Source organism: Aegilops tauschii, chromosome 3, assembly GCF_002575655.3.
Source record: "Aegilops tauschii subsp. strangulata cultivar AL8/78 chromosome 3, Aet v6.0, whole genome shotgun sequence".
In the NCBI taxonomy this organism is placed as follows: Eukaryota; Viridiplantae; Streptophyta; class Magnoliopsida; order Poales; family Poaceae; genus Aegilops; species Aegilops tauschii.
The window spans coordinates 446,109,845-446,254,023 of NC_053037.3; the positions used below are offsets into that span (position 1 = coordinate 446,109,845).

Sequence of the window (144,179 nt, forward strand, 5' to 3'; positions counted from 1 at the left end):
GTGAAGTTGAAGTTGGGATATCACAATATCTCTTATTTAATTAATGCATCTATATATATATTTGGTAAAGGGTGGAAGGCTCGGCCTTATGCCTGGTGTTTTGTTCCACTCTTGCCGCCCTAGTTTCTGTCATACCGGGATTATGTTCCTTGAGTTTGCGTTCCTTACGCGGTTGGGTGATTTATGGGACCCCCTTGACAGTTCGCCTTGAATAAAACTCCTCCAGCAAGGCCCAACCTTGGTTTTACCATTTGCGACCTAAGCCCTTTTCCCCCGGGTTTTCTAGAGCCCGAGGGTCATCTTTATTTTAACCCCCGGACCAGTGCTCCTTCGAGTGCTGGCCCAAACCGAGCGATGTCCGGCGCCCCTTGGGCAACCAGGGTCTATGCCAACCCGACGTCTGGCTCATCCGTTGTGCCCTAAGAACTAGATATGTGCAGCTCCTATCGGGATTTGTCCGCACATTCGGGGCCTTTGCTGGTCTTGTTTTACCATTATCGAAATGTCTTGTAGACCGGGATTCCAAGACTGATCGGGTCTTTCCGGGAGAAGGTTTATCCTTCGTTGACCGTGAGAGCTTATGATGGGCTAAGTTGGGACACCCCTGCAGGGTAGTATCTTTCGAAAGCTATGCCCGCGGTTATGAGGCAGATGGGAATTTCTAATGTCCAGTTGTAGAGAACTTGTCACTTGACCCAATTAAAAGACATCAATCGTGTGTGTAGCCGTGATGGTCTCTTCTCGGCGGAGTCCGGGAAGCGAACACGGTTTGAGTTATGTATGACGTAAATAGGAGTTCAGGATCACTTCTTGGTCTTTGCTAGATGTCGACTGTTCCGTTGCTTCTCTTCTCGCTCTTTTTTGCGTATGTTAGCCACCATATATGATTATTGCCGCTGCAGCTCCACCTCTTTACACCATCCTTTCCTATAAGCTTAAATAGTCTTGATCTCGCGGGTGTGAGATTGCTGAGTCCTCGTGACTCACAGATTCTACCAAAACAGTTGCAGGTGCCGACGATGCCAGTGCAGATGATGGGATCGATCTCAAGTGGGAGTTCGACGAGGAACGTGGTCGTTACTATGTGTCTTTTCCTGATGATGAGTAGTGGAGCCCAGTTGGGACGATCGCGGATCTAGCATTTGGGGTTGTCTTATTTTCATCTGGATTTTGACCGTAGTCGGTCTATATGTGTGTATTTTGAATGATGTATGAATTATAATTATGTATTGTGTGAAGTGGCGATTGTAAGCCAAGTCTTTATCCCATTCTTGTTCATTACATGGGATTGTGTGAAGATGACCCTTCTTGCGACAAAACCACTATGCGGTTATGCCTCTAAGTCGTGCCTCGACACGTGGGAGATATAGCCGCATCGTGGGTGTTACAGGCGCGCCATGGTTGCTCGGCCTCCCCGGCCACGCTTCCACTCGGTGGTGGTGCTGCCAGAGTTCGTTGTGTGGTCGGAGAACCCGACTGGCACCTGGGTTCAGCTTCCGTGCTCCTTTGCTGGCGAACTGGCGACCTCGGGTCCTGGTGGCCTCTAGCTGCAAGCGGATGGCTGCTGCTGCAAGGCCTCGTGGGTCGTGGTGGAGATCTCCGTCGCGGGCAATGTAGCCCTGGCTCGCGGCTGGCAGACATTTGCCCACGCGCGCGGTCTGAGCAGGCGGTGCACCCTCCACTTCAAGTATGACGGCGCCGCGACCCTCTTCGTGAGGGTGTTTGGGGAAGACGGTCGCCGCGTTGGGTGCTGCCCTGAAGATAGCAACGACGACGAAGTGCTCGGCCTTGGCGACGGTCGCGACGAGGATGAGGGCGAGCTCGCCCTTGGTGATAGCCGCGGCTCGTCCTGCGGCGGCAGCTCCTCCTCCAACGAGAGCTCCAGCAGCGGTGCCTACGACCAGCCGCCTCGTCGCCGGACTCGCTTCGAGGACGGTGGAGGGTCGTCCCGTCGCCGCGCCCCAGTGAAGCGCGAGGAGGGCTCCGGCTGAGTCTGGGGAAGCGCTGGGAGCCGATCCTCATGAGTAGCCGCGGGCGTAGGGGCCACTTTTGCCTGTTTTCCCTTTCTTCTTGTATCACAAGAAACGAGTATGGGGCCCAGCGAGGGCGTATGATGAACAGTAATGCTTATGCTGCTTTATGCTATGTTTGCCGTTTCTGGGTTGTGTTGTGGCATATGTGCTTCATGTATGCATAGGGGGATAACTTAGCTTGATACACCCGAGGTAGTTTCTACCTCATGAGGGCGCGCACCCCCTAGCATTTGGTGAGGCTTCCCTGCTGCCGACTCGGGAGGAAGCTGCAAAAATTCATTAGGAAATCCTTACCCCTCCTAGCCCAAGGCCTCAGGCATGGGCTGGTCATGGCCTAACGCACCACGTCGCGGTACCCGTGGGGCACAGACTTAAAAGGGGTGCACAGATCACGAGCTCAAACGAGGGCGCCTCACAAAGACTAGGGGAGCGCGCACGCACGCACCTGTCTCGCCCCCTCGCGAGGCGCGCGAGGGAGAGCGTCGGGCGACTGCTGCCCTCCCTGGGGCGAAAATGAAGGGCCGGGGGAGAAATCGGGAGAAAAGGGAATCGAACCAAGACAACAAGAACGCCAGAACTCCAAATTCCATTAAAAGAGGTGCAACCCAACTACAGAAAGCAAATGTCCGGCACCTAGTCTAGTCTTCTCACCAGCTCGGAGCTAAGTGCGGCCACTAGGACGTGGGAGGGAGCCCCCGAGGCCCGAGGGCGGCACTCCGGAGACTCCAGGGCATGTAAAGCCCCACTCATTATTACGTGAGAGTGTCACGGGCGGAGACCTTCACAGGCACTGGGCCTTGCTTAATGGGTAGAACTTCCGGAGGTGCTAGATGTTCCAGGCGTTCTGGATGGGGATCCCGTCCTGCGTCTCCAGGCGCACGGCGCCAGGCCAGGAGACGTGGGCAATCCGAAACGGGCCCTCCCACATGGGTGAGAGCTTATGCAGCCCTTCCCTAGAGAACACCCGCCTCAGGACGAGATCGCCCACCTCGAGCATCCTGGAGAGGACGCTACGGCGGTGATACCCGTCGCAGTGCCTGCTGGTATCTTGCCGCCCGGAGCGAGGCTTGGCGGCGGCGTTCCTCCCCCAATATGAGGTCCATCCCCCGCATGGTGTCCTGACGTGATTCGTCGAACACCAGGACCCGTGCGGAGCGATGCCTGGCCTCGTGAGGGAGAACCGCCTCGGTTCCATAGACGAGGAAGAACGGAGTCTCACCTATTGGCTTGGTGGCGGTGGTGCGGATGGACCACATCACGGACTGGAGCTTGTCGTGCCAGCTCCTACCGCATGCCTCGAGCTTCTTCTTGAAAGTCCTAGTCTTGAGGCCTCTCCAGACCTCCGTGTTGGCGCGCTCTACTTGGCCATTGCTCCTGGGGTGTGCCACTGAGGCGTAGCATATCTGCGTTCCAAGGTTAGCACAATATGTCTTGAAGAGATTGCTAGTGAACTATGAGACATTGTCGGTGATGATGCGGTTAGGGATCCCAAACCGGCTCACGAGGCCCTTGATGAACTTAACTGCGGACCCGGCTGGGATGGTGCGGACGGCCTCCACCTCTGCCCATTTGGTGAACTTGTCAATGGCGACGTAGAGGTAGCGGTAGCCCCTAGGTGCTCGTGGGAACGGACCCAGGATATCCGGCCCCCAGACCGCGAATGGCCACGAGAGCGGGATGGTCTAGAGGCCCTGGGCAGGCTGATGGATTTGCTTGGCATGGAACTGGCAGGCCTCGCAGGATCTTACCAACTCGGCTGCGTCGTTGAGTGTTGTGGGCCAATAGAACCCGCTGCGGAACGCCTTGCCAACCAGGGTGCGCGACGACGAGTGATGCCCGCAATCTCCGCCATGAATGTCAACTAGCAGCTGGCCTCCTGCCTCCTGGAGATGCACCGTAAGGAAACATCATTTGGCCGCTTTCTATGCAGCTCACAATCTTGGATGCAGTATGTCGTAGCTTGCCGGGCCACGCGCTCCGCGTCTTCCTCCTTTTCTGGTAGTGTTCCTTGCATCAAGTATGCCCTGAACTCCTCAGTCTAGCACCCCTCCTGAGGCTCGAGCGCTAGGAGCAGGCGAGCTCCCGAGGTAGGGCCATAGGCGGGGGCTCCTGAGGTTGGTGGCGAGGGGAGCTCCTCCCGAGGCGGTGCAGGCTCGGCGGTTAAGGGAGCCGCTGAGGGCTTGAAGAGCCACTCCTCGAAGATGCCTGGTTCCTGGGGCTGACGCCTTGATGCCCTCTTGGCTATCTCATCAGCTTCCTTGTTTGTGCCGCGGGGCACATGCTGCAGCTCCAGGCCCAAGAATTGCTTCTCCATCTTGCGCACCTCCGCGAGGTATGCCTCCATGTGCTCGTCCCTCGGCTCGTACACCTTGTTGGAGAAGTTGACGAGGAGCGAACAGTCGCCCTTGATGGTGAGGCGCCTCACACCCAGACCTGCCGCAGCCTTGAGATCGGCAATCAAGCCCCCATACTCCACGATGTTGTTCGAGACCTTCTCGCCCCGCTGAAAGCAGAGCTGTACGGCGTAGTAGAGCTTGTCCTGGGTAGGCGAGATGAGTACTGCTCCAGCCCCCGCGCCTTGGCGCGCGAAGGCGCCATCAAAGTACATGACCCATCCATCTGGCGCCTCGCTCCCTGGAGAAAGTGACCGGTCCATGCCTGCCTCGGGTTTGGGGACATCAATCCATTCCACAACGAAGTCGGCGAGCGCGGCACCCTTGATGACCCTAGTGGTGCTGAACTCCAACTGGAAAGCTTGTAACTCAATGTTCCACTCTGCAACTCTTCCCGCAGCATTAGGGCTCTGGAGCACTCTCTCCAGCGGGTAAACCAAGACAACCTTGATGGGGTGACCTTGGAAGTAGTGGCACAGCTTGCGTGAGGCGATGAGGAGTGCGAGCAGGATATTCTGCGGCATGGGGTAGCGTGCCCGTGCGTCACGCGGCACCGTGCTAACTAAGTATACTGGGTGCTCGACGAGGGTAGGAGTGCTGGTGGAGTCCATGGCCCCCTGAGGCTGAGGCGCTTCTTGATGTTCTCCGGCTTCGGGGGCTTGGTGGCTTGACGGGGTAGCTGCAGCCTTGAGAGCGTCATCTTGTGGGGCCCAGTCATCCACGGGCACTGCCGCAGCTCCAGGGTCGCAATCTTGGTGCTGCGTCGTCTTGTCCAGCTTTGCGGTTCCGCTTGGCAGACCCTTGACCTGGCGCTCCTCCCTGAGGGCCACTAACGCCGCGCTGGCTGAGTGAGGTGTGGCAGCCAGGTAAAGCACGAGGGGCTCAAGAGGACGCGGCACCACCATCACGGGCAGGCTGGTGAGGTATCTCTTGAGGTCTTGAAACACTGTGTCAGCTTCCGGAGTCCACTCGAACGGGCCCTTCTTCTTCACCAGCTTGAAGAAAGGGAGGGCGCGTTCCCCCAGCTTGGAGATGAAGCGCCCCAGTGAGGTCACACAGCCTGCAAGCTTCTGCATTTCCTTGAGGGTCTGCGGCGGATTCATGTCTTCTATCACCTTGACCTTCTTGGGGTTGGCCTCAATCCCCCTGTGCGAGACAAGGAAACCCAACAGCTTACCGGAGGGTACGCCAAACACGCACTTTTCCGGGTTGAGCCGCAGGTCCACCTTGCGCAGGTTGGTGAAGGTCTCCTCCATGTCCTAGATGAGGACCTGGCCTCCCGAGATTTCACCACAATGTCGTTGACGTATGCCTTGGCGTTCCTCCCGGGCTGCTGGCCCAGGGCGATGTGCATCAGCCGCTGGAAGGCCGCCCCTGTGTTGCGCAGTCCGAATGGCAGTACACCCCGCAAGGGGTCAAGAAGGTTGTCTTCTCAGCGTCCTCCACCGCCATCTTGATCTGGTGGTAACTCTAGAAGGCATCTACGAAGCACAGCAGGTCGCACTCGGCGGTGGAGTCGACGATCTGGTCAATGCGCGGGAGCGGGAACGGGTCTTGAGGGCAGGCCTTGTTGAGGTTGGTGAAGTGGACGCACATGCGCTCTTTCCCGCCTTTCTTGGGCACGACGACCGGGTTCGCCAGGCACTCTAGATATCGCACCTCGTGAATGACGCCTGCTTCTTGCAGCTTGCGGGTCTCCTGGCCGATGAAAGCTTGCTTCTCTGTGGACTGCCATCGTGCCTTCTGCTTCACCGGGCGCACATTGGGGCTTACCCTCAGGTGATGCTCGATCACCCCCCGGGGACTCCTACCAGCTGCTTGGGTTCCCAGGTGAATACTTCCTTGTTTGCCCGCAAGAATCCCACCAATTTCCTTTCTTGATCCGGAGCGAGGTCGGCACCTATGGTGAAAGTGGCCCCTGAAGTTCCATCCTCGTCGACCGGTAGTTGCTTCGTCTTGGCCCGATCTTGAGTGAATAGCTGCTTCTTCTTGGCCGGCGTAGCTCCCTTAGCCCCGGGAGCAGCCTTATCGGCCGAGCAGGCTACTGCTGCGGCCCTGAAAGCGAGCTTGAGTGCCGTCAGGGCTTCCTTGGTGTCACCCGCCATGGTGAGGACGCCCTTGCTCCCCGGCATCTTCATGAGGTCATAGGCAGGATGGGTAGCTGCCATGAACTGGGCCAAGGCCGTGTACCCGAGGATGGCGTTGTACGGGAGGCCGATGCGGGCGATGTCAAAGTCGATAAGCTCAGTGCGGTAGTTGTCGCGGGTGCCGAAAGTCACAGGGAGGCGGATCTGCCCTGGGGGCTAGTGGAGCTGCTGCCGACTCAGGAGAAGGGCTTCATGGGGCGGAGCCGTTCGCGTGGAACATGGAGCAAGCTAAAAGCTTCCACCGAGAGCACGTTGAGGCCAGCCCCACCGCCGATGAGGGTCTTGGTAACCGCGACGTTGCAGATGGTGGGCGCGCAAAGCATCGGGAGAGCGCCTGAGCCCACGGTGGTTGCTGGATGGTCCTCCGAGTTGAAGGTGAGGTTGGCCTTGGGTGCTGCCCATCCCGGAGGAGCTTCCTATTGCACACGGGCGGCACCCAGTCGGCTGAAGAACTGCTTGACGTGGCGATCTAAAGGCGGCACCTGCGAGCCGCCGAGGAGGGCCGCGATGGCGGGGGGCGCTGGTCCCCCGAAGCGCGCGACGAAGAGGTTGCGCAGCTCCCTGCAGGAGGCCACAGAGGATCCCGACAGATGGAGAAGCCAGGCGCGTGGCACGCCGGCGAGGGCCATGGGGAACCAGTTGGCCATGACCTTGTCGTCGCCCCCGACTTCCAGAACGGCCTTCTCATACGCCAGCAGGAAGGCTGCTGGATCCGCCGCGCCATTATAGCGAGGCGGCATCTTCGGCTTGAACTTGTGCGGCCACCGCACCCGCCGAAAGGCGGGGGCGAGGGCCCTGAGCCCCACGGCACCGCTGCACGCACCGGCCGATCCAGTTAGAGAAGCGGCGCCGTCCATGGGAACAGGTTGGAGAGGCGGAACAGGCGGAGAGACGAAGCTTCGGCACACCCCTACCTGGCGCGCGAAATGTCAAAATACGAGTTCCAGTAAAACCCTTGAGGTTCGAACTCTGGGGTGCGCACAAAGATCTCTCTCTCCCTCACTCACACGCTCAACGATCCCACGGCCTAGCACGACGAACCCAAGGGACAAGAGACACAAGAGTTTATACTGGTTTGGGCCACCGTTGTGGTGTAATACCCTACTCCAGTGTGTGGTGTGGTGGATTGCCTTATAGGCTGGGGATGAACAAGTACAAGGGATGAACAACCTCCTGAGGAGAGGTGTTCTTGAGCTCAGTGAGCTTGTGTGTGTGAGGGTGATCTGAATGATCCGTCCCCTGCTAGGGCGGTGGCTAGTCCTATTTATAGAGGCCCTGGTCCTTTTCCCAAATGTTTAGGCGGGAAGGGATCCCACAACGTCCAATTTGAAGGGGGACAGCTAGTACAAGCTATCCTGACAAAAGGTGGTCTTCGCCTGCCAAAGGCTCTGGTGGTGACGCTGTCGTGGGCTCCGCGATGACCTCCGTCCTGCCGTCCTGCTGGTCTTGGTCCTGTTGGACCAATATGGAAACCTTTGCCTGATGCCTCGGGTCTCCTCGCCTGCACCTACCCCTTTAGCACCAAAGAAGCAACCCGGTACTCTACGCCCGCTGGCGCACGCCTGGCCTTGTCGTCATGGCTCACGTCACGGAAACCTCACGAGGTGCTCCTCGCCTTGATCTCTCCGCTCCTCGCGAGCCAGCCTAGTGAGTCTGCCCCTGAGGAAGTCTTGCATCGTCCGCCTCGCGAGGCTTGGCCCCTCGCAAGGGTCTTGAGTGTTTGCTGATGAAGATGGGCCGTACCAGGCCGCTGGCAGAGCCACGCCATGGGCCGCAGGCAGGCAAGTCTGGGGACCCTCGTTCCCAGGACGCCGACGGCGTACACAAGCTACGACACGTACAAGCTATGTTGTTATAGGTCTTCCCACACGTTTCTGATTACAGACCTGTTTGCCGCGTATCACACACATCTTGTTATATTGAACCGTTTCTGTTCTCTTGGCTCAAAGCAAACAGTTCATCCGAGTGAACCGCATGTCGTATATCGCACACACCATGATCTGGTTGACCGTTTCTTTTGTGTTGCCTAATCACAAACAGTTCATCCAAGTGAACCGTATGCTATATATCGCACACACCTTCATCTAGCTGCCCATTTCTTTTGTTCCTCCTCATCGCAAACAGTTAATTGAACTGAACCGTGTGCCCTGCATCGCACACGCAAGTAAAATCTGAACCGTGTTTGATGCATCCGCCATCGCAAACATTTTGCTCCTTTTTTGACGGTTTTTTACACCACCGTTTGCGATTATTGCATTGCACACAGTTTCGTCGAAGGCTCTCTGATTGTAGTGTCGCGTTAGCAGCAACCTGCAGTAGTGCGTGGTGACAATGGGGTATTATATTGGTTCACTTGATGTATGTTTTGGCACTCAACGAGCGGATTCCCGAGGTGACATTGGGGTAATCTATGCATAGGGGTTGATGCATGTTTTCGTCCTACGTTCTCTGATAGAAACTTTGGAGTGATTCTTTGTTTCATGTTGAGGGATTGTTATATGATCCAATTATGTTTCATTGTTGAGAGATTTTGCACTAGCGAAATTATGAACCCTAGGCCTTATTTTCAAGCATTGCAATACTGTTTTTGCTCACTTTTGTTACTAGTTACCTTGCTGTTTTTGTATTTTCAGATTACAAAAACCTATATCTACTATCCATATTACACTTGTATCACCATATCTTCGCCGAACTAGTGCACCTATACAATTTGCTATTGTATTGGGTGTGTTGGGGACACAAGAGACTCTTTGTTATTTGGTTGCAGGGTTGTTTGACAGTGACCATCTTCATCCTATGCCTCCCACAGATTCATAAACCTTAGGTCATCCACCTGGGGGGAAATTGCTACTGCCCTACAAAACTATGCGCTTGGAGGCCCAACACGAGTCTAGAAGAATAAAGGTTGCGTAGTTGACACCATTGGTTTACTTAGTGGAAGATTATATGTGCATATTGTTAACCAGATATTGATCTCATCTGATCATGAATACAATTATGCTTTGTGAGTAGTTTCTTTGTTCTCGAGGACATGGGAGAAGTCTTGTGATAAGTAATCATGTGAAGTTGGTTTTCCTTCAATGTTTTGATGATATGTTATGTTGTTCTTCCTTTAGTGGTGTCGTGTGAACGTCGACTACATGATACTTCACAATGTTTGATCCTAGGGGAAGGCATTGTGGGATTAGTTTGTATATGATGGCTTGCGGGAGAGAGGAAACCTAAACCCCGGTTTATGAGCTATTCCGTAAAGGGTTGTTTTGGATGCTTTTATTTAATGTTATGGTTCGATTTATCTTAATTCTTCTCTTGTATTTGCCGATGCTTGCATGGAGGGGATAATCATAAGTAGGTTGTTTGTTCAAGTAAGAACAATGCCTTAGCTCCTGTCCACCCACATAACAGTTTATCAAAGCAATGAATGCGAGTCAATGAATCATGGTGAAAGTAACTAGATGAAATTCCCGTGCGTCCTCGAGAACACTTTAATCACTATAAGAAGTACTTCCGGCTTGTCCTTAGCAATATTAAGGATTGGGACAGCTTGCCACCTTGCTACTTTGGTTACTTGTTACTTGCTACAAATTATTTTACTAAAAACTATCTTTCACAACTGTCTTACAAAACATGCAGAGAATACCTGGCTGAAAACCGCTTATTGATTCTTTCCGCCCCTCGTTGGGTTCGACACTCTTTGTTATTGAAAGGACTAAGATTGATTCCCTATACTTGTGGTTCATAAAGACTCTTTTCTGGTGTCGTTGCTGGCAAGTGATGCACTCTTGGTAAGTGGAATTTGGTAAGGAAACATTTATATGTGTTGAATTTTATCCTCACTTGTTGCTATGGAGGACAATCCTTTGAGAGGCTTGTTTGGGGTAACTTCGCCTCGAACACAAGTGGAAAGAGTTGAGCCTCAACCTACTGAAAATATGAAATCTCTCTTGGTATTTTGGAAAAACTGCTTGCTAATCCCTGAGATGGAAGAATACATCATGATATGCATTTAATCTTAGATAAACTTTGTGGATTATTTAGGCTTGCAAGTATATCTAGGGATGACGCTAAGAAGAAATTATTCCCTTTATTTTTGGATGGAAAAGCATTGGCATGGTATAGTCTATTGGATGATTCTGATTCATGGGACTGGAACCAATTGCACTTTGTCCATCATGATCGGAATTTTATCTATAATTTTTGGCCACGCGAAGGAGAAGTACCGCTCAATCTTGGGGGAGGCTTAAGGACCTGATGCCCAAATGCCCCAATCATGATCTCTCGAGAGATATGGTTGTTCAAAACTTTTATGTTCGGCTTTCTCTTCATGATAAAGAAATGCTTGATTCTTTGCCTGCTAATTCTTTCTCAAAAAGAAGTATTATGCAACTGTGAAGATTGGGAGATCAACAGAGGTAAAGAGTCAGGTATAAATTTTGAGTATGAATGTCTTAAATCTTTTGTAGAAACATATGTTTTTCATAAGCTTAGTGCAAAATATGGACTTGATTCTGAGATAGTAGCTACATTCGGTGAATCCTCTGCTGCTCATGATCTTCCTAGAGAAGTGATTTAAATTTCATCTGTTAAAGATATTTGTCAATAACCTATTATTGCTAATACTAAATGCTATTTTATACTACCAATACTGTTGTGCCTGGCTGCGAGCTGCTTATATTGAGAAACTCCCTTTTCCTATTAGAATTAAGCAACATACTAAGGCTACAACCATGGTTCGTAAGAGTTATGTTAAAACCAACATCTTAAGCAACTCGGGTTGTGAATTGCGCTAGAGAGGAGCAGAAAACATAAACTGAAAAATTACATATGTATATAACAAAGGCACACATATATTATGCATACCTTTTGGAAACTCGAGTTTGGGCTCCCAGGGGTATTCTTCCTTCATCCCGACCCATCAGACTCTCAGTTGCTCTCTTACAAGTAAATACTACATGTTTCGACACAACATTCTAGGTTTAACCTATTCGGGTTACATATCAACAATATAAGGCAAGCCTAAAATGGGAAGCATATTTTAGTACACTCGGAAAGAGTAATATAAGAGGAAGTATGGCAAATCAACTTAAATTCCAAGGTGAACAATGAACTATATCCACAGCTTCCTAATTGCTCAAGTGCTCGCATAGTCCATCTGACACAAATATAACAAACTAATATTCTGTACACAGTCTATGTTCTTCAATGGATGGTTCGGGGCAAAGAATGGTTTTAGAAGGGCCTTGGAATACTGAACCAGGCTAGAAGGGGCTCATGGTTAAATTTCGAACTTTTTTGGTAGGCGTGGCCAATCATTTTGGAAAGCTGAATACAAAGAAAAAACCTAGAGCATGAGTAATTAACTAATTATTATGTGAGATATGTCAGAAGAAATCGATCTTGGGACTTTGTACAAATGGCATGCTCTTGGCATAATTAATCCATCAAATGGGGCACAAATAGAAACCTTTATCAAATAAACTCGGAGGCTAACAAAATGAAATACCTGAATAATACCCTTCATGCGCCAAATGTTGTGCTTCAGGGCAACGATCCGGGGGGTCATTTGGGTGTACCTGTCTTAGCTCATCCCTTATAGCCTGAAAGCTCGTGCTATGCTCGGAATGTAGCTAAACCACCTTAGTGTCTTTGAGGCCCCTTTCGACCCTCCTGGGGAGAACACACGAATCACTGGTGTTTGCTATGTAGAGGACCCCTTCATCAATAATGCCAACCAAACAACACGAACTGACCGACGACTGATACGTCTCCAACGTATCTAGAATTTTTTATTGTTCCATGCTGTTATATTATCAATCTTGGATGTTTTATAATCATTTTTTGGTACTAACCTATTGACATAGTGCCAAGTGCCAGTTGCTATTTTCTGCATGTTTTTACATCGCATGAAATCAATACAAGACGGAGTCCAAATGCAACGAAACTTTACGGAGATTTTTTATGGACCAGAAGGAACATAATGGGCCATGGCTGTGCCTGGGGGGAGTCCTGAGGAGGGGAAAACCCACCAGGGTGCGCCAGGAGGCCCAGGCGCGCCCTGGTGGGTTGTGCCCACCTCGGGTGCCCCCCGGACCACCTCTTTGCTCTATAAATACCCCAATATTCCAAAAACCCTAAGGGAGATGACGAAATATTCATCCAGCTGCCGCAGAGTCCAGAACCACCAGATCCAATCTAGACACCATCTCGGATGGGGTTGACCACCTCCATTGGTGCCTCTCCGATGATGCGTGAGTAGTTCTTTGTAGACCTACGGGTCCGTAGTTAGTAGGTAGATGGCTTCCTCTCTCTCTTTTGATTCTCAATACAATGGTCTCTTGGAGATCCATATGATGTAACTTTTTTAGCGGTGTGTTTGTTGGGGTCTGATGAACTTTGAGTTTATGATCAGTTATATCTTTTTATATCCATGAAAGTTATTTGAGTTTCTTTGATCTCTTATATGCATGATTGCTTATAGCCTCGTATTTCTTCTCCGATATTTGGGTTTTGTTTGGCCAACTTGATCTATTTATCTTGCAATGGGAAGAGGTGCTTTGTAGTGGGTTCGATCTTACGGTGCTGTATCCCTGTGATAGAAGGGGAAACGACACGTATGTATCATTGCTACTAAGGATAAAATGATGGGGTCTATCTCTACATAGATACATCTTGTCTACATCATGTCATCGTTCTTATTGCATTACTCCATTTTTTCCATGAACTTAATACACTAGATGCATGCTGGATAGCGGTCGATGTGTGGAGTAATAGTAGTAGATGCAGGCAGGAGTCGGCCTACAAATCTTGGACGTGATGCCTATATAATGATCATTGCCTGGATATCGCCATGATTATTTGAAGTTCTATCAGTTGCCCAACAGCAATTTGTTTACCCACCGTTTGCTATTTTTCGCGAGAGAAGCCACTAGTGAAATCTACGGCCCCAGGTCTTCTTTCTCATATATTTGCCTTGTGATCTATTTTACTTGCTCTTTTTATTTCAGATCTATTAAACCAAAAATATAAAAATATGTTGCTGCACTTTATTTTATTTGCGATCTATTTATTCAATCTATTACAACTTTCTCCCATCATCACGCAATTTCTCGCGCCGTTACCCAAAAGGGATTGACAACCCCTTTAACACGTCGGGTTGCGAGGTGTTGTTATTTGTGTGCAGGTGATGTTTATGTTGTGTTGCTTGGTTTTCCTACTGGTTCGATAACCTTGGTTTCATCAGTGAGGGAAATATCTACTGTCGTTGTGCTGCATCATCCCTTCCTCTTTGGGGAAATACCGACGTAGTCCTAGCAGACATGAGCTTTCTGGCGCCATAGCCAGGGAGACATCAAAAGGAATTTCTGGAGCCGTTGCCGGGGAGGATCTTCAACATATACCAGGTTCCTAATCACAAATCTCATCTCCTCCCAATTTACATTAATTTCCATTTCCTCTCATTTTCCTCTCCCCCACTTCACAAAAATTTGTCGTTTTATTTGCCTCTCTTTTTTGTTCGCCGTTCTCTTGCTTCTAGTCTTGATGGCTAGCGTTCCTACTCCTCCATTGTCACCAGATTTTGAAGTTCTTTACTTCAAGCAAAGATAAGGAGAAAATTTGAAAGGTTCCTGGTGATACGTCTCCAATGTATCTACTTTTCCAAACACTTTTGCCCTTGTTTTGGACTCTAACTTGCATGAGTTGAATGGAACTAACCCGGACTGACGCTGTTTTCAGCAGAATTGCCATGGTGTTATTTTTGTGCAGAAGTAAAAGTTCTCGGAATGATCTGAAACTTCACGGAGAATATTTTTGGAATTTATAAAAAATACTGGCGAAAGAATCAAGACCAGGGGGCCCACACCCTGTCCACGAGGGTGGGGGCCGCGCCTGCCCCCTGGGCGCGCCCCCTGTCTCGTGGGCCCCCTCAGGCTCCACCGACCTCAACTCCAACTCCATATATTCACGTTCGGGGAGAAAAAAATAAGAGAGAAGGATTCATCGCGTTTTACGATACGGAGCCGCCGCCAAGCCCTAATCTCTCTCGGGAGGGCTGATCTGGAGTCCGTTCGGGGCTCCGGAGAGGGGAATCCGTCGCCGTCGTCATCATCAACCATCCTCCATCACCAATTTCATGATGCTCACCGTCGTGCATGAGTAATTCCATCGTAGGCTTGCTGGACTGTGATGGGTTGGATGAGATTTATCATGTAATCGAGTTAGTTTTGTTAGGGTTTGATCCCTAGTATCCATTATGTTCTAAGATTGATGTTGCTATGACTTTGCTATGCTTAATGCTTGTCACTAGGGCCCGAGTGCCATGATTTCATATCTGAACCTATTATGTTTTCATGAATATATGTGAGTTCTTGATTCTATCTTGCAAGTCAATAGTCACCTACTATGTGTTATGATCCGGCAACCCCGAAGTGACAATAATCGGGACCACTCCCGGTGATGACCGTAGTTTGAGGAGTTCATGTATTCACTAAGTGTTAATGCTTTGGTCCGGTACTCTATTAAAAGGAGGCCTTAATATCCCTTAGTTTCCAATAGGACCCCGCTGCCACAGGAGGGTAGGACAAAAGATGTCATGCAAGTTCTTTTCCATAAGCACGTATGACTATATTCGAAATACATGCCTACATTTCATTGATAAACTGGAGCTAGTTCTATGTCACCCTATGTTATAACTACTGTATGAGGAATCGCATCCGACATAATTATCCATCACTGATCAAATGCCTACGAGCTTTTCACATATTGATCTTTGCTTAGTTACTTTTCTGTTCCACTGTTACAATTACTACAAAGCTGCTACTGTTACTTTTGCCACCGTTATTGTTACTTCCATACTACTTTGCTACTAAATACTTTGCTGCAGATATTAAGTTATCCAGGTGTGGTTGAATTGACAACTCAACTGCTAATACTTGAGAATATTATTTGGCTCCCCTTGTGTCGAATCAATAAATTTGGGTTGAATACTCTACCCTCGAAAACTGTTGCGATCCCCTATACTTGTGGGTTATCACCTGGTATAGGCTTATGGAATCGTATCGTATTTCCAATCTAAAGGGGGCGCTAAGGTTTTGCTTCATAATTTTTACATAGGATTGGCTTTGCATCATAGACAACTTGTAGATTTTGCTGCTAAAGGGAATTTTATTGAGCTTGATGCCAATGTTGTCTATGAAATTTTAGAGGGAATTTTGGGAATTCCTCCTCAAAAGAAGGGGCTTTATTTTACCCCTGAGGGAGTTCAAATGTTGGACAAACTTGGTGATCTGCATAAACATATGGTTGAAATACAGAAATATAATGAACCCCTCAAACACCTCAATGGTAGTATCAATCGCATGAATACCCTGATTACTCTTTGCAACAAGCGACTGGATATTTTGGATCTAAAGATGGTTTCTTTTCCGGAGCATTTAGGGAAGCGTAAAGAGCCTCCCGGGTTTGAGAAAACCCTTACAAAAGTTGCCAAAACTTTCGAAAACAAAACTTAGATCCTTGTTTTATGCCTAGCTAAGGGCGTAAAACTATAACGCTTGTTGGGAGGCAACCCAATGAATAAAATTTTATTTTTTCTTTTTACTTTCTGTTCTTGTGTGTTTACACAATTATGCTACTGGTATGATTGTGTTTTTTGTGTTTTAATTAGTGTTTGCGCCAAGTAAAGCCTTTAGGATCTTCTTGGGTGATAGTTGTTTGATCTTGCTGAAAAACAGAAACTTATGCACTCATGAAAATAATTTTCATAAATCACAGAAAAGTGCTTTTGCCCTAATTCTTTTTGCAGAAGATTAATATACAAATTACCCTGGTCCTCCTAATTTTTCAGAATTTTTGGAGTTACAGAAGTATTCGAAATAGTCAGATTACTACAGACTGTTCTGTTTTGACACATTCTTATTTCTTTGTGTTGTGTGCTTATTTTGATGGCTCTATGGTTTTCTTTGATGAGTTTTTGCCATAGAAAAGTTGGAATACAGTAGATATAATACAAAAACTAAATATGAATTGGTTTGATACAGTATTTATAGTAGTGGTTTGGTTTCTTATACTAACGGATCTCACGAAGGTTTTGTTGAGTTTTGTGTGATTGAAGTTTTCAAGTTTTGGGTTATCTTACGATGGATGAAGGAAGGACAGAAGAGCCTAAGCTTGTGGATGCCCCGGCATCCCAAGCTATTATCCAATAATGAGCAACCAACTAAGCTTGGGGATGCCCCTGAGTGGCATCCCCGCTTTCTTCCAACGACTATCGGTATTTCACTCGAAGCTATATTTTTATTCGTCACATGATATATGTTTTGCTTGGAGCGTCTTGTATGATATGAGTCTTTGCTTGTTTTATTTTGTGTTCTAAGTCATCAATCCTTGCTGGACACACCTAAGAGAGTCAAAATTATGTCATGACTTGTTAAAATTGCTCTCTATGCTTCACTTAAATTTTTATGAGCTATGGACTTGCTCTAAGTGCTTCACTTATATCTTTTTGAGCATGGTGTGCTTTAGTATTTTTAAAGAAATTCTCTCTTGCTTCACTTAGATTTATTTGAGAGTTAGTAAAATTTTCAAGAAATTCTCTCTTGCTTCACTTAAATTATTTTGAGAGAAAGAATTGTTTTTAATGCTCATGATCTTCACTTATATTTGTTTGAGCTTATGAAAAGCAACACATGAAAATTAGTCCCAAAGTGATAGATATCCAAGAAGGATATAATAAAAGCTTTCATGAAGATCATTGGACAAAATAAACTTGATTCTTAGTAATAGTTTTGAGATATGATGATGTGATATGTGAGTTATGTTGATGAGTAATTATGCTTTAGTAAGAATATTGGTGTTAAGGTTTGTGATTCCCTATGCAAGTACGAATTTCAATAGTCATGCAATGAAATTATATCACACTTGTGGTGCATTATTCGGTGTTAATTATGCTTAATGCTTGCTTATGAGATTATTCGTTTCTTGGTTGGTCGCTTCTCAATCTTTTGCTAGCCTTCATTTTGCACCAAGTATGATCTCTACTTGTGCATCCAAAATCCTTTAAACCAGTTTTGCCACATGAGTCCACTATATCTACCTATATGCGGTATTCTTTTGCCGTTATAAGCAAATTTGCATGTGCCATCTCTAATTTTCAAAATAAACTTCCCTTTTGTGTGTTTGTTTCGCTCGCGGAGTGGTGAGGGGTGGCTAATATTTTCCATGCTAGATCTGTTATTCTCACGATGAGTATTTATTCACTTGTCATTGCACAAGAGTAAGGCAAAGGTTTTAGGGATGCCCAGTCCTGAAATGCAAAACTGAATTTACTTTGTGTTGTCAAATAATAAATTCCTTGGAAAGTGTTGGTATGGAGGGCAACCGTGGATACGGCTAGCCATGGATAGTGAAAGTATGGTGGAAAAAGGGATAAACTTTATTTTCTGTTTGGGAACCGCCTATGATATATCTAGCATGGAAAGTGTTGAGAACTCTAAGTCGTTTTTGTTGGTGGGATGGATACACCTCCCAAAATGTTTTAATCTCTAATTCGCTTTGAGCTCTGGCACCTCTACAAATCCCTACTTCCCTCTACGAAGGGCCTTTCTTTTACTTTATGCAATTTTTATTTTTGAATTTGAGTCTCCATCTTCTCTTATAAAACCACCAACTAGGAGGCAATATGATCGTACTTAAGTATTGGGTGTAGCTAATATGCGAGTGTGTTTCGTGCATGGATCAATGGTTGAGCATGATGGGCTAGGGATAACTTATTTTAGCATTGATATTTTGAAAGACATGGTTGCTTGTTGATATGCTTGAGTATTTAAATTATCATGTCAAAACTAGACTACTGCTTTGAATCACATAAAAGTCCAATTGTCCATGCTATAAAGCAAAGAATATGATATGACATGTTAGGCAGCATTCCACATCAAAAATTCTGTTTTTATCACTTACCTACTCGAGGACGCGTAGGAGTTAAGCTTGGGGATGCTGATACGTCTCCAACATATCTATAATTTTTTATTGTTCCATGCTGTTATATTATCTATCTTGGATGTTTTATAATCATTTTATAGTCATTTTATATCATTTTTTGGTTAACCTATTGACATAGTGCCAAGTGTCAGTTGCTGTTTTCTGCATGTTTTTTACATCGCGGGAAATCAATACCAGACAGAGTCCAAATGCAACGAAACTTTACAGAGATTTTTTATGGACCGGAAGGAATGTAATGGGCCCTGGCTATGCCTGGGGGAGTCCCGAGGAGGGGATAACCCACCAGGGCGCGCCAGGAGGCCCAGGCGCGCCCTGGTGGGTTGTGCCCACCTCGGGTGCCCCCCGGACCGCCTCTTTGCTCTATAAATACCCCAATATTCCAGAAACCCTAGGGGAGTCGACGAAATATTCGTCCAGCCGCCGCAGAGTCCAGAACCACCAGATCCAATCTAGGCATCATCTCGGATGGGGTTCACCACCTCCATTGGTGCCTCTCCGAGGATGCGTGAGTAGTTCTTTGTAGACCTACGGGTCCGTAGTTAGTAGGTAGATGGTTTCCTCTCTCTCTTTTGATTCTCAATACAATGGTCTCTTGGAGATCCATATGATGTAACTCTTTTTGCGGTGTGTTTGTTGGGATCTGATGAACTTTGAGTTTATGATCAGTTATATCTTTTTATATCCATGAAAGTTATTTGAGTTTCTTTGATCTCTTATATGCATGATTGCTTATAGCCTCGTATTTCTTCTCCGATATATGGGTTTTGTTGAGGATATAGACCTTAGAGTCACCCGCCAGGAGGGGCCGGGTTACTCATATGGTCATTGCCAGAAGCCCGGCGCCAAGCTTGAAGACGGTGGGCCAAAGATGGGCTTAAGACCCGGATATGGCTTAAGGCCCGTAGTTACAATCATTATCATGGTATAACTTGTAGTGCAAGGCAAGAATAGCTGAGAGTCCGAGCCGGACACTCTTATGAGCCGGCCGGGACTCTGAGAGCTGCTGGGCGTCAGCCTCCCTATATAAAGGGACGACTCGGCAGCGGTTTAGGGAGGAGAAAGATCTCATCGAGAGCCAGGCATAGCAGTTAAGCTCCCTGGTCATCGAAACCCTAATCAATACCACCTCAAACTGGACGTAGGCTTTTACCCTCACCGTAAGGGGCTGAACCAGTATAAACCCTCGTGTTCCTTATCCCACTTAACCCCTTCAAGCTTCCTAGTTGCGATGGCTCCACGACTAAGTCCTAGTTCGAGGACATCTGCCGTGACAATTCCACGACAGTTGGCGCCCACCGTGGGGCCAGCGCACGGTGGATTTGAGTTCTTGAAGGGCAGCTTCGAAGGGCTCAAGGGATACGTTGTGGGCCGGATGACCAAGAGTCGTCGCGGCAAGCTCGACATCGACGATGCAAACCGGGGCCCCGACGCCGGCTCAATTGAGTACGAGTACCGGGTCCCCTTCGGCGGAATTCATGTTTTCATTGGCAAGATTGGTGAGCCGGGACCTGAGCCGGATCTCTACGCCGATTTCATCGAGACGGCTCAGCGTGCACGACCCGCCCGGGCCCGGCCTGCCTTAAGGCATGCTTTTGTGGGATGTATTCATGGAGGGCCCTCTGATCGATCCGGATCTGGTGATGAGGCGGCCGCCGACTCTGACGGCGAGTCGTCCACCGATGAGTCAAATTCGTTGTATCAACTTCAAGATGGCAGGCTCATGGGTTGTTCCGATGGTGACAGTATTCCGGACCCGTTTGAGCCGCCAAGTCAGGTTGGAGTCTTTATGGCCGGTGCACGGCCTGTTCAGAACCCTGCTGCTGGAGCGGGAAACCCGGTGCCCTCGCCGGCTCAGGTGCTAATGGATCTCACGGACAAGATGACGGCCCTGTTAACCGCCACGGTTGACCCGACAGATCAAGCTCAGCATGATGCGGAGGTGGCACAGTTAAAATTGGATCTAGTGAAAGCTAAGGAGGATCTGGCAGCAGAAGAGATCAGGATGGCTGCAGAAAGGGCGGCTCTCGACGCCCAAACCCAGTTGATTCAAGCGCAGTCTTTCCGGCTCACGATGGATCAAAACGCGTCCAATGAGGTCCTAAGAAGAAGGCATCAAAAGGTCCAATCTCGACTCCCTCCGGTTTACGATCCACGCAACCTCTTCAACACGCCAGGTGCAGGGTCTAGTAACCCGCCAGGGGTCATAGTGCCCGGGTCTGGGACCCCTATTCAGCCACAAGTCATGGGACCTCCCCGGGTGCCCCCTGCCCCGCCTCAGTACGTGCCAATACCCCCGGGTCATTATAATAACCCGCTGGAGAACATGGTCGCCGCGGCAGCACGGCTGGCGGCTCTCCCAGTTGACGGCGACTCTCCGACGGCTATTGAAACCCGCCGGGTCAGGGAACTCCTTCAGACAGCGCTGGCGCGGCAAGAGGCGTACTCCTACAGCCGGGACAGGATCCACTCGACCCCTCGTCCAGGCCGGAGCCCGAGTTACAGCAGGCACATGGTCTCAGCGACCGGCTCAAGTAACATCCGACGCCATGACCCGCCCCCTGGCTGTGGCCCGGCTCATAATGGAGCCTTTCACGCAGCAGACCAGGACAGAGCGCGGCAAGAGGCGGAGCAGGTGCCTCAGTTGACGGCTTACCAGACTCCCCCGGCTTACCTGACGGCTTCCGTCGACGTGGGTATCCCTACCAGGACTGGGGGTGTCCCTTGTTTAGTGCCAGCTATCCGCAATGAACGTCTACCCAAGGATTTCAAAGGCCCTAGGAAGGTGCCTAATTACATGGCAGACTTACAACCCGCAGCCTGGATCGAGAGTTACGAGATGGCCATGGAACTGATGGAGGTCAGTGAGGCGGCAATGGCCAAGTACTTCACCATGATGTTAGATGGGACTGCCCGCACTTGGTTGAAAGGGCTACCACCGAATTCCATCGAGTCTTGGGCTGAGCTGAAAGCCCGTTTCATCCAAAACTTCAAGGATACATGTAGGCAGTCTATGTCAATTGTGGATTTGACTAACTGTAAGCAGCAGGAGGGTGAATCCACGACACATTGGGTTCGCCGGGTCAAAGAGATCATACATTCATCAGATAAGATGGATGCCGGCTCTGCAGTCTTAATGTTGGAGCAGAATTGTCGTTTTGTGCCCCTGAAGATGAAACTCGGGCGGCTTAAGCGCGACTGCAATGATATGGGTACACTGATGGCGGCTCTTGTCAAGTACGCCGATTCTGATGGTACCAAGGACCCCGCTTCAGATGATGAAAGGACAGGGAAGGGAAAGAAGAACGGCAATGGCAAGGGTCCTCAGCATAACCCGGGGAACCAAGGAGGAGGCAAGCGCAAGGCCGATGGCAGCCTAGAGTTTGTAGCCAACGCCAGCTCACAAGGTAATAACCAGCGACGCAAGGGGAGGCCCCCTCCCCGAGGCGGCGGGTCCGGCCCGACGCTGGAGCAGCTGTTGAATGAGCCTTGTCCAAGGCATGGCTCTAGAGAGAAGCCAGCGACTCATCTATGGAAGGATTGTGCAATCATGAAGGCCTTTAAGAATTACAATGGCCCGGGCGGCGGCTCAGGCGCCGGCGGTTTTCATGGCCCGGGCGGCGGCTCAAGTTCTAATCCTCAGAACGGTCAAGGGGGCTTTAATCAGTAGTCTGGCCAGGGTCATCAACAGCAGCAGGGGGGTTATCAGACCAATCCAAAGCAGCTTAGCGGTGGACAGTACCATGTATTTACCACCAGTCTGTGTAAGCGAGATCAGAAGCTTCATAAGAGGGCTGTGAATGCTGTTGAGCCGGCGGTTCCACGCTACTTGCGGTGGTCTGAGCAGCCTATAGTATGGAGTAGAGAGGATCACCCTCCCCGGGTGGACAATCCGGGTCACTTGGCCTTAGTGGTGGCTCCTCAGGTGGGAGGATATAAGTTCACTAAGGTACTCATGGACGGAGGCAGCAGCATCAACATCCTCTATTATGAGACTTTTCGCCGTATGGGGTTGGTTGATAAGAACCTCAGCCAGTCAAACACTATCTTCCATGGTGTGGTGCCTGGTAAGTCGGCTTATCCAGTCGGCAAGATCGAGTTGGAAGTGGCCTTCGGAGATGAGAATAACTACAAGGTGGAAAAATTGACCTTTGAAGTGGTCAAGATAAGAAGTCCGTACCATGCTATATTTGGGCGGCCGGCTTACGCCAAGTTCATGGCACGGCCGTGTTATGTATACTTACAGCTCAAGATGCCGGGTCATAATGGGACCATTACGGTTCACGGCAGCCGGAAGGTGGCTCTGGAGTGTGAGGAAGGCGATGCAGTTTATGCAGAATCTGTTTGCGCAACAGAGGAGTTGAAATTTTACAAAGACAATGTTGACCCAACTAATATGACCTCTCTGAAAAAGCCGACTACGGAGCATGAGCCGGCAATGAAATTTAAGTCGGCCGATGAGACTAAACTTGTTGATTTCGTTCCAGGAGATTCATCTCAGCAATTTAGCATCAGTGCCAATCTGGATCCAAAATAGGAAGGCGCGCTCATCGAGTTCATCCGTGAGAATAGAGACATCTTCGCATGGAAACCTTCTGACATGCCAGGTGTACCTAGAGAACTCACTGAGCACACTCTTAATGTTGATCCGAAATTTAAGCCGGTCAGGCAGTTCCTTCGGCGGTTCAATGAGGAGAGGAGAAAAGCTATTGGTGAAGAGGTGGCCTGGCTCTTGGCGGCCGGGTTCATTGTTGAAGTCTTTCACCCAGAGTGGTTAGCTAACCCGGTGCTCGTGCTCAAGAAGAACGGCACTTGGCGGATGTGTGTGGACTACACGGACTTAAACAAGGCGTGTCCGGCTGATCCTTTTGCCTTTCCCCGTATTGATCAAATCATTGATGCTACGGCCGGTTGTGCGCGTTTAAGTTTCCTGGATGCTTATTCCGGATATCATCAGATTAAAATGGCAGTTAAGGACCAGGAGAAGACGGCGTTCATCACTCCCTTTGGAGCCTTCTGCTATGTGTCTATGCCCTTCGGACTCAAGTGTGCACAGGCGACTTATCAGCGTTGCGTGCAGAACTGTCTTCATAAACAGATTGGGCGCAATGTTCATGCTTATGTGGACGATATTGTGGTTAAATCTATAAAAGAGGAAACCCTGATAGATGATTTGAGAGAAACCTTTGATAATCTCCGGGTTTACAAGATGATGCTTAACCCGGCCAAGTGTGTTTTTGGTGTTCCTGCAGGCAAACTCTTGGGTTTCTTGGTTTCTGACAGAGGCATTGAAGCTAACCCGGAGAAGATCAAGGCCATCACCTCCCTGGCTAAGCCGGCGTGTATAAATGATGTTCAGCGCTTGGCGGGTCGCATCGCTGCTTTAAGCCGATTTATAAGACGTTTGGGTGAGAAGGCCATGCCATTATATCAGTTGATGAAGAAAACTGATAACTTCGTCTGGAATGATGCAGCTAATACTGCTTTTGAGGATTTGAAGAAGCAGCTGGCAGAGCCCCCCGTCCTTGCTGCTCCAGTTGATAAGGAGCCCTTATTACTGTATGTGGCGGCGAACACACGAGCCGTCAGTGTGGCTATGGTGGTGGAGCGCAAGGAGGAGGGTAAGGAGCATCTAGTTCAGCGGCCGGTTTATTATGTCAGCGAAGTGCTCATTGAGTCCAAGCAGCGGTATCCGCATTGGCAGAAGCTTGTTTATGGTGTGTTCATGGTGAGCCGGAAACTTAAGCATTATTTTCAGGGTCATCCCATCACTGTGGTCAGTTCTGCCCCTCTTGGTGATATCATTCAAAACAGAGAGGCCACAGGGAGAGTGGCTAAGTGGGCCATAGAGCTCGGACCCCATGGTCTGAAATACGTGCCACGCACTGCTGTTAAATCTCGGGCCTTGGTGGATTTCATCAATGACTGGACAGAGTCACAAGTGCCCGAGCAGAAGCCGGATAACACATATTGGACTATTCACTTTGATGGGTCCAGGCAATTGGAGGGCTCGGGGGGTGGAGTCGTGTTGGCTTCCCCTAAAGGTGACAAGTTCCATTATGTGCTATAGTTGCTGTTTCCTTGCACTAACAACGCGGCTGAGTATGAGGCCTTTCTCCATGGTCTTCGGATGGCTAAAGAGATGAGCTTAAGCCGGGTAAGGTGCTTCGGCGATTCAGACTTGGTGGCTCAACAAGTATCCGGCAAGTGGGACTCTAAGGACCCTCTCATGGCGGCTTATCGCCGCGAGGTTGATGCCATTGCTGGGCACTTTCAGGGCTACCAAGTAGAGCACATTGATCGCAGGAAGAACGAAGCGGCTGATGCCCTAAGCCGGCTGGGCTCTCAGCGAAAGCCGGTGCCGCCTAATACTTTCTTGGATGTCCTGTATAACCCTTCTGTTAAGTTACCTACAGAGGAAGACTTGGCTGTCCCTGACCCGGAGGCACGACTGGTGGCGGCTCTCCACATCATCCTGGACTGGACAGCACCTTATCTGGCTTACATGACCCGGGGAGAGTTGCCTGAGGATGAAACTTTGGCCAGACAAATAACCCGGCGGGCTAAGTCAATGATTGTTATCAATGGTGAGTTGCATCACCGCAGTGTTACGGGAGCGTTTCAGCGTTGTGTTTCCCCTGAGGAAGGTTAAGAGATCTTGCGTGAGATCCATGAAGGGGATTGTGGCCATCACGCCGGCTCAAAGTCTCTTGTGGCCAAGGCTTTTCGTCATGGTTTTTATTGGTTGACGGCTCATGCTGATGCAGATGACTTGGTCAGTAAGTGTGATGGTTGCCAAAGGTTCTCGCGACGGGCTCATGTACCGGCTCAAGAGCTGAGGATGATCCCAATTACTTGGCCCTTTGCGGTCTGGGGGCTTGATATGGTTGGGCCTTTCAAAAGGTCCAAGGATAAGAAGACCCACCTTTTGGTGGCAATTGACAAGTTTACCAAGTGGGTTGAAGCGGAGCCAGTTAGCAAGTGTGATGCAGTCACGGTGGTTCAGTTTATGAAAAAGGTGATCTTTCGCTTTGGTTTTCCACACAGCATTATAACTGACAATGGCACCAATTTATCCAAAGGCGCCATGGAGGAGTTTTGTCAACGAGAGCATATCCGACTTGATGTTTCCTCAGTGGCTCATCCTCAATCCAATGGTCAGGCTGAGAGAGCTAATCAGGAGATTCTGAAGGGTATCAAGCCCCTGCTTTTGGTCCCTTTGCAATGGACGCCGGGTTGTTGGGTGGAGGAATTGCCCTCCGTGCTATGGAGCATCAACACTACTCCTAACAGGTCTACAGGCTTTACACCTTTCTTCATGGTTTATGGAGCAGAAGCAGTCCTCCCCAGTGACATCCGTCATGACTCGCCTCGAGTGGCGGCTTATGTTGAGGCGGACAATGAACAAGCGCGCCAAGATGCTCTTGACTTGTTGGACGAACAGCGTGATGTGGCCGCAGCTCGTTCAGCGATTTATCAACAAGACCTGCGCCGTTATCATAGTCGACGGGTTAAATCCCGGGTCTTCCAGGAAGGCGATCTGGTGCTCCGGCTCATCCAAGATCAAACAGACGCGCACAAGTTATCCCCGCCTTGGAAAGGGCCCTTTGTGGTCAGCAAGAATTTGCACAATGGGTCATATTACCTCATTGACATTCGGGAGCACAAAGATTCACGTAAGTCGGAGGAAGAAACCCGTCGGCCGTGGAACATAGCTCAGCTTCGGCCTTACTACACTTGAGCCACCGGCTCTCATGATGTACATATTTCTCTAAGTCGTGTATATATTATGATAAGCAATAAAGCAGGACCTCTGTCCTTTTTTCTCCTCCATATGTGCACGTGTTGTTTTCATTGCAAGATTACATGATAATCTGAAGGAGGATCCGGCTTATGATCGTATTTGAATCTAGCCGCAGGCAATAAGGTCATTTGGGGGCTTCCTGTTCAAACATAGGTCGTATTCGAACCAAAGAGAACATAGCTGTCGATACCCATTTGATTGGCAAAGTGCCGAGCTCATTGGGGAGTTTTCTTTGATCATATTTGAATCATAGTTTAACCCCTTTGGGAACCGACGTGGATCGTATTCGAATCAGCGTCGTTAAACAATTCTTAAAGTCATTTGGGGGCTTCCTGTTCAAACATGGGTCGTATTCGAACCAAAGAGAACATAGTTGTCGGTACCCTCTTGATTGGCATCGCCACACCCACGGGGGGCTATATGATCGCATTCGAATCCTAGCATAACCCCTTTGGGCCGGGTCTCTGGTCGTATTCGAACCGGAAGCCCCTAAGTTCTTCTGAATATTTTCAAATTGTATACGGCCGGGTCTCACTTTGCCGGCTTAACGTTGATTTACAGTGTTAACTATTAAGACAGGTAAATCGGAATTAAGGTACCAACCTTATTACCCGGGTTATCTAAACCGGAAGTATGCTTGCAGACCGCTAAGTGTGTTATCGCGGCTGTATTGAGGACATAATTGAGGGATAGTCTTTTTTGATTCATATTCCGGGTTATATATCTAAAGCTTATGATTCTCAGTGCGGTAAGCCGCCTAGAGACTTGTGATTTGTCCTTTATGCAGGATGATTAAAGGCAACTATTCTTGAGCTTAAGGACAATGAATGATCAATTATGACCCGGAGACATATAAGGAAGCAACTTTCATAAGGATTCAGCATTCAATACGTGCGCGATGGCACGGCACAGTTAAAGTGTTGAACCTATTCTATTACAAGACTCATCGAGTCCAAAAGGGTGGAGCATTGTTTTATAAGCCGCCTGCCGAGTTAAGATGCCTGCTGGGTTGATGTCTCCGGCTCATCCCTCTCTTCTCCTCCGGTTGTTCCCAAGACCTGGAAAGTTGATGACTTCAAGTCGATGCCGCTCAGAGCTTCGAACTGAGCTTCCTCGTCAATTAACCCCGCCGGGTCAATCTCCGGGGCGAAGGTGTGTTGACGAGCCGGCGGGATTAAGCTGAGGGCTTCATAGCGCGGGGTCGGGATCCTCTAATTTTCCGAGTTGTAACCCGGCTGGTACTTGGTCAGGTATGTGTCGTTTCCAATGAGAGTGGCCACCGGACGCACGACCTTCACGCAGGCGGCAAAGTCCCTTTGGTCGAAGGTTGTGCCGTCTTCCTTCAGACTTGGGTAGCCGAGGGCGATGTCTGCCGGGTCTAACTCGGGCAGGAAAGCCTTGGCCCGGCTCAGCGCGGCGATCGCTCCGGCTCTTGCAGAGGCCCGTCGCAGCTCTTGGATACGTTGAGGCAGAACGGCGAACCGGCGAAGAACCTCCGCCAGGTGAGTAGGCACCTCGTTGGATAGGGCCACCACAGCCAAGGCACGCTGTGACCCGGTGTAGAGTTGCTCCACCAGGGTGTACACGGCCTTTAGCTTGGTTACCACACTCTGGTTGAGGTTGGCACTTCTGGGACCTGTTTCACAGAACAGGATAAGCCGCCGACAAGGGTGAGTTATGAGGCATCAAAATTTTAAGCTGGATGAAAGCCGGCGGATGACTTACCGAAGATTGCAGCAACCATCTGAGACACTTGGCGCTTTAAGCCGGAGAGTTCGGCCGTCTTCTCTGCCAGGGCCTTCTCCGCCTGTTCGGCCCGGTTCACCAGCGCGGCCTTCTCTTCGGCCCAGGCTTTCCGTTCAGCATCAAATTCGGTCTTCAGCTTTTCTTGAGCGGCGATGCTGGACACAAATTTGGCATTTGCCTTCCGGGTCTCCATTTCTTGCATCTTCAGCCGGTTCTTGAGATCAAAGATGTCAGCCTCAAACTTCTTGCCGGCAGCCTGCATAAATTTCCGGGTTATGGCATGAACGGTTACTATGCAACTTTAAAGTCCCAAGCGTTTTCCAAGCAAAGACACTTGGCACTTGGGGGCTAATGCATATTGAACGTTTCTATCTACAAACTGCCGGTTCAATTGAGTAAGCCGGAACCTAAGTCTACAACATATTCAATCATAAGTCGTCGACTTGGGGGCTAGCATGGTAAAGGTAACTATGCAGTAAGTAAGAGGACAGAAGAATAGTACCTCGGATTTCTGCTGGATCTGGTTCACCATGGCAATCTCGGCGTCCCGGCTCTTGTGTACTTGGCTGACGAAGCCGGAGACGACCTCTCCAATGGTCAAATTGGCGTAGTCGGTGAGGTCCAGGTTAACCCGGCGGGACTCTAGCAGCTCCCCTTTGGCAGAGCACTTGGCCAGTGCAGTAGGTCTCCCCGGCTCAACAAACTCCATCCGGGTGATTACCACGTCCGGGTCATCTGCTGGTTGAGCCGAGCTGGAGGCCTCCGGGTTAGCATAAGCTTCTGCAGTTGCCTTGGCGGTTGGAGCGGTGGCTTCGGGAGCGGAGGCAGCTGGCGGTCCTTGACCTGTTACCTCCGGCTCAGGCAACTCCGGCTCTTCGACCGGCTTGGTCTTCTTCGCCCTCTTGGTGAGCTTGGCCTGGGCACTGAAAAGACAGAAAGGTTAAGCACAATAGTGTAAGTAAAGACAAAGTACAACATAAGGTGATTATCATTACCCGGGCACGGTCTTGAAAGCCGGCAGGCTTGACTGCATAGAGTCGCCAGAAGAGGGGGAAGTTTCCTGATAATTTGAGTCAGAGGAATTAAGTGGTTGACGTATAACACCCGCCAAAGGATGAAAAGGGTACAAAGTTGAGATCACCTCGGTCCGGCGCTTCCTCGACGCGTCTGGTAAGCCGGAAGAGAGGTCGGCGTCCTTGTTGGTCCGGGTGTGCCGCCGGCTCTCATGAGTCTGTTGCTTCAAAATAAATTGAGGATCTTGATAAGCTAAAGGATGTGAAAAGCTTACTTTCCGGGTTACCCTTCGGACTTTCAGCCTTGGCAAGGGCTCCGAGTCGGAGGAAAGTGACATTACCTCTTCAACCACCGGGTTACTTGCTCCGGTGTCATCCTGTTGATGAACAAGTGCTGGTAAGGCAGACAAGAAATAAACAATAAACACAACAAGAGCTTACAGGTTCAGGGGTTACCTCTGACTCGGAGCTGTCACTTAGTTGCATCAGCTCCGAAGCAGTTGGCCTACTTCCCTTCTTGCGGGGAGCGGCTTTCTTGGCGGCTTTCTTCGCCTTTCTGGCCTTCTTGGCCGCCTCATGGTCATATTTGACCCGCCAGAATTTGTCATCAGCCTGAAAAATACAATGATGATTTCTTAAAAGATTCAGATGAAGGTTATCTGTAGACAAAGATAAAATGTTCAAATCAGTGGCTTACTGCTGGGGCTGGGTTGATCTTGCAGAAGGGGGCTAACCCGGTCCTCCCGCAATCTGCCAGGCTCTCGTTCAAGAGAGCCTTGGTCATCTCCTCTGCAACATCTTCAGGAAGATCATTGCGGCTGTGTCTCTGGGGGTCATCCTTTCGGCCCGTGTACTCACACATTAAGCCGGGGCGGCGGCTCAATGGGATCACCCGCCAGGAGATCCAGACCCGGACCAGATTGATTCCGTTGAGACCATTGCCCAGAAGAGCCTTGATCTTGTTTATGGTGGGGAGCAGAGGCTGGCGTTCCGCTTGAGTCAGCTTGTCTGACAGTGGGTGTGTTGACTCCTGACGCGAGGGGCGAAAGCCGGGCAATGGACTTTCATCAGCCGGCGACGTGTCTTGGCAGTAGAACCACGTCAGATTCCAGTCTTTGGGGTGGCTTGGCGGTTCTGCGTACGGGAAAAGGCAGTCCCTCCGCCGCTGAATGGAGATGCCACCTAGCTCCAGACTTGGCCCATTGGCGCACTCATTCTAACGGTTCAAGTAAAAAAGCTCTCTGAAGAGCAGCAGACTAGGTTCTTCTCCAAGGTAAACCTCACAGAACACTTGGAAGTTGCAGATATTGGACACTGAGTTGGGTCCTATGTCCTGAGACCGCAGATCGAAGAAATTCAGAACGTCTCTGAAAAACTTTGAGCCGGGCGGTGCGAAGCCCCGGCTCATGTGATCCGCAAAAATGACCACCTCTCCGTCCTTTGGCTGTGGTCTCTCCTCTGACGGGTCAGGGGCACGGTAGGACATGACATCCTTCTTGGGCAGGTGGCCTGACTTGACAAAATCCGCTAAGGTCTCATTGGTGACGTTGGACCTCATCCAATTGCAAGTGATGGAGGCCTTAGGAGCTTTGGGAGGCATGGTGAAAGTCGGCAGCCTATGATAAAAGGAAACGTCCGGTTTAAGTATAAGCCGGAGGAAAGTTATAGTTCAGTGTTAAGTGGCGGTTTATGGAGGGGCCTAATGATATATATCTGAGTACATTGAGTTATCTAAGCCGCAGAAAGGATGTCAAGAGTAATTCAATTTGTCTATGGCCTTATCACAGATGAGCCGGAAAATTCTATGGCGCATGGTTTCCTTTGAGTCGGAAGATTCTACGGGGCGTGGTATTCTTTAAGCCGGAAATATAAACCTCCATGACTCAATGAGTGCAGTTTTTTACTAAGTGTGGTGAAAACAGGTTTCACACTTTGCGGTAAATATTTTGGATCAAAATGGTCGGGTAAAAAGAAAATTTCTAGACCTAAAAGCAGACGCAGGGGAGTTCTTGAGCTCGAATGAGGCCTTTATGCAGTGAAGGAGGGGTCTACTTGCGTGTGAAATGGATGCTAAAACATCTACCGCAGTGGTTCTATACAAGGCTAAGATCAAACAGGGGCAGTAACAATGAGAACTACCGGAGCTTGTGGGCGACGGCGACGAACACGGATGAACCCTACTGCAGATCTGTTCTACGGGGTAGTGAGGACTTACCGGTGCTGAAGACGTGCGGGGGTCGCCGCCGTTTGTCTGGACCGAGTCAGGGTGATGCAGCGGCCAAGGTTGACGAAGACCGGGGGCGCGGCGGCGGCGGTGGAGTTCGAGCTCGAGCAGAGGAACAGTGGCGCGAGGAGGAAGAAGAGTGGCTGAAGGCCCGTCGGGCCGGCCTATTTATAAGGGCAAGCTCGTAAGTGGGCTCGAGAATCAAGGAGACCACGGCGTGGTTATCTCCCCACGAAACGCCTTGATTTTCGGGATGACAGTAAAGATAAGATCCGTTGCGGATCTGGCGGAGTAAAAAATGGGCTTAATGGAAGATGATGTCATGGCGGATTACCCGGAGTCCAGAGAATGACGTCACGCCGGGTTATGGCCTTCACACAAATGGTAAGCCGGAGATTTTTTCTGACGAAAGAATTGAAGATTGACATGAGCCGGCTCAAATCAATCTGGGGCCTAATGTTGAGGATATAGACCTTAGAGTCACCCGCCAGGAGGGGCTGGGTTACTCATATGGTCATTGCCAGAAGCCCGGCGCCAAGCTTGAAGACGGTGGGCCAAAGATGGGCTTAAGACCCGGATATGGCTTAAGGCCCGTAGTGCAAGGCAAGAATAGCTGAGAGTCCGAGCCGGACACTCTTATGAGCCGGCCGGGACTCTGAGAGCTGCTAGGCGTCAGCCTCCCTATATAAAGGGACGACTCGGCAGCGGTTTAGGGAGGAGAAAGATCTCATCGAGAGCCAGGCATAGCAGTTAAGCTCCCTAGTCATCGAAACCCTAATCAATACCACCTCAAACTGGACGTAGGCTTTTACCCTCACCGTAAGGGGCCGAACCAGTATAAACCCTCGTGTTCCTTATCCCACTTAACCCCTTCAAGCTTCCTAGTTGCGATGGCTCCACGACTAAGTCCTAGTTCGAGGACATCTGCCATGACAATTCCACGACAGGTTTTGTTTGGCCAACTTGATCTATTTATCTTGCAATGGGAAGAGGTGCTTTGTAGTGGGTTCGATCTTACGGTGCTTGATCCCAGTGACAGAAGGGGAAACAACACGTATGTATTGTTGCTACTAAGGATAAAACAATGGGTCTATCTCTACATAGATAGATCTTGTCTACATCATGTCATCGTTCTTATTGCATTACTCCGTTTTTCCATGAACTTAATACACTAGATGCATGCTGGATAGCGGTCGATGTGTGGAGTAATAGTAGTAGAGGCAGGCAGGAGTCGGTCTAATAATCTTGGACGTGATGCCTATATAATGATCATTGCCTGGATATCGCCATGATTATTTGAAGTTCTATCAGTTTCCCAACAGTAATTTGTTTACCCACCGTTTTCTATTTTTCTCGAGAGAAGCCACTAGTGAAATCTACGGCCCCGGGTTTTTATTCTCATATATTGGCCTTGCGATCTATTTTATTTGCTCTTTTTATTTCAGATCTATTAAACCAAAAATACAAAAATACGTTGCTGCACTTTATTTTATTTGCGATCTATTTATTCAATCTATTACAACTTTCTCCCATCATCACGCAATTTCTGGCGCCGTTACCCGAAAGGGATTGACAACCCCTTTAACACGTCGGGTTGCGAGGTGTTGTTATTTGTGTGCAGGTGATGTTTACGTTGTGTTGCTTGGTTATCCTACTGGTTCGATAACCTTACTTGCATCACTGAGGGAAATACCTACCGTCGCTGTGCTGCATCATCCCGTCCTCTTTGGGGAAATACCGACGTAGTCCTAGCAGACAGGAGCTTTCTGGCGCCATAGCCAGGCAGACATCAACGAGATCTTTGGTTTGACGAGCCACTGCTTCCTCACGTGATTCAGAAACCTCTCCTCTGTGGCAGCTTAGGATCTGCGAACGATGTCGGCCGGGACAGTCTATTTTGTTCCGTCGCAAACTCCGCATTGAAGTATTAATCAGCTAGCTATAAGTAACAAACCAATTGGAAGTCTGATAATTCATTCATCTAAAATGACAAACCACCATATAGGATGGGGTTTCACCACTATTGTTTTATGCTCAAACAAATAAGTGGTTTCTTTCATATCTATCTTATTGAGGAATATTATTATAACATGAATTGTGAAGGACATGATATCATGGAAGCTTCTGAACAAGCAATCCCAAATCATGACATAAGTATTTCAATTAGTTATAGCAAGACCTACAACATGACGGGGCGATGGCGGCAAGCCGGTAACCCTAACCCTAGCTCGCCGGCCTGGGAAAATTGGGTGAGCGAGAGAGAGAAGACTAACCTAGCCGCTGTCGTCGCCGAGGACCACAAGAAATCAACGGGAGGAGTTGACCTCGTCTTCCCTCAAGCACCAACAGCAAACAAATAAGTGCCACATTTCAGGTAACAGTCAGGCATGTGCATGTTTGCAGCGGGAATGATATAACGCACAGCTACTCAGCGGCGAGGAGCAGCTGCAAAGGCGGTGGCGCCAAGGCTAAACCCAATGGTGTCCAAGTGGAGCCAGGTAGTAGCGAGCGCCTCCATAGTGCCTTCCACCGACCACCAGTGCCCGCTCTCGGCGCACATCACCCCATTGTATTTTTGCGGCAGCTGCACGAGCACGACGCAAGAGCACAATAAGTAGCAATAACTCCAGCACACCGGGGGGAGGGCAGCCAAGAAACAAAACATCAGTACAGGCTGGCCATGAGTAGAAGCAGCATGCACCGGCAACAAACAGCAGCGACGGGATAACATAGCGATGACAGCGCACAAGCACATGTGCCCAATGGCGGGTATAGCAGCATCTGTAACATGACGGGGCAGCGGCGTCGAGCTGGTAACCCTAACCCTAGCTCGCCGGCCCGGAAAAATTGGGTGAGAGAGAGAGAGAGGACTGACCTAGTCGCCGCCACCGAGGACCATAGGGAATCATCAGGAGGAGCACCGAGGACCATGAGGAATCGACGGGAGGATCCACCCCCATCTTCCGTAGAGCACCAGCAGCGACAAAGGGGCAGTGGGTTTTGATTTAGGTGGATGAGCGAAAAGGAGAGAGAGAGGGACCTATAGAGAGGCACGAGATCTCGGCGGCGGCAAGGGCGACTCCTCTCGGATCTCGATGGTGGCGAAGGGCTCTGTTATGGTGGTTGGGGCGTCGTTGACGACGTAGGAAACATATCGAGGGGAGCCTCGTGGGCTGATTTTTTCGGTTACCTGTGAAGAGGAGAGACGAAAAAAACCAAACGATGGTGAAAGGAGAGACAAAAAAACCAGACGAAGGTGAGAAGTGAGGCCAAAAAATGGAACGGAGACTACCAAGTATACCCCTTTAGGAGTAGAGATATAGGGTATTTTGTGGTTTCTGCCACTAATTAAGTCAGATCATTTCGCGAGTTCTGCATCTCCCAGGAAGCCGCCTCCTAACCCTAAGACGATGTCGTCGCCGCCACAACTCTAGCCACCGTCTGGGTACCCCTAATGTTCCCTATCCGGTGGCCTCATCGGCGGCAAGAGGAGTGGGTACCCGTCGGTCTTCTTTTATTTCTTAGGTTTTTGTTTCTCGGGCGACATCGACGAGGTGGTGACGATGATGGAGTGTTCGAAAAAGGTCTCTCGGATCTATCTATGCCTCGACTACGTCCAATCTACCGCTGGGAAGGGCCATTGAGAGTTTGTGTCCCTAGATCTTGGCAGTTCGTGTGTCTTTCGAGCAAAGCTTTTGGCTGGCCTTAGGTGTGGCAACTTCAACATCTTCTTCTATGTTGTTTTGTGGCTTAACGGTTCCTCCAACCCTTTGAACTAGTGGTGACGGATTGCAAGCCTGTTCTACTAGGGGTGATGCTCCAGCTGATGTTACTTCAATGATTTTTAGATTTCGTCTCAAGGGGCGAGTGGCTATTATGGTCTTCAAAGCCTTGTATGGCGAGGGCGTTTGCTGGTGTCGCTTTTCTTTATTGTTGATTCGGTGAAATTTTCAATCTCGGGCAGGTGAACAATCGTATGAAGAGGAAGACTAGTATGCTTTTATTGTAATTTTGTTTTTTACTAGTCTTTCTACATCCAACTGTCTATCCATTGTATTGGCGCGGCCATTGTTTTTCTCGACGTTAATCAAATCTAAGATGCCTTTTTGAGTGTCTTTATTAAAGAAACTCAAATGATAAGAGCCACATGTGTGGCACGAAGTAGCATGGTCCAAACGCCCACATTATCATCCATTTTGCCACATCAAACAGATAGCATCAGCAGAATCTTTTTGGGTTTTCGCACTTAAAAATGTTTTATCTCTTAAATAAAAAATCTGATAAAAATCCATTTTCATCATTAAATCCATCTCGAAAAGATCTTCAAACTAGATCCCATATTGATATGTTTCGATGACTTCTTTTTTGGGCCAAAAGTTGCATTGTGTTTAAACTAAAGTTGCCATGATACATTTCATCTATTTTTCCTTCTAGATTTAAAGCTAGTATTTCAACTACTTTTCACGGCAAATCTTATTAATTGACGAGGGAAATTTTTAGTAATTAACCACAACAAATGTAATTCATGGATAATGGCAATTCTTAGTAATTCATCATGGAAAGTTTAGTTTATAGATCATGGCAGTTTTAGTTTTTGACCATGTCAATTCTACTATTTTGACCCTGAAATTTATTTTTTGTATGGACCATGGCAAATTGTTGTGCATGTATCATGAAAGTTTTAAGTAATTCACCATGGCAATTTTAGTTTTTGGTTCGTGGAAAATTTGAGTCATTCACTATGCATTTTTAAACTAGCTGAGCACAGGTTTCTTTTTAATTGTGAACCATGAAAAAATTATTTAATGGATCACGGCAAATTTTAGTAATTCACCATGGCAAGTTTAGTTTCTTAATTCTATTTTTTATAACATGTCAAAATTTACTTTAAACGTAGAATAAAAGTAGATGAAACATATCATGGCAACTTCAGACTAAACATCATGGCAATTTATGTGCACTAGACATGGCAACTTTTGACTGCCAAAGAATATCTTCGAAACATATCGATATGCTCGTCACGACGGATTTAATGGTGAAAATTGATTTTCAATCGTATTTTCACGTTAAGAGATAAAACATTTTAAATTTTAAAAACCCAAAAGATTTCCGCTGATATCATCTGTTTTGTTTCTGTTTGCATGCATGTGCGAAAAAAAGTCTGACATGTCATAATGGGTGGCTAGAAAGAAGTTTGGCTGGACATCCTTCAGTGGGTGGAATTGCTTCTTGCCATACGTGTGGCACTTATCAGGTAATGAAACTCATATATAATGGGAGGTGATTGATTAAAGTACTACCTGCTGATCGCCCACACTTTCAAAAACACGGTAGCACCCTTGGGCGCGCACATCGTACCCCATGACGTTACATGTCTCACAACATTCCCTTGGCAAGAGGAGTGGAACCGCTGGGTACAGCCTTAGCGTCTCCTTGATGACAAGCTTTAAGTAGCTCAAGTTGGCCAGGTCATCTTCTGTCACCGTCTTGTGCTTTGCGCATCGCTCTCGGATTTCTCATGAGCTCGGCCATGGCCCATTGCACAGTGTTGGCCAATGTGTCGTTCCCCGCACTGAAAAGCTCCTGTGCATTATGAAATGAACCATGAATTCTCTAAGTCAGGCTGATTGTGCATTCGGACATACATCAGCACACTTACTCGGATGATGGATTTGATGGCTCCCATGGTGGGCGCCTCGAGGTCATCTTCCTTCTCTAACCTTAGGAGCACGTCCACCATGTCCTCTTCCGCGTCGCCTGCTTTTGGTGCCATACGCTCCTGGTGCTGCCTAAGGACGCAATCCATCAGCTCGAACATCTTGCGGGTATTCGCCTCTGCCTAGTGCGTGGTGCCGCTCACGAGGCTCATGATCCCCCACAGCGGGAACACGTCGCTCACGCTGAACCCGGCAGCGGTCTTTAGCACCTTGGTGGGTACCTCCAAGAACTCGTCGCGCCGATTGAACCGGTCACCAATCATGATACGGAACACCTCATCGGTCGTGAGCGCGGTTATCCGCTCGACGACGTCCACGACATTGCCCGTCAAAGACGCCGCGATGGCGGCGATGAGGCGCTTGACCTCCTCCTCCCGGACGTGGCGGAACGAATGCACTCGCCGGGTGCTGAGCAGCTCGAGGATGCATATCTTGTGGAACTGCCGCCACAGGGTGTCGTACCTGGCGAACTCCACGCCCGGCGTGTCATCGTCGACCAACAAGATACACTTGCTGGGTCTCCACGGCTGTAGCGACCAGACCTCAAACAGTCTAGTCTCTGTGCATCAGTGTCATCCCTGGATCGGTAATGCTGACACGCACAGTACTTAAAGGATTTATAACATAGTAGCAATCACACACTTATTACATCAAATAGTCTCAAGAGAGAACTTATTACAATAAATATGGCTTAAGGCCATCTAATTACAATAACAGCGGAAGGCTTGGAAGATAAAGTGAGTCCATCAACTCCAACGACATCACTGAGTATAAGACCACGACCTAAGGCTCCTTACTCGTCGTCTGAAAAGTCTGCAACATGATACGTTGCAGCCCGAAAACGGGTTAGCACATGGAATATGCTGGCAATGTAACACATAGAGAGTAATGAACAGAATAATGCTATCACTACATGCATATTTGGCTGGTGAAAAGCTCTATGGTTACAGTTTTGCGAAAAGCCAATTTTTCCCTACTGCAAAGAAATATATTTTTATTTAACTACAAAGTTGGTTGAAAAATATTGAGAAGATAAACCCCCTCTCAATCCCAATTAAAAGTAATCATTAACAACCCAACAAAATTAGTTAAGTATAAGATGATGAGATTCACATGATAATCTAAGAACTAGATACTCAAGATGTCCATAACCGGGGATACGGCTAACCATGATTAGATTGTACACTCTGCAGAGGTTTGTGCAATTTTCCCCACAAGACTCGATCCGTTGGATTTCTCGCACTACATGGTGTTTGAGAAATGGATGACCGAGACACAGTCTTTCAGAAGCGTTAGCACCTTACGATGGGTAGACAGTTACACCTACTTTCCCCTACATCTGCTAGTCTACCACTGTAAAAGTTCACACAACTTAATCAACTATGCTAGAGCCCATAATAGCATGTGGCTGCACACGGAAGTTTCTAGCATGAATAATCTCATGATCCCTTTGAGCCTGGATGGCGGTCCATAAAAAAAAGGTAATCACTGGAATACCCAGGTGCCTCACTCCACCCAGATGTGTGTTTAAGTTGCCACCTTAAGTAAACCATTAATTAACAATCTCACATCTGTCATGGATACACTCACCCAATCCACGTCTACTAGCATAGCATAGCAATAAGCAAACGTAGAAGTAACTCCCAAAGGTTGATAATAAAACAGGTAATAGGTACTACCTCATCTACTTCCAGATACCCGCAATATAATTAGATCCTAATCATGCAATTGTTTGAGGTTTGATCTAATGCAATAAAACTGAGTATGAAAAGAGGTATGATCAAAGTGTTACTTGCCTTGCTGATGATCTGTGAATCCTAGAGATTCGAAGTAGCACGCTGCGCACTCTGGGTACTCTATCACAAACAAACAAGCATACAATAAGCACTCATCTAATGCATAGGTAAAACTCAAATAAAAGATCTAACCAGAAAGTTCAACTTAAGAACTCCGGTTTGCAAAAAGAATCAAATCAAACGAAGCAATGAAAGTCAAACGGCGAAAGAAACAATCTTCGTTTACTAATCTGGACCTAAGTCAAATTTTACAGTAGCAAAAACTTGTTTGAGTTGGTTAAACGGAAAGTGGGTTTCGAGACGAAACTCTAGGCGCTTGAATCGCCTGATTCCGATAAACGAGCGAAAAGTTATACTAGAACGAAAAACAGATCGGAAATCGCGATCAGAAATAATCGCGGAAAATCCGAGAAAAAGAAAACGGACGAACAAGCTAACGAACGAACGTTCGCTGTCTGCGAAAAAAACAAAAACCGTTCGTTAAAACGAACGTACAAACGAGTGTTCGCTAAATAAACTAAACCGAAAAAAAAACAGATCTAGGTTTTTCTTTAAAGCCGAACGAAAAACCGGATAGAAAACCGAACGGTTTTCTCGAGGAAAACCGCCGGCGGCGGGGCGGTGGTCAACCTCGGCGGGGCGACGGGGCGGCTCCGGTGGGGCGGCGGGGTCGGCGGCGGGACGGCGGCGGGGCTCCGGCGTCGGCGGGGTCGGCGGCGTCGGGCGGCGGGACGGCGGGCGGCGGCTCGGGCGACGGCGGATCGGGCTAGGGTTAGGGTTTTCGGCGGCGGGGGCGACTTGGGCTGACGGGGCCTCGGGGGCGCGCCTTATAAAGGCCTGGCCGGGCGGAGTCCTGGCCGAATACGGCCCAAGGTCGGTTCGCATTTTTTTTATAATTTCACGCGGAAAAACAAATAAAAGAAATACTAAACGGACTCCAAAAATCCTGAAATAAATTTTTCCCGACTTCTAAAATCAAGCCGGACAAGATGAACATTTATTTGGGGCCTAAATGCAACTGTGAAAAAAGCGTATTTTTCTTAATTCAAATAATAATCAAATAAAATCCAAATAAAATCAAATATTTGTTTTTAATATTTTACCTCCAATATTTCATGATTTGTGGAGAAGTCATTTTATCCCCTCTCATATATTCTGATATGAAATATTTTTGGAGAGAAAAATAATTAAAACAAATGATCCTATTTTCAAAATTTGAGAAAACCCAAAATATGAAAATAACGAAATCCCCAACTCTCTCCGTGGGTCCTCGAGTTGCGTAGAATTTCTAGGGTCGCAAAACAAAATGCAATAAAATTTGTTATGCATGATGATCTAATGTATAACATTCCAAATTGAAAATTTGGGATGTTACGAACCTACCCCCTTAAGATGAATCTCGCCCTCGAGATTCGGGTTGGCTAGAAAATAGGTGAGAGTGGTCCTTCTGTAGATCTTCCTCTCGCTCCCAGGTGGCTTCATCCTCGTTATGGTGACTCCACAGAACTTTGCAAAACTTGATAACCTTGCTGCGGGTGACTCGGCTGGCATATTCGAGAATCTTAACTGGTTTCTCCTCGTAGGTCAAATTACTATCCAACAGAATCGCTTCCAGGGGCACTGTATCTTTCAGTGGTATCTTAGCCATCTCCGCGTGGTACTTCTTCAACTGGGATACGTGGAACACATCGTGAACTCCCGACAATCCTTCGGGCAATTCCAACTTGTAAGCAACTTCTCCCATACGCTCCAAAACTTTGTATGGTCCTACAAAACATGGCGCTAACTTTCTCCGACTTCGTAAACTGTCTCCTTGCGTTTAGAATCCGCATAACTCTTCTGTCTGGACTGGGCTACCTTGAGCCTATCGCGAATCAAGTTCACCTTTTGTTCAGACTCTTTAATCAAATCTGGTCTAAACAACTGACGGTCTCCAACTTCGTCCCACAACAACGGTATCCTGCACCTCCTTCTGTACAGAGCTTCGAAAGGGGCCATCTTCAAACTGGATTGGTAGCTATTGTTGTAAGAAAACTCTACATATGGCAAATTGTCGTCCCAACTGGATCCATAATCTAGCGCACAAGCTCTCAGCATGTCCTCCAAAATCTGATTGACTCTCTCGGTCTGTCCGTCTGTCTGTGGATGAAAGGCTGTACTGAACTCTAGCCTGGTACCCAAAGTTTCGTGCAACTGATTCCAAAACTTTGAAGTAAACTGGGTTCCTCTATCTGATACAATGGTCCTCGGAACTCCATGCAGACATACGATCCTGGTCATGTATATCTTTGCCAACTTAGCACTGGTATAAGTGGTCTTTACTAGGATGAAATGAGCTACCTTCGTCAAACGATCGACTACTACCCATATCGAGTCATAGCCTGAACGAGTCCTGGGCAATCCCGTGATAAAATCCATGCCTAGCTTATCCCACTTCCATTCGGGTATCGGCAATGGTTGTAGCAATCCTGCTGGCTTCTGATGCTCTGCCTTCACTCTCTGACATACATCACAAACTGCTACATACTCCGCAATATCCTTCTTCATTCCGGTCCACCAGAAACTTTCCTTCAAATCTAGATACATCTTGGCATTTCCTGGGTGAATCGAATATGGTGAATCATGGGCCTCTTGCAAAATCAACTTCCTAATCTCCGAATCATTGGGCACATAAACGCGGTCCTCAAACCATAAGGTATCATGCTCATCCTCACGAAATCCCTTGGCTTTTCCTTTACTCAACCTTTCCTTTATCTCAGCAATCTCCTTGTCTGTCTTCTGAGCTTCTCTGATCTTATCCATCAAAGTAGACTGAATCTCTAATGCTGCTACATAGCCTCTCGGAACTATTTCCAAACATAGTTCTTGAAGATCCTCTGCTAACTCCTTGGGTAACTCTCCAGTCATGAGTGTGTTGACATGGCTCTTGTGGCTCAACGCATCAGCTACTACGTTAGCCTTCCCTGGGTGATAATGCAATCTCATATCATAATCCTTAATGAGCTCCAACCATCTCCTTTGCCTGAGATTCAACTCCTTCTGCGTGAAAATGTACTTCAAACTTTTGTGACCCGTGTACACCTCACAATGGTTTCCGATGAGAAAATGTCTCCATGTCTTCAACGCATGCACTACGGCTGCTAGCTCCAAATCATGTGTAGCATAATTCAACTCATGGGGTTTAAGTTGTCGTGAGGCATATGAAACAACTCTTCCCTCCTGCATTAGCACTACTCCAAGTCCTCGACGAGAAGCATTGCAATATACTTCATAATCCTTGCGTTGATCTGGCAGAATCAATACTGGCGATGTAACCAAATGTTTCTTCAACTCCTGGAAACTAGCCTCACAATCCTTAGTCCAATTGAATTTGGTGTCTTTCTTCAACAACTCCGTCATAGGCATTGCAATCTTCGAGAAATTCTCAATGAATCTCCGGTAGTATCCTGTGAGTCCAAGAAAACTCCGGATTTCTCCAACTGTCGTGGGTGCTTCCCAATTTGTCACAGTGTTAACCTTGGTGGGATCAACTGCTATTCCTTCTCCGGAAATAACATGTCCAAGGAATCCAACTTCCTTTAACCAAAACTTGCACTTGCTGAACTTGGCATATAACTGATGTTCTCTGAGCTTTCCAAGTACCAAACGCAAATGCTCCTTATGCTCTTCTTCATTCTTCGAAAAGACCAGAATATCATCAATGAACACTACGACGAACTTATCCAAAAACTCCATAAACACTTTGTTCATCATGTTCATGAAATAGGCGAGTGCGTTAGTCAGGCCAAATGACATAACGGTGTACTCATATAGCCCATACCTTGTGGTAAAAGCTGTCTTGGGTATATCCTGCTCTCGAATCTTCAACTGGTGGTATCCTGATCGCAAATCAATCTTGGAAAATACTTTAGCTCCTTGTAGTCAGTCAAACAAATCATTGATCATCGGCAGTGGGTACTTGTTCTTGATGGTTACTTCATTCAAACCACGATAATCAACAACCATCCTTAACGATCCATCTTTCTTCTCCACTAGAAGTACTGGTGATCCCCAAGGTGACAAACTTGGGCGAATATATCCTTTATCCAGTAACTCCTAAATCTGCTTCTTAATTTCCTCCAAATCCTTAGCGGGCATCTTGTACGGTCTCTTAGATATTGGCCCTGTGCTTGGCAAAAGCTCAATCAAAAACTCATTGTCTCTATCCGGTGGCATGCCTGGCAACTCCTCTGGAAATACGTCAGGGAAATCCTTCACCACTGGCACTTCCTCCTGTACAACTCCTGATAAGGAATTCACTTGAGTCCTATTCGGCACATGCCGGGATACATACTTAATCCTTCTTCCTTCTGGGGTAGTAAGCAAAATCGTCTTACTGGTGCAATCAATGTTTCCTCCATACATCGATAGCCAATCCATTCCCAAAATCACATCCAAACCTTGCGACTCCAAAACTATTAGGTCTGAGGGGAAAACATGCCTACCTATGGCCAATGGCATCTGAAAACATCCTTGGCTTGCCATATACTCTGCTCCTGGCGAGGTTACTAACATAGGTGTTCTAAGAACTTTGGTGGGCAACTTAAACTTATCCACAAATCCCCTTGATATGTATGAATGCGATGCACCAGTATCAAAAAGAACGATTGCAGTAAATGTCTTAACCAAAAACTTACCTATTACTGCATCGGGCTGTGCTTCAACCTCCTCCACATTCACGTGGTTCACATGTCCTTTGTTGAAAGGGTTGGGCTTCTTCCCAGAGCTTCCATTGCCATTTCCATTCTTAGCTTCGGGACATTCATTTGCATAATATCCAGTCTTCTGGCATTTGTAGCAAGTGACTTGGCTTAGATCCCTCTTGGCTGGGGTCGATGGGTTGGTACGGTTATGTCCGTTGCTTCCTCCATTCCCATTACCATTCTTGGGTCCAGTATGGTTGTGCGAACCTCCTCCTCCATGGGTATGCTGAAAAGGTCCTCCCGAATTTGGGGTAAAACATGGCTTCTGATGAGCTCCAGAATTGTACTTCCCTTGTCCATTCTTCCTCTTGCGGCTTTCAATCTGCTGCTGCTTCCCTTCAATCATGAGAGCTCTATCTACCAACTCCTGGTAGTTGTTGAAGGTTGCTACCATCAACTGCATGCTCAGCTCATCATTCAATCCTTCCAGAAACTTCTCCTGCTTGGCTGCATCTGTAGCAACGTCATCTGGGGCATAACGTGCTAGTTTACTAAAGTCCTCCACATACTGGCCTACGGTGCGTCCTCCTTGGCGTAAGTTGCGAAACTCACGCTTCTTCATGGCCATAGCTCCTACTGAAACATGGGCAGCACGGAAAGCTTGCTGAAACTGGTCCCATGTGACAGTGTCAATAGGGTGTGTGGCTGTGTAATTCTCCCACCATGATGATGCGGGTCCATCAAGCTGATGTGCGGCAAAACGCACTCTCTCCACATCTATGCATCCTGCAGTGGTCAGCTCCCTTCCAACCTTGCGGAGCCAATCATCTGCCACAATCGGCTCGGTGCTGTTGGAGAACACCGGCGGATTCAGCCTAAGAAAACGGGCTCAGTGGTCCACAGGTGGTGGTGGTGGTGGGTTGTTGTTGTTGTTGTTCCCCTGGTTCTGAACTAGCACTTGCATCAGGGCATTCTGCTGCTGAATCAACTGAGTGATCTCCAGTGGGAAAACAAATCCGGTGTCGCGTCTCGGAGGCATCTGATAGGTTTTTTAGAAAAGATGAGAAAATAGAATAGAATGAGGTCTAGAGGGAAAACACTACCCATATGCACATGAGACAAACACAATCATATCACTCCAATCAATTCAAACAAGGCATACAATCGATCTAACTATCATTACAAAGTGCTTGGACTATACTATATACATGGTGGAATACTACTACTAATTTGGTGGTCTAGAATAATTGCTCAGTCGAAGACTCCATGATATCTACTCCGGCTTCATCCTCCCAATCATCCTCACTGGGGTCCGAGTCGGTGTCGTCGATGATGATGTAGTTCTCCGGGCAAGTAGAATCGTCATCTTCTCCTCCTGGTGCTGGGTCTCCCATGAATACTCCTAGCTTCTGTATCAGGTCGTCATTCTTCTCCAACAATGTTGCGATTTCCTCCTCATATCCATCGCGTGTAGACTTGAGTTCTTCCTCCAGCTCCGTGATCCTAGTCTTTGCCTTCTTCAGATCTATCATGTTTGCGCACATCTGGTATTCCTGGCGACGAATGTGCTAGTTTAACTCCTGAATGAAAGCTGCAACAGATCTATCCTTCCTGGTGCTGATCATCTCCCATTGCTCGTCTCGGCGCCCATAAATCTGGTAGATAGTATCCTTGAGATCATTGTGGTACACTTCTCCAATGCGTCCCATGGTAATGTGAGCTGCCATACTCTTTCCTAGACTCCAGGTTGGTGCATCAAAGGAAAGTTTTATGGGTTCAGTGACTGGCGTGAACGTCCTTCCTGGAACTTGAACTTGAATCATCCAGCGCTCCTCTTCTGGTAGTGTGGCGTTGTAGGTCCCGGTGAAGCTTGGTATTCTGATGTTCAGGTACCTAGTAACTTCCTTCAAGTGTCGTCCAAAAGGTGTATCCTCATCTGGTTGCGCGAACTTGTTCCTCGCATCCGCCATCCTAAAAGAGTGGAAGAAAGGAGAGGAGTCAGAAATGAGAAGAGAGTAGTGATCTAGGGCTTTAGCTTAGTGGTCGTGTCCTACAGTCAGCGTGTGCTCTGATACCATCTTTGTAGCGACCAGACCTCAAACAGTCTAGTCTCTGTGCATCAGTGTCATCCCTGGATCGGTAATGCTGACACGCACAGTACTTAAAGGATTTATAACAGAGTAGCAATCACACACTTATTACATCAAATAGTCTCAAGAGAGAACTTATTATAATAAATATGGCTTAAAGCCATCTAATTATGATAACAGCGGAAGGCTTGGAAGATAAAGTGAGTCCATCAACTCCAACGGTATCACTGAGTATAAGACCACGACCTAAGGCTCCTTACTCGTCGTCTGAAAAGTCTGCAACATGATACGTTGCATCCCGACAACGGGTCAGCACATGGAATATGCTGGCAATGTAACACATAGAGAGTAATGAACAGAATATTGCTATCACTACATGCATATTTGGCTGGTGGAAAGCTCTATGGTTACAGTTTTGCGAAAAGCCAATTTTTCCCTACTGCAAAGGAATATATTTTTAATTACCTACAAAGTTGGTTGAAAAATATTGAGAAGGTAAACCCCCTCTCAATCCCAATTAAAAGTAATCATTAACAACCCAACAAAATTAGTTAAGTATAAGATGCTAAGATTCACATGATAATCCAAGTACTAGATACTCAAGATGTCCATAACCGGGGACACGGCTTACCATGATTAGATTGTACACTCTGCAGAGGTTTGTGCACTTTTCCCCACAAGACTCGATCTCCTCCGTTGGATTTCTCGCACTACATGGTGTTTGAGAAACGGATGACCGAGACACAGTCTTTCAGAAGCGTTAGCACCTTACGATGGGTAGACAGTTACACCTACTTTCCCCTACATATGCTAGTCTACCACTGTAAGAGTTCACACGACTTAATCAACTATGCAAGAGCCCATAATAGCATGTGGCTGCACACGGAAGTTTCTAGCATGAATAATCTCATGATCCCTTTGAGCCTGGGTGGCGGTCCATAAAAAAACAGGCAATCACTGGAATACCCAGGTGCCTCAATCCACCCAGATGTGTGTTTAAGTTGCCACCTTAAGTAAACCATTAATTAACAATCTCACATCTGTCATGGATACACTCACCCAATCCACGTCTACTAGCATAGCATAGCAATAAGCAAACGTAGAAGTAACTCCCAAAGGTTGATAATAAAACAGGTAATAGGTACTACCTCATCTACTTCCCGATACCCACAATATAATTAGATCCTAATCATGCAATTGTTTGAGGATTGAAAAATGCAATAAAACTGGTTATGAAAAGAGGTATGATCAAAGTGTTACTTGCCTTCCTGATGATCCATGAAACCTAGAGATTCGAAGTAGCACGCGGCGCACTCCAGGTACTTTATCGCAAACAAACAAGCATACAATATGCATTCATCTAATGCATAGGTAAAACTCAAATAAAAGATCTAACCAGAAAGTTCAACTTAAGAACTCCGGTTTGCAAAAAGAATCAAATCAAACGAAGCAACGGAAGTCAAACGGCGAAAGAAACAATCTTTGTTTACTAATCTGGACCTAAGTCAAATTTTACAGTAGCAAAAACTCGTTTGAGTTGGTTAAACAGAAAGAGGGTTTCGAGACGAAACTCTAGGCGCTTGAATCGCCTGATTCCGATAAACGAGCGAAAAGTTATACTAGAACGAAAAACAGATCAGAAATCGCGGTCAGAAATAATCGCAGAAAATCCGAGAAAAAGAAAACGGACGAACAGGCTAACGAACGAACGTTCGCTGTCTGCAAAAAAACGAAAACCATTCGTTAAAACGAACGTACGAACGAGTGTTCGCTAAATAAACTAAACAAAAAAACAAATCTAGGTTTTAAAAAAACGAACGAAAAACCGGACGGAAAACCGAACGGTTTTCTCGAGGAAAACTGCCGGCGGCGGGGCGGTGGTCAACCTCGGCGGGGCGACGGGCGGCTCCGATGGGGCGGCGGGGTCGGCGGCGGGACGGCGGCGGGGCTCCGGCGTCGGCGGGGTCGGCGGCGGGCGGCGGCGGCGCCGGGGCTCCGGCGTCGGGCGGCGGGACGGCGGGCGGCGGCGGCTCGGGCGACGGCATCTGGCGGCGGCGGCGGATCGGGCTAGGGTTAGGGTTTTCGGTGGCGGGGGCGACTTGGGCTGACGGGGCCTCGGGGGCGCGCCTTATAAAGGCCTGGCCGGGCGGAGTCCTGGCCGAATACGGCCCAAGGTCGGTTCGCGTTCTTTTTATAATTTCGCGCAGAAAAAGAAATAAAAGAAATACTAAACGGACTCCCAAAATCCCGAAATAAATTTTCCCCGACTTCTAAAATCAAGTCGGAAAAGATGAACATTTATTTGGGGCCTAGATGCAATTTTGAAAAACGCGTATTTTTCCTAATTCAAATAATAATCAAATAAAATCAAATATTTGTTTTTAATATTTTACCTCCAATATTTCATTATTTGTGGAGAAGTCATTTTATCCCCTCTCATATATTTTGATATGAAATATTTTCGGAGAGAAAAATAATTAAAACAAATGATCCTATTTTCAAAATTTGAGAAAACCCAAAATATGAAAATAACGAAATCCCCAACTCTCTCCGTGGGTCCTCGAGTTGCGTAGAATTTCTAGGATCGCAAAACAAAATGCAATAAAATATGTTATGCATGATGATCTAATGTATAACATTACAAATTGAAAATTTGGGATGTTACAACGGCTGGGTGGCGAAGATGAGGTCATGGGTGTTGGTGATCTCCTGGGCAGCATCGGGGGATGATGCGACCACGACGGGGACCTCGCCGAGCTGCAGGTACCTGAGGGGCATGTCGAGCCGGCGCGCGAGGTTGGTCATGGCGCGGTACACGAGGGATGTGAAGCTTGTTAAAAGTTTGGTGATATTCAGTTGGCTCCCGCTGCTATGTTACATCCTATTATTAAGTCGTGGCCTTTTAGAGGTTGGGGTTAGACTTTATTGGAGAGGTTCATCCTTCTTCTTCAAAGGGTTATCGGTTCGTGTTGGTAGCAACTAATTATTTCACTAAATGGTCTGAAGCAATACCGCTTAAAAATATGACGCATACAGAGGTAACTCAATTCATAACTGAGCACATTATTCATAGATTCGGCATTCCTGAAACATTAACTACAGACCAAGGTTCATCCTTTATATCACATCAAGTTAGAGAATTTGCCGAATCATATAAGATAAAGTTGCTCAAATGCTCTCCGTATTATGCCCAAGCCAATGTGTCGGGGATATACCCCGCGGCGTAAACCGGCCGGAAGTATAACCCGGCCGGACTTGGCGGTTTACTTGAGACCCGGCTGAGACTTAATGGTTCACTGGCGACCCATTTGGACCTAGCGGTTTACGATTCATTGCTAATCCGGCAGGCTGGTCAGAGGAGCGACAAGACCCGGTGGCCCAACGGGCAGTTCATGAAGGCCGGTTCATACTATGGTGGGCCGGTTTAAGAGGAAAGGCGTGAGGAATATTTGTCTTACAAGGAGTTAAGACCTGGACTTGTATCCGGTTTGTATTAGAGATAGACTAGTCCTAATCCTAATAGGACTCCACATGTAACCCGCCCCTTCAACATATATAAGGAGGGACAGGGCTCCCCAAAGAGACAACAGGCAACAATAAATAATCTCTAGGGCTAGACACAATTAGAGGAGAGCCGGTTTACGGCGACTCCCTCATGAGCGTAATGAGATCTAGCCTCAAACAGCATGTAGGGTTATTACCGGATGATGTTTCCCGGGGCCCGAAGCTGTCTAAATCCTCGTCTTGTGTTGCGTCTCTTGATTCCGCTCAACCCCTCTCAAGCTACTGCATAGATGCGCTGGCCTCACGACTAAGTCCTCACCCTAGGACATCTGTCGTGACAAATCCATGACAGTTGGTGCCCATCGTGGGTCCTGCGCACGGTGGTGATGAGTTCTTGAAGGGATCTTTACAGGGATCGAAAAGCTCGCGATGTGCTGGATGAAGAAGAACCGGCGCAGAAGAAGATACAACGTCTTCGTGGCAAGCAATCGGAGGGAGATATGAGATTGAGATTAAAGAAATTAGGGTTTCGCGTCCGGTTCGTCGCCAAGGCGAGACAATCTGTCAATCGCTGGTCGTGCAAAGACGGACGGGGAATCTCTGTTGCAGTTATTCTATCTATAAACCATCAAGTTGCGTTTGCTGCTCCGCGCCTCCACATGCGATCTGCCAAGTCCCGATGCAAACAGTGGTACTACGTCGTTGTTAATTTCTGCCGTGAGGACCAAGTCAAATAGAAACAGTCATCAAGTACTACCACTACTACATCTCATGTGAAGCAAGTCACGGGCAGTCAACCAAGATAAGCCGCTGATGAGTCTGTCAGGTCACCAGAATTAAATATCAGTATTTGAAGCCTCAAGATTACTCAAGAAAAAAGTGCTAGTTGGAGCACGTTTCTCTAACAAGTGATGGATTAATACCCTTCTGTACTGTTGGTACAACCTCACGTGAAGAGTCCAAGTAGCAAAGCCAAGTTGGCATCATCAGGAAGCAAATCGTGATAAAAAAAGAGACTACGATTCGGAAGTGGGGATGGACGTGGCCTCCGCCTCGGCTACGGCCTCGCCTCGCAGGCGACTCTCCGCCGTTGTGCCAGGCTTTAGCTATCCCGTCTCCAGCCAAGCTTTGATTGGTTTCCGCTGCTGTCGAACTGCCCAGGATGACGAGTTGACTCTGCCCTGGCAAACTGCCGCCTAGGCCGCCTATTTCCAGCCGCCCCAGCCTCTGCTCAAACCGCCGCCATGCGCCAAGTTGTCGGCTTGTCGCTACCTCCACCGTAACTTGCCGTGTTGTGCCTCTACCACGGCTCCACCATGGCCGGCCACTGCTGTTGTCCCTCATTTTAAGCCGGCTTGTGTTGAGCCGCCCCGGGTCATGCTGGCCCTACTGCCTTGAGTCCTCACCGATTCAAGGAGTCGTCGTCACTCCTGTGTTGAGCCAGCATGGCACTATTTCTCTGATTGTTTTCAACCAGAAGACTGTTGTATCTGCACGTGAAAATCAACGTGGCAATGGGTAAAGGAACATGGGCTACGGTGCTAGGGCTACATCAGATTATGTTTTTGATCCCTAGTATCCACGTTCATCTGACAAATAATATCAGGTGCTATCCTTTCTTTGTATTTTATCAGTACATATTAAATTGTTTAAGAACAATTACTCTAGTCTATGATACTTTTCCGCAGGACCATTATTCGTTACAAAAAGGGGTCGCATAAGGGGTGCGCGTAAACAATAACTTTTGCACTAGTGCTTGTCTGTGTCATGATGCTCGACGGATACATGTGCAAGTCGTCGCCCCGCTGTTCGGATTGCATCCGTCCGTACCTGCGGGTGATTCGTGCGTCTGCACCGGCTTATAAAAACGTCACGATTGACTCGCCGTCTTACCGTGACTGCGATTGACTCGCCCGTCCGTGCCGGCTTACAACCCCGCGGCTGACTCATCTGTCTGCTTTCGCGGTTGACTTGCTCGTGATTGGTTTCAACTTCACCGTAGTGATCATCAACTTCGCGGCGGATAATTTCCAGCCTAACATATCAGGTGTGCTCAAGTCGCCGCCCGTGCAGCTTAATCTACATCAACCCGCCAGAGCTGCGGTGAGCCACCCTTGCCGATTTTGAGCCGCCGGGGTTATATTAAGTCGCCGGACTGCCTGAGCCGACGGAACTATATTGAGTCGCTGGTCTGCCTGAGCTACCTCTGTCACGATTAACGGGTCATCCGTCGTCCAAAAAAATCAGGTGATATCCATCCAAGTTTTTTTATTAGCACATGTTGTTTTTCTCAAAGAACAAGTTTGTCTTTGCCTTGGCTTGCAATAGTGTTTATGCAGGGCAATTATTTATGACAAAAAGTGATATTATACCGCGGAGATGGAGGCACGCCAACATCTTTTGGCACAGGTGGTCGTCGTTACTCAATGGACTCCCGCACCGGCTTACAACGCCGTGTCCGTCTCTCGCGACCACGCCGGCTTACAACAAGGAGGACAACTTGCCCGTCCGCACCGGTTTACAATGCCGCGGGCGGTTCATCTGTCTGTGCCGCCTCAGATGTTGCGGTCGTCTTTACCATCCGTCTCTCGCGGCCTGGTCTACATCAACACACCGGGCCGCACATGTCTGCATGAGCTGTTATTGAGTATGAGCAAGTCACTGCTTGGGAAGCCCGGTTTTTCTTTCAACAAATTGGAGGCAAATTATCATATATTATCAACCGCCATCTGCACTGGATGGCTCAATGGGAAGGCGCACAAGTCGCCGCCACTACAGTTTTGTTAACTTCAAATCACCAGGTGGAAGGAACCATTGGCCGAGTTGCTGACACGGCTCATACGGGATCATTTATAACCCGCCGCAGTCACCTCAACCTTCTATGGATTCACATCGTGCTATCAACACCAATGATATACAAGTTATGCCGGTTTATATCACGGTCAAAATATGGGGAATCTCAACAACTCCTCGAGTCACCTTTGAGACTCGGGGGCTACGATGACATGATTCAGCAAATCTTGCCAGTTTCAGCAAATTTAAAGAACCCCAGGATGATGGAGGGACAGATAACCCAGTCCCGGTGGCTACTGTAATATTAATGAAAATTTAAAGGCCGTCAGAAAATTTCCGGCTTAGAAAGTATATGACAGTTACAAAATCCCGGCTCAATGAAGAAGTTCCGGGTCATCAGAAAGGATACCGGTTTAAAATCTGGCTCAAGGGAAGTCAGTCTCACTGAAGCTCTCAAATATCCGGTTTACAATCCGGTTCAAGGGAAATCTGTTGTCCCACAAAGCTCTGAAGCTCTCAAATATCCGGTTTACAATCCGGTTCAAGGGAAATCTGTTCTCCCACAAAGCTCTGAAGCTCTCAAATCCGGTTTGAAAATGTCCGGTTCAAAAAGGAATTAACTTCTCGCAAGTTCGAGTTTAAAGGCCGTTAGAAAATTTCCGACTGAAAATGAAGATTCCGGTTTAAAATCCGGTTCAAGGGAAAGATGTCTCCCACAAAGCTTTGAAGCTCTCAATATCCGGTTCAAAATCCCGGTTCAAGAAGGATTTATCTATTGCAAAAAGTTAAAGGGTGCCAAAGAGGACCTGCTGCCATGATGCGCGGTTCAAACATGGGTGTCATGCCTTATTGGCTTATCATATTATTGATCACTTGGGGGCTTGGTCGTATCCGAACCATAGCTACACCTCTTGATCGGCGTAATGCCACAGCATCACTTGGGGGCTTGGTCGTATCCGAACCATAGCTACGCCTCTTGATCGGCGTAATGCCATAGCATCACTTGGAAGCTTGGTCGTATCCGAACCATAGCTACGCCTCTTGATCGGCGTAATGCCACAGCATCACTTGGGAGCTTGGTCGAACCCAAACCATAGCTACGCCTCTTGATCGGCGTAATGCCACAGCATCACTTGGGGGCTTGGTCGAATTTGAACCATAGCAACACCTCTTGATCAGCGTAATGCCACAGTATCACTTGGGGGCTTGGTCGAACCCGAACCATAGCAACACCTCTTGATCAAATTTGGGGCCTGGCAGCCCGTGAAAAGCCTTGACTACAACTGTTTTATTTGCCTTTTGCTAAGTTTCTCTTTCTTTTGATAAGATTTGTGATGTTTTTAAACCGGTGTTCATTAACCCGGCTTGACTTTCAACTGCAAGTTGTCAGTATATGATCAGTCATTATCCGGTGTTTATTAAACCGGCCTGGCTTTAAGACGACAAGTCACCAGTATATGATGAGAAATTGTCCGGTGTTTGTTAACCCGGCCTGGCTCTGGACTATAAGTCGCCAGTATATATTTGGATTGCGCCATTGGAATCATGCGCTTATAAATCATTGGGTTATATTATTCAAATAGCCAAACTTGGCTGAATTTTCATTATGATATTGAATGAATAAGGTTTTCATACCGGATTATATTATCTTGAATAGCCAACATGGCTGGATTTTTATTATGGTTATTAATAACCGGTATTATTGAGGTTTTCAAAGTCACTTTAGCGCAATGGCTGTTATTTTATCAAAGGATATGATTTATTCTACAATGGAAGGAATAGTCCCGAGTCGCTACAGGCTTACGACCCGGCACTTGGGGGCTACATTATTCTAATTGAGATTACATGCAAGTCTCATGTCGCTGCAAGCATGCACCATGACACTTCGAGGCTAATGCAAAGTCATTTTTTATTGGCCTTATTGAAGACCCGACTCATCACATCATAATGAGCCGGCCCTTGGGGGCTACCAATTGCTCCTGTCAACAATTCAAGGTACACAAGTTTTCGTCCATTATATTGAAGGATCCACTGCTCAGTTGGTAAAGCACAAAGCTCTTAACCTTGTGGACGTGGGTTCAAGCCCTAGATGGAAGCTACATTATAAGATGTTATTTTCATTGAAGTATATATCAAGTCCCGGTTCAGTATTATCTTACTAAGCCGGCCCTTGGGGGCTACACATCACTGCTCAAGTCTACATGATTATATTTACAAAGTCCCTGCTCATTATTGCATAATGACCCGGCCCTTGGGGGCTACATTGATTGAAGTTTTTATAAGTAATTACAAGTCCCCGGTTGCTGCAAGCATGACAACCCGGCACTTGGGGGCTACATATATGGAGTATTCAGTTTATATGATTGAGATGAACAAACCGGATTTCTTCAAGGTTGAAAACACTTATTGGAGCAAGTCTTAAGTTATCACTATGTTCTCCTCTTAAGACTTGGGGGCTACAAGTATTATGCATATAAAGGAGGAACGTTTTCAGTTTATCAGTTTTGAGCAAATCAGGAAGATCAATTACATGACCCGGTGTCGACAATAATTATGACCCGGTGCCATCAATATTTATAAATCGGCAATATTGGTAATATTAAACCGGCAAGTTTTACATCTTCAAACTGGCTGAATATCAGATAAGTATTTCAAGACCCATATTTCTTAAACCGGCGCTTTGGAAGCCGACTCAAGTGGATTATTCTTCACAATATTTCTCTGTGAGAAACCAATGTCAGCAAATTGAGTATGAAGCTGGCTTGTTGACCCGGATTTTCTAGAAGGAGGAAATGACAAGGACTTAAGGATGATCAGATGCCGGTATACAAGAATTCTAAACCCGGAGCATAATCTGTCAAATTTGTTCTTGTGTTTGTTTTACAGGATCAGTTTAACATGGATAAATCCAAATTAAACTGGGGGCTAATGTCGGGGATATACCCCGCGGCGTAAACCGGCCGGAAGTATAACCCAGCCGGACTTGGCGGTTTACTTGAGACCCGGCTGACACTTAATGATTCACTGGCGACCCGTTTGGACCTAGCGGTTTACGATTCATTGGTAATCCGGCAGGCTGGTCAGAGGAGCGACAAGACCCGGTGGCCCAACGGGTGGTTCATGAAGGCCGGTTCATACTATGGTGGGCCGGTTTAAGAGGAAAGGCGTGAGGAATATTTGTCTTACAAGGAGTTAAGACCTGGACTTGTATCCGGTTTGTATTAGAGATAGACTAGTCCTAATCCTAATAGGACTCCACATGTAACCCGCCCCTTCAACATATATAAGGAGGGACAGGGCTCCCCAAAGAGACAACAGGCAACAATAAATAATCTCTAGGGCTAGACACAATTAGAGGAGAGCCGGTTTACGGCGACTCCCTCATGAGCGTAATGAGATCTAGCCTCAAACAGCATGTAGGGTTATTACCGGATGATGTTTCCCGGGGCCCGAAGCTGTCTAAATCCTCGTCTTGTGTTGCGTCTCTTGATTCCGCTCAACCCCTCTCAAGCTACTACATAGATGCGCTGGCCTCACGACTAAGTCCTCACCCTAGGATATCTGCCGTGACAAATCCACGACACAATGGACAACCTGAAAGTAATAAGATATTAATCAAGCTCATCAAGAAGAAAATTTAGGATAATCCAAGGAGATGGCATGAGGTATTGTCCGAAGCTTTGTGGGCACACAGAATCTCAAGGCATGGTGCTACAAAGGTAACTCCATATGAGCTTGTATATGGTCAAGAGGCCGTTCTACTAGTGGAAGTGAATTTGAATTCTTTGAGAATAGCAACAAAACGATTTATCGGCGGGGGACTTTTATAACCTGATGATGGACAATATTGATGAAGTCACCGATAAACGTTTGGTTGCTTTGAACGCCATAGAAAGAGATAAGTTGAGGATGGCAAGAGCTTACAATAGGAAGGTCAAGTTGAATAATTTTCAAGTTGGCGATCTCGTGTGGAAGGTGATTCTACCAATTGGTTCGACAGACAGAAAATTTGGGAAGTGGTCTCCAAGTTGGGAAGGTCCTTTTAAGATTACAGGAGTAGTTCCCGTAAACTCATATTTGGTGGAATCCTTACAAGGGAGATTGTTACCTCGAGCTCTCAATGGCAAATATTTAAAGAAATACCACCCAAATGTGTGGCAAGAAGCATAGATAGGCAACGACCGATATATAAATATCGCCCTAAGCAAAGACAAGGCTGATACACAATTATCGCCCTAAGAGTACAAATGGCCGATGGAGTGTTGACATCGTCCTTAGAACAAATGCGGTGCAAATATTTTTCGGCATTCAAGCTTTGCCGAAAAACAGGGAGGCATGTGTTGACACTAAATTTTGGCATGGTATGAAATGCAATTAAGATGGTCTCAAATGGAGAAGTGATCCACATGAAAAAGTTTCGTATTATCTACATGACCATCTTTGAAGTTTGAGCCATCGCCATCCAATCTCATCTCGAAGGCCGAAGTTGTGTTCGAAATTTTGTATCCAGGGCACTGTTCGGCTGATTACTCCTCAAGGCCCGCCTCAAATGAGAAAACTGTGTACATGAATTGTCTTCATCTCGTCGAAACGTTAGATTTTGATATAACAATCGCCTCAATCCGAGATCGTATGTAAAAGTTAGAGCCATCTGAATTTGGCCCTGTCATGAGCCAAAACTGGCCCGCCCCATCAGACATGGTGTGTGGTGGGTAGCATGAGTAAAAGTCTGTTTTGCGCGAGCGATTTGGCCGTGAAGATTGCCTCGAATCGAAAAACGTTCAACATGAAAGTCGTTCGTCTCGTCGAACCGGTTAAATTTTCTTTTGGGTGCATCTTCATCCGAGGTCGTTTGTGGCTTGTGAGAGTCAAAAACCTAACTGATATCTCAGATTTGCCTAAATCCGAGTTCGGTTAATTTTGGAAAGATTTGGACGGGATTTGGAGTCCTTTTCTTGTAAGGGAAGTCCAGCCGCCTCATAAATAGATGAGAAGTGACAGCCGATTGAATAACACACAATCGACAAATTCATCTACCACTTTTTACCTTTACTTTTATCTCTCTCCCTTGTTCTTCTTCTTCTTCCTCGTTCTTTGTCCGTTCTTCTTGTTGCAGGGCGACGAACCTCGAGGCTCTAGGGGCGATCAGGTCGACCTAGGGAAGCCCATAGCCACCACGCGCCCTGACGGGGTCCCTCCCAGGCGTGTGGGGTTTCGGGTCTACAAAAGCGCCCGCTGGATTGCTTGCGTACCGCGCTTTCGGACGGGTCTCCTTCGACGTGAGCTGCGGTGCATCACCCCCAATGTCGAGGGTACTGGATGACGTGTTCGTGTGTGAACACTACTACATCTTACCGGGACAGCATAAACCATCGGAGGCGATACAAGGTCACGATTAGAGGGTAGCTTGCACGGGCACACGAATGACTGGGCGCAAGTGAAGACCGTTCTTTCTCCGGTGGGTGACCCCTAGCTCCTCTTCCATGTCCAGCTCGTTTGGCGAGACTCCAACTGGAAGATCCCAGTCGAAGTGGTACAGTAACGAGGCGAGCACGAGCTCCATACTAGGCTGCACAAACGACACTCCAGGGCACATTCTTCGCCCGGCCCCGAAGGGTATGAACTCGAAGTCCACACCCTTGAAATCGATTGTGCCGCTCTCGAACCGCTCCGGCTTAAACATCTCGGCAACCACCCAGTGCTTGGAGTCCATGCCGATCGCCCACATGTTCACAAACACGGTAGCTCCCTTGGGCACATCGTAACCCATGACCTTGCATGTCTTACAACATTCCCTTAGCAGGAGCAGTGGAACCGCTGGGTACAGCCTCAACATCTCCTTGATGACGAGCTTCAAGTAGCTCAAGTTGGCCAGGTCATCTTCTGTCACTGTTGGCCTCCCTTGTAGTGTGTCGCGCAGCTCGGCTTGTGCTTTTTGCGTTGCTTTCGGATTTCTCATGAGCTCCACCATGGCCCATTGCACGGTGTTGGCCGATGTGTCGCTCCCCGCACTGAAAAGGTCCTGTGGAAATTTTCTTGGATCGGTACATCTCAACGTAAAGGAAGCGGGGTGACGGGTTTCCTCGAGTGCTTCTAGCTAATTTGGGAGGCGGGAGCTCCACCGCCGGTTGCCTTCCCGGCACCAGCGGCCACCTCGCCCGCCGCCGCCCACATGGGCTCGGCGTCCACTCACCTGTCGTGTGCCACTCCGGGCGCGACAGCCACCCTGCTCAGGAGCTCCACCGCACAGCTAGAGGTTTACATCCGCCACGGGTGCTTCATCAACCAAGTCGCTGACCGAGGTCTGGTTTCTTCCTTCGTGTGAGTTGTGCTACCACCCCTCTTTTGATGCATGTGTTGTCTCGCCTAGATGCATTGCTCGCGCCTCCCTAGCTCCTCTCCGCGCTTTCCTCCGGTCCTGTCCGGCTTTGGCTTCATGGATGGTTGCAGCTTCGAGAATGCCATGTTGGCCAAGTATTGGTGCAGTTCCGTTGAGACGGTGGCTGGCCGTAGTCAGCCCGCCTGCGTGCTCGCCGTCGTCCTCAACGAAGGCATCCTGCTTACCCCTAGGGCTTTTGCCGCCTTGCTAGTTAGCTGGTTTGGCGGTTTCGCCAACGGCTACCGTGTAAGGCCACGTCAGCATGGCTCCTTTCTTTTCCAGGTTGCTCATGAGTGCATTGCGAAGGAGATCGTGCTCCGCGATTCCTGGAGTTCGGGTATCATTAGGGTTAGCATGTCTCTTTCCTGCTTAACCCCTTCTGCCCGTCGAGACGTGTCGCCTGCACCTTGCCCTGGCGTCTGCTACCTCTTGAGCACTGCGTTGGTTTTCCCTTGAAGAGGAAAGGGTGATGCAGCAAAGTAGCGTAAGTATTTCCCTCAGTTTGAGAACCAAGGTATCAATCCAGTAGGAGGCCACGCACGAGTCCCTCGCACCTACACAAACAAATAAATCCTCGTAACCAATGCGATAAGGGGTTGTCAATCCCTACACGGTCACTTACGAGAGTGAGATCTGATAGATATGATAAGATAATATTTTTGGTATTTTTATGATAAAGATGCAAAGTAAAATAAAAGGCAACGAAAACAACAAAGTGTTGGAAGATTAATATGATGGAAAATAGACCCAGGGGCCATAGGTTTCACTGGTGGCTTCTCTCGAGAGCATAAGTATTATGGTGGGTGAACAAATTACTGTTGAGCAATTGACAGAATTGAGCATAGTTATGAGAATATCTAGGTATGATCATGTATATAGGCATCACGTCCGAGACAAGTAGACTGACTCCTGCCTGCATCTACTACTATTACTCCACACATCGACCGCTATCCAGCATGCATCTAGAGTATTAAATTCATAAAAACAAAGTAACGCTTTAAGCTAGATGACATGATGTAGAGGGATAAACTCGTGCAATATGATATAAACCCCATCTTGTTATCCTTGATGGTAACAATACAATACATGCCTTGCTGCCCCTACTGTCACTGGGAAAGGACACCGCAAGATTGAACCCAAAGCTAAGCACTTCTCCCATTGCAGGAAAGATCAATCTAGTAGGCCAAACCAAACTGATAATTCGAAGAGACTTGCAAAGATAACCAATCATACATAAAAGAATTTAGAGGAGAATCAAATATTGTTCATAGATAAACTTGATCATAAACCCACAATTCATCGGTCTCAACAAACACACCGCAAAAGAAGATTACATCGAATAGATCTCCACGAGAGAGGGGGAGAACATTGTATTGAGATCCAAAACGAGAGAAGAAGCCATCTAGCTAATAACTATGGACCAGAAGGTCTGAGGTAAACTACTCACACATCATCGGAGAGGCCATGGTGTTGATGTAGAACCCCTCCATGATCGATGCCCCCTCCGGCGGAGCTCCAAAAAAGGCCCCAAGATGGGATCTCACGGGTACAGAAGGTTGCGGCGGTGGAACTAGGTTTTTGGCTCCGTATCTGGTAGTTTGGGGGTACGTAGGTATATATAGGAGGAAGAACTACGTCGGTGGAGCAACGTGGGGCCCACGAGGGTGGAGGGCGCACCCCCCTACCTCGTGGCTTCCTGGTAGCTTTCTTGACGTAGGGTCCAAGTCCTCTGGACCACGTTCGTTCCGAAAATCACGTTCCCGAAGGTTTCATTCCGTTTGGACTCCGTTTGATATTCTTTTTCTGCGAAACTCTGAAATAGGCAAAAAACAGCAATTCTAGGCTGGGCCTCCGGTTAATAGGTTAGTCCCAAAAATAATATAAAAATGTATATTAAATCCCAATAATGTCCAAAACAGAATATAATATAGCATGGAGCAATCAAAAATTATAGATACGTTGGAGACGTATCAAGCATCCCCAAGTTTTAATTCCTGCTCGTCCTCGAGTAGGTAAATGATAAAAACAGAATTTTTGATGTGGAATGCTACTTGGCATAATTTCAATATAATTCTTCTTATTGTGGCATGAATGTTCAGATTTGATATGATTCAAGATAAAAGTTTAATGTTGACATAAAAACAATAATACTTCAAGCATACTAACTAAGCAATTATGTCTTATCAAAATAACATGGCCAAAGAAAGTTATCCCTACAAAATCATATAGTCTGGCTATGCTCCATCTTCCCCACACAAAATATTCATATCATGTACGACCCCGGTTTTAGCCAAGCAATTGGTTCATACTTTTAACACGCTTTAGCCTTTTCAACTCTTACGCAATACATGAGCGCAAGCCATGAATATAGCACTATGGTGGAATAAGGTATAATGGTAGGGGTTATGTGGGAAGACAAAAAGGGAGAAAGTCTCACATCAACGAGGCTAATCAACGGGCTATGGAGATGCCCATCAATTGATGTTAATGCGAGGAGTAGGGATTCCATGCAACGGATGCACTAGAGCTATAAGTGTATGAAAGCTCAAAAAGAAACTAAGTGGGTGTGCATCCAACTTGCTTGCTCACGAAGACCTCGGGCATTTGAGGAAGCCCATCATTGGAATATACAAGCCAAGTTCTATATGAAATTTCCCACTAGTATATGAAAGTGACAAAATGAGAGACTCGCTATTATGAAGATCACGGTGCTACTTTGAAGCACAAGTGTGGTAAAAGGATAGTAACATTGTCCCTTCTCTCTTTTTCTCTCATCATTTTTTTTATTTTTTTATTTAGTCCGGAGTCTCATCCCGACTTGTGGGGGAATCATAGTCTCCATCATCCTTTCCTCACTTGGGACAATGCTCTAATAATGATGATCATCACACTTTTATTTACTTACAACTCATGAATTACAACTCAATACTTAGAACAAAATATGACTCTATATGAATGCCTCCGGCGGTGTACCGGGATATGCAATGAATCAAGAGCGACATGTATGAAAGAATTATGAACAGTGGCTTTGCCACAAATACAATGTCAACTACATGATCATGCAAAGCAATATGACAATGATGGAGTATGTCATAATAAATGAAACGGTGGAAAGTTGCATGGCAATGTATCTCGGAATGGATATGGAAATGCCATGATAGGTAGGTATGGTGGCTGTTTTGAGGAAGATATAAGGAGGTTTATGTGTGATAGAGCGTATCATATCACGGGGTTTGGATGCACCGGCGAAGTTTGCACCAACTCTCAAGTTTTTAAAGGGCAATGCGCGGTACTGAAGAGGCTAGAAAATTGCGGAAAGGTAAGTGTGCGTATAATCCATGGACTCACATTACTCATAAAGAACTCATATACTTATTGCAAAAATTTGTTAGCCCTCGAAGCAAAGTACTACTACGCATGCTCCTAGGGGAAGGGTTGGTAGGAGTTAACCATCGCGCTATCCCGACCGCCACACAAAGGAAGACAATCAACAAATACTTCATGCTCCGACTTTGTTACATAACGGTTCACCATACGTGCATGCTGCAGGAATCACAAACTCCAACACATGTATCTTTCAATTCCACAATTAGTCAACTAGCACAACTATGATATTACTATCTTTATATCTCAAAACAATTATCAAGCATCAAATTTCTCATGATATTAATTAAAGCAAATTGCCATGCTATTTTAAGAATCTCAAAATAATATAAGTGAAGCATGAAAGATCAATAGTTTCTATAAAACAAATCCACCACCGTGCTCTAAAAGATATAAGTGAAGCACTAGAGCAAAACTATATAGCTCAAAAAATATAAGTGAAGCACATAGAGTATTCTAATAAATTTAGAATCAAGTGTGACTCTCTCAAAAGGTGTGTACAGCAAGGACGATTGTGGTAAACTAAAAAGCAAAGACTCAAATAATACAAGACGCTCCAAGCAAAACACATATCATGTGGTGAATAAAAATATAGCTCCAAGTAAAGTTACCGATGGAAGTAGACGAAAGAGGGGATGCCTTCCGGGGCATCCCCAAGCTTTGGTTTTTAGGTGTCCTTAGATTATCTTGGGGGTGCCGTGGGCATCCCCAAGCTTAGGCTCTTGCTACTCCTTGTTCCATAATCCATCAAATCTTTCACCCAAAACTTGAAAACTTCACAACACAAAACTCAGCAGAAAATCTCGTGAGCTCCGTTAGCGAAAGAAAACAAAAGACCACTTCAAGGTATTGTAATGAACTCATTCTTTATTTATATTGGTGTTAAACCTACTGTATTCCAACTTCTCTATGGTTTATAAACTATTTTACTGGCCATAGATACATCAAAATAAGCAAACAACACACGAAAAACAGAATCTGTCAAAAACAGAACAGTCTGTAGTAATCTGTAACTAACGTAAACTTCTGGAACTCCAAAAATTCAGCCAAAATAGGACGACCTAGAAAATTTGTTTATTGATCAGCAGAAATTGGAATAAATATTTTATCACGTTCTGGTGATTTTTAACAATTATTTTTGTGAACAGAAAGTTTCTGGAATTTTCTGCAAGATCAAATAACTATCATCCAAGAAGATCCTATAGGTTTAACTTGGCACAAACACTAATTAAAACATAAAAACACATCTAACCAGAGGCTAGATCAAAGATTTATTCCTAAACAGAAGCAAAAAGCAAAAAACTAAAAATAAAATTGGGTTGCCTCCCAACAAGCGCTATCGTTTAACGCCCCTAGCTAGGCATTGATAATTTCGATGATGCTCACATGAAAGACAAGAATTAAAGCGCAAAGAGAGCATCATAAAGCATATGAAAAACACATCTAAATCTAACATACTTCCTATGCATAGGCATCTTATAAGCAAACAAATTTGCAAGGCAGGCAAAAACTAGCATATGCAAGGAAGCGGAAAGAAATAATAGCAATCTCAACATAACGAGAGGTAATCTAGTAACATGAAAATTTCTACAATCATATTTTCCTCTCTCATAATAGTTACATGTAGGATCATAAGCAAATTCAACAAAATAGCTATCACATAAAATATTTTCAACACGATCCACATGCTTGCAAAGTTGACACTCTTCCAAAATAGTGGGATTAACATTAACTAAAGTCATGATCTCTCCAAACCCATTTTTATCAAAAATTTCATACGATTGAACATTCTACAAATATGTGGGATCTAAAGTTGACACTCTCCCAAACCCACTTTCAATACTATTGCAAATACTAATATCAATCTCATATTCATCATGGGGCTTAAATAAATTTCAAGATCATAAAAGAATCACCCCAATCATGATCATTGCAACAAATAGTAGACATAGAAAAACTAGCATCCCCAAGCTTAGGGTTTTGCATATTATTAACATAATTTGCATTAAGAGAATTTATAATATCATCATTGCAAATGCTTTTCATCGAAGGAACTACCAAGTATGGGTGCAATAGCAACGATCTTATGTTTAACATAAGGAACTATAGCAAATTCATCTTCATAAATATTGGCATGATGGCCACAAGAATAGCAAGCATCATGTTCATCAAGGGATATTTCAATCAAATCATTGGAATCATCATTATCTATAGATTCATGCATATCATTATTTTCTTCCAAAGCAACGGTCATTCTCTCAATAAATTCTTTGACATAGACATTATGAGCATAGTTTTCATAGCAATATTTAAGTATGTCAAAAAATTTAGATTCGTAGAGAGTAATATCATACTTTTTAATCAAAGAAGCAACTTCATAAGCACCCTTAAAAGCAACAAATTCTTCAATTTGTTCAATATCATAGTAACTATAAACACCCTTTGCATAAGAAGATAAGACTTCATTTTCATTAAACTCACAAAGGTAGGGAAGGTGTTTTTTAGGGTTCTTAGAGCAACAAGTAAAATCACAAATTTCACAAAGATTCCAAGCATAACAGAGCAATCTGTTTATTTGATTCCATAAGAGTCTCCCTTTTTCAGACAAACGGTGACGCACAAAATGAGCATGCTCATCTAAAGATTTCCCATCAACTAGGCTAGTTGGGGTTTCAGCACGAGCGCATAAGGATCGAAGATGATCCAAGTAGAACACTTTAAGTGGATCCATATCAATAGATTTTCAGCAAGCGAGGATGCAAGCATATAGAAGGCACATGGCAACACGAGCAAACAAAAGGACGAACGGAAAAGAGAGGGCAAATAAAACGGCAAGGGTGAAGTGGGGGAGAGGAAAACGAGAGGCAAATGGAAAATAATGTAATGTGGGAGATAAGGGTTTGTGATGGGTACTTGGTATGTTGACTTTTACATAGACTCCCCGGCAACGGCGCCAGAAATCCTTCTTGCTACATCTTGAGCACTGCGTTGGTTTTCCCTTGAAGAGGAAAGGGTGATGCAGCAAAGTAGCGTAAGTATTTCCCTCAGTTTTTGAGAACCAAGGTATCAATCCAGTAGGAGGCCACACACGAGTCCCTCGCACCTACACAAACAAATAAATCCTCGCAACCAACGCGATAAGGGGTTGTCAATCCCTACACGGTCACTTACGAGAGTGAGATATGATAGATATGATAAGATAATATTTTTGGTATTTTTATGATAAAGATGCAAAGTAAAATAAAAGGCAATGAAAATAACAAAGTGTTGGAAGATTAATATGATGGAAAATAGACCCGGGGGCCATAGGTTTCACTAGTGGCTTCTCTCGAGAGCATAAGTATTACGGTGGGTGAACAAATTACTGTTGAGCAATTGACAGAATTGAGCATAGCTATGAGAATATCTAGGTATGATCATGTATATAGGCATCACGTCCAAGACAAGTAGACCGACTCCTGCCTGCATCTACTACTATTACTCCACACATCGACCGCTATCCAGCATGCATCTAGAGTATTAAGTTCATAAGAACAGAGTAACGCTTTAAGCAAGATGACATGATGTAGAGGGATAAACTCATGCAATATGATATAAACCCCATCTTGTTATCCTCGATGGCAACAATACAATACGTGCCTTGCTGCCCCTACTGTCACTGGGAAAGGACACCGCAAGATTGAACCCAAAGCTAAGCACTTCTCCCATTGCAAGAAAGATCAATCTAGTAGGCCAAACCAAACTGATAATTCGAAGAGACTTGCAAAGATAACCAATCATACATAAAAGAATTCAGAGGAGAATCAAATATTGTTCATAGATAAACTTGATCATAAACCCACAATTCATTGGTCTCAACAAACACACCGCAAAAGAAGACTACATCGAATAGATTTCCACGAGAGAGGGGGAGAACATTGTATTGAGATCCAAAAAGAGAGAAGAAGCCATCTAGCTAATAACTATGGACCCGAAGGTCTGAGGTAAACTACTCACACATCATCGGAGAGGCTATGGTGTTGATGTAGAAGCCCTCCGTGATCGATGCCCCCTCCGGCGGAGCTCCGGAAAAGGCCCCAAGATGGGATCTCACGGGTACAGAAGGTTGCGGCGGTGGAATTAGGTTTTTGGCTCCGTATCTGGTAGTTTGGGGGTACGTAGGTATATATAGGAGGAAGAAGTACGTCGGTGGAGCAACATGGGGCCCACGAGGGTGGAGGGCGCGCCCTGGGGGGTAGGCGCGCCCCCCTACCTCGTGGCTTCCTGGTGGATTTCTTGACATAGGGTCCAAGTCCTCTGGATCACGTTCGTTCCGAAAATCACGTTCCCGAAGGTTTCATTCCGTTTGGACTCCGTTTGATATTCTTTTTCTGCGGAACTCTGAAATAGGCAAAAAACAGCAATTCTGGGCTGGGCCTCCGGTTAATAGGTTAGTCCCAAAAATAATATAAAAGTGTATAATAAAGCCCAATAATGTCCAAAACAGAATATAATATAGCATGGAGCAATCAAAAATTATAGATACGTTGGAGACGTATCAGCGTCTCTGGTGCACGACGTCGTACGTGGTTAGCCAACTCTCTCCGGCCGTCGATCTTGGTCCTCGCCCGTGCCCTCCCATTCTGGCCCTTGATTGTGGCCACTCGATTGCCCCTCCCCCGCATGCCCTGGTTTTCGGGGGCTCGGATGGTGGTTCGCATGCTGAGGGGCCCGCTCCATGCAATGGCACGGCCGAGTGCAATCAAGTTCCTGGCAGCTTCCCTCTGTTAAGTGCTCTCGCTCTGCAGGCGCCACCCCCTCCTGACCAATCGTGCGCTGTTCAAAGCTCCAACGACACCAGGTCTGCTGGCCACGCTCCTGCTGACCCCCTCTCTTCCTCCTTGTCTGTGCATGGTTGCACTCCATACAAGGATGCGCTGCTCTCTTTTGCTGCCAGGCCTTCGCCTGCAACCTCGCACGCCGCACCAAATCCGCTTTTTAGATATGGCAAGCCTAAAGACTTGCATAAACGCTGTCTCCGTTGCCTCTCCTATAGCCATCGTCGGCGCAATTGCCGGGATCCGGTTGTCTGCTGGCGGTGTTGCTTGGTTGGCCGTTTCAGCTTTCAATGCCCCTTGCGCTTCATGCGACCTCCCAGGCACAACCTTGCAACCTTAAATACCCCTGCCCTTGCGTGCCTTCCGCACTCATCTCCTCTCGCCTCTCCAGCCTGCTCCACCATCTACGCGCTCCCCTCCAACTCCTCTCCCCTGCGCACCACGGACATGGAGCCAGTTGTGCACGGCCGCCCCACTTCCTTAGATGTTCACCACCCCATGATCGCCGACCAAAACTCCCTCGTCTGCCTTGTCAACATCACCCCCTAGGCCTGCTTTTGGAGAGTTTTCCACCACCACCTTGGCATCACGGCCGTCCGGTTCGCCGGGTGTGCAGTAGGCACTATTTTGTGGTTTTCCAGCGGGATACTGAGCAGGTAGCTGCTATGAGGGCTAGCCCTATCTGCTTGGGCAACCGTTCAGTCTGGATCCTGCCGCACAATGCGGGAGACAATGCCTTCTCCTTCTCCTATCGCCATGTCGTGAGCCTCTCCTTGGAGAAGATGCCGTTGCAGCTATGGAACAGGCGGGGGGTGGCGGCTAGTGTCGCCGGCTTCGCCAACTTATTCAGGCTTGAACACGCCTGCCTCCACGGCAGTGAGTTCTCAAGCATCTTCGTGCTCATCAAGGTGGAAGCCCTGCATCATATTCCGCACCACCTCACCTTCCACCGTGTCGAAGGCAACGGCATCTACACCGACGTCCTCATCAACGAGATTTGGGACGTGGCCTATTCCCTGGGTGCTCCCACTGCCCCACCGCGGCCGGCCAGCCAAGTTGGGGAGGAGGGCGCCAGCGGCTCACGCCATCCTGCTACGCCAAGGCAAGGGCACGCCCACCCTAGATCCTCCTTTGACCTCTCGGAGGGAGGTGAAGGCATGGTGGTCCGGGCTTTCAGAGCCTTTTGCATCCTCACATGGCATCCTTTGGCGACTGCCTAGCCATGCTCAAGATCGCCGTCAAGCCCAAGCTGGTCAAGCCCTCTCCCTTCTTCATCCCCACGGTGGCTCAGATCGGCCATGAGGACGAAGCACGTCTCTGCTTGCACTCCTCGTTGCTGGCGGCCGTTGTGCGGGCGCCGCGGGCTGTCGTCTCCTTCGACCCTGAGGGGATGTGTTTCTCCTTCAAGCTTGAGCTTAGCAGCCGTTGCGCGGTGCACGATTCCATACCTGTGCGGCCGCTGACAGTGGATGACGGATATTTCCCTTGCTTAATTTATCTTACTGAATCCCTGGCACGGGAAAGTTGTAGGTCTCTCCTGTTCAAATTCTGGCCCAAGCTTTTTGATGGCAGTTTGTGCTCCCGCACGCTGCCGCTGCTGCCCTCTTTTGAAAGCAAATATCCCCCTAAGCCCAATGTCCCTTCCAGCCTGCTGCCTGCTGTCGGCCCGCTCCTCTCTTCCTCGGAAGAGTTGCTTCTCCCAGCTGCAGCCCACTTCCCATCCCAAGCCCACTTACAAGCGCACCAAATCCTCACCACCCGGCCATCTGCACGCGGCCGGCCAGCCGTGTCCCACGACCTGAGCCTGGCGTCTTCCCCTGCGGTCAAGCCTCCCCTGTTGTGGCTACTGATCTCAAGCACCGGGCGTGCGCTGTGCTTCCCCTGCACGTTGCCACGGTGTTCTGTAGCTGCCGCGATCCACCTCTCGCACCTGCCGCCGGCGACCTCCACGCTGCTCCGCCAGCTCTGCAGCTGCTTCCTCCCGTTGGGAATGCCCCCCCCCCCCCCCCCCCCCCCCCCCCCCAGCCGCGTGCCTTGGGCCGTGGCACGCTCGATCTGAATCTCGAGCCTGCTGCTGCTGATCCAGAAAAGCAGGGGGCGGAAGATCTGCCTTCACCAGCTGTCGTCCCGGAGGGTGACCGCATCATCCCCCAGGCGGAGTCTGCGCATCCGCAACGCGTACGACGGCGTGCGCATGGGTTCCATCGAGCGTGCGTCCAAGCGGAAGGCGGCGGCTTCTGCGTCCGAATCGAGTGGTGGTGCTCCCCGCCGTTCCAGCTCCTCCTCCTCGCGCCGCAAGAAGGCGAAAGCGGTGGCCGGTCTGCTGGAGCTGCCCCTTGTGGCAACTCCGGCACCGCTGACCAGGGGCAAGCTGAAGATGATTGCAGATTAATGTGGCCTCAACGCTGCTACCATCCTCGACCAAGCTAGGGCCCGGGCTGCCTCCACGGATGCGGCGGCCTCCTCTACTTCCAGCGACCCCTCTGCTTCCTCTGTGCATGTCCTCGACAACCCAAATGTAAAGTTCTCCGGCCAATGCTACTGTAAGCCTTTGGGCTAGTCGGTTCAGATTTGTTTCTGTCATGAGTCTGCTGCTGTTAGTTCGCATTGTTTTTCGTCAGTCTGCTAGTTGCTGTCAGTTAGCCTGTTGCCTTAGGCTGTTCTTTGTCTGTCATTGTGTACTGGAGTCTCTCATGCCCTGCATCAGTTTGTGTCGTGTTAGTCGTCGGTTGTATCAGCATCGATCAATGTTATGCCTCCTCTTCTGCATCTACTCAAGCATGCATTTGTGTTTCTATTTCTCTCTTACGGGTGGTGTGCTCTTCTTTACACTATGAAGATCCTAAACTGGAATGTACGCGGCCTTGGCGATGATGACAAGTGCTCACTGGTTCGTGATGTTATAACCTCTTGCTGCCCCAGTGTTGTATGCTTGCAGGAAACAAAGCTGCCCTCCCTCTTCCTCTTTAAGCTGCGGTCCTTTCTACCCGCATCATACAAGGATCATGTTGCCATGCCTTCGGATGGAACTGCTGGGGGAATCCTGGTTGCCTGGGATTCTAGTTATGTTCTTGGTCAGCTTGTGGCCGCACACCGGTATCATGTCACCGTCAGAATGTCATCAACAACCTCTGCCAACTCCTTTCTGCTTACCGTTGTTTATGCTCCATGCTCGGGCAATGATCGGGCTGTGTTTTATGAAGCAGTGTCTAGTGTTGCAACAGGGGCAGGTTTACCTTGGATTGTGCTGGGCGACTTCAATATGTATCGTTTTGCTCATGAAAAATCCCGTGGTCAAATTAACTGGAACCTTATGGAGTTGTTCAATGGTTGGGCCAGGGAGCACGGGCTGGATGATATACAGATCGACAATAGGATGTTCACTTGGTCCAACAAAATATCCTCCCCCACTCTTGTCCGGCTGGACCGCATTCTTGTGAATGCCGCCTGGAATTTAAGTTTTCTACATACCTCTGCTTCTTGTGTGCCTGCTACAACTTCCGATCACACACCCATCTTAGTTCAACTCCAGGCAGAGATGACCAGAAGCAGGCTGTTCAGGGTACAGAACCACTGGCTTCAGATGGAGGAGTCTAGGAACATTATCCAGGACTGTTGGTCACGAGGCACCAGATATATTTCTTCTTCTGCATCGCTCATCAATTTTAAGATGCGACGGGTCTGGGCTGCCTTACGCTAGTGGAGCAGATGCCAGTCCAGCCTTAAGGTACTCATTGCAAATAATAAACATGTGGTCAGTTACTTGAACGCTGCTTTCTATACTCGAAGTAGTCCTCCATGAATCAGCATATGCCATGGCGGAACAACTGATCTTGTGGCAGACTGCTTTGTGGCGTTGACGGGCCAAGTTGCGCTGGTGTGTATCCGGTGATGAAAATAGTCTTTTCTTCCATGCAGCAGCCAATTGTCAGGCAAGAAGAAACAAAGTGAAGGTTCTTTTGCACGATGGTGTGCACCACTATCAGAATGACCAGAAGCTCAGCTTGGCTACTACATACTTCACTGATATCTTGGGTCAGCCTGCTCTCTCCATGCCAACGGTTCAGCTCAATGAGCTGTACAGCTCGGCCGACCTCTCCGAGCTGGCCGGTGCTTTCTCCTGGGCTGAGATTGTCCACGCTATCGATAGTGCACCAAACAACATAAGCCCGGGTCCAGATGGGTTCACTAATGAGTTTTACAAGGCCTTTAAGAATTTGATAAAGGATGACCTGCTCATGTTTTTCGAAGATTTCCAGACCAACCGCGTCGCTCTGGACGGTGTCAATACTGCTTCCATCACGCTGCTGCCAAAAACAGACTGGAGATGCGAGATTTCCGGCCAATTTCTCTGGTACATAGCGCTCCTAAGTTGGTGTCCAAAGTCATGAAAAACATGTTGCAAAGGCGCATACCAGATTTGGTGCACTCCTTGCAGTCAGGGTTCCTGAGAGGTCGATCTATTGTGGAAAACTTTGCTTTAGCAGCTGAAATGATACAGGCAGCACATAAGAGGAAGTTGCCTGTCATTGCCCTCAAGCTGGATTTTCGCAAGGCTTTCGATTCTGTTAGCTGGGGCTGCCTTACACAGATCTTGAGCATCAGGGGCTTCCCTTCAAGGTGGATACAGTGGATTCATGCACTCCTTTCAACGGGACGCTCTAGGGTGCTGATGAATGGGGAGGTGGGTGCTCCCATCCAAGCAAAACGGGGTTTTCGGCAGGGAGACTCTGTATTGCCTTACCTCTTTATTCTGGTTGCTGATGTGCTACAAAGACTATGTTGCTTGCATTTCCAAAGCGGCAACCTCTTGCACCCTCTTGGGTCTGACGATCTTTTTCCGGTGCTACAATACGCGGACGACACGATGATTATCTTCTAGGGCAATGTACAACAGGCTACTGTGATCAAGCATATCCTAACGGCTTTCTCAGACTTCTCTGGGTTGTCAATTAACTTCCACAAAAGCAGCTAGTGTCGTTCTGTGTTGATGCGGAGGTGGCAGCAGAGATTGCTCAAACGCTTGGCTGCCCGATCTCCTCCTTCCCATGTACTTACTTGGGGATGCCCCTTTCTCTGCATAAGATCAAGCATGGTATGCTGCTTCCGGTTATTCACAGAGTTGATCGCCGTCTCTCTGGTTGGCTGGCCACCTTTCTTTCCTGGGGAGGGCATCTCACGCTCATTAACTCAGTGCTGGCAAGTATACCGAGTTATTTCATGACTTGCTTTCCGTGGCCCAAGGAACCACTTAGCAAGCTGGAGGGCCTCCTTCGAGCTTTCTTCTGGCAAGGCAAGAACAAGATCAAAGGTGGTCAGTGCCTCGTGGCTTGGGACAAGGTGGTTCTCCCCGTGCTAATGGAGGTCTGGGCATTAGAGATTTACACGCTCATAATGAGGTTATGCCTTGCAAGTTTGTGGCAAAAATTCTTCAATCCTCAGACATTCCTTGCTACCGCTGGTTTGCATCTCAGTACTGCAAGGCTATCCTACCTTTGGGCAGCAACCACAAGGATACGGCCATATGGAAGGGTTTTAAAGGCTGCATTTCTCTGGTCATGTCTTCCACTCGTTGCTCTGTTGGCCTTGGTTCCCATGTCTCCTTTTGGCATGAACAGTGATTGGAAGTTGGCAGGCTGAGACACCTCTTCCCGGTCTTATACTCCTTCGCTCGCAACCAGTATTGTTCGGTTCAGTCTCAGTTTTCGGTGGAAGGTTGGAATGTGCGTCTTCACCCCAATCTTCCCCAGCTAGCAACCCAAGAGCTGCTCGCCTTGGATCAACTGCTTGTGAATGTTACCGCTACCACTTCGCTCCTAGACACCCGCGCCCCTTCGCTGGCTGGCAGCAGGCTCAGCACAAGCTATTTCTACAAGCTACTCAGTTTCCGCGGCGTGCGTTGGGCTCCTGTTCCGTGGGTTTGGGACCCCATTATACCACTGAAGCATAGGGTGTTCTTGTGGCTTGTCTTCTGGGGGCGCTTGAATACAAAAGACAATATGGCTCGGAAGGGCTGGTCAGTAGCTGACTCAAACGCTAGGTGTGATCTCTGCCCCGCCCTTGAATCGGTTGATCACTTGTTGCTTCGATGCCGTCCGGTTAACGCCCTCTGGCATAGGCTTCTGTTGGGTCCTTTGGCCCTTCACTCTCCTGATATCCAGTCTTTTGTTTGTCAGGCGGTGGATCAGCTTGCTTTCAAGCATAAATGGAATGTTACTTTTGCGGCTTGTGTTGTCACCGTCTGGCAAGCTAGGAACGATCGACTTTCAACAACAAGTGCTGGACGGAGTCTTACATTAGGTTCCATGCAGCTGATTTGATACGTCTTTGGTCCAACAGAACTACAAAGCAGAGAGACAAGGATGACTTGCATTATTGGTCTAATATGATCAACGGCTAGACCAGACCTACATATGTCCTCCCCTCCCCTCCTTCCTTTTCCTTTCTTTCGTTCTCTGTTTCTCTCTCTTTTGTTCTAGGCTGCTTGTGTCCTTGCACCCTGGTGCATTTCACAAGCTATGTAACCGAACCTTTCCAGGCTCTGTGCCTATTTGGAAATATAAGCTAGGCCTTGAGTCACCACCTCATTTTCAAAAAAAAGGTCTTGTGCATTATCAAATGAATGACGAATTCTCTGAGTCGGGCAGCTTATGCATTTGGACATGGATCTGTCTAAGGCACATCTAGTTATTGCATATCACTATAAAAAAAATACACTTCCGTGATGATACGTGTTTGTTACAGTAGGTCGCGTTTTTTGTCATGCATGTACATCCATGACAAATTTATGACAGAATCAAGATAGTCATACCTGTGCTGTCGTAGAAGTGTTCCATGACATTACCAAAATTATCATCACGCAAGTGTCCACTTCCATGACGATAAATCGCGCGTCACAGAAGTGCTTTCGTCAAGGATGACCCACACATGGCATCCACCGTAACGGAACGCCGTTAAGCTATCAGGTCGGATTTTGGATCCGATAACCCGTTAACAGCCCTGACCAATGGGAAATTTCCACGTGTAAAATTCTGATTGGCCGAAGGGAACACCTGTCAGCTCGTCAGTGGGCCAGATGTCGCCCGTCCATTGGAGGAGACATGCCTATGATACGTTGACACGTGGTTGGGCCCAACAGAGGCCCATATAGGTTAAAAAGGCCGACCCAGTCAAAGGCCCGTATAACTTAATCAGGTACTAGTGGGCCAGCCCAATAACGGTCTGCTTAATAAAGGCCCATTTACGGCCCGAAGCCAGATCTGGCCCGTTAATTGTTCGCCCAATATTTGGGCACATTTACGGCCCGAAGCCAGATCTGGCCCATTAATTGTTCGCCCAATATTTGGGCCCATTTGCGGCCCGAAGCCAGATCTGGCCCGTTAATTGTTCGCCGAATATTTGGGCCCATTTGCGGCCCGAAGCCAGATCTGGCCCGTTAATTGTTCGCTGAATATTTGGGCCCAACTACAGCCCAGTGACTTTCGGCCTGTTAGAGGCCTGATGTAGACATGGGCCCATTTCAGCCCGGTGTGACTTTCGGCCTGGGAATGGCCCGTGCTGCCCATGGGCCATATATGGTCCGACGGGACATCGAGCCCACTAACGGCCCGTGCTAAAGGTGGCAACAGTTAAGCCCAACGTGACTTTGGGCCTGTTAAAGGCCTGTCGCGTAATTCGGCCCGTTGATGCCTGTGCTAAGCTTTCGGCCTCTTAAAGGCCCATGATATCAGTGGGCCAACTAAGGCCCGAGATATGTTTCGGCCTGGTAACAGCCCGTGAGCTAACTGGGCCCAAAACGGCCCGGTCTACATTTCGGCCTGCTGAAGGCCCGTCGACGACTAGTGAAAATTGAGGCCCAACATGCATTTTGGCCTGCTAAAGGCCCGTGGTTTCATCTCGGCCGTAACAGGCCAGTACAATATTCAGCTTGTTAATGGCCCAACGCTACCTGGGCCAAACTAAGCACTGGGTCGACAAAAGGCCCAACTAAAATATAGGCCGGTGTAAGTTTGGGCCTGGCGCAATGTGTGAAGGCCCCAATCATTCGGGCCCAAGAAAGACGCAGGCCGGCCCAATTGTGGCCCGCAAAAAACTTGGCCCGTTAGAGTCGAATGTTTCGGTCCGGTCGACTACATCTGATTTTTTTCAGATAGCGAATGATGGCAGTAACTAGTAGGAATTAAGAACAAACCTACTCTATACAATTAAGAAATTACGGCATAGTAACTAAGAATAAACCTACACTATACAATAAAGGATTTAAGGTATATTACATCCACTGGGCATCGAAGTTCTCCACCAGTGATCATAAAGCGCAACGAAGAAGCAGATTACAAAAACTGGGCACCATTGCAGCGTAACAAAATAATACTGAACCGAGACCACTTCCAAGACAGTTCAAGAAAGGTTAGCCTTGCGGGGGAACTACTGCGCAAGCTACTGAGCAAGGCTGTGAGACCGCCCTAGCATGTCGGTCATAGCTTCCAGGTGTAGCTGTTTAGCGATGAGGTTCTCATTGGTGTTCTCCGCAATCTTTCTTAGAGACAGGACTTCAAGTCGAAGTTGAGTTGCATAATGCCTTTCTACTAGAACTTGGGACTCAAGAAGTCGAACTGATTCACACAACGAATTCTGTGAGCTTGTCTGACTGTTAATCTCAAGTAACTTGAGCTTGTCTGACTGTTAGTCTCAAGTAACTTGAACACTGCATCAAGACAAGACTTTGGGGTTGTCTCGCTATCTTGAGGATGTTTTGCCTTCTTTGCTGCAATATATGTTGGGTTTGTCTCACAGCCTTCAGCAGACTTGTGCATGCCATCAGGCATATCACCCTGAAACAAAGCAGAGAGATGACAGGTTTTGCACGTGTATAAACAAAGATGATAACTGTTCTGTCAATTCTATCCAATTTCAAATTAGAAAATAAAGAGTAAGTTCAAAATATCAATAGCATAATTTGGCATTTTTCATAATGCGGGGAGCTTCACCACACTACTGGATTACCATGTCAACATAACAAGCATAGATGAAGGGCAAAGAAAATCATTGTATCTATTTTGGATAATGTGCATGGCATGTTGTTCATATCATAAGCCACATCAGTAAGATAAAACAGGAGATGACAAGGTGCAAACGTGGGCTGCTTCACCACACACTGGATTATAGATCCACAAAAACAAGCATACATATAGGGAGTATTAAGTAATGTGCATGGTATGAATAAGGAATTTGGTTTTACAAGTAAAACATAGAACTTACGGTTCTTATGAACATGCATTTTGGTAGAAACAGCAAACTAAACAGCAGTAAACGATAGGGAGTATGAGCAAATTAAACAGCAGTTGAGGATAAAGGCTTTAGAAGGACTGACTTACATTAATAGTTAACACCGACTTTATAATGCCCTTCTCCATGTCAAGGGAAGGATAACTCATGAATTTCAGCACAGAATCTTCTTCATAAGCATTGCATGTACTCTACATTTTGTAGAGAGTAATTATAGATATGATAATACTGGAAGGGATAGAGGATAATGAAGATAAGATGCAGATTGATGCTACATAATCAACTACCAATCCCTGGAAGTACAAGCGTTACAGGACAAAATGTACTGATAAGAGCAATGGGCTACACTTCTGCACTGGCATTGTCTGTGTATTCTACTTGTTGGTAAGATTAAATATAGATCTGATCTTTTTTAGTAAATGGTGGGCGAGGGAGATAAGATGCAGAATGCTACAAAATGAACCAATCCCTCTTCCCATAATACAAGAGTGTTTTGAACACTGGTATACTGTACAAAATGTTCTTATATTATGGGACGGAGGGAGTAGCTGTTAATGTAAGTACAGTGATAGACCACGTTCAGTCCTTACAAGAGGACTGCAGAGCTAAACCTCTTCAAAAGCATTGGGTTGATTCTAAATTTATGTAAGAGTCCATACTGATCTTATAATGTCCACCAAATGGACGATTATGAGGCTAGCATGTGCAGTGATGCTACATAATCAAACAACTATGAAAGTAAGTATGGTCATACAGGGAAAGAGGTACTCACAAGAGCAATGAAGTGTGCAGTATAGTTGCGAGATTCTGTGGTCCCTTGAGAACGAATGTTCTTCTGCTAACAGTTTTCGTACAAGTGAGACATTAAGGAAAATGCAGAAATGTAGTTCAAATTGTGATGTGATATCATAGACAGTACCTTACGCTGCAGCCGAGACCAATGTGTAACAAGATTATTCCAGTCACTGTCGGATAAATGTAGCACCGGAGACTTTACAGAAATTTCGTTCAGAGGCTTGCCATCGAAGTGCGCTTGCCTCAGGTAGGAATGATACTTCATCAACGAGTGCTTGAAAAGCGCAACCAACCCTTGCTCGTCATCACAATCCAGTTTGCTCCTCGCCTATTTAAAAGAATGAAATCTTGTGTCTTCTGTCAGCAGAAACATATGCAGTAATGACCATGAATAACATTAGTACATTACTTACGCGTAAGTTGCGGAGGAAGACTGGAAATTGTTCTGTGTCTGCGGTATAATCTTTCCATGAAGGAAAGATGCGCACAAAGTTCCTGACAACAACATAAGCTTCGTCTTCTAAACTAGGAAGAAATGGAACAGGGGTCCTATTTGCTGCAATTGGGGCTCTCTCTGGTTTGAAAAGGGATTTGGCAACTGGATTTGGTGTACTCTTTGCTGGAATGGGGGTTTTGCGTCGTACAGCTGGTGCTATGTCAACTGGCATAATCATACTGTTTGCTGCAGTTGGGGTCTGCTGAGTTGGGGCATCAGAAATGACCAGTGTAGTAGGGCTAGAGTCTGCTAGAGTTGGGGTATTTTGTGGGTCAGGTGATATTGCAACTACACCTAATGGGCTATTTGATTTATCAGGAGCCACTACCTTTTCCAAATACTTTGCTTGTGCTCCTCCACGATCAGCAATCGCCCTCTTCCTTTTGAACGTCTGATACACAAGAACAACATTTGAATGGATAAATATGGTATGATGACAGATGGAATATGTACTGAAAATGGATAGGCAGGGCGTATTCACATACGCGATGTGTAAACTAAGCTAATGGCAGTTCAACAAAGTAGAAGCAATGCAAAGCATCAGTTGCAAGATATGTGCGAGAAATGTAACCTTGGAAAGTTAGAGCAAGTACCTTGATGGGTGAATAAGATAGGGCACCTTCCTCTGACTCCTCCACTAGGGAGCTACATTGACTTAGGTCTCCCTCTAGCTTAGAATCACTGTTAAGATCATATTCTGAGCATGAATCTGTAGGTGGAGAGCGTTTGCATTGCATTGCATCCAGACTTGATTTCAGTCCCTTAATGCCAAGTTTGACAGCCATGGCATTGTTCTGCTTTATTATTTTCATGCGCGCAAGCTCATAATCATTATGATGCTGTTCAGAATATGAGATTCATGAAAACATAAAAAGTAGTCAGATTATCTATGGAATGCATTGCGGATTCAACTCGGAGAGTGTCTCCCTATAAACCCCTGCATATGCAAAGTTCACCTCCCCAACCGTGCTGACCAGACCACACACAGAAATACAAACCCCTTATGTCTCTATAACAGGCAGGCACACATTCCAAAACTAAAGTAGGAACATTAGAATCATATGAAATTCGTATTTGAACAAATAAACTAAGCAATTATGAGTGGCGTAATGTTTAGCTTCAAGGGTGGAGTGTTGGTAGTGCGACACAAAGCAAGTAGGCAGATTGTATTCCATGTAAAAGATCAAAACCCATGTAAAAGTTGGAAATGACACTTTCTTTCTATACAATGCAGTGTTCGTTACCCACACATGATGGAAGAGATCACATAGAGAAATACTATTCACTCATGTCTACGGTTCCAGTATTTAGAAACAGGGTGGTCCACCCTAAAAGAAAATTGACAACAAATATGACAAGGCAAGCATAGATGTAGTGAATCAATCATTTACTTGTGAGCTTACTAGGACAAGTATGTAGAATTGTAACTGCAGTAAGAGACCGTCCAAAATCTGAATGAAGAAGTTTGTCTAGCACTTATTGTTTGCAACTAATCGACGTGAATAATTGGATATTATATCGAATAAGTAAGAAAGACAAGTAAAATTGTCAACAAACCTGGCTTGCAGTAGTAATCTGGGTTAATGTCACTACGACCAACAATCCAAAATGACTAGTTTTTGTTCCGAGGGCCGGAATTTTGAAAACCCTGTGAACTTTAGAGGTACTAATGATTACCGAAATACATCTGAACCATTAAGTGTAGGTAGCACCGAGCACACAACAAACCCTAATGACAGTCCTGCCTAATGAATAATGAACCAATTAGAAAATGGGTGATGAGGAGTGGCTGCTGAGTGTTGAGGACGTATCTCGGGATAAATTGGGTTGGCTTGGTGCGTGCTGCACGCCTGAGCCCTGAACGGACTGGGAAGGTAGGCACGGCGGCGCGCCCGGGCAGCGGTGACGCTGTTGGGCGAGCGGCTCCAGGCCTCCTGTTAGTCCGGCGTCTCCTCCTAGAGTCATGCCGTCCGGGGACGGCAAGTCGTCGGCGAGGCAGGCGGCTCGGGGCGAGTAGAGATCGGAAGCGCGCAGCAGAACAGAGGGGAATCGGGGCCTGGGACAACCCAAATTCCCAGGGTGGGCCGGCCCACCGTGGGCACCCTGTAGAGATACACACCCGAGCGGCGAACATGCATTTTCGAAACTAATTTAGGAACATTTAGCTGACCAATTAAACAACTCTGCTTTAATAATATCAGATTCGTATTTGAACAACTAAGCTTGTTTAGCTTGATGGGTGGAGCAGTGTTATTATGACACGAAGCACGTATTCTGATCGTATAGTGATCATAAAAGGGGGAAACACTAAGCATATTTTTTTAGCAAAAGAGGGTTTCCCCTCCGATTTCTATTAAAGAAACCACCACGGAACCAACATGATTAATTAAACCCTAAGCATGATCAATTAAACCGTATTATGGCTGTGCCATGGCAGATTTGAAGCTGCAAACCGGAGAAATGATATTTAGCATCCATTGTTTGCTTTGAACTAAGAACTAAATTCTAAGAGCTGAAAAGAAAGTAGAGTAACCAAGTTAAGATCTATTTTCTGGTTGAGATCAAAAAGTTGAGGAGATATGAAGTACCACCTCTCTTGCGGCGCCGTGTAGGCATCGAGGGTGCGATGGCTGTCGGTGGCATTGAAGCAGATCTGCGACGGTAGACGGGTGCATCGGGGGATAAGTCCCGTTGCGGTGGAAGAGAAGGTCGTGTGAGCGGCCCCGGCAAAGAGGACGACGGCGCCGATGAAGCGAGAGGAGGCGATGCAAGGCTATTGGTCTGTCACTGTGGATGAGAAACGTCCATCTCTAGCAGCGGACGACGCGGTCTTGGTAGGCGCTCCGGCATGGTGGAGGACGGTGGCGATGGATGTGGTGGAGGACAGCGGCGATGGATGGGGTGGCGGACGGAGGCTGGTGTGGGGATGGGGTGTTCTAGCGCGGACGGTGTATGAATGGGAAAATGGAGGGAGAGGTACGGGGAACCATGTTTTTGGGACGCGCCTGTCTGAAATATGGGACAGTTACGAACTTAGCCCCCGTTTAAAATTTGGACGTCTCGTCGGTTGGGGATAGGACGGTAATCTCGCATCTCGCCAATATTTGCCCAGAGCGATTTCGGGCGAGGAGAGGGTGGTTGGCGCCCATGGTTGGCGCCCACAGTGTATGAACGGGGCTGACAGGTAGGGCGGTTGTGTCACGTCTGACTGAAGTTACAAACCTGCCCCTATTGAAAATATTTGCCTACATCGATTTCGGCCGAGTCGAGTTTGTTTTGCCGCCCACCGTGTATGAATGGGGAATGGAGGGAGAAACAGAGGTCTTTCGGACGAGCTTGAATCAAATGAGTTTTGCCGCCCATGTTTGACGCCCACCGTGTCGGAATGGGCTCAGAGGCGGTCGTGTCACGTCTAATTGAAGTTACTAACCTACCCCTATTTAGAGAAGTGGAAATCGGGCCGATGGATTGTCCGTGTAATGGGTAGACAGTAATTTCCATCTCCCAAACACTTGGCTTTGGGCAGCCGACGTGGGAGTGGACATTTTGCTGCTTCTTTCGAATTTTGGGACAATAAGCATCCACGTTTACCCTGGCAACTAAATTCGAATCCATTTTGTATTCCTATATGAATCTTAATAAATCATTCTATGTGTTTTTATATATCTTCAAAAGGACGACAATGATGTATTCCACTGTCATATATGAATATGGTTTACAAATGCCGATACTCAAATTCAGAAACTAGAATCCAGTTTAAGGTGAATTCGAATATTTAGAACACTTCATGTCCAACTCAAATGTCACACGCAGCATAATGTGTACTCCCATTTAGATATGTACACAAGCGATGTATCAAGATTCAAATGCCGAGTCAATCAACCAAGAATGTACAGAACTAACAGGCATATAAACACTTATAGAGTATATGGATCAATAATATCAACTAACATACATAAGCCAGGCCGCTGTACTTTTTTTTGGCTACAACAGCATCCTTTTTTAGCCAGCATCTTGGCCCTTTTCGATGCGTGCCACTTATGGTCCATCTATACTACTACTATTGCTGAATGCACATTCAGCCCGATTGGCATATTTGTAGGTCTGGCACAACAATCCAAATGAAATATCTCCGAGTCTTATCAATTAATACAGACTTGTGCTCAAATAAAATTACAAACCAAAAAACAAAAAAAAACAATTATTACATGATCTCTAAAACAAATGGTTTGATTGATTACATGAACAGACAACACAAAGGTTATTCAACTATGGAAAGAACATTTCACCTATGATTTACCAAGTAGGAATTTAATTTCCTTTTTTCCTTCAGGACCTTAACAATCTGGTCAGTCTCGGCTTGCTTCGTTTTGAAATCCACCAAATATTTAATGGTTGTCTTGAGTACTGCTTGTGATTGTGCTGTTTGCTTCCTCAACATGTCAACTTCATCTTTAAGTGCAGAAGCAGAATCTCTTTCTACCACTAGTTTAGCCTCTAGAGCATCAGCAGTTGGCAATTCATAATGCACGATTGGGCCGGTGCCACTGCTGTGGGATGATGCAACGTCCATGGGGACCTCACTCTTTGATCTTGGGCTAACCTGTTTTGCCATTAAAGTTCCGATTGGATTCAGAAAAGTTGAAGTTAGCAAAACATCTCAACTGGGAGTTATAACAGCAAACTAGTTAAACAAACAAGGAATTAAAGAGTTTCAATTGGATGCTGAAAAGTAGTTATTAACATCATTGTAATCCGCTGTTGCAGCAGCAAAGCAGTTAAACAAACAAGTAGATATTTAAGTTAAGGCAAACAGGTAATTCTTCACAGTAAGTATCAAACACATAGATAGGCGCAGTCTACAATATGATTAACAGGCTGTGCCATTATGTAATCAGTAGCAAACTAAATTAAGCCAAGCAACGTAATTGAACAATTTTGCAATAAGTGGCTAACTAAAATTCCGAGAAGCAGGTAACTGAACTTACGCTAGTTCTTTGTACAGGCACACTGCAACTTCTTTTTCGCTTACAAGGTTGTACGAAGGAGTCCATGGCATCAATTGCTTGGATACACAGTCCCAATACTTCTTTCTTCCCACACTGCATGGGTAAGTCGAATGGTTAATCTGGTAAGATGGTGCGTCCTTGATATGTTATATGAGGACGTGTAGTCAGACTAGTTGTAGCCAAACACATCACACTGGCTTTTACTGTATATTTTATGCGATTACTTTTGGCATATCGAGATCTATGCAATCTACAATAGGATGAAAAGACTGGCATCCTTCACATTATTGGTGAACTCAGTTCATAGAAACAAGCAATTCAACCATTCTGTGGGTAAATCAAAAGCGCCACTGGAATATTTTTCACTATCCAATCATACACGCAAAAAGGGGCGACGCCATCATAGGGGCTGGTATGGGCGGCCGCCTCAGGTGGCTGGAAAGTGTGCACCTAGTTTGAGTCGTCCAGGTTGGCCCACGCTAGTTTTGTTCGTCCCAACGCACGAGCAGGCAATGTAAAAAATGAAGAAAAATGTTTCAATTTGGATGGGCCAATAACATAAGTGCAAGGCAGGCCCTATAGCAGGCTCGCGGCCCAAACGAGCGCCTCCCATATCGATTGACAGCAGGAAAAATCCCAATTCATTCGCTCCAGCCTCCAGTCTGGTTCGCTCCTAACCTAGCCGCCGCTGGACAGACCGACACATCACTTCCTCGCGCCCTCGTTGGAGGGCGATCGTCGGGCTTCAAGCGAACGGAAGGACAAGAAGATGAAGATCCAACCCTGGGTGTAGCCTGCGTGGGAGGCAGCGGCGGCAGCACGGGCATGGCATCGAGCTTGCGCAAACGGACAGTCGCAGCTTGCAAGAGTAGCATGCGCAACGAGCAGGTACATCACATCCCTGATTATATCTAATTCAACTCTTCAATTTCTGGCCAATAGTTAAACCTGACGATGTTGTAAAACTTCTTGTATGTAGGGAATCTATGAGAAAATGAAACCAATTTCTACTTATTTTATAACTCCCCCAATCAATACTGAACTGACTGAATCTGATGTATCTAATCAAGTTTCTGGTGCAAACATACAAGCTCATGTTGTTCTTGAGCCTGAAGTGTCTAATGAACAGACTGCTAATGAAGGATTGGATGCAAACATTTTACATGCTCCTGGTGATGAATATATAGTGTCTAATGAGGGATCTAATGCAAGCATTTTGCAAGCTCATTGAAGGATTTAGTGTCTAATGATGATCTACTATGTTGAGAGAGACAGAGATTTGCAGGCATTGATGACAAGCAAATTATAGTGCATTTTCATAGCTTGAGGAAACGTCGAGGCCATCTACCAGAAAGTCCCCGTATCATGACAACATAGCATAAATACTTTTCTAATCTGTTGTTTGAAACTATTGGCATACTTGTGCAGGATAGATATATTGATATGCAGTTTGCGCACTGGTTATACGTGCAATTACACTTCGATATTTTCAGCCAGAGAACGAATAATGCAAGCAGGTACAGACCATGTTTGTAGTCCTTGTACACCATGTTGCATTTTGTGTTTTTTGGTGCTTGCATCATTTAGTGTTTATAATCTGAACTACTTTGGATCATTAGCTGGTTTCCAAAGTGCATGTAGCTTCACATTTCTCAAGTTATGTTGATTTCCGGAGTGCAAGTGCCTTCGTATTTTTTAAGTTAAATGTTCGCCCCAGGTAACTTGAATTCGTGGATCAGCCACTGCACACAAATCATACACGAATGCCAGTATGAATTAAATGAAATGCAGGGACTTACGCTAGCTCGTTGTACAGGCTCACTGCAGCTCTGCTTGCGCTTGGGATGTTCCATGTACAAGTCCATGTTACCACTTGCTTGGATGTGCAGGCCTTGTGCTCCTTGCATCCCCCTCTGCATTTTTGACACGGCGAATGGTTGATCAAATAAGAGGAATCGACCTTTGTACCGGAGGACGGATACTTACAAGGTTATACGGGTGTGCAGGATGTGTACCAGATCCCGTAGCGCCGTCATGCTTCGCTAAAAAATGGATTTCCTTGTTTCATATGATATCTCCAGAAGAAATAAGAGTTAAAGTCAAAGTTGCATAGGCGTGTAAGCTAAGAGAGCAGTGAAAGGATATCCAAACATCGTCGGAACAGTGCACAAGGGAGTGATGTGTGGATACCTAGTTCGGGCCGGCATTTGGGCATGCTCGCCTAGCTAGAGTGTGGGTCACTTCAGAGCCGTTGAGGGTGATGCGCTGGCGTTGGCTGGCCGCGCACGGATGCAGATCTTGAGTGGCAGCGGAGCGCTATGACGTGGTGGACGAGACCGTTGGTGAAGCCCCAACGGCCTCGGGGGCGGAGGTGCGAGGATATGCTCGGTGAAGTAGCCCCGGTGAGCTGGGAGATGGCGTCGGTGAAGCGCACCTGATGCGGTGGAACTCGGTGTCTGTGAGGCACGTTGGTTGTGGCGGCCGACGTTGTCGGTGGACCACCCGGTGCGGTGGACGAGGGCGTAGATGAGGTAGCTCCCGTGTGGTGGTGAAGCGCGACCGTCGTCTTCGTCGTCGTCGTCCGGCACAGAGGTGGGGAACGGTGGGGAAAGAGACGAGACGAGGGGCGATTCGAGGGTTGGCGGCAAATTAGGGATGTGAGCAATCTGGGCGCGGAAGGGGACGGTGGAGAAGAGAGATTTTGCAGGCTGGAATTGGGGCCGCCAGATATTTCAATCCGAAACGTGGAAGCGCGAACTTATATTGTCGTCGTCCTTTTTTTGGGGGGGAGGGGGTGGGTGGCTGGGTGCTACGCGTCCGTCCGACACACGCGAACACCCCGACAGGACTATGCTTCGGTGCCTTAAGGCACCTGCCTTTGTGTCCATGACATGTGGTCCCAACAGATGGCTGACCCACATGTGAGTGACCCAAAGGCAGTTGCCTTTAAGGCACCGTCACCCCGACACGACCCTGGTCTGCCTGGTGCGCCTACATTTGAGAATGCAAACGAATCTTCTTTCATTTGCAAACGAATCTGTATGTATTACCATGCCCGTGTTTTCCTTGCAATAATTAGTCATTCAAATCGAGATACTCCATCCGTTCACTTTTGTAAGTCGTTTCAGACAACTTAAAATGAACTGTTTTGCACATTGTCTGAAATGTCTTCAAGGTCTTATAAAAGTGAACAGAGGGAGTACTATAAATTAATTAATGAGGAGTTATTTGAAAAAAAATCGAAACGGTACCCACGCTAACGTGGATTAGAGTGTGTGTCACATAATTAGTTATTTGAATTAGAGTGTGTGTCACGTAGTTAGTTATTTGAATTAGAGTGTGTGTCACGTAGCGATCTCCAATTCTAACGTGGATTTCGCATTTCACTGTATCCACGCTACTTTTTTAATACAAATTCATATGTATATGATGAACACCATGGAAGTGAGAAAACTTTTGGATGGATTCAAACATATGACCTACAAAATAGCACCACAAACTGAGTCAATGTCAACTTTTCGAAACTTAGTATGGCACGAATTCGAAATAATTACCCATATGCCTGGTCCTCGGTTCAAATCTTACAATGTACGCTGAATTGAAACATCGATATTAAGTCTCGTACTATGTACATTCAGATGTTGTTTTTAGCCCCCCCCCGCACAAACGCTACATACTTCCTGTATCGGTCAATCTTCCTCTCCTAACCACCTTAGGAAGCTATCGGTTTCCAACACACGTTCATTCTTTCTCTCCATGTTTCGATCTCTAAGTCTCTCAACTACACAACCCCTTTTTCCACTCTGTTACCAAATGTATTTACCTCACACACCCGCCATTGCACCCCATGCCGAGCTCTCTCTCTCTCCCCCCTCTCCCTCTCCCCCTCTTGTGCTAAATACATGCATTGCCTATCTAGCCCCCCCAACCTCTCATGCGCAGCACGCACATTGTATATCTAGGTCACTCCCTCAAGACTATCTCACTCTTTCTTCCGCACGGCGGGCCACACTCGCTCAATCTCGCTCTCTTTATCTGAGTCTCGTTTAACCTCGTTTTCTTTCACACACAAATGATATATCTCCCTGTTCGGGCCTCGATCGACACACTCTATACTCTCTCACGCAGATTGTCTATCTAGGTTAGTCCATCCAAGCTGCCGCCACTCTTTCGACCTCATGGTGGGCCACGCTCACTCAATCTCTCTCTCTCTCTCTCCGTATGTCTCGATTGACCTCGCTCTTTCTAGGACAAAAACGATATATCACCATGTTTGAGCCCAATTCGACCTATTCACATTGTATACTCTCTCACGCACATCGTCTATCTAGGTCACTCTCTCCAACCCATCTCACTCTTTCGATCGCACGGCGACCCTATGTGATCGGTTGACCTTGCTTCTCCCACGCACAAAATATATCTACACGTCTGTGACTGGATCATCTCTCAAGCTCTATCTTACAGCCCTCGCCCTTGCCAAAAAGCTCAATCGGACAATATCTCTCCTGAGCATATATATTTGTTCAATGAATGTCGGACCACACTCACTTTGTCTCTCTATCTATATGTCTCTCAATTGACCTCGCTTTCTCACACCGTATCTTCCACGCATTGAAGCTACTACCTCTCCATCCCTCGCAAAGCCGGAGCTATTTACATTGCGAGGGGCACTCCAACCTTGGATTAATTTGTGTAGGCATTTATTCCGGTCGGTTTAGATTATATTTTCGTAGCATTCGGCCCACAACTACTCCAAACACCATTGCAACCCACGCAACTCCCCTAGTTGATTTCCCTCTGGCTCGGTCATCGCTCTCTCGCACGTCCTTTCTCGCCTTCAACGTCGCACCATGGTATTATTGAAAAAACTATGTTGTTCTCTTTAATTATTATAAATAAGCTACAAAACTACACACCGATAGTCCACTTGGAATGGAACAAATTTTGACCCACAAATTAAAGTGCTACAAACTACACACCGAGGGGCCCACATGTCATGAAACAAATTTGGACCCATATACAAATTAAAAAATAAAGGACGAGGATCGAACATGTGACCGGGCCTTCAAGCCGCACGTCAATAGGCAACATACGTAGAATAGCAATGTTTGTTGTACCTCCTTTGTTCACATAATGTTTTTATATTACCACAACCTAATTAATGGATAATATGTAATATTATTTTTAGTACTATTCGCCTTCACTTACTGGTGGGTTCCATGTGTGCTCTCTCTCTCTCCTCCCCTTCCGCGTTTAGACGCACGGGCAAACAGGAAGAACTCGCGGGCGATGTTGCCGTTGACCATATCTGGACGCGTTCACAAGTCACGGCACCAGTTTCACATACTAGCAGCACTAGTCAGTGTGTACGTGCAATGCACGTTAATTTGGAAGTATATTAAGTGCATGCGGATATTAACTACTAGGATATTATTTGCGTGTTGTCATGTGATTAGCACTATTTTTGGCATGAAATTAACTGCACGCTAAACGTGTTGAGGCTCGACATTGAAGCAGTCTAGGTCGTTGGATGACAAGGAATACATGTGGCTTGATGACGTTTTATATTTAATTTGATACGGCTCTGGCAGAACATTCAATCGATCAAACCATACATTTCGTTCAGTCTGACTCCGACTTTAAATTATACGACGATCGATATAAAATAAATGGAAATGATAAACGTTCGGATTTTAAGCATGGCAATCCGAACGTTTTTCATGGCAAATTTATATTACGCGGCGGCGGCGGGGGCGTCTCGCGGTGGGAAGCGGCTCCTCTGCCGTGCTCTGTGTGTCGTCGGGCCACTGACCGACGGCGACGGCGGCGTCTTGCGCCGTTGTTGGCGTACTCCTGGACGTTGGCCTAGCTTCAAGGAAGGCCAAAATGTTCTCAACTTCGGAGCGAGTCAACTGGGGGGAGGAGGCGACTGGTGTTGGTGTAAGGAAGCGGTCGACGGCGGCCATCCATGCCGCTGAGGGGGGCACTGGCACCCGCGCGGGGACAGGCGCTGTCAACGGCGCGGCGGAGACATTCGTGTGCACGGGCACCGGCACGGGCACGCACGTCAGTGCACGCGCAGGCGCATGCGCTGGCAGGTGCACGGGCACCGGCACGGGCGTGCGCGTCAGTGCACGCGCAGGCGCATGCGCTGGCAGGTGCACGAGCGCGTGAAAGTCGGCGGGGACCTCGTGGAACCCCGTGGGATCAAGCTCGGCGACAATGTGGGGCTCCCAGCCCATCAATGCCACGGGGATGGGCGCTGGCGCAGTCGGGGCGACGGGAGCCGGAACGGGAGCGGGGACAGGTGCGGCGTCTTCCCGCAAGGCCAGTTCAAGCTCGTCCCAAAGCGCCTTATGTTCTTGAGACTCTGGCCGGGTGTCTTGCTCAAGAAACTGGAACACTAAGGGCAGACCATCATGATGCGGCATGGCGTACGTTTAGGTCAGGCTAGTTGGAGGTAGACGACAGGAGAATCGGAGAGGAAGAGAGAGGATTGTAGCGATACCGGGTAGTGCGGGGTTGATTTTAAACTGCGGCGCCGGCGACATTAAAAGTGGGAGCAGTTGGGACGACGGTGGGCGGCGGAGCCTGGTCAAAGGGCTCGCCTCCCGGTTAGCCTGCACAGCGGTCTGCTCGCACGCCTCCCTGATAGCCGGCGCAGCGGTCTGCTCGCACGTCTCCCGTCGACTCACACGCTTGCTCGGACGGCACCTGCCGATGAGAAGCAGGGACTCGTGGCGGCACGTAAACGCCCATGGTTTCAATAGTGAAAGCGTTCGCCTTAACGTGACAGGTCTTTGTTCCAAAATACCTTGGCTCTTCATTTGTGCAACTTGTCATAAGCAGCTTGTCTCAAATTGAAGAAAAAACTTACGAAGTAATATTTGTGCCATATCACGTGACCATGCTTAGTTTCAAGAATTTATGCTCACTTTTGGATTTTCTGAAATTTAAGATCCAGGATTCGAAACAATATCATAACCTGCATCATGCAATAAATTTTCAAGCTGTACATCTGCCCTGTTGTATTTCTTATGAACGGATTTGGTCAAACATTTTGCTTAGTTAGACTTCAGACAAGTTATATATGTAGAGTAAAAGGATAATCCCTCCGTACCAGTGCATTGCCTGATATATTAACTCAAATACTAGGCACGAACAAACGGGCTTAATTTTGTGCTCATCCTGGTGTAGTAGTAGTAGTACTAGGCAATGCAGTTGACGGGTGACCTTGACGAGCGGCGACCGAGGGAATTGAACGGTGCTCGGCACGGTAGGTAACGTTGTCTAGTTACTAAAGCATCCCTCCATTGTTCATCGGTAGTCATTATGGACCGGGGACATGAGGGGAATTTCCTAGGGCTGGAATTCTGGCCGCCAGATATTTCGACTTGAAACGCTGAGGCTCGACTGGTTGGGGTTGCCTAATGTGCGTACCACGCACGCCATCGAAGGACACGAGCCCGGTTTTTTTAGGATCAACACGAGCCAAGGTCTGACTGGTACGCCGTTGGGTCCTACCATTCGAGAATACGAAAGAAACCTTTTAAATTGCCGAACGAATCTATGTGTATTACAATACCCGTATTTTCCTTGCAAATACTAATCTCAACGTGATAATTGATTTATGATGAGTTGTTGAATTAGAGTGAGTTTGTGATATAGTGATCTCAATGTGGATTTCACATTTCATGGTATCCCTAGTAAGTTTTCCAATGCAAATTCAAATTTAAAAGATGAACAATATGGAGGTGAGAAAACTTTGTATGTATCAAGCATATGACCACACACACACAGAGACACACACGCACGAACACAACAACAATCCAATAAGTATAGTGCATCTATTTTTCCAAACCATGCATGTATGACACGAATTCAAAAATACTCCTTCTATTCCTAAATATTAGTCTTTTAGAGAGTTCAACAAGTGACTACATACGGAGCAAAATGAGTGAATCTAGACTCTAAAATATGTCTATATACATCCGTATGTGCCAGTCCATTTGAAGCCTCTAAAAAGACTAATATTTAGGAACGAAAGGAGTAAAATGTAAGACATCCATGGTCCTCAGTTCAATATTTAAAATGAACATGAAACTGAAACATGAGTATTAAGTCTAGTACTACAGTACATGCAAATGTTGTGTTTAGGCGGAGCTATGATTGTCGGGGGTCAACCCCTCGACCTTAGATAAAATTGTGGAGCTCTGTTTAGGGTTGTTTAGATTATATTTGTCCCCACCCTCCCAACCACCGATGGGTTGTGCACCCCCCACCCCTCCTTCCCGGGAGAATATCATGTGCCCCCATACCTTAGATGCTATATGCCGATACGAGTTGCTTGGAGCTTGTAGATCTGAGATATAGCAGCTCACATGATGTGTCTTAATATTTTTGCAGGAAACCTTGATGAGTTTGAGAATTGAACACAATTTGTACAAAAACTACTTAGATGCCCTTTGATCACATATCCAACGACCTCGAAGCTCGTATCACCGTAACATCTAAGATGAAGGAGGACATCATATTCTCCTATATGTAAGAATATCATGTGCTACCACACCTTAGATGATTTGGTGATACAAGCTCTTCGGAGGCGTTGGATTTGTGACCCAACACCTCCTCGGTGGTTCGAATGGTTTTTTTGCAGAAAATCCCCAAAAGAGTTCGGTCACTGCTTACAAGCACAAAGACTGCTCAGATGCCATTGGATCTCAGATCAAACGACCTCCAAGCTCGTATCACCGTAGCATCCAAGCTGCGATAGCACCTTATGTTTTCTCGCACGGGAGAGTATGAGGTGCTCCCGCACCGTAGATTCTATGGTGATACGAGTTCACTGAGATCTAACGGCCCACAGTAGGAGGTTTGAATGTTTTTGCAATATACGGCTGATAGAGTTTGGGAAATGCGCAGAAAGTACAAGTACTACGCATGTGCCATCTGATCACTGATCATACGACCTAGATGCTCATATCACCATAGCGGGTAATTAAGCTACGGGGAGCACCTAATATGAGCACCGGGGAGCCGTTGGATCGAAGGTGCAGCGGCACACACGAGGCCTGCATGTTTTATTTGCAAAAAAACCTTTGGAGAGTTTGGAAATTGCGCATAATTACATAGACTACTCCCAAGCCATTGGATCTCACTTCCAACGGTGTAAAAACTCGTATCACCATAGTATCTAAGCTGCGGGGTGGATGTGATATTCTATGTCGCTGTCATTTTTGTTCGTAAACCTGCAAAATACGTGTAACTCGTGCCGTTACTTGTCTAACCGCGCAAAGTGTTTGTTCAAAAAAACCATCCTACACTGAAATATCGGAACAACACACGGGGGTCCCACTTGTCATTAATCAAATTTGGACCTAAAACTAACAAATCTGAAAGACGAGATTCGAACTGACAACCTGGACTACAAAGCGTAAGTCGATAGCCTGAAAAAACGAACGGTTGTTGGCTTTGTCCCATAACTTGATTTTATACAGTACTTGTGTTGAGTAGAGTAGAGGGAGTGCCTCGTCAACACGTGCATGACCGTTGTCTCACTTACTGGTGGGTCCCAGGTCTGCGATCTCAATCTCTCTTCTCTCCATCGTCTAACCTTTGCACGGGCACACACGAAGAGCGGCGCTAGCTTGCCGTGGTGTTATTACAACTAAAAAAAGCTTGGAAAATATAAGAATCGCCTAGAACAAGAGACGTTGTGGCTGGTCGAGACGGAGCTAACCACATCTACCCTCTGTGCCACATTTGCATGATGAAGCTGTGTGGCTAGTGGGGTGTTTTCGACTGACTGGCTAGGTCCCGAGGTCGAACCATAGGTACTACGTCTGATACAGTATATTTTTACGCGCACATTTTTCCTCCGTGCCGAGACGTGGCACACCCTACCGCGCGGTTTCGGGGTCCTCCCGGGTGGTGCATGCATATATTCTTCCTGACGTGGGACGCCCTACCGCGCATTTTCTGTGTCCTCCTTGGTCGTAGCGCCGAAGCAAGTAAATGAGTCATCAAAATCACGAAAGACCACCTTTCCCGCCGAGTACATCAGTGAAGCACGGTGGCTAGCTAGTTGGGCTAGTTCGACCGATTAGCTAGGCTGCCGCTACATTTGTTTTTTCACCCCTTTTTTATCTACTTGTCGGCAGGTAAATTTAAATATCGACCGCGGCGTTGCTCTGGTGTTTGGGTGCGGCAGGATTTTTATTTTTTTGATTGACGGGAGCAGGCGCGGCAAGATTTTTAATTTTTTGATTGACAGAAGCAGGCGCGGCAGCAATTAGTCACGATGACTCCGGCTGTAAAAACCCACTGCTCCCTGATGTGAGAAGTCGTCGACTGGTGTTTTACCGTGGTGAAAACCAAAAGATTCCCCGCTCCCTCCACCTCCCCATAGATTGCATTGCCTTTCAGCCGTTTCGCCCCCTTTGCTTCCTCTCCCCATTGCTTCCACCTGGTGCCATGGCGGCGCAGCAGATCACGGAGTCCTAGGTGAGGCGCCTGACACAGGAGCTCCATGCCAAGGATGCGGAGCTCAGGGCCAAGGACGTGGAGCTCCGTGAGCTCAAGGAGGAGAGGAGTGCCATGCTCCTCCTTTATGTGCAGGAGTTCACGGAGCTTCAAAAGCGGCAGGCGTCCACCACAAAGATGCTCGAGGCGTCGGGGGCGTTGCTGCAGAAAGCGGGAGATACGATAGGCCGTCAGGGGAGCCGGCTGGAGCGCGAGCGGGCCGATCGTGACGAGGTCCAGGATCGCCTCAGCCACTTGGTGAACCAAGTTGCCACGCATGTGTTGCGGTTGCGCGATGCCTACCGTCGTGCCAGCGCGACGATGCCGGCCGTCGGGCTAAACCCGTTCGACCACCCGGTCGACTTCAACGAGCTGCAGCTTCCTGACCTGGTCTCCTTCTTCACCTATATCTCCGAGGAGCTGAGCCGTCTCCGCGCGATGGTGGGGGCTGAGCTGGACAAGGAGGGGTTGCGGGCTGCCATCGCCGTTGCCGGGCGAATCCTTTCAGGGCTCCGTCACAGGAATCCATTCGTGCCATTGGACGCCGTCTTTGACGAGCTAGCTCCCGTCGACCGGGAGCGGGCTCTACTGGCGGTTGCACCCTGCATCACCAACATCGTGCGCCTCGAGAAGCAGAGGGACTTCGGTGGTGTTTAGGCGCCCTCTGCATGGGCATGTCCATGTCTCGGCGCAACATGACCGTTGGATCAAACTCAAACGGTGCAGATCAGTCACTGTAGCACAAAGCGTGTGGGTGTGTTTGGTTGCATTCTCATCTCAATTGTCAACCTACTAGTGTGGACTCATGCACCCTTCATGCACTCTGCCAAACACCCAAAAGTGGGTCGAGAAGGGAACTTTTGCTCCCATCCCGTGCACCCTTCATACACCCTGCCTAACACTATTCGTGCTTCATATGGTTCATGTTTCGTGGAGTACTATAGCACCATACTCTCCGTGCGCTGTGGACCTAGTTCTGTTAACATTGATCTCACCGTTCATTCTCGACCGAACAGTCGAAAAAGCGGTACTATGTTACATATAGGAGTAGTTGACATGCGCACAACATCATTTGTTATCGTCATATCTTACTACACTAGCAACAAGATTATATAGTACTGACGTATGAACCACTGCACATGCCTAGTAGTAGGAGCATTGTGTATGTTCAAGTGGCTGCCGTGTTTCGCACTTCTCTGTCGTAAGAGTGGAAACGCTTGCTGTAATCATTTTTTTCTTCAGAAACACAGTGGACACGCTCTACCGTGCGGATCCTCCTCCAGCCATGCACTAAATTACTCACTTTCGCCGACGTGTGGGACAGCCAGCACCTGGGTCCACCATCCATGCACTAAATTACTCCGTAGTAGAGTGACGGTAGACTACCCCGATCGAACCGCCGCAGTAATGCCCAATGAGCCGTCAAATCACAAAACCCCCTCCTTTCCAGCAGTAAGTTGGACGGACGAAGCAACCATCATTTCACTCTTCTCTCTCAGCTTCCTCTCTTGAAGAAAACCCCCACTCGCTTCACTTATCCCTCATCTCGTTCCTCCTTTCACTCTTCTCTCTCAGCTTCCTCTCTTGGATGGACGCCGGAGCACCGGCCGACGTGATGTCTATGGCTCTGGCCAAAACCGTCGAGGCTCATGGTACGAAGAAGCGCAAGCACCCCGCCGAGACTACCGCAGACAAGCTCAAAGCCATCGCCCTGTCCAAGCCCCCCTCTCTGGGATCCCTCATTAAGCAAGTCCAGGTAATGTCTCTTGTTGACGATCTTTTTCTCGATCTTGATCGTGTTTTTTCATCTAACACGCAGTACTAGTACTGGTAGTACAACTTTCTGGATGATCTTGCATGTGATTTTAGTGTGCCAAATGACGGTTCTAAATTCCTCTTTTGACCAAAACATGCGAGAGGTTGACACTGATTTCTTATAGATTACTTTCAACTACTCCCTCTGTACCAAATTTCTTGTCTTAGATTTGTCTAGATACGGATGTATCTAATACTAAAATGTGACTTGATACATCCGTATCTAGACAAATCTAAGACAAGAATTTTGGGACGGAGGGAGTACTTTATGAACATCAATGCTACCTTTTAAGAGGGTATATTTGCCTCAGTAACTTGTGTTATGGATATTGCATGTAATCCCTCTGCTCTCATGCCTTTGAAGACATGTTCTAGTGTCTTTGTTCACTCATTTCTGTGCGTATATGTAGTCATATATGGAGTATAATATCGAAAATCATCTTATATTTCTGAACGGGGGTAGTAACAAAATATGGTTTCTGTTTGAATTAGAACCAGGTCCGCGGTGGAGATGAAGTTCTCAAAGTCATGCCGTGTGAACTGGAAGACCTGATGATGAGTTCTATTGCTGAACTATCCAGCTGCTGTGTCCTTGTCGCCACGTGTCCTGAACTAGTGTTTTCCTGTAGCATTGTTGTCAGGCGTGTTCTCGAGGCTGTACTTGACCACAACAATTTCCTAGCTATGCCTTCGATTACGAAGGGTGTGGTTCTTGTAAAGCTTCCCAACAAATCTGATGCGGCCTATCTTCATCATCATGTTTATGAGTGGAAAGACCACTCTGTTAGGTTCTCCAAGGTTGACAAGATGGTGATGGTGCATGTAGACATCTCACACGAAGTCCATGGCCTGGTCAGTTATGCGGGGTTCATCCCGTAGATCGGTGGCAAGAAATAGTCTGCAGAGTTTAGTTAGTGCAACTTTGCTTGTCTGTAGTAAGTACTATTGTTCAGTACTTGATTTGTGTTTGTGAACCCTGTATTGTTTATTAGTACTGCCGCTTTTGGTGTGTGAACGGTCTATGTTAATGTCAGTCCACTCAATTCAGTATGTATATTTTGAAATATCCAGCATATTTTTTGTGAGGACGGTTTATCAATTATGGTTACACTCCAATATATGTATGCATTGCAGGGTTTATCGCACCCACCATGATTTCCAGTCCCATGGATGTTCGGTCCATACGATTTGTCACGACCTTTGGACTGTCCTGCTTGTGGGAGTAGGCGAGGCCCCTGCATGCCACGCGTAGTTGGACGATTAATCTTCTGTTTAGTACTTCAACATAGTGATTTCCTGGTAAGGATTCACTCGTGTCACATCAAGTAAATCTTATTGATTTACTGTCTAAATCTTATTGATTTAATGTCATGTTTTCTTTCTTTTCCTGCAATTTTACGATGCAGGTTTTGCCATGTGACATTCATCACAGAATAAACCGTTTGGTTTTCTCTACGATGGCTATTTTTGCAGGTTTCACTTCTTATGTCGTGTCAGTAACGAAGGCATTGTCCATCACTTATATTACTGGAAAAAATTGGATCAGTCTGTTGTCTGAGTACAAGCTGAATCCCTATAATGAACTGCAGTTTGGTTTAACAAAAACGCCACAATTAGTCCTTCTCGCGTTTAAAAGAAATGAAGAAAAAAACTGGATCATGGTCACGGATCCTAGTCAAGTTAGAAAGCTGATCATAGCAGACCAGACACGATCGCCGCTGTCTCGCACAGATCGAGCACCGGCAGTTGCTCTAGCACTGACAGCGGCAGCAGCTCAGTCTGATCCTGCTGAGGATTGGGCACCGACCGCGTCAGCGGATCAGTCTGATCTACCGGAGGATCGGGCATCGACACCGGCACCTGCTCCGACACCGGCACCAGCTCTACAAGGAGCACCATCTCCGGCAGCAGCGGCGGCTTCGGCACCTGCACCAACACTTGCACTTGCATCTGCCCTGACCCATGCAGTTGCACCGGCAACAGACTGGGCTGCAGTTCACACTTCATATACCAAAGTCCTTACAAAAACCGACATGTCCACCTTCTTGGTAAGCATTGGCCGCCCAAGTGCTTCGTTCTTTTTTCTTTCCATGTTGTTTCACATGATTCACTGTGTTGATCTAACTGTTTGGGTATGTCTTCTTGTTTGCAAACAGAGAATTCCTAGAGCAACGAGGGAGTCGTTCAACAATCCGGGCAACCGCGGCCAAGTTTCTCTTACCATGCGCAGCCTTGGTGTGAATGAACCTGCTCAATATACCGGAAGTACAAAGGATGGTCGCATGATGATTGATGCTAAAGGATGGTCAAGGTTCAAATCTAAATCATATCTTGCGGTAGGGGATGATGTCAAAATCGAACTTTCTCGGCAAGGAGAGCTGGTCCAAATCAACTTTGAAATTCTTCAGTAGCAGCACGCAACTGCCGAACTGATCTATCCTCCGAGAGATTTTGATGTAATAATCTGGCATGGTGAAACAAGTGTCCTGTGTGTATACGTAGTACGACAGTATTATTTATCACATGGTATATCGTTGATAGAATTGCAACTCTGATTGCTGGTTAGGAACTATCGTTCGATTTCATTCCAACAACTGCCGTGCTTTATTCAATTTTGTGTATTCGCCTTGTGACAGCATCTAAAACCAGCGCCGTACCGATCGCTTGCAATATGAAAAGCGCTGAGGTAGAACACATGGGCCCCCAAACATGCAGGGTCGGCCTGCGGCCCAAAGTCCAGAACCGTGAGCCTATCTGAGTATTATATTCTCAGCTGAACCCCCATAAAAAAGCTGAACCCCCATAATGCCCGTGCGTTGCAGAGGGAGTATATTTCTCGGCAAGGTGAGCCTGTGATATAAAAGATTTGTATATTTCTTTACAGAGGGAGTATCTCTCTATCAAAAAATATATTTACGTGTAACTAGTTACTCCTGTCTTTCTACTTCCTTTCATTGATATGTGGGGCAACCGGCAACGGGGTCCACGTGCCATATGCACAAATTAGAGTGCACAACTTCACGGTAGACACACCCCGGTCGTAGCGCCGCAGTAATGCCCAATGAGCGGTCAAATCACAACCCCCCCTTTCCAGCTTTAGCAGTAAGCTGGACGGACGAAGCGGCAATATTTCACTGGGCCTGAATCCCCTTCTCCCTCGTCTGCTTGTTCAGAGAAAACCCCCTCTCGGCGATTGCATAGGGTTTTCTCATGGAGAACCAGGTACAAATTCTTCATCCATCCCCGATAAATCCAAGTCCCTTGGTCGCAGGTAATCCTAGGATGGCAGCCGCCGCTGTTCATGCATTTTTCTTCTTACTGAATCTAGTGTGTTTCATTTGCAGTGCCCAAAGTGCGAGTACCCTACAGGTTTCTGCGCCCTCGGCGAGACGCCACACTTGTTCCTTCTCATCCTAACACAGCATTTTGAAATGCGCACAGTATGTTCCTAGAATCCTCTTTTCTATCCGGGAGGGTGGGGTTTTTTTGAACATGCTGTGTTCTCATATTATTTTTCCTGCAGTGTATTATTTGCTCTGCCAGAACACATGTACTCAAGATGCTCGGCCTTGCCATAACTGAGTACACTAGTTTAATGGTCACAGTGAAGACAAGCCATGGATATAAGTTCCGAGTTGGGTTCATGAACCAAGAAGATCGCTTCTTTTTTTATGGCCGAACTTGGATAAACTTTCTCAAGTGTTACGGACTGAAAGTTGGCGCACGAATGTGGATGAAAATAGCAGAACCTGGTCTCATCTTCACTGCGATCTTCCACCCCGACGTCGTTCCAATTGTTCATCCATGTTAGTTTTGTATCTGGTTCTTGCTTGTTGCCTCGATTAGTTCTTAATCCACCTATTCTGTCTAACTAATCACAATTTAACTTTAGAAGTAGCAACGAATCTCTCATGAAGATGCTACCTCTAACTAATATTTTCTTATAATTGGTGGCACGTGTAGGTTTTTTCAGAGTTAAGCAGTCTGCTCGTTTGTTACTCTGTAATAACTCGGCTGTTACTAATGGCATTGAAGTTGACTGGATCGACATCCACAAGTTCCTACACTTTATTGATCGTCTTGAGGTCCTTGTGGGGCGTTTCAATGGTGGAAGGCCACGTGGGATATGTGTGCCACTGCTGCACTCGTTGAACAGGTCCAACTGTGTCGAGAAACTTATGGTACGAGCTGTTTTCTGTTATATATGTTGTTCATAAACTATTGCTTATACACAGTTTTACAGCTGTGATCTTCTTGAAACAGGAACTGCCGAGTTCTATTGTTCCTATACAGATGCCTGACCATGGTCGGGTCAGACTTGCGCTTGGTCACAACATGATGTTTATGTCGACCTACTCAATTCCCCTTGGAGGTGAAAAGATACTTATTCATGGGTGGTCTCAAATAATGAAGGCCCGTCCATCTTGGAGAATAGGACAGAAGATTATGTTCATGCTTTTCCATGGCTCTAAAGCGAATATCCTATTTATTGACCACGTTGCGAGATGAAGCCGCTTTCAGAAGGTTGTGGATGCGCGAGGTGGCGCCTGGGCCATGTCCTGGGGCTTGGCGGCCTCACCCTTGGTTAACTGTAGGCAAAGTAGCACTGTTCGAGGCGTGCTTTGTACGGTTGAACCTGTATAAGTACTCATACTACTTTCAGCTATGGTTGTTAAGTGCCCCTGCTGGTTTCAGTTAAGGTTGTTAAGTATTCCTGCTGCTTTTACAGTCTGCCGTGTTTCTTCAGTCCTATCTTCCTCCAGCCGCCAAAACCAAACCAGCGCCGGCGGGGCCGCCTTCCGCCTCCCACGGCTGGCTGCGCATCAGCGCACGCATCGCCGCCCCACCGTCTCCTAAATCGTTAACGCCGACGTCCTCCGCGCGCTTTGGTGCGCTCGCCGCGGCGCCGCCCTCTCGCGTTGTCAACATGGTCAACAAACAACAGGAATCGGTAGAAGTACATGGAGAGGATGACAGTAGGGGCCCACCACGTCAGTGTATGGAAAAATAAAATGCTTCCTCCTAGTGTTTTCCTGACATCTGGGACCCACGACATTGTGAGCGTATATAGTCAATAGACAAGAGAACAGCACAAGATCGGCTGACACCTGGGACATAGCTACTCGAGCAGTATTTTTTTTGTTTGGTATTGTTGAGACGGAGCAGGGTTTGAACTGGGCTGTGGCCCGTCTAGCCCAGGCTTATATTTCATGTTCACCATGTGACCAGCCTAGCTGTTTTTTCTTTGTGAAAATGAGCCCAGTTTATTTTTTCTGAAGAATACCCAATCCAGTCCTACTTATTTTTCTACGCCCTGATGGGCTACAACTCTTTCAAGACGCCTGCAAATCTTGAAAGTAATATGAAATGGGTTGTAAATATAAAAACAGATGACAAATTGGCAATTACTTTATAATTTTTGAATTTTTTCACATTTTCAGATTCCTATTTCACTCGGCATTAACCTAATTTAAATATATATTCAAAGTACTTTAAATTGGCTCGACATTTCGGTATTAAAAATAGTTTGGAACCCACAGAAATATGCGAAATTGGCCCTAGCCAACCAAAAAACGACTGCAATAAATTGCATAAGAAGTTGCCATGAGCTATATATAAATTATTAAAAAAAAGAGGGAGTGGTCTGACTTGTGGGCCTGTTTAGTTGACACGTATGCAAGATTTTTTTAGTTATTATATACGTCAACAAACGATTCTAGCAGACGTAACCGTTGGATGTCAATCCAACGACTGTCGTGTTTCTTCAATCTCTGATCTTCTTGCGCCGGCGGGACCGCCTACTCCCGCCTCCCGTGGCCGGCTGTGCTGCCGCGCAGGCCTCAGCGCCCCTACTACTCCCACCGCTGGCCAGGGCATCCCTCTACTCACCCACACCCCCTGTTATTCTGCGGCGACGGCAGCCTCACATCGCAGCCGAACCGGTGAACCCTCGTACTCCTCTCCGCGCGGGCTTCCACTGCCGCGTCTTCCCCGGCTCCGCGTCGTCCCCTTCCTAGGCCTCGCCGTCGTCCACCGCCGTGCGGCGTGGTCAATGTGGTCAACGACCGACTTCCATCGGAAGAGTACTGTACGTGGAGAGGCTGACAGCTGGGTCCACGGCAGCCGCAAGGAAGTGCCTCCTTATTACGCGGAAAATAATTATTCCTCCACCTGACAGCAGGGACCCACCGGACGGGCCACCAGTATTTCGTGAGAAAAACGTTTCCCCCTGACTGCTGGGACCCACAGGACGGGCCACCGTATTTCACGAAAAAAACGTTCCCCCCGCTGTCAGCTCGGACCCACCGGAATTGCCTCCTTATTACGCACAAAAAATGAATACCCCCCGCTAGCTGGGACCCACCTTGGTGGGAGGCTAACTTGTGGGCCTACTAAGTTGGCTGGCACGGAGGCCTTTGTCAACTTTAGTCAATATATGAACGATTCTAGCTCTAGTGACCGTACGATGTCCATCCAACGGCCGTAGTGCTTCTTCAACCTCTGGTCTTCTTGCTCCAGCCGCCCAAAGCAGCGCCGGTCGTGCCGCCTGCTCCTGCCGCCCGTGGCCGGCTGTGATGCCGCAGAGGCCTCACCGCCCCCTACTAGTCCCACCGCTGGCCAGGCCATCCCTCTATGCACCCACACCCCTGTTATTCTGCGGGGACGGCAGCCTCACACCGCAGCCGAATGAGTGAACCCTCATACTCCTCTACGCGTGGGCATCCACTGCCGCATCTTCGCTGGCTCCGCGTCGTCCCCTTCCTAGGCCTCGCCGTCGTCCATCGCCCTAGTGCTCTCGGCGCGGCGTGGTCAACGTGGTCAAGGAATGGCTTCCATCGGACGTGGACTGTACGTGGAGAGGCTGACAGCTGGGTCCACGGCCACGGCAAGGAAGTGCCTCCTTATTATGCGCAAAATAATTATTCCTCCACCTGACAGCGGGGACCCACCGGACGGGCCACCATATTTCGCGAAAAAAACGTTTCCCCCTGACTGCTGGGACCCACCAGCTACATCTTCGCACGCAAGGAAGTGCTTCTGAAAAAAACGATTCGCCCCCTGACTGCTGGGACCCACCAGCTACATCTTCGCACGCAAGGAAGTGCGTCCGAAAAAAAAACGATTCGCCCCCCTGACTGCTGGGACCCACCAGCTACATCTTCGCACGCAAGGAAGTGCGTCCGGGCAAAAAAACGATTCCCCTGACTGCTGGGACCCAGCAGCTACACCTTCGCGCGCAAGGAAGTGCGTCCGGGCAAAAAAAATGCAAAACGATTCGCCCCCCTGACTGCTGGGACCCACCAGCTACGTCTTCGCAGGCAAGGAAGTGCCTGACAGTCGGGACCCACCTGGTCGAAGCGTACGTAGCGTTGTCATTCTGGTCGCGAACGTGTACGTACATATATACTGGTCGATGTAGAGGCGCGCACGTGTCGTAGTAGAGGCGCGTACGTGTCATAGTAGAGGTGCGCACGTAGCATGTACACGTACGTACAGCGGCCAGGGTGCAAGAAAGAAAATGTGGCCACATACGTACATACGGGCAGGGTCTCGAACGCCTACTCGCGCATACGTACGGCCAGGGCTCGTGTACATGGCTGGGTCGGAACGGAGAAACAGCGTCGTCGTCGTGTTCATGGGGAGGCAACGGAATGCATCGTGTTCATGGGGAGGCAACGTAATGCGTCGTGTTCATCGGGAGGCAACGGAACGCGTGGGAGCCAACCAGCTGGGTCGGAACGGAATGCGTGGTCGTGTTCATCGGGAGGGCTTGGACGGAACAGGTGATGGAAATGAGGCCTGGCGTACCGCAAAACGGAGGAAACGGCCTTGTGTTCGACCGGCCACGTTCGAAACGGGATCCTGTTCATCGGGAGGGGTCTGGCGTACCGCAAAACGGAGGAAACGGACCTCCTACGGTCGAAACGGGGGTCCTGTTGATTGGGAGCGGTGTGGCGTACCGGAAAACGGACGAACGGACCTCCTACGGTCGAAATGGGGGTCCTGTTGGTCGGGAGGGGTGTGGCGTACCGCAAAACGGACGAAACGGACCTCCTACGGTCGAAACGGGGGTCATGTTCATCGGGAGGGGTGTGGCGTACCGCAAAACGGGACTCCTCGGGATACTGTTCATCTCCACCGTCGACCTCCTCCAGGCTCCACGGGCTCCTGTTCATCCAGCCTCCACCGCGCGCTACTCCACCGGCTACTGTTCAACCACGCCTCCACGGGCACCCCCTCCACCGTCTACTATTCATCCAGCCCTCCACACCACGGGGTCCTGTTCAACCACCCCTCCACGGGCACCCCTCCACCGTCTACTGTTCATCCAGCCCTCCACACCACGGGGTCCTGTTCATCCAGAGGCAACGCCACCGCTCACTGTTCATCCAACCCCCCCCAACAATCACTGTTCATCCAATCGATCGGCTTCAGTTAGCAGCAGTAGCGAAGGAATCGCTCCATCGGGTTCAGTTAACAGCCATCGATCGATCGCTCGGGTTCAGTAACGCGTAGCCTGCAGTGCAATCGCTCGGGTTCAGTTAGAGCCCAACGCCTCGCTCGGGTTCAGTTAGAGCCAACGCCTCCCACACACGCGCGTACGTGTATGAGAGAAACGCGCATCGCTCGGCCCCCGACCTCCCACCGTAACCGGGAACTCCCCGAAATTTTCCTCCCCCTCACTTCTACCACGGTTTTTTCCGTCATGGACGGCCCAAAGAATGTCATGCAGCTGCGTCTCCAGCCCGCCCAGGACGAAAAGCCCATTTTCTGTCATGATTTTTTGTCATAGAAGTAGGAGCCCACCACATCTATGATGATACCGGGTTTTGTCACAATTATCGTCATAGAAGTGTCATATGTATGACAGAAAAAAAATTTCGTTCGGCCCAAAATGTCACGGATGTGTCTTTTTTTTGTAGTGTATCTAAGTGACTCAATCAAACAAGAAATAGAAAGAAAAAGAAAAAGACAAAAGAAAATACTTACAAGAGTCTTAGAGTATTTAGATGTGTAATAGTTGCTTCAGCAAAACTGTTCGGACATACATCAGCACACTTACTCGGATGACGGATTTGATGGCTCCCATGGTGAGGGGCACCTCGAGGTCATCTTTCTTCTGCAACCTTAGGAGCACGCCCACCATGTCCTCTTCCATGTCGCCTGCTTTCGGCGACCTACGCTCCTGGTGCTGCCTAATGAGGCAATCCATCAGCTCGAACATCTTGCGGGTGTTCACCTCTGCCCGGCGCACGGTGCCGCTCACGAGGCTCATGATCCCCCATAGCGGGAACAGGTCGCTGACGTTGAACCCGGCAGCGATATTTAGCACCTTGGCGAGTACCTCCAAGACCTCATCGCCCCGATCGAACCAGTCACCAATCATGATGCGGAACACCGAAACGGTCATGAGAGCGGTTATCCGCTCACCGGCGTCCATGACTTTGCCCGTCGGAGACGCGGCGATGGCGGCGACGAGGCGGCTGACTTCCTCCTCCCGGACGCGGCGGAACAAACGCACTCGCCCGGCGCTGAGCAGCTGGAGGATTGATAACCCACAAGTATAGGGGATCAATTGTAGCCTCTTTCGATAAGTAAGAGTGTCGAACCCAACGAGGATCTAAAGGTAGAACAAATATTCCCTCAAGTTCTATCGACCACCGATACAACTCTATGCACGCTTGACGTTCGCTTTACCTAGAACAAGTATAAAACTAGAAGTACTTTGTAGGTGTAACGGGATAGGTTTGCAAGAATATAAAGAGCACGTACATAAAAAGTAGGGGCTGTTTAGGTAAAGAAGCAATAAAGTTAGTATAGCGAGTGTGGAAAAGTGGTGGTAAGAGTTGTGAAATTGTCCCTAAGCAATTGACTACGTTACTAGACCGATAGCAAGTTTTATGTGGGAGAGGCCACTTCTAGCTTGTCATCCCTGACTTGGAATTCTATGCACTTATGATTGGAACTATTAGCAAGCATCCGCAACTACTAACGTTCATTAAGGTAAAACCCAACCATAGCATTAAGATATATTGGTCCCCCTTCAATCCCGTATGCATCAATTTCTATGCTAGGTTGAACCTTCTGTCACTCTTGCCCTCCAATACATAGTCCTATCAACATACAACTAACCCTATGGTGTGATCCACTTGCGCGCTCATATGATGGGCACCAACGGACAGCAACATAACCACAAGCAAATTAAACCAATCATAGCAATTCACCAATTACCGATAGGACAATGAAAATCAACTCAGACATCATAGGATGGCAACACATCATTGGATAATAATCTGAAGCATAAAGCACCATGTTCAAGTAGAGGGTACATCGGGTTGCGGGAGAGTGAACCGCTATAGATACATGGGGGAAGGTGATGAAGTTGTTGGTGAAGATGACGAAGGTGTTGGTGTAGATCTCCGTCGCACGATGATGGCCCCGGCGGTGTTCCGGCGCTACCGGGAGAGAGGGGGAGAGATCCCCCCTTCTTCTTCTTCTTCTTCTTCTTCTTCTTCCTTGACCTTCTCCCTAGATGGGAGAAGGGTTTCCCCTCTGGTCCTTGGATTCCATGGCATGGGAGGGGCGAGAGCCCCTCCGAGATTGGATCTGTCTCTCTATCTCTCTCTGTTTCTACGTTCTCAGATCTGGCCTTTCACCATTTCTTATATTCCCGGAGATCCGTAACTCCGATTGGGTTGAAATTTGGACACGATTTTTATCCGGATATTGGCTTTCTTGCGGCGAAAGAAATGCACCAACCGCCTTACGGGGTGGACACGAGGGTCAGGGGCGCGCCCACCCCCTGGGGCGCGTCCCCCTACCTCGTGGCCCCCCGGGCATCGTCTCGCGTTGATTCTTCTTCCCAAAAATCACATATATTCCAAAAAAAATCTCCGTCAGTTTTTATCCTGTTTGGACTCCGTTTGATATGGATTTTCTGCGAAACAAAAAACATGCATCAAACAGGAACTGGCACTGGGCACTGGATCAATATGTTAGTCCCAAAAATAGTATAAAAAGTTGCCAAAAGTATGTAAAAGTTGTAGAATATTGGCATGGAACAATCAAAAATTATAGATACGACGGAGACGTATCAGCATCCCCAAGCTTAATTCCTGCTCGTCCTCGAGTAGGTAAATGTTAAAAAATATAATTTTGATGTGGAATGCTACCTAGCGTAATCTTGATCACATAATCTAATCATGGCATGAATATTAAGACACGAGTGATTCAAAGCAATAGTCTATCATTTGACATTAAGGCAATAATACTTCAAGCATACTAATAAAGCAATCATGTCTGTTCAAAATAACATGGCCAAAGAAAGTTATCCCTACAAAATCATATAGTCTGGCTATGCTCCATCTTCACCACACAAAATATTCAAATCATGCACAACCCCGATGACAAGCCAAGCAATTGTTTCATACTTTTGACGTTCTCAAACCTTTTCAACTTTCACGCAATACATGAGCGTGAGCCATGGATATAGCACTATAGGTGGAATAGAATATGATGGTGGAGGTTGTGTGGAGAAGACAAAAAGGAAGAAATCCTCACATCGATGAGGCTAATCAATGGGCTATGGAGATGCCCATCAAATGATTTCAACGCGAGGAGTAGGGATTGCCATGCAACAGATGCACTAGAGCTATAAGTGTATGAAAGCTCAAACTGAAACTAAGTGGGTGTGCATCCAACTTGCTTGCTCATGAAGACCTAGGGCATTTGAGGAAGCCCATCGTTGGAATATACCAGCCAAGTTCTATAATGAAAATTCCCACTGGTATATGAAAGTGATAACTCAAGAGACTCTCTATATGAAGAACATGGTGCTACTCTGAAGCACAAGTGTGGTAAAAGGATAGTAACATTGTCCCTTCTCTCTTTTCTCTTTTTTTTTAGTTTTTTCTCTTTTTTTGTAGGCTTCTTTGGCCACTTTTATTTTGATAACCTCACATGGGACAATGTTCTAATAATTATCATCACACTTTTATTTACTTACAACTCAATATTACAACTCGATACTAGAACAAAATATGACTCTATATGAATGCCTCTGGCAGTGTACCAGGATGTGCAATGATCTAGCATAGCAAAGATATCAAAAAACGGACAAGCCATGAAAACATCATGCTAGCTATCTTACGATCATGCAAAGCAATATGACAATGAATGCTCAAGTCATTCATATGATGATGATGGAAGTTGCATGGCAATATATCTCGGAATGGCTATGGAAATGCCATAATAGGTAGGTATGGTGGCTGTTTTGAGGAAGATATAAGGAGGCTTATGTGTGATAGAGCATATCGTATCACGGGGTTTGGATGCACCGGCAAAGTTTGCACCAACTCTCGAGGTGAGAAAGGGCAATGCATGGTACCGAAGAGGCTAGCAATGATGGAAGGGTGAGAGTGCGTATAATGCATGGACTCAACATAGTCATAAAGAACTCACATACTTATTGCAAAAATCTATTAGTCATCGAAAAAAGGACTACGCGCATGCTCCTAGGGGGATAGATTGGTAGGAAAAGACCATCGCTCGTCCCCGACCGCCACTCATAAGGAAGACAATCAATAAATACCTCATGCTCCAACTTCGTTACATAATGGTTCACCATACGTGCATGCTACGGGAATCACAAACTTCAACACAAGTTTTTCTACAATCCACAACTACCCACTAGCATGACTCTAATATCACCATCTTTATATCGCAAAACTATTGCAAGGAATCAAACATATCATATTCAGTGATCTACAAGTTTTATGTAGGATTTTATGACTAACCATGTGAATGACCAGTTCCTGTCAACTCTCTAAATAGATATAAGTGAAGCAAGAGAGCTTAATTCTTTCTACAAAAGATATGCCCACGCTCTAACAAATATAAGTGAAGCAAAAGAGCATTCTACAAATGGCGGTTTTCTATGTGAAGAGAAATAGGCAATCCAAACTTCAAATGATATAAGTGAAGCACATGAAGCATTCTATAAAGCCATACTCAAAAGATATAAGTGAAGTGCAAAGAGCATTCTATAAATCAACCATGGACTATCTCATACCAGCATGGTGCATAAAATAAAAGTGAAACTAAATGCAAAAGACGCTCCAAGATTTGCACATATCGTATGAACGAAACGAATCCGAAAACATACCGATACTTGTTGAAGAAAGATGGGATGCCTTCTGGGGCATCCCCAAGCTTAGACGCTTGAGTCTCCTTGAATATTTACTTGGGGTGCCTTGGGCATCCCCAAGCTTGAGCTCTTGCCTCTCCTCCTTCTCCTCACATCGAGACCTCCTCGATCTCACTTCATCCACACAAAACTCAACAGAAAACTCGGTAAGATCCGTTAGTATAATAATGCAAATTACTACTCTAAGTATTGTTGCAAACCAATTCATATTTTGTTTTTGCATCATAGCTACCGTAATATAACTTTTCCATGGCTTAATCCACTGATAGAAATCGATAGTTTCATCAAAACAAGCAAACTATGCATCAAAAACAGAATCTGTTTTAAACAGGACAGTCTGTAATAATCTGAACATTCACAATACCTCTGGTGCTCCAAAAGTTTTGCCAAAATTAGGAAAAATAAACAATTTGTATAGAAAGACAGTGCAAAAAATTTCAGAACCGTTTGACGTTCCAGTAAAAAAAATGTAAAATCGCGCAGTACAGCCAAAGTTTTTGTCCTGCACTGCACAAACCAACAAGTAGTCTAAAACATCCTAAAGGAAAACCTCGGCACATTATTTTTATTTTTAAACTTTATAAAAGCACACAACAGAAATAAATGATTCTCTAAAACTTCTGGGTTGTCTCCTTGGCAGCGCTTTCTTTAAAGCCATTGAGCTAGGCATATAGCTCAAGTAATGGATCCACCCGGATCCCAAGGTATATCAAAGCCAATTTTAATTGGCAATGATTTGTAATTTAGTAGTGAGCAAAAAGTAACAGATATCATGTAATGACGAATTCTAACTCTCTTCCTATGCATTGGCATATCATAGAAGAGCAATTCATGCACACATAGTAAAGGCCAATGCATAGTATAAACAGTTTCTTGCAATTTTATCATGTGGGAAACATAGAGAGGTGGATATATAGTTCATCTCTAATAATAATTGCAAGTAGGAGCAGCAAGCACATGCATATTATATTCATCAAAATCATCATGTGCAACGGTAAAAGGCAACCCATCAATATAATCCTTAATAAGGGCAAACTTCTCCAATATAGTGTAGTCGGGAGAATTCAAAAAGATAATAGGACAATCATGTGTGGGTGCAATAGCAACAATTTCATGTTTAACATAAGGAACTATAGCAAGTTCATCTCCATAAGCATAATTCATATTGGCATCTTGGCCACAAGCATAGCAAGCATCATCAAAAAGGGATATTTCAAAAGAATCAATGGGATCATAACAATCATCATAGCATTCATCCTTCGGTAAGCACGAAGGGAAATTAAACAATGTATGAGTTGAAGAGTTACTCTCATTAGAAGGTGGGCACGGGTGATCAATCTGATCTTCCTTGTTTTGTTCTTCGCTCTCCTCGTCATCTTTTTCATCCAATGAGCTCACAGTTTCATCAATTTCTTCTTCCATAGATTCCTGCAAAATATTAGTCTCTTCTTGGACAGTGGAGGAGTCCTCAATATATGGTTTAACATAGGCATTAGAAGCATAATTATCATAACAATATTCAAGTATGGCAAAATTTTCAGATTTGTAAAGAGTAGCATCATACTTTTCAATCAAAGAAGCAATTTCATAAGCACCCTTAAAAGCAACAAATTTTTCAATTTGTTGAACATCATAGTAATTATAAACACCCTTAGCATACGAAGATACGATTCCATTATCACTAAACTCACATTGGTAGGGAAGGTGTTTCTTAGGGTTTTCAGAACAACAAGTAACATCATATATTTCACATAAATTCCAAGCATCGCATTGCAAACGATGAATTTGATCCAGTAAAAGTTTCCCTTTTTGAGATAAGTGGTGTCGCACATAACAAGCATGCTCATCTAAAGATTTGCCCTCAACTAAGCTAGTTGGGGTTTCAGCACGAGCACAAAGGGATCGAAGATGATCCAAGTAAAAATCTTCAGGAGTGTGATAGATTTTGAGTGGTTCTTCAACCATTAGTTCAGTAGGTACAACTAATTTTTTGGTATTTTGTGTTTCCTACCCATAACTAAAGATAGAAAACAACTAAGAACAGCAAATAAAAACTACTTAGTGATAAAGCAAACAAGCACACACGAGAATATTCACCCCACGCTATAACTCCCCGGCAACGGCGCCAGAAAAAGGTCTTGATAACCCACAAGTATAGGGGATCAATTGTAGCCTCTTTCGATAAGTAAGAGTGTCGAACCCAACGAGGAGCTAAAGGTAGAACAAATATTCCCTCAAGTTTTATCGACCACCGATACAACTCTACGCACGCTTGACGTTCGCTTTACCTAGAACAAGTATAAAACTAGAAGTACTTTGTAGATGTAACGGGATAGGTTTGCAAGAATATAAAGAGCACGTAAATAAAAAGTAGGGGCTGTTTAGGTAAAAAAGCAATAAAGTTAGTATAGCGAGTGTGGAAAAGTGGTGGTAAGAGTTGTGAAATTGTCCCTAAGCAATTGACTACGTTACTAGACCGATAGCAAGTTTTATGTGGGAGAGGCCACTTCTAGCATGTCATCCCTGACTTGGAATTCTATGCACTTATGATTCGAACTATTAGCAAGCATCCGCAACTACTAACGTTCATTAAGGTAAAACCCAACCATAGCATTAAGATATATTGGTCCCCCTTCAATCCCGTATGCATCAATTTCTATGCTAGAATGAAGCTTCTGTCACTCTTGCCCTCCAATACATAGTCCTATCAACATACAACTAACCTTATGGTGTGATCCACACGCACGCTCATATGATGGGCACCAAAGGACAACAACATAACCACAAGCAAATTAAACCAATCATAGCAATTCACCAATTACCGATAGGACAACGAAAATCTACTCAGACATCATAGGATGGCAACACATCATTGGATAATAATATGAAGCATAAAGCACCATGTTCAAGTAGAGGGTACATCAGGTTGCGGGAGAGTGGACCGCTGTACATACATGGGGGAAGGTGATGAAGATGTTGGTGAAGATGTCGGAGGTGTTGGTGTAGATCGCCGTCACACGATGATGGCCCCGGCGGTGTTCCGGCGCCACCGGGAGAGAGGGGGAGAGAGCCCCCCTTCTTCTTCTTCTTCTTCTTCTTCCTTGACCTTCTCCCTAGATGGGAGAAGGGTTTCCCATCTGGTCCTTGGCTTCCATGGCATGGGAGGGGCGAGAGCCCCTCCGAGATTGGATTTGTCTCTCTGTCTCTCTCTGTTTCTGCGTTCTCAGATCCGGCCTTTCACCGTTTCTTATATTCCCGGAGATCTGTAACTCCGATTGGGTTGAAATTTGGACACGATTGTTATCCGGATATTGGCTTTCTTGCGGCGAAAGAAGGGCACCAACTGCCTTACGGGGTGGCCACGAGGGTCAGGGGCCGCCCACCCCCTGGGGCGCGTCCCCCTGCCTCCTGCCCCCCTCGGGCATCGTCTCGTGTTGATTCTTCTTCCCAAAAATCACATATATTCCAAAAAAAATCTCCGTCAGTTTTTATCCTGTTTGGACTCCGTTTGATATGGATTTTCTGTGAAACAAAAAACATGCAACAAACAGGAACTGGCACTGGGCACTGGATCAATATGTTAGTCCCAAAAATAGTATAAAAAGTTGCCAAAAGTATGTAAAAGTTGTAGAATATTGGCATGGAACAATCAAAAATTATAGATACGACGAAGACGTATCAAGGATGCATATCTTGCGGAGCTGCCGCCACAGCGCGCCGTACCGGGCGAACCCCAGACCCGGCGCTGGGTCTCCATGGCCGGGTGGCGAAACTGAGGTCGTGGGTCTTGGTGATCTCCTGGGCGGCATCGGGGGACGATGCGACCACGAGGGGGACCTCGCCGAGCTACTGGTACATGAGGGGCGCGTCGAGCCGGCGCGCGAGGTCAGTCATGGCGCGGTACACGAGTGATACGTCTCCAACGTATCTATAATTTTTTATTGTTCCATGCTATATTATATTCTGTTTTGGAGATTATTGGGCTTTATTATGCACTTTTATATTATTTTTGGGACTAACCTATTAACCGGAGGCCCAGCCCAGAATTGTTGTTTTTTGCCTATTTTAGAGTTTCGCAGAAAAAGAATATCAAACGGAGTCCAAACAGAATGAAACCTTCGAGAAAGTGATTTTCGGAACGAACGTGATCCAGAGGACTTGGACCCTACGTCAAGACATCAACCAGGAGGGCACGAGGTAGGGGGCGCGCCTACCCCCCAGGGCGCGCCCTCCACCCTCGTGGGCCCCACGTTGCTCCACCGACATACTCCTTCCTCCTATATATACCTACGTAGCCCCAAACCACCAGATACGGAGCCGAAACCTAATTCCACCGCCGCAACCTTCTGTACCCGTGAGATCCCATCTTGGGGCCTTTTCCGGAGCTCCGCCGCAGGGGGCATCGATCACGGAGGGCTTCTACATCAACACCATAGCCTCTCTGATGATGTGTGAGTAGTTTACCTCAGACCTTCGGGTCCATAGTTATTAGCTAGATGGCTTCTTCTCTCTTTTTGGATCTCAATACAATGTTCTCCCCCTCTCTTGTGGAGATCTATTCGATGTAATCTTCTTTTGCGGTGTGTTTGTTGAGATCGATGAATTGTGGGTTTATGATCAAGTTTATCTATGAACAATATTTGATTCTCCTCTGAATTCTTTTATGTATGATTGGTTATCTTTGCAAGTCTCTTCGAATTATCAGTTTGGTTTGGCCTACTAGATTGATCTTTCTTACAATGGGAGAAGTGCTTAGCTTTGGGTTCAATCTTGCGGTGTCCTTTACCAGTGACAGTAGGGGCAGCAAGGCACGTATTGTATTGTTGCCATCGAGGATAACAAGATGGGGTTTATATCATATTGCATGAGTTTATCCCTCTACATCATGTCATCTTGCTTAAAGCGTTACTCTGTTCTTATGAACTTAATACTCTAGATGCATGCTGGATAGCGGTCGATGTGTGGAGTAATAGTAGTAGATGCAGGCAGGAGTCGGTCTACTTGTCTTGGACGTGATGCCTATATACATGATCATACCTAGATATTCTCATAACTATGCTCAATTCTGTCAATTGCTCAACAGTAATTTGTTCACCCACCATAGTACTTATGCTCTCGAGAGAAGCCACTAGTGAAACCTATGGCCCCCGGGTCTATTTTCGATCATATTAATCTTCCAACACTTAGTTATTTTTATTGCCTTTTATTGTACTTTGCATCTTTATCATAAAAATACCAAAAATATTATCTTATCATATCTATCAGATCTCACTCTCGTAAGTGACCGTGTAGGGATTGACAACCCCTTATCGCGTTGGTTGCGAGGATTTATTTGTTTGTGTAGGTGCGAGGGACTCGTGCGTGGCCTCCTACTGGATTGATACCTTGCTTCTCAAAAACTGAGGGAAATACTTACGCTACTTTGCTGCATCACCCTTTCCTCTTCAAGGGAAAACCAATGCAGTGCTCAAGAGGTAGCAAGAAGGATTTCTGGCGCCGTTGCCGGGGAGTCTACGCAAAAGTCAACATACCAAGTACCCATCACAAACCCTTATCTCCCGCATTACATTATTTTCCATTTGCCTCTCGTTTTCCTCTCCCCCACTTCACCCTTGTCGTTTTATTCGCCCTCTCTTTTTCTGTTCGCCTCTTTTCCGTTTGCTTGTCGTTATGGCCAGTCCTCTATCTACTGCGTTGTCTCCTGAGTTTGAAGTTTTTCACTTCAAACAAAGACAAGGAGAAAAATTAAAACATGCTTGGTTTAGAATGATGGAGTCTTATCGTAATTGTACCTTTGAAGTGAACCTTAGAATTCTGCTTCGCAATTTTTATGTTGGACTGAATATGTCTCATAGACAACTCTTGGATTGCGTTGCCAAAGGCAATTTGATTGAAATTGATCCCAGTATTGCGCATGAAGTGATAGAGCGTATAGTGGCAAAACTACCTCAACAAAAGGGGCCTCATCATACCCAGGAAGAAACGCAAGTTTTTGAGAAAATTTGCGAAGTTACGAAAATTTTACAAAAATCTCTTGAACCTCTTAAGGGTATTAGTGGAAATCTTCACCGCATGAATATGTTGATTACTCTTTGCAATAAGCGGTTGGATTCTCTAGATCTGAAAATATCGGAATATGGGGGAAGCGTAAAGAACCTCCCGGATTCGAGCATAACTCCGCTAAAAAATTAAAAACCCAAGATGGCAATACCTAGACCTATCCTTGCTATTATGCCTAGCTAGGGGCGTTAAACGATAGCGCTTGTTGGGAGGCAACCCAATTTTATTTTTAGTTTTTTGCTTTTTGCTTCTATTTAGGAATAAATCTTTGATCTAGCCTATGGTTAGATGTCTTTTTATGTTTTGATTAGTGTTTGTGCCAAGTTTAACCTATAGGATCTTCTTGGATGATAGTTATTTGATCTTGCTGAAAATTCAAGAAACTTTCTGTTCACGAAAATAATTATTAAAAATCACCAGAACGTGATAAAATATTGGTTCCAATTGCTGCTGATCAATAAACAAATTGTCTAGGTCGTCCTATTTTGGTAGATTTTTTGGAGTTCCAGAAGTTTGCGTTAGTTACAGATTACTACAGACTGTTCTGTTTTTGACAGATTCTGTTTTTTCGTGTGTTGTTTGCTTATTTGGATGAATCTATGGCTAGTAAAATAGTTTATAAACCATAGAGAAGTTGGAATACAGTAGGTTTAACACCAATATAAATAAATAATGAGTTAATTACAGTACCTTGAAGTGGTCTTTTGTTTTTTTTCGCTAACGGAGCTCACGAGATTTTCTGCTGAGTTTTGTGTTGTGAAGTTTTCAAGTTTTGGGTGAAAGATTTGATAGATTATGGAACAAAGAGTGGCAAGAGCCTAAGCTTGGGGATGCACATGGCACCCCAAGATAATCTAAGGACACCTAAAAGCCAAAGCTTGGGGATGCCCCGGAAGGCATCCCCTCTTTCGTCTACTTCCATCGGTAACTTTACTTGGAGCTATATTTTTATTCACCACATGATATGTGTTTTGCTTGGAGCGTCTTGTATGATTTGAGTCTTTGATTTTTAGTTTACCACAATCATCTTTGCTGTACACACCTTTTGAGAGAGACACACGTGATTCGGAAATTATTAGAATATTCTATGTGCTTCACTTATATCTTTTGAGTTATATAGTTTTTGCTCTAGTACTTCACTTATATCTTTTAGAGCACGGTGGTGGTTTTGTTTTATAGAAACTATTATTCTCTCATGCTTCACTTAGATTATTTTGAGAGTCTTAAACAGCATGGTAATTTGCTTAAATAATCCTAATATGCTAGGTATTCAAGACTAGTAAAAACTTTCTTATGAGTGTGTTGAATACTAAGAGAAGTTTGATGCTTGATGATTGTTTTGAGACATGGAGGTAGTGATATCAAAGTTGTGCTAGTTTAGTAGTTGTGAATTTGATAAATACTTGTGTTGAAGTTTGCAAGTCCTGTAGCATGCACGTATGGTCAACGTTATGTAACAAATTTGAAACATGAGGTGTTCTTTGATTGTCCTCCTTATGAGTGGCGGTCGGGGACGAGCGATGGTCTTTTCCTACCAATCTATCCCCCTAGGAGCATGTGCATAGTGCTTGGTTTTTGATGACTTGTAGATTTTTGCAATAAGTATGTGAGTTCTTTATGACTAATGATGAGTCCATGGATTATACGCACTCTCACGTTTCCATCATTGCTAGCCTCTTCGGTACCGTGCATTGCCCTTTCTCACATTGAGAATTGGTGCAAACTTCGCTGGTGCATCCAAACCCCGTGATATGATACGCTCTTTCACACATAAACCTCCTTATATCTTCCTCAAAACAGCCACCATACCTACCTATTATGGCATTTCCATAGCCATTCCGAGATATATTGCCATGCAACTTTCCACCGTTCCGTTTATCATGACACGTTCATCATTGTCATATTTCTTTGCATGATCATGTAGTTGACATAGTATTTGTGGCAAAGCCACCATTCATAATTCTTTCATACATGTCACTCTTGGTTCATTGCATATCCCGGTACACCGCCGGAGGCATTCATATTGAGTCATACTTTGTTCTAGTATCGAGTTGTAATCATTGAGTTGTAAATAAATAGAAGTGTGATGATCATCATTTTCTAGAGCATTGTCCCAAGTGAGAAAAAAAAGGAGAGAAAGGCCATAAAAAAAGAAGAAGGCCCAAAAAATGAGAGGAAAAGAGAGAAGGGACAATGCTACTATCCTTTTTACCACACTTGTGCTTCAAAGTAGCACCATAATCTTCATGATAGAGAGTCTCTTGTCTTGTCACTTTCATATACTAGTGGGAATTTTTCATTATATAACTTGGCTTGTATATTCCAACAATGGGCTTCCTCAAGTGCCCTAGGTCTTCGTGAGCAAGCAAGTTGGATGCACACCCACTTAGTTTCTTTTGTTGAGCTTTCATATATTTATAGCTCTAGTGCATCCGTTGCATGGCAATCCCTACTCCTTGCATTAACATCAATCGATGGGCATATCCATAGATCATTGATTAGCCTCGTTGATGTGAGACTTTCTCCCTTTTTGTGTTCTCCACATAACCCCCATCATTATATTCTATTCCACCCATAGTGTTATATCCATGGCTCACGCTCATGTATTGCGTGAAAGTTGAAAAGGTTTGAGATTACTAAAGTATGAAACGATTGCTTGGCTTGTCATCGGGGTTGTGCATGATGAGAGCATTCTTGTGTGACGAAAATGGAGCATGACTAAACTATATGATTTTGTAGGGATGAACTTTCTTTGGCCATGTTATTTTGAGAGGACATAATTGCTTAGTTAGTATGCTTGAAGTATTATTATTTTTATGTCAATATTGAAATTTTATCTTGAATCTTTCGGATCTGAATATTCATACCACAATTAAGAAGAATTACATTGAAATTATGCCAAGTAGCATTCCACATCAAAAATTCTGTTTTTATCATTTACCTACTCGAGGACGAGCAGGAATTAAGCTTGGGGATGCTTGATACGTCTCCAACGTATCTGTAATTTTTGATTGCTCCATGCTATATTATATTCTGTTTTGGACATTATTGGGCTTTATTATACACTTTTATATTATTTTTGGGACTAACCTATTAACCGGAGGCCCAGCCCAGAATTGCTGTTTTTTGCCTATTTCAGAGTTTCGCAGAAAAAGAATATCAAACGGAGTCCAAACGGAATGAAACCTTCGGGAACGTGATTTTCGGAACGAACGTGATCCAGAGGACTTGGACCCTACGTCAAGACATCAACCAGGAGGGCACGAGGTAGGGGGCGCGCCTACCCCCCAGGGCGCGCCCTCCACCCTCGTGGGCCCCACGTTGCTCCACCGACGTACTCCTTCCTCCTATATATACCTACGTACCCCCAAACCACCAGATACGGAGCCAAAAACCTAATTCCACTGCCGCAAGCTTCTGTACCCGTGAGATCCCATCTTGGGGCCTTTTCCGGAGCTCTGCCGGAGGGGGCATCGATCACGGAGGGCTTCTACATCAACACCATAGCCTCTCCGATGATGTGTGAGTAGTTTACCTCAGACCTTCAGGTCCATAGTTATTAGCTAGATGGCTTCTTCTCTCTTTTTGGATCTCAATACAATGTTCTCCCCCTCTCTTGTGGAGATCTATTCGATGTAATCTTCTTTTGCGGTGTGTTTGTTGAGACCGATGAATTGTGGGTTTATGATCAAGTTTGTCTATGAACAATATTTGATTCTCCTCTGAATTATTTTATGTATGATTGGTTATCTTTGCAAGTCTCTTTGAATTATCAGTTTGGTTTGGCCTACTAGATTGATCTTTCTTGCAATGGGAGAAGGGATTAGCTTTGGGTTCAATCTTGTGGTGTCCTTTCCCAGTGACAGTAGGGGCAGCAAGGCACGTATTGTATTGTTGCCATCGAGGATAATAAGATGGGGTTTATATCATATTGCATGAGTTTATCCCTCTACATCATGTCATCTTGCTTAAAGCGTTACTCTGTTCTTATGAACTTAATACTCTAGATGCATGCTGGATAGCGGTCGATGTGTGGAGTAATAGTAGTAGATGCAGGCAGGAGTCGGTCTACTTGTCTTGGACGTGATGCCTATATACATGATCATACCTAGATATTCTCATAACTATGGTCAATTCTGTCAATTGCTCAACAGTAATTTGTTCACCCACCGTAATACTTATGCTCTCAAGAGAAGCCACTAGTGAAACCTATGGCCCCTGGGTCTATTTTCCATCATATTAATCTTCCAACACTTTATTATTTTCATTGCCTTTTATTTTACTTTGCATCTTTATCATAAAAATACCAAAAATATTATCTTATCATATCTATCTGATCTCACTCTCGTAAGTGACCGTGTAGGGATTGACAACCCCTTATCGCGTTGGTTGCGAGGATTTATTTGTTTGTGTAGGTGCGAGGGACTCGTGGGTGGCCTCCTACTGGATTGATACCTTGGTTCTCAAAAACTAAGGGAAATACTTACGCTACTTTGCTGCATCACCCTTTCCTCTTTAAGGGAAAACCAACGCAGTGCTCAAGAGGTAGCAACGAGCGGCCCGCGGATGATGACCTGGTGGAAATTGCCAACGACTGGCAGCCGCCAGGGGCTGGATGGAAGGCTCGATCCGCCGGTGTCGCCGCGCTTCCTCAACTTGAGGAACAGACAAGGTAGCAGGAGAGCAAAGAAGACAAAGAACCAGGAGGCGACTTGCCCCATGTCAGGAACCTGACCTTGGGCAACGCCAGTGACTTTAGTCCCACCTCGGATATGGGAGGAGGCTAGGACCTCCTTACAAGGGAGAGTGTCACACTCCCTTCAGACCGGTCTTTTGGGATGTAGTGGGCTCTCCGCTTGTAGTGGAGTGTCCGATGTGCACCGGAAACGTCCGAACATATGCCGATGGACCGGGAGCTGGGCCCGGGTTGCTAACAAGTGGTAAGCCGGTCTCTTAGGATGTAGTGGGCTCTCCACTTGTAGTGGAGTGTCCAATGTGCTCCGGAAACGTCCGAACATATGCCGATGGACCGGGAGCTGGGTTTGGGTTGCTAACACCCCACTATGGCCATTGTGCGCGCGCGTCAAGAGCTTGAGCTATGGATCGATGGCCGATGGATGCACACCAAGTACATCGCCCAGGCTTAGATTATAAGGAGCGTGGACGATGTGTGTAAGTGAGATTCAGAGGATCTCCAACAGGCGTATAAAAGTTTCGCGCGCTAAAATAGTTTTAGCGCGCCACTATAGCGCTAAAAGTGCCGGACCTAACATTGGTTTAGCAGATGCCCAAAAACGCGCGTCCAAAAAACACGCAGTGCAAATTTTGAAGGGCGCGTAATCCGGCGCCCCAAATTTGCAGCTTCTGGTAGCGCTTTTTAGCGCGTGCCCAATCCTTTTTTGCACGTGCACTATCTTACAACTTCTGCTGGAGCTGCCCGGCGCCCAAAAAACCTAATTTTAGTGCGCGGAACAGTTTTTGTGCGCCTGTTGAAGATGCTCTGATGTCGTCCATGGCGCGACACGTGTTGCTCAACAGCAACCATCTACCTATCCCGGGGATATATGGAGATGTATGTATTCTATCCCTGAGATATATGGTGACATGTGGAATTTTTTTTGACAGGAGATACCTATATTATATCCTGAGGATATACGGAGATATGTGAGGGAAATAAATCAGATTTGTCGTTTCTCAATCGATTGTGAAATAATTGTAGCTCAATCTATGGATGGACCATTTGATTAAAAAAACATTTATAATCAACCGGATGATTTGTCTCTCGCGTAAACCGGCTCCTCCGATCGACATGTGCCCTCCGCCAGGCCCGCCCACCGCATCCACAGCCTTATCCTCTCCACCTATCCTCATCCACACATGTGTCGTCTTCCTCTCGCACATCTCTCTCCCTCGTCTCTCCGCTGATGCAGACCACCGGGACGAAGCAGAGTCGGTCGTCGCCACTGCCGGAGATTTGCTACCCCCCCTCCTCCTCTTCTCCCTACTCCCAGTCGCCTTTGGGGAATGCTGCAAGGCCCGCCGCCCAAAGCCACCTTGAGGAGAGAGAAGTGATGGAGCTGCGATGGAGGCAGTCGGTGCTACCATGGAGCACCACCGCGTCGGAGACCACAAATCGAGAGTACCTTCTACACCGACCATCGCCCGCCATGGCCGTCTACGTGAGCTGCGATGGAGCGTCGCGTGGTGTTGCGACGGTGACCGCGAAGAGTGGCCGGCGGAGGCGGTGCAACTCCGGAGATGTTGCCTTGAAGTTGTCAGGGAGCACCGCCGGTGTTGCAATGGAGCAACGCCGGGCCGCCGAAAGCATAGGGTGCGCTGCAATGGAGCTTCACTGGCGCCATCGGTGCTGCGTTGGTGCTCCTCCTGGGCTGCAAAGGAACTTCGCCAGACGCCGTCGATGCTGCCTTGGAGCAATTGTTGTCGTGTTGTGCGCCATGAGAGCTACAATGAAGCTTTGTCGGGGTGCCATCAGCGCTGCGTTGAAGCGTTGCGTGGTCGCTGCTGTTGTGGCGTAGGGGCGATAAATCATCCGGCTAATTCGTAGCAGCCACCTTGATTTTTTGGGGCGGTCTGACTTGTGTAGGAAGGGGCGGGGCAAGTCTATGTCGCGCTTCATGCGAGACCGATGGCCACGTCGCCTCAAGTAAGCTTTGGGAAGGACCAGTAGTATTAGGTTCATTCGATTTTTTCTTTTGTTGTTCCTTTTATTTTATATTATTTTACCGAAAGTTCCTTTATTTTTTGCTTATATCTTTAAAATATTGTACAACATATTATATATTAAAAAAAATTATTTTACTTAATTTTTCATCGTGCATATATAAGTGTTAACATAGTATAAAATTTTGGTTTATGCGGTTTTTTTAAAATGTTCATATTATTAAAAGATTTGTTCGTCATTTAAAAAATGTTCAGGCATTTCAAAAAACTAATCGTGAAGATTTTGAAAAATGTTAGTACAATGTAAATTATTTTTTATATAATTCAAAAAAACTGTGTGTGAAATTTAAGAAAATGTTCACATGTTTTAAAAATATGTTTGTGACTTTTAGAAAAATGTTTATACAATGTAAAAAAATGTTCACCTAATTTAAATAAATGTTTCGTATCATTAAAAAAACTGTTCTACTTGTATTTGAAACAAAATTCAATGTGTATCCCAAATATGTGCAACATGTATTGAGAAAAAAGGGAAAAAAATAAAAGAAGAAAAGGATGAAAAAACCTTTTGCCGGGCTGGGGGGGGGGGGATAGCACATATTAGCCCTATTTTCCCACCCAAGCATACACCCCCATATACCACATGTGTAGCAAAGCAGATGTACCAATGACCGAAAACCAAAGAAAATAAAATGTGCGGAAATGCCATGGGAAAAAAATAGCAATGGTGATTGATACAATTTTGTTAGCGTAACAAGATCTAGGGAGACAAATTTCCCTGGTAATGTAAGCAAGGTTGCGATGCAAATATGTGTTTGAATTTGCCAAGTGGAATAATGATAGAGCATAATGAAGAATGAACTACTCGTTGGGTTTACGTTTTGGCAAAAAGAAACATTTACCTTGCAAGTATCAAATGTGTTCCCATGCAATTGAATTTAAGTCTGCCATGTGAAAAGAAGGATAAACTTGCATAACAAAAAAACCTTTTTTAGGATTTTGATCAGAAAAATATATGTTTGACTCAAATTTGCCATGACGCTGCAAAGGAAAATTCCAGTACTTTCCATTTTAAAGAGAATGTGCATTAGGTGATGCAGTAGTCCATTAAGCATGCAAAAAGGGTTGCCATGACAAAAATATATGTGATTTTAAGGATGGAAAAAGAGCTAGGTGTAAGGGAGACGGTTGACCCTTGCCTAGAGCCTAGGTGGGGCTTAAGCGGCCTAGGCGCAACCAAGGTAGACGTGCATTTTTACTAGGATGTTGCATTTGGGATATTATATATGTATCACTATCTATTTAAAGAATATAAGTGGGTAAACTACCAGCTGTTGTAATTTTGTAATTGGATGATGGCCAATTTGGAACATTGATACAATATGACATGATTATTTAGTTGAGTGGATAATTTCTTGTTTGCCATGCTCCGAGTTTCCCTTATGCCTTAGGCGAGACGTTTGGTCATTGGCTAGCGCCTAAACGTGCCTATGGATTGACAATCCTCTATTAGAGGAGGCCGGGGACATCACCACCCATAGTTACTCCTTCGATAAGTAGTTATTTGGTGGAACCGCAGTCAAGGGTTGCCTTGGCGGTAGATTGCTGGAATGTGGAGGCTACGGTCTTGGCAGTCGAGAATTCTCAGTTGAGGAAGTTAGTTGGGCCATCATGGACATGAAGCCGTCTCTACCGCTGGAGTAGATGGGTTGTTGGTTGCCTTCTTCTAGAAGTTCTGGGATCATGGCAAGTCGGGTAATCATGATAATCTTCCAAGATTCTATATTGCCACACTTGGCATGCCCTGCCTGAACTCGGTGTGATAAATCTGATCACCAAGATAGCGGGGGCCACATATATCAGGCAATTCAGATCGGTCACGGTGATCAATGTGAACCAGCGTATCTTCGTGAAGGTCTGTGCGGCTATACTTGTCCCATTGGCATACATGCTCGAACAGCCTTACCAGCTCGTCTTCACTAAGGGGCAGTACATCCATGACAATATTCTCGTACTCCATGAAGGCATTTCTCTTTGCAAAAAGAGCTTGCAGTCATATCAAGTTGGGTATTTGGTTGCTGTTAGTTTGCAAAAACATAGTCATTGTTTTTTCAATCTCAAGCCACCATCTCATCAAAGTTTTAAGTAGTTTCAGATGAAGGCCCTGTTTGGAACAAAGGAACTTCACATGACGAGAGATAACATGTCTGAAGCAATAATGGTATACTAAGTAGAACTTATGAGGTATGATATGTAGTAGAACATATATATCATCAATGCACTGGCCTTAATTAAGACGTGCATTGTATGATATATGGTACAACTTATGAGGTATGATATGAGGTAGAACATATATATCATCAATGTTTTGTTTCAACTATATTTGGTAACATGTCTGAAGCAATAATGGTATACTAAGTAGTAGTACTTCTCGAGAGATAATGAGAGATGGAGAAGCTCAAATAAACAGAATCGGTCCTACCCAATAACTTCCTAACTAATGGATGATCGATGCATATGCGTGGTCCATGCAGCAGCCAGGCGTCTTCTACGACGATGCCGAGAAGTCGACGTGGTAGACCTGGCTCATGTCCGGCTGGAACATCCCGAAGTACTGCTCCACGCCCTCCGGCTTCTGGTTCTCGTTGAACATGGCGAAGATATACGTCTCCACGGCCTTCCCGGGCCGCCGCGGCGTGCCGCGCCCCACGTGCCGGACCAGGTTGTTGATGTACGCCGCCGCGTTCTCCACGCTGGCGCCGTACCCGCCGCCGCCCGATGGCCACCCGGTCTCCGACACCACCAGCTCCAGGCTCTCCCCGCCCCCGGCCTTCTCCACGGCCGCGTACACCGCGTCCAAGATGGCGTCAAACATGTTGGCGTACTCCACCCCGTTGTCGGTCACCGCGACCGCGGCCGACGACGACAGGAGCGCGTAGTCGAGCGGCACCGAGGACGGCTCCGCCGAGTAGGCGAAGTACGGGTACACGTTCACGAGCAGCGGCGTGCCCCTCGACGCCAGGAAGGAGACGATCGGCCCGACCGTCGGCAGCGCCGCCTCCGAGAACGCGCCCTGCGACGGCGGGTACGAGGTCCCGAGCACCGACGTCGCCATGGCCGTCGTGACCGGCACGCTGAGCCCCGCGGCCCGGAGCGCGGCCTCGAGGTTCTGCATGGAGGGGAGCACCAGAGCGGCGGACTCCCCCGGGATGACCTCGTTGCCGGCGTTGATGTAGCGGAAGCTCACGGCGCCGGCGAAGGGCTGGACGTAGGACTGCACCCATGACGCGGCGTACGAGGCGTCGGAGGCGAGCGGGGCGAGGTCGCTGTTGAGCGTGCCGAGGACGACGCCGAGGCCTGAGCCGCGGAGGGCCTCGAGGACGTTGGTGTCCGGGTGGAAGATGCGGACGTCGGTGATGTTGTTGGCTTTGTACAGCGCGACCACCTTGTCCGGGGACGGGAGGTCGCTGCCCATCATGCCATAGTTGACTCCAATTCCTTGGACTCCTGCACGAGATGAACACATGGACGGTAACTGTAAGCACGAAATTAGCACGCACGTACTAAGTAAATGTACACGATGTGTGCATCTGATAACTGCATGGGATTGATCGTCCCTTTAATTTCTTTCCTTGTTCCAATGTAGATCCTTTGATTCCTTAATGAGTTACTTTTGTTCGGAAAGGAGTAGAGTAGAGTACTGTCCTTAATTAAGAAGTGCATTGTACTTCTTCTTTTTTGTGAAATAAGTGCATTGTACTTTAGGGTTCCTCTTTCATAAACCCCACAGACAGGTTACCAAATATAGTTGAAACAAAACATTGATGTCACAAGATTGACAATGAATTAAAGAGACCTATACGGATTTATGCCAGACATCCTAACCAATGCACAATGAATAGAATTATCAACCACCTCCAACAGCAAGCAATAAATAAGCCAAGCAAGTGTGTAGTCGATTTATCTAAGCAAAAGCATGCTGCTTTGGTGCTCCGTCGAAACTGGTTTACATGTTTTTCAATAGACACATGACATAACCCTTTTGCTCCTGCAAGGAGACGCAAAATCGAAAAGGATAGGAAGATATAGCCAAGAGAACTGCATAAGGAACAATGAAGAACATAATAGTGTTCATAACAGTAGGATAAAAGTCGCTAGTGCGCCAGCATCAAACAATGATCAATCGGGAGCTAGCAATCAAGCGACGATCTATCGATCAGTAATAATAATATATAAAGTGGCAATTTACTCGACTCACCCGAGAGCGACGAACACCACGACAGCAGGCTGCAGGCAGCAACCCACAACGCGATCATCTTCTCTTCCCTCCCCTTGGTTCGCTCCTAGCTTCCCTCACTCGTCGTGCGATGGGATGCGATGCGGTGATGCGGTGTGACGTGCGGTGCTCCCGCGTATATATAGCCGGTGAGGCTTCGTGTTTTGGAAGGCGCGCAACCACCGGAGGGCCCGGGGTCGTGCGGTACGTGCACGGCCGCATGCACCGTACGTGCGCGTCCGCGTCCTACGGACACCCGACGGGCAACGGACATGGACGAGCGAACCGACGGCAACTGGCCGATCCCATCGATCGCCATGCACGTACGTGAGTCCACCAGCAGGAGGTGCATGCGACCGTACCACGTGTGTGTTTTCCCTTCGGTTTACCTTCCATTGCATGTGATAATGTAACGTGTCTTGGAATCCTTCGGTTAGTTTGCTCTGCTGTGATCATCATTAAATGGCTGTTAAGGTATCGGGGAAAGGAAAATGCAGGTATACTTCCTTGCAGAAGAAACGGGACTTTCCCGTGGATGAACCTGCTAAATCCATTGCTCGTGCTTGCTGATTTACTGTTGTAGATATAATGCCATACACATTACAAATGATTTCGTGGATAAGAAGGAAGTATATCAAGTAATAGATCACATATCCATCGATGGATCACTCCGTTATCGTTACGTACGTCTTCTCTGTCACGGCTCTCCCGATTACACCTCCCGCTACGTCACCGGCCGTCTCTTCATCCAAGGAGAAACTATACGAGACTGGATTCTCCCATGCATGGTCCAGCCATTGCCAAACGAATTATCTAATGCTTTCCCTTGGCACTTCATAATTTTTACAATACCCAATTTCTTTCTTTTTGTCGTTGGGCAAGGAGCAATCCATTCACCACTTTCCGATGGGTTGTGGATGAGCTTCAAGATCTCTGCGTTTTGATATAGTGGCTTTGGACGCGTTCGGATGGAAATCCTAAAAAACTGATGTTCGGATTTTACCATTTTCGATGACTTTTGCATTACTAGGTCTATGTATCACTATTCCTAATTAATGTGGACGTATGATTGCTCGACGTATGGATCTACTATGGATGTGGGCTTGGACCAAGCCATCCCAAACACTGAACCGGATCTTGAAAACGGGATTGAATTGAATTCGACTTCTTAGTAGCCACGTCTTCCAGAATCGAGCGTTCGGAATCAGGGGTGATCATCGTGAACGATCCCCACTCCCCACCCACAACAGCAAATCCACTCCCCTGTCCATTTTCCGATTTTTTGTTCAAAAGGACCACCTGACAGAAAAGACCACCTCTGAGTCAGATTGCCAGAAAAGACCACCTAATTCGTGGCGGCAGACGCGCCAGCCGCCACTCACGGAGGTGGCAGCCCCTGCCGCTACAGACCGAGGCGACAGTGCATGCCATCTGTGGGCGTGGCGGCATGGCGCATCGGCTAGCATTGTTGCCGTCTCCATGTGTGGCGGCGGGGCCCACCGCTGATCCCGTTTCGTCGTGCCTCGGCCACTCCCGACGATTTCCTGTGACAGGCCACCTGCCGCCTGGGTCTGTGGCGGCAGGCGCCACGTGTCGGCGGGCGTGCCTGCCGCCACGAATAAGGTGGTCTTTTCTGGCAATCTGATTCAGAGATGGTCTTTTCTGTCAATTGCACTGGCCGATGAACTCACCCGGGCGCTCCTCTGGCGATAGAGCAGATGACGAGGGGACAACAGAGGTGGCACGAGGAGCCTGTCGAGGGGCCGACGAGGTGAGGTCCTAGTCGGTGACGGACTTGCCCGACCACTCCTCCGGCGACGGTGCAACTGGAGGCCGTCAGCGTCCACATCATCATCGTCCGCGATGGCGGTGGCCTCGACACTTGTGGCCGGGCTCGACTCCGCTGCGCCGCCCTACGCACAAGGAGGTCTAGAGCGATGCACTATCCCCAGCGATGCGCACTCCTGGCGACGCGCCCTGCAATCTCCGACGAGGCGCCCTGCACGCCCCCTGCCCCCAGCGACACGCCTCCTCGAATCCCTCGTCATGGCCACCTACCTCTGCGCGTTAAGGGCGGAGGATGAGCTCCACGTGCTCGCCCGCGCCTCCGCGGTTCAGTTTTAGTCGTCCTCCTCCGTTGTTCACTGGTCGGGGATGGCGAGATCCCATCGACCTCGTCGGAGGCGAGGTCATCAACCCGTCCACCATGTCTCCGCACCCAAGGTCGATCCATCTATGTCTCTTTTTTCCCCAAGTTGTTGTTGCTCTCAAGTTAATCTTTAGATGCTTTTTTCAGCTCGATCCCACTAGACCATGGCATTTTGGGGCAGTTTTGGGTAGAAACATGGCAAATATAGTATATTTAACATTCTGTAAATAGCCATGGCAATTTATTCTTCTTTTTTGCCATGGCACGTTCACACATTTTTTTTTGCCATGTATATAATGATGATTTTATTTTCCGTGATGGCAATTTTCACCCAAGTTCACAATCTCTAAAATTGTAATGGCAATATAATTTTTTGATAGTTATGTTATGGCAATATATTATTTATATAGAAACAAAGTCTAAACTCATGGAGACTTTTGTGAACCTTAATGTGTTGACATGGAACATGGCTACTTTTTTTTCTAACATTTTGCAAATTTATTCTATAACACATGGCATTTTTTTAAATAACATGGCAAATTTAATATGCATTTTCACCATGGTGTTTTGATATTTCATAACGTTTTACAATTTAAGAACATGGCAATTTTTACTTTCTAGCATGCCAAATTTTAGTTTATTGCCATGGCGATTTTTACCTTCATTTGCCATGCAAAGTTTTAATCATTTTTTGTCATGCCAAAATTTTCCTTTATTTTGTCATGCCAAAATTTACCTTTCATTTTCCATGGCAAATTTACTTTAACATACAAGGCATAATTTTACATTCATTTTGTCATGCAATTTTTTTACTCTTTTTTTCCATGTTAAATTTTCCTCCTTTTTGCCATGGCAAAATTTACCTTTCATTTGCCATGGCAAATGTACGTGTACATACATTGCAAAATTACTTTAACATACATGGCAAATTTTTACCTTCATTGCCATGCAATTTTTTACTCTTTTTTGCCATGTCAAATTTTCCTTTTTTTTGCCATGGCAATATTTAGCTTTCATTTTCAATGAAAAAATAAAGGAAAATTCATGGAGCATCGCAAATTTAACCTTCTACTTTGCCATTTCAACTTTTACTTTGTTTTACCATGGCAAATTTTTACCTTCATCGCCATGGCAATTTTACCTTTAAATACTTGTCAAATTTACTATTACATACATGGAAATTTTACTCTGTTTTTCCATGTCAAAAATTTTACTTTTATTTATCCATAGGAAATTTTTACCTTCATTGCCATGGCAACTTTTCATTTAAATACATGACAAATTTATTTAACATACATGGAAATTTTACTGTGGCACAATTAACCTTCTTGTAGAGACCCGACCCGGTAAGAGTCGAAGTCTCTATGCTTACCATGATAGTCCCTCGATCGACTTGCTAGTACACATAGTACTCGATGAAATAACAGAAATAACACACATCTCTTTATTACATCGATAGTCCAGGAGCAATACAATTTATTACAGGATAAGGCATCATGCCAAATAAAACAAATACTGCAAGCAAAGTAGTAAATGAGTCCATACAATCCACGAGCAAGGCTGAGTGTAGAACATCGACCTATCGCACCTTAATTCTCGTCGGATATATCTGCAACATGATACGTTGCAGCCATATAGCTCAGTACATTGAATGTAGTGCAAGTCACATCATGAGTATAATGAACCTTTTCGTACATGTAATTTGGCTGTGGAAAGCTCTAAGTTTAATTTTTGCATAAAACTAGTTTTTCCCTATTGTAAAAGATAATATTTTACTACTACAAATAGCATATGATTGAGATGATACCCCATCACAATCTATTCCCAAAGTCTAGTTAAACCTAGTTTATTTAATTAAGGGTGATGAAATCTCCCGGCATTTCCATTACTAGACGCTCAAGTTGTCTGTAACCGGGGACACGGCTAATCGATTAGGTTGACACTCTGCAGAGGTTGCACACTTTTCCCCACAAGACTTGACCACCTCCATGATCGGAAGATCGAGACATAGTCTTTCGAAAGTATTCCCCCTTAACCCACGGATAGGCCGGTACACCTACATATCCTACATCAGCCAGCCTATCCCGGAAGAGGTCACACTATCTACTCAACTAAGCCAGAGCCCATATTGGCTTGTGGCTGCACACGTAAGCTTGTAGACATGAACATATGTTTGATCCCTTTGATTCTGAGCGGACGGACCACTAGTGGTGCACCACCATGGATTTCCCATGCATGCTCCCACTATACTTCACCACCATTCAAATCAAATTTCCGCCCAGTTAGTTCATTTAAAAGTCTTGGTCCTGATTAGTACTTTATCACTCAAGTCTTGCCATGAACACTCCCCAATTCACGTCTGCATTAGCGAGGCAAAAATAAACTCACACGGTGGTGACAAAGGTTGTATAGTTCAGACCTAGCTCAAATGAACTACTGGGTGTAAAGCGTAGCCATCCAGCATAAAAATTCCTACCATGCAATCCTACCGCAAAGGACTAAGTGCATATAAGAACATAAGTAATGAAAACATGGTCAAGATGTAAACTTGCCTTGGTACTGGTGGTTCAACTCTAGAGAATGGTAGTAATTTGCTTCGCACTCTAGACAATCTATCGCCAAAGTAAATAGACTCACATAAGCAATCACTTTAGAGAACCAAATAACATGCACAACAAAAAGACTCCGAAAAACCAAATGAAAATCCAACACACTCAACTATCACAAAAACATCCTAAGTGTAAAACAACATATGACATGGGTTCAAAAATTTGTGATGTGAACCATAGTGCATACTAGGCATACGAGTAAAACTATCATGGAAAGATCCTAAGTGTGTGAAAAATAAGTGACAAAGGTCCAAGTTATAGGGTTTGGCTACGGTGACAAAATGCAAAAAGAATCAACTTAATCGGAGCTACGGTTTAGGAGATATGGCCAGTTGAAGTTTGAATTCAAATCTGACAATAGTTTGCAAAGATGACATCACTTGATTTAAATCATGACAAAGAATTTGCCACTGGTTTCATCTAATTTGGACTTACGGTTAAAAAGATGTGGCTAATCTAAGTTTAGTGACTATTCTGCTAATTCCAGGGACTAAACGGTTAAGAAAATTATAGCAAACAGGTTCCCGGCCACGTGGCAGATTCCTAATGGCTGGAAAGTGTCCGCTGCATAGCTAAACCAGCGAACGACCGACAAATAAGTAAAACGCTATGCGCCGGCTAAATAAAAGGAAAACAGGAGACCAGTTTCACTAAAACTGCACGGTTTAATAAAAACTGTGGTTAACCGCACTGGTTAAAAAACCTAATCTAATTTGAACAAGTGGAGGGGCGGCTCACAGCGGGCGACGGCGTCAGTGTTGGGCAGGGGCTCGGCGTCGGCGGGGTGGCGGCATGCGGCTTCAGTGGCGGGGAAGGCGACGGGGAGGACGGGCGCGGCGAGGGCGTTCGGGTGCTGGTGATGCGGGGCATCGGCGGCGTCCAGACGGGCAAAGGAAGGGCAGCGGCGCTCTGCTCACTCCGGCGAGCTCGGGCGTGCTCCGGGCGGTCGTTCCGGAGGGACCTATGGGCCAAAACCATGTTAGAGAGATGAGCCTAGGCACGAGGATCCAAGTGACAAAGAAAAGAGGGCTCGGGTCGGCTCATCAGCGACGGAATTGACCGTCGAAGGTCTCGGCTCCGGCGAGATTCAAATGGACGAGGCGGTGGCTACGGGCTGCGCGGGGTTGAGCGAGACGGCGAGATCCACAGAGGGGGTCGGGGGCATTTATAGGTGCGGCTAGGGGCTGCGGTGCTACTTCTTGAGCTTGCGTTGGTTTTCCCTTGAAGAGGAAAGGGTGATGAAGCACAGTAGAGATAAGTATTTTCCTTAGTTAAGAACCAAGGTATCAATCCAGTAGGAGAAACGCGCAAGTCCCCAATAGATGCACCTGCACAAACAATCAAACACTTGCACCCAACGCGATAAAGGGGTTGTCAATCCCTTCACGGTCACTTGCAAAGGTGAGATCTAATAGAGATAGATAAAACTAAACAAAAGATAAAATATTTTTGGTTTTTTTGGTTTATAGATCTGAAAATAAAAGATTGCAAAATAGTAGATCGGAAACTAATATGATGGAAAATAGACCCGGGGCAATAGGTTTCAGTAGAGGCTTCTCTCGTGAAGGCAATTAAGACAGTGGGTGAACAAATTACTGTCGAGCAATTGAGAGAAAAGCGCAAAGTTATGATGATATCCAAGGAAATGATTATGCAATATAGGCATCACGTCCGTGTCGAGTAGACCGACTCCTGCCTGCATCTACTACAATTACTCCACACATCGACCGCTATCCAACATGCATCTAGAGTGTTAAGTTCATAAAGAACGGAGTAACGCCTTAAGTAAGATGACATGCTGTAGAGGAATAAACTCAAGCAATATGATGTAAAACCTATCTTTTTATCCTCGATGGCAACAATACAATACGTGCCTCGCTACCCCTACTTTGTCACTAGGTGAGGACACCGCAAGATTGAACCCAAAGCTAAGCACTTCTCCCATTGCAAGAAAACCAATCTAGTTGGCCAAACCAAACCGATAGTTCGAAGAGAAATACAAAGATATCAAATAATGCATATAAGTATTCAGAGAAGATTCAAATAATATTCGTAGATAAGCTGATCATAAATCCACAATTCATCGGATGTCGATGAACACACCGTAAAAGAAGATTACATCGGATAGATCTGCAAGAACATCGAGTAGAACATGGTATTGAGAATCAAAGAGAGAGAAGAAGCCATCTAGCTACTAGCTATGGACCCGTAGGTCTGAGGTAAACTACTCACGCTTCATCGGAAGGGCAATAGAGTTGATGTAGATGCCCTCCGTGATCATATCCCCCTCCGGCAGGATGCCGGAAAAGGCCCCAAGATGGGATCTCACGGGAACAGAATGTTGCGATGGTGGAAGAGTGTTTTCGTGGATGTTTCTGGTGGTTTGGGAATATATGTGAATATATAGGAGACAGAACTAGGTCCGGGGGGTCACGAGGGGCCCACAAGGTAGGGGGCGCCTCCTACCCCCTGGGCGCGCTCTCCACCCTTGTCGCCACCTCGTGGCTCTTATGACTTGATCTCCAAGTCTCCTGGGTGTCTTCTGGTCCAAGAAAAATCATCGTGAAGTTTTATTCCGTTTGGACTCCGTTTGGTATTCCTTTTCTGCAAAGCTCAAATACAAGGAAAAAACAGAAACTGGCACTAGGCTCTAGGTTAATAGGTTAGTCCAAAAATAATATAAAATAGCATATTAATGCATATAAAACATCCAAAATAGATAATACAATAGCATGGAACAATAAAAAATTATAGATACGTTGGAGAAGTATCAAGCATGCCGAAGCTTAATTCCTGCTCGTCCTCGAGTAGGTAAATTATAAAAACAGAATTTTTGATGTGGAATGCTACCTAACATATTTATTTATGTAATTTTCTTTATTGTGGCATGAATGTTCAGATCCATAAGATTCAAAACAAACGTTTAATATTGACATAAAAACGATAATACTTCAAGCATAATAATAAAGCAATCGTGTCTTCTCAAAATAACATGGCCAAAGAAAGCTATCCCTACAAAATCAAATAGTCTCGCTATGCTCCATCTGAAGGAAATATGCCCTCGAGGCAATAATAAAGTTATTATTTATTTCCTTATATCATGATAAATGTTCTGTATTAACCGGAAACATAATACTTGTGTGAATACATAGACAAACAGAGTGTCACTAGTATGCCTCTACTTGACTAGCTCGTTGATCAAAGATGGTTATGTTTCCTAGCCATAGACATGAGTTGTCATTTGATTAACGGGATCACATCATTAGGAGAATGATGTGATTGACTTGACCCATTCCGTTAGCTTAGCACTCGATCGTTTAGTATGTTGCTATTGCTTTCTTCATGACTTATACATGTTCCTATGACTATGAGATTATGCAACTCCCGTTTACCGGAGGAACACTTTGTGTGCTACCAAACATCACAATGTAACTGGGTGATTATAAAGGTGCTCTACAGGTGACTCCAAAGGTACTTGTTGGGTTGGCGTATTTCGAGATTAGGATTTGTCAGTCCGATTGTCGGAGAGGTATCTCTGGGCCCTCTCGGTAATGCACATCACTTAAGCCTTGCAAGCATTGCAACTAATGAGTTAGTTGTGGGATGATGTATTACGGAACGAGTAAAGAGACTTGCCGGTAACGAGATTGAACTAGGTATTGAGATACCGACGATCGAATCTCGGGAAAGTAACATACCGATGACAAAGGGAACAACGTATGTTGTTATGCGGTCTGACCGATAAAGATCTTCGTAGAATATGTGGGAGCCAATATGAGCATCCAGGTTCCGCTATTGGTTATTGGCGGAGACGTGTCTCGGTCATGTCTACATAGTTCTCGAACCCGTAGGGTCCGCACGCTTAACGTTTCGAGGACAGATATATTATGAGTTTATATGTTTTGATGTACCGAAGGTTGTTCGGAGTCCCGGATGTGATCACGGACATGACGAGGAGTCTCGAAATGGTCGAGACATGAGGATTGATATATTGGATGACTATATTCAGACGCCGGAATGGTTCCGGGGGCTATTGGGCCTCATGGGCCCAATTGGTGGAAGAGGAGATGCGGCCAAGGGGCAGCCGCGTGCCCCTCCCCCCTCCCAAGTCCGAATTGGACAAGGGGGGGGGCGGCGCCCCCCTTTCCTTTCCCCTCTCTCCTTCCCTCTCCTCTCCTAGTCCAACAAGGAAGGGAGGGAGTCCTACTCCCGGTGGGAGTAGGACTCCTCCTGGCACGCCTCCTCCTGGCCGGCCGCACCCCCCTTGCTCCTTTATATACGGGGGCAGGGGGCACCCTAGACACAACAATTGATCGTTTGATCTTTTAGCCGTGTGTGGTGCCCCCCTCCACCATAGTTCACCTCGGTAATACTGTAGCGGTGCTTAGGCGAAGCCCTGCGTCGGTAGAACATCATCATCGTCACCACGTCGTCGTGCTGACGAAACTCTCCCTCAACACTCGGCTGGATCGGAGTTCGAGGGACGTCATCGGGCTGAACGTGTGTTGAACTCGGAGGTGCCGTGCGTTCGATACTTGATCGGTCAGATCGTGAAGACGTACGACTACATCAACCGAGTTGTGCTAACGCTTCTGCTTTCGGTCTACGAGTGTACGTGGACAACACTCTCCCCTCTCGTTGCTATGCATCACCATGATCTTGCGTGTGCGTAGGAATTTTTTTGAAATTACTACGTTCCCCAACAGTGGTATTAGAGCCAGGTTTTATGCGTTGATGTTATATGCACGAGTAGAACACAAGTGAGTTGTGGGCGATATAAGTCATACTGCTTACCAACATGTCATACTTTGGTTCGGCGGTATTGTTGGATGAAGCGGCCCGGACCGACATTACGCGTACGCTTACGCGAGACTGGTTCTACCGACGTGCTTTGCACACAGGTGGCTGGCGGGTGTCAGTTTCTCCAACTTTAGTTGAACCGAGTGTGGCTACGCCCGGTCCTTGCGAAGGTTAAAACAGCACCAACTTGACAAACTATCGTTGTGGTTTTGATGCGTAGGTAAGAACGGTTCTTGCTAAGCCCGTAGCAGCCACGTAAAATTTGCAACAACAAAGTAGAGGACGTCTAACTTGTTTTGCAGGGCATGTTGTGATGTGATATGGTCAAGACATGATGCTAAATTTTATTGTATGAGATGATCATGTTTTGTTACCGAGTTATCGGCAACTGGCAGGAGCCATATGGTTGTCGCTTTATTGTATGCAATGCAATCGCCCTCTAATGCTTTACTTTATCACTAAGCGGTAGCGATAGTCATAGAAGCGTAAGATTGGCGAGACGACAACGATGCTACGATGAAGATCAAGGTGTCGCGCCGGTGACGATGGTGATCATGACGGTGCTTCGGAGAGATCACAAGCACAAGATGATGATGGCCATATCATATCACTTATATTGATTGCATGTGATGTTTATCTTTTATGCATCTTATCTTGCTTTGATTGACGGTAGCATTATAAGATGATCCTTCACTAAATTATCAAAGTATTAGTGTTCTCCCTGAGTATGCACCGTTGCAAAAGTTCTTCGTGCTGAGACACCACGTGATGATCGGGTGTGATAGGCTCTACGTTCAAATACAACGGGTGCAAAACAGTTGCACACGCGGAATACTCAGGTTAAGCTTGACGAGCCTAGCATATAACAGTTATGGCCTCGGAACACGGAGACCGAAAGGTCGAGCGTGAATCATATAGTAGATATGATCAACATAGTGATGTTCACCGTTGAAACTACTCCATCTTACGTGATGATCGGACATGGTTTAGTTGATATGGATCACGTGATCACTTAGAAGATTAGAGGGATGTCTATCTAAGTGGGAGTTCTTAAGTAATATGATTAATTGAACTTAAATTTATCATGAACTTAGTACCTGATAGTATCTTGCTTGTCTATGTTGATTGTAGATAGATGGCCCGTGCTGTTGTTCCGTTGAATTTTAATGTGTTCCTTGAGAAAGCAAAGTTGAAAGATGATGGTAGCAATTACACGGACTGGGTCCGTAACTTGAGGATTATCCTCATTGCTGCACAGAAGAATTACGTCCTGGAAGCACCGCTAGGTGTACCACCTGCGCCAACAACTGCAGACATTGTGAATGCCTGGCAGTCACGTGTTGATGACTACTCGATAGTTCAGTGTGCCATGCTTTACGGCTTAGAACCGGGACTTCAACGACATTTTGAACATCATGGAGCATATGAGATGTTCCAGGAGTTGAAGTTAATATTTCAAGCAAATGCCCGGATTGAGAGATATGAAGTCTCCAATAAGTTCTACAGCTGCAAGATGGAGGAGAATAGTTCTGTCAGTGAGCATATACTCAAGATGTCTGGGTACTGCAATCACTTGATTCAACTGGGAGTTAATCTTCCGGATGATAGCGTCATTGACAGAATTCTCCAATCACTGCCACCAAGCTACAAGAGCTTCGTGATGAACTATAACATGCAAGGGATGGATAAGACGATTCCCGAGCTCTTCGCAATGCTAAAGGCTGCGGAGGTAGAAATCAAAAAGGAGCATCAAGTATTGATGGTAAATAAGACCACCAGTTTCAAGAAAAAGGGCAAAGGGAAGAAGAAGGGGAACTTCAAGAAGAACAGCAAGCAAGTTGTTGTTCAGGAGAACAAACCCAAGTCTGGACCTAAGCCTGAGACTGAGTGCTTCTACTACAAGCAGACTGGTCACTGGAAGTGGAACTGCCCCAAGTATTTGGCGGATAAGAAGGATGGCAAGGTGAACAAAGGTATATGTGATATACATGTTATTGATGTGTACCTTACTAATGCTCGCAGTAGCACCTGGGTATTTGATACTGGTTCTGTTGCTAATATTTGCAACTCGGAACAGGGGCTACGGATTAAGCGAACATTGGCTAAGGACAAGGTGACGATGCGCGTGGGAAATGGTTCCAAAGTCGATGTAATCGCGGTCGGCACGCTACCTCTACATCTACCTTCGGGATTAGTTTTAGACCTAAATAATTGTTATTTGGTGCCAGCGTTAAGCATGAACATTATATCTGGATCTTGTTTGATGTGAGACGGTTATTCATTTAAATCAGAGAATAATGGTTGTTCTATTTATATGAATAATATCTTTTATGGTCATGCACCCTTGAAGAGTGGTCTATTTTGTTGAATCTCGATAGTAGTGATACACATATTCATAGTATTGAAGCCAAAAGATGCAGAGTTGATAATGATAGTGCAACTTATTTGTGGCACTGCCGTTTAGGTCATATCGGTGTAAAGCGCATGAAGAAACTCCATACTGATGGAATTTTGGAACCACTTGATTATGAATCACTTGGTACTTGCGAACCGTGCCTCATGGGCAAGATGACTAAAACGCCGTTCTACGGAACTATGGAGAGAGCAACAGATTTGTTGGAAATCATACATACAGATGTATGTGGTCCGATGAATGTTGAGGATCGTGGCGGATATCGTTATTTTCTCACCTTCACAGATGATTTAAGCAGATATGGGTATATCTACTTAATGAAACATAAGTCTGAAACATTTGAAAAGTTCAAAGAATTTCAGAGTGAAGTTGAAAATCATCATAACAAGAAAATAAAGTTTCTACGATCTGATCGTGGAGGAGAATATTTGAGTTATGAGTTTGGTCTTCATTTGAAACAATGCGGAATAGTTTCGCAACTCACGCCACCCGGAACACCACAGTGTAATGGTGTGTCCGAATGTCGTAATCGTACTCTACTAGATATGGTGCGATCTATGATGTCTGTTACTGATTTACCGCTATCGTTTTGGGGTTATGCTTTAGAGACGGCCGCATTCACGTTAAATAGGGCACCATCAAAATCCGTTGAGACGACGCCTTATGAACTGTGGTTTGGCAAGAAACCAAAGTTGTCGTTTCTTAAAGTTTGGGCTGCGATGCTTATGTGAAAAAACTTCAACCTGATAAGCTCGAACCCAAATCGGAGAAATGTGTCTTCATAGGATACCCAAAGGAGACTGTTGGGTACACCTTCTATCACAGATCCGAAGGCAAGACTTCTGTTGCTAAATTCGGAATCTTTCTGGAGAAGGAGTTTCTCTCGAAAGAAGTGAGTGGGAGGAAAGTAGAACTTGATGAGGTAATTGTACCTGCTCCCTTATTGGAAAGTAGTTCATCGCAGAAACCGGTTTCTGCGATGCCTACACCAATTAGTGAGGAAGTTAATGATGATGATCATGGAACTTCAGATCAAGTTGTTACTAAACCTCGTAGGTCAACCAGAGTAAGATCCGCACCAGAGTGGTACGGTAATCCTGTTCTGGAGGTTATGTTACTAGACCATGACGAACCTACGAATTATGAAGAAGCGATGGTGAGCCCAGATTCCACAAAATGGCTTGAGGCCATGAAATCTGAGATGGGATCCATGTATGAGAACAAAGTGTGGACTTTGGTTGACTTGCCCGATGATCGGCAAGCCATTGAGAATAAATGGATCTTCAAGAAGAAGACTGACACTGCCGGTAATGTTACTGTCTATAAAGCTCGACTTGTTGCAAAAGGTTTTCGACAAGTTCAAGGGATTGACTACGATGAGACCTTCTCACCCGTAGCGATGCTTAAGTCTGTCCGAATCATGTTAGCAATTGCCGCATTTTATGATTATGAAATTTGGCAAATGGATGTCAAAACTGCATTCCTGAATGGATTTCTGGAAGAAGAGTTGTATATGATGCAACCGGAAGGTTTTGTCGATCCAAAGGGAGCTAACAAAGTGTGCAAGCTCTAGCAATCCATTTATGGACTGGTGCAAGCCTCTCGGAGTTGGAATAAATGCTTTGATAGTGTGATCAAAGCATTTGGTTTTGTACAGACTTTTGGAGAAGCCTGTATTTACAAGAAAGTGAGTGGGAGCTCTGTAGCATTTCTAATATTATATGTGGATGACATATTGCTGATTGGAAATGATATAGAATTTCTGAATAGCATAAAGGGATACTTGAATAAGAGTTTTTCAATGAAAGACCTCGGTGAAGCTGCGTATATATTGGGCATCAAGATCTATAGAGATAGATCAAGACGCTTAGTTGGACTTTCACAAATCACATACCTTGACAAAGTTTTGAAGAAGTTCAAAATGGATCAAGCAAAGAAAGGGTTATTGCCTGTGTTACAAGGTGTGAAGTTGAGTAAGACTCAATGCCCGACCACTTCAAAAGATAGAGAGAAGATGAAAGATGTTCCCTATGCTTCAGCCATAGGCTCTATCATGTATGCAATGCTGTGTACCAGACCTGATGTGTGCCTTGCTATAAGTTTAGCAGGGAGGTACCAAAGTAATCCAGGAGTGGATCACTGGACAGCGGTCAAGAACACCCTGAAATACCTGAAAAGGACTAAGGATATGTTTCTCGTTTATGGAGGTGACAAAGAGCTCATAGTAAATGGTTACGTTGATGCAAGCTTTGACACTGATCCGGACGATTCTAAATCGCAAACCAGATACGTGTTTACATTGAACGGTGGAGCTGTCAGTTGGTGCAGTTCTAAACAAAGCGTCGTGGCGGGATCTACATGTGAAGCGGAGTACATAGCTGCTTCGGAAGCAGCAAATGAAGGAGTCTGGATGAAGGAGTTCATATCCGATCTAGGTGTCATACCTAGTGCATCGGGTCCAATGAAAATCTTTTGTGACAATACTGGTGCAATTGCCTTGGCGAAGGAATCCAGATTTCACAAGAGAACCAAGCACATCAAGAGACGCTTCAATTCCATCCGGGACTTAGTCCAGGTGGGAGACATAGAAATTTGTAAGATACATACGGATCTGAATGTTGTAGACCCGTTGACTAAGCCTCTTCCACGAGCAAAACATGATCAGCACCAAGGCTCCATGGGTGTTAGAATCATTACTGTGTAATCTAGATTATTGACTCTAGTGCAAGTGGGAGACTGAAGGAAATATGCCCTAGAGGCAATAATAAAGTTATTATTTATTTCCTTATATCATGATAAATGTTTTGTATTAACCGGAAACATAATACTTGTGTGAATACATAGACAAACAGAGTGTCACTAGTATGCCTCTACTTGACTAGCTCGTTGATCAAAGATGGTTATGTTTCCTAGCCATAGACATGAGTTGTCATTTGATTAACGGGATCACATCATTAGGAGAATGATGTGATTGACTTGACCCATTCCGTTAGCTTAGCACTCGATCGTTTAGTATGTTGCTATTGCTTTCTTCATGACTTATACATGTTCCTATGACTATGAGATTATGCAACTCCCGTTTACCGGAGGAACACTTTGTGTGCTACCAAACGTCACAACGTAACTGGGTGATTATAAAGGTGCTCTACAGGTGACTCCAAAGGTACTTGTTGGGTTGGCGTATTTCGAGATTAGGATTTGTCAGTCCGATTGTCGGAGAGGTATCTCTGGGCCCTCTCGGTAATGCACATCACTTAAGCCTTGCAAGCATTGCAACTAATGAGTTAGTTGTGGGATGATGTATTACGGAACGAGTAAAGAGACTTGCCGGTAACGAGATTGAACTAGGTATTGAGATACCGACGATCGAATCTCGGGCAAGTAACATACCGATGACAAAGGGAACAACGTATGTTGTTATGTGGTCTGACCGATAAAGATCTCCGTAGAATATGTGGGAGAAAATATGAGCATCCAGGTTCCGCTATTGGTTATTGACCGGAGACGTGTCTCGGTCATGTCTACATAGTTCTCGTACCCGTAGGGTCCGCACGCTTAACGTTTCGATGACAGATATATTATGGGTTTATATGTTTTGATGTACCGAAGGTTGTTCGGAGTCCCGGATGTGATCACGGACATGACGAGGAGTCTCGAAATGGTCGAGACATGAAGATTGATATATTGGATGACTATATTCGCACACCGGAATGGTCCGGGGGTTATCGGATATATACCGGAGTACCGGGGGGTTACCGGAACCCCCCGGAGGCTATTGGGCCTCATGGGCCCAATTGGTGGAAGAGAGAGGCGGCCAAGGGGCAGCCGCGTGCCCCTCCCCCCATGTACGAATTGGACAAGGAGGGGGGCGGCGCCCTCCCCCTTTCCTTTCCCCCTCTCTCCTTCCCTCTCCTCTCCTAGTCGAACAAGGAAGGGAGGGAGTCCTACTCCCGGTGGGAGTAGGACTCCTCCTGGCGCGTCTCCTCCTGGCCGGCCGCACCTCCCCCCTTGCTCCTTTATATACAGGGGCAGGGGGGCACCCTAGACACAACAATTGATCGTTTGATCTTTTAGCCATGTGCGGTGCCCCCCTCCACCATAGTCCACCTCGGTAATACTGTAGCGGTGCTTAGGCGAAGCCCTGCGTCGGTAGAACATCATCATCGTCACCACACCGTCGTGCTGACAAGACTCTCCCTCAACACTCTGCTGGATCGGAGTTCGAGGGACGTCATTGGGCTAAACGTGTCACTACAAAAAATGACACATCCGTGACATTTTGGGCCGAACGAAATTTTTTTCTGTCATACATATGACACTTCTATGACGATAATTATGACAAAACCCGGTATCATCATAGATGTGGTGGGCTCCTACTTCTATGACAAAAAATCATGACAGAAAATGGGCTTTTCGTCCTGGGCGGGCCGGAGACGCAGCTGCATGACATTCTTTGGGTCGTCCATGACGGAAAAAACCGTGGTAGAAGCGAGGGCGAGGAAAATTTCGGGGAGTTCCCGGTTACGGTGGGAGGTTGGGGCCGAGCGATGCGCGTTTCTCTCGTACACGTACGCGCATGTGTGCGAGGCGTTGGCTCTAGCTGAACCCGAGCGAGGCATTGGGCTCTAACTGAACCCGAGTGATTGCACTGCAGGCTACGCGTTACTGAACCCGAGCGATCGATCGATGGCTGTTAACTGAACCCGATCGAGCGATTCCTTCGCTACTGCTGCTAACTGAAGCCGATCGATGCTGCCTCTGGATGAACAGTGAGCGTTTGCTGGGGGGATTTGGATGAACAGTTCCCGGTGGGGGTGGATGAACAGGACCCCGTGGTGTTGCCTCTGGATGAACATGACCCCGATCGATCGAGCCGGTTGGGGCTGGATGAATAGGACCCCGTGGAGGGAAGGATGAACAGGACCACCCCGTGGAGGGCAGAATGAACAGTAGACGGTGGAGGGCTGGATGAACAGTAGCCCGTGAAGGGGTGGTTGAACAGGAGCCCGTGGAGAGGGCTGGTTGAACAGTAGCCGACGGAGTAGCGCGTGGTGGAGGCTGGATGAACAGGAGCCCGTGGATGAACAGTCGCAGGTGGAGGCTGGAGGAGGTCGATGGTGGATGAACAGTAGCCCGTGGAGGCTGGAGGGGGTCGACAATGGAGATGAACAGTGTCCCGTGGAGTCCCGTTTTGCGGTACGCCACACCCCTCCCGATGAACAGGACCCCCGTTTCGACCGTAGCGCTCCAACACAAGTCCGTTTCCTCCGTTTTGCGGTACGCCACACCCCTCCCGATCAACATGACCCCCGTTTCGACCATAGGAGGTCCGTTTCCTCCGTTTTGCGGTACGCCAGACCCCTCCCGATGAACAGGATCCCGTTTCAAACGTGGCCGGTCGAACACAAGGCCGTTTCCTCCGTTCTGCGGTACGCCATGCCTCGTTTCCATCGGCTGTTCCGTCCAAGCCCTCCCGATGAACACGACGACGCATTCCGTTCTGACCCAGCCGGTTGGCTCCCCATGAACACGACGACGACGCTGTTTCTCCGTTCTGACCCAGCCATGTACACAAGCCCTGGCCGTACGTATGCGCGAGTAGGCGTTCGAGACCCTGCCCGTATGTACGTACGTGGCCGTATTTTCTTTCTTGCACACTGGCCGCTGTACGTACGTGTACATGCTACGTGCGCGCCTCTACTATGAGACGTGCGCGCCTCTACATCGACCAGTATGTACGTACACGTTTGCGACCAGAATGACAATGCTACGTACGCTTTGACCAGGTGGGTCCCGACTGTCAGGCACTTCCTTGCCTGCGAAGATGTAGCTGGTGGGTCCCAGCAGTCAGGGGGGCGAATCGTTGTTTTTTCCCGGACGCACTTCCTTGCGTGCGAAGATGTAGCTGGTGGGTCCCCGCAGTCAGGGGGAAACGTTTTTTCACGAAATACGGTGGCCCGTCCGGTGGGTCCCCGCTGTCAGGTGGAGGAATAATTATTTTCCGCGTAATAAGGAGGCACTTCCTTGCTGCGGCTGTGGACCCAGCTGTCAGCCTCTCCATGTACAGTCCACGTCCGATGGAAGCCATTCCTTGACCACGTTGACTACGCCGCACCGAGAGCACCAGGGCGGTGGACGACGGTGAGGCCTAGGATGGGGATGACACGGAGTCGGGGAAGACGCGGTAGTGGAAGCCCGCGTGGAGAGGAGTACGAGGGTTCACTAGTTCGGTTGCGGTGTGAGGCTGCCGTCGCCGCAGGGCCTGGCCAGTAGTGGGAATAGTAGGGGGCAGTGAGTTCTCCGCGGCAGCACAGCCAGCCACGGGAGGCAGGAGCATGCGGCACGACCGGCACTGCTTTGGGCGGCTGGAGCAACAAGACCAGAGGTTGAAGAAGCACTACGGCCATTGGATGGACATCATACGGTCACTGGAGCTAGAATCGTGCATATTGACTAAGTTGACAAAGCCCTCCGTCCCCGTCAACTTAGTAGGCCCACAAATCAGCCTGCCACTATACTGGGTCCCAGCTAGCAGGGGGAGTATTCATTTTTTTGTGCGTAATAAGGACGCACTTCCTTGCGTGCGAAGATATACCTGGTGGGTCCGAGCTGTCAGCGGCGGTAACATTTTTTTTCGTGAAATACAGAGGCCCTTTCGGTGGGTCCCAGATGTTAGGTGGAGGAATCATTATTTTGCGCGTAATAAGGAGGCATTTCCTTGCGTGCGGCCGTGGACCCAACTGTCAGCCTCTCCACGTACAGTCCACTTCAGATGCATGTCAGTCATTGACCACGTTGACCAGGCCGCGCCGGGAGCACCAGGGCGGTGGACGACGGCGAGGCCTAGGAAGGGAACGACACGGAGGCAGGGAAGACTAGGCAGTTGATTCCCACGCGGAGGGGAGTACGACTATACAAGGGTTTACTGGTTCGTCTGCCGTCGCCGGAGAATAACAACAGGTGTGGGTGAGTAGAGGGATGGCTAGGCCAGCGATGGGAGTACAGTGGGGCGGTGAAGCCTGCGCGGCAGCACAGCCGGCCGCGGGGAGGAGGGAGCAGGCAGTCCCGCCAGCGCTTGTTTGAGCGGCTGGAGCAGGAAGAGCAGAGATTGAAGAAGCACGACGGTCGTTGGATGGACATCCAACAGTCACTGCTTGTGCGTCAACCTTTTTTTTAGGAAAGCCTCAAATATGTGGAAAACAGCATACAACCCATCTGCCATTATTTCTAATAATTTACAGCCCATTTGCTAATTCTGAAGGTTTTTTTGGAGCCCATATTCTTTTTGTTAGCATTACAGCCCATATTGTGGCCACGGTTAAAAAATTATATGAAATGTTGCATCTTTCGGTGCGGTCCGAACTGTTTTTAATCCCGAAATTTCGAGTCACATTCAAACTGATTTTAAAAATAAATGTATATCAATATAAAATCCAACAAATTTTCCACGCATAAAAATTAATGCAATTTAAAATCTTGAAATAAAAAAAGAAATTTGAAAGTAGTTGCCGGTTTGATGTGTTTTAAAAATGTACAGCCCATTTCTC

The 144,179-nt window shown here is 46.7% G+C and overlaps 1 protein-coding gene, 1 long non-coding RNA gene and 3 pseudogenes across 2 annotated transcripts; 1 reads left to right on the forward strand and 4 right to left on the reverse strand.

Moving 5' to 3' along the window:
- Positions 1 to 11,651: 11,651 nt before the first annotated feature.
- Positions 11,652 to 33,355, reverse strand: LOC141043022 (probable protein phosphatase 2C 38; annotated as a pseudogene).
- Positions 33,356 to 36,650: 3,295 nt separating this feature from the next.
- Positions 36,651 to 48,444, reverse strand: LOC109744426 (zealexin A1 synthase-like; annotated as a pseudogene).
- Positions 48,445 to 57,331: 8,887 nt separating this feature from the next.
- On the reverse strand, positions 57,332 to 118,425 carry LOC109744427 (zealexin A1 synthase-like; annotated as a pseudogene).
- Positions 68,356 to 72,743, forward strand: LOC109744431 (uncharacterized). Its single transcript, XR_012205288.1, has 2 exons — positions 68,356 to 72,556; positions 72,693 to 72,743. It is a non-coding gene; the product is annotated as an uncharacterized lncRNA (long non-coding RNA).
- Positions 118,426 to 122,735: 4,310 nt separating the features above from the next.
- LOC109744430 (putative glucan endo-1,3-beta-glucosidase GVI) lies at positions 122,736 to 124,763 on the reverse strand. The gene is made up of 2 exons (XM_020303544.4): positions 124,644 to 124,763; positions 122,736 to 123,892 (listed from the first exon to the last, which is right to left on the reverse strand). Exons 1-2 carry the CDS (start codon positions 124,699 to 124,701, stop codon positions 122,934 to 122,936), a joined length of 1,017 nt encoding a protein of 338 aa, XP_020159133.1. The 5' UTR covers positions 124,702 to 124,763; the 3' UTR covers positions 122,736 to 122,933.
- Positions 124,764 to 144,179: the final 19,416 nt, after the last annotated feature.

Bases quoted from the DNA above. Each gene is read 5' to 3' on its own strand.
- LOC109744430 (XM_020303544.4), bottom strand. From the start codon at position 124,701: ATGATCGCGTTGTGGGTTGCTGCCTGCAGCCTGCTGTCGTGGTGTTCG. The intron at 123,893-124,643 runs GTGAGTCGAGTA...CATCTCGTGCAG, and splicing joins GTGGTGTTCGTCGCTCTCGG to GAGTCCAAGGAATTGGAGTC.